Genomic DNA, 144,179 nt, shown 5'->3' with positions numbered 1-144,179 from the left:
TAATCCTGTAATGTTGTGAGAGTCTCGGCCATATCGAGGTCGTGAAGGATAGCCCTTCCAACAGCCTCTCCTGCTGGGGTGGCAGCTGGCACTCTCAGGAGTACTACTAGCCGAACAGGACCGACATCTGCATGAACACATGAGTTTTGATTAGCCTTGACAGGATAAAGCACAAGGGCATTATAAAAGAAAAACGATAGACAAGAATATGGTAAAATAATTTACCAATGGAACCCCTCTGTTCGCCAGCCGGTAGTACTAAACCTAGGTCACCTCGAAGCCCATACCAGAATATGGATACTCGGAATAAACCATCTCCTGACGATCAAACCACCCGAAGAAGGTATTAGAAAAGGAAATATGAGACTGACTAGCATGCCTAGACATATGGTCAACCCATCTCTGCATACGTGCTTCATTCGGTGAAGGTAAATCGAGTGAAATATACTGCGGCTGCATCATTGGTATCTTTTCGAAGGTGAAGGCGGTCAAGATAGAATCATATCCAAAGATCTTGCTGTCTTTACTCGGCTGAGATCCCTCTCTGCAATACCTGCGAACATAATCTCTCAAAGAGTCACCTCCTCGGGCCGAACCTGATAAATAGATGGGGGCACCCCGCCTCGATAAGCCGGTCAAAAAATAGATGTCCACTACAGTCAAGGGGATGGATTTGCCCCTATTCTGGAACACCTAGCTGGTAGGATCCCAAGCATCAACCAAATACTGCAACAAGTTGATTTTTTGTCTCATGATAGAAATGCGGAAAAACTTCAGAAAGCCACAGTTCTGCAGTGCGTTTACTGTAACCGAATCATGTAAAGCAAGCATGTCCTCTTCTTCATGCTCACGTTCTTGCCATGTAATAGTAATCTTGCTCCAAAAATCTCTGAAAACAAACAAGAGAAGAGTTAGATCCTGATTTGGTGAGAAATAGACAAAATTTCCATCAAAAACTGTGCATAAATTTCCTTCCTTGCGCTCATCGCACCTACAGTAGTGTTCTGAGTGTGTTGCATGTCAGTTGGCCAGTAGACAGGCTAACATCCAATGCACCTTTTGATACAAAAAGGGTGCGCTGGAGCCAGGGTGATTTTTCAAACCCCAGAGTCTCAGAAAAATCAGAAATCAAGCTCAGAATGCAAAATGGAAAGCATGAAATGAAAGAGCTCAGGTTTAGCTCCTACCTGGTCTAGACGGCACCGAGAATTGTCCACAGAATCTCCCGGAATCAGCTGATGAAAATCAAAGGGGAAAAGCACCTCCAAATCTCCAACAAGCCAAAGTTCAAATGAAATGGTAAAATGAGAGGTAAAAGAAATTTTAAATTACTTTTTACGTAATTCGAGTAAAATATTAGTGTTCTAACTCATTTTTCAAACATATATTTTTCATTTCTAACTAGTATGATGAAGCAATTGAAAATGCAGTACAATCTTTGAAAGAACAAAGCTATTTATGGTAAAGTCAAGAAATGACTGTTGTATTGAGCAGTTTTAATGCGGACTTCATGCTTGTTAAAAAATAAACATAAGCAATGAGCAAATGTTTCCCCCAGCGTTTAATCTCAATAAAAAATGAACCAATTCCCGGTAAATAATCATCGTGAATGTAGTACTTCAGCCTTTAAAGCCTTGGTCGTGTCCCCATCATCACCTCCACTCTGTATTGGCCAATCATTCGCCTCCATTTGATTGTTTACCTCTTTTGAGGAACAGCTGTGAAGAGTGATCCCACTAGCCATCCTTGTAACACTGCTGTGATTGGAAAATTCCAAACCTTACCTGGAATCAGCTGCTACCCAATTTTATCACTCGTTCCTCAAAGACGAGTCTCCTTTAAGCTCTTTTCAACTGACTCGTAAAATATGAAAAGATTTTCGAGAGTTTGGCCTCTCCAGCTCGGTAAAGGGACCGAAAGTGCTATCCCTCCTTTAGATTTTAATCTTTTTGGACCTGAGGGATTATTACACAAAAAGATCGAGCGCTTGTTTTGTTCGGCTCGTTAAAAGTATCGAAAATTCATCCCTTCTGTATTTTTTTATACTTTTTCGGACTTAAGGGATTAGATGACGAAAAAGGAATTTTTGAGTTTCCTTTACGTCCATTTTTAGACTATCTAAAATTGAAAAGGACCGAGTTATCTTTATCGTTAAACTCGTTAAAACCTAATAGCGACAAACTTGTCCATAGCAGACAAGAACGAGTTTCACTATCGCTAGGCTCGTTAAAACATAGCGATGGGTTTGCCCAAAGGGCAAATTATAGAACAAGCATATGTTATCCTCCTCAAGCTTGACAAAAATAAAGAGGTACTGGTCAGCAATGACTGGGGAAAATTTGGGAAGAAAACTTGAAGAAACTTCGTTGGTAGCAAGTCGCTCTTGAACATGACACTTTCACTCCGCATGCAAGTCGGGTTGGGTTGTTTCATTCACCGGTCACATCACCATGGTCCCATCACCCCATCCACATTTGGGGTTAATGCTACCAATCCATCACGTCAGTGTCGCCGATATGTTTAAGGGAAGTCACTCAAAGAATTCACTTGTGTCTCACCCGCTGCAATACATTTACGCTCCATTCTTTCATGACCGCCACCCTGAACCTTATATCACCAGATCGTTTTCACCTCCATTAAAATCATTTGCTCCATTCCGTGTCATTGATGTGGGATTCATTAAGGCCCTCTTATGACGAATCACTTCTTGTCGACATCAGCTCATTATCCAAGAAGTCGATCTAGGGACACCCATTTCAGTACTTTGAAGCTTGCATGCCTCAATGGCAAGTTTCTCACTTCTGGCGATAGGTTTACATCAATGGCCTTCGACCGAAAGATTTTGCATGGTGTTCGACGCCAAGTCCTTTATTCACACCACGTGAATTGTACTGCAGTACCTTGAGGGTCATTATCATTATTGGTGATTCCTCTCACGCCTGTTAACAACTTACATCATTGGCTGGTAATCAGGTGATGTCTTTCCATGTTCGACTACAGAACATCTCTCACATGGATCAAATTGTACTTCGAGTGAAGATCGAACGAGATTGAAGACCCCGGATCTAGTTTCATCCATCCGGGTTGCGATATATATTCAGGGAAATAAAAACATCAAATGTACATCGTTATTGCACAGATAATCATCCAATCAAAGGGATGATGGCTCTACCAGAATCATCAGTCTACACTCAAACGATTGTCTGTCCTATGTACATGAAAATGAATTTATAATGCTGAGCATGGGAATGCCCGCCTCAGCTAGACCATGAAAATATTATGAAGATAATCTATTGTATTGTATCTTATTACAGGTCTCCTCCCTGCTTGAAAGAACTTCGGATCCTCATGATAAAGAATTTCACCCGACATCAAAAAGATTAACGACCTCATGCTTTAGGGGGCAACTGTTATAGACATTTTTGGGCACTGTAACCCCAAGCATAAAATGTCCATAAACTAAGGGCTCATAAGTCCCTAAAAGTGTTGTTCCAACCCCTAAAGGAACAAGGTCAACTGATTACAACTTCTCCCAGAAGTTCTTCATGAAAAACCACTCAGAACTGGTCAAAACAGGATCATTTCACCTGCTCCATAGGCAAAGTGCGTTGCATCTCACCTAAGTACACTCTGTGGGTGTGTTGCATTTCAAAAAGCCCTTCTATGGGGTGTGATGGGCGAGAAGTGACAAATGGCAGTGTCAATCCGTGAGGTGGAGAGGCATGGAATCTTCCAGAAACTTCTCCTGTGACACTTGCCTCTCTGAATTCGACCAAGGATGAGTAAGAGATCATCAATCTCCAAGTGGAAGCAAGAACTATCAGAGGGAAGACACTAATCAAATCACAAGCTGACTCATCTCCCTTACAGATATCTATATATGGATCCCTCATCCCAGAGATCCAGAGGCTGGAATTTTGCATCTTGTAAGGAATTGTTGTTGGTTTCTTGAGGCAACATCATAGTGTTGGGTGATCTAAGCTTTGCATGAGGTGAAGAAGGGCTTACTTGCTGAGAGGATGATGCTAGGTTAGAACAACTGGTTGTAACTCTCTTGGCTCTTTCTTGATTATCAATAAAGCTATTCAAGTTTTCCTCCATACTCTTGTGTTGTTTATGTTTTATGCATTTGTATGGTCAATTTATATCTAATCCTAGATTGTTTATGATAATAGATCCATGTTCTTGTATAGTGTTATGCTACTTTGATTCTACAGGTACTCTGTGAAGCTGGGTGTACAAGGAAGCAAGTAGCAAAGGACTATCAAAAGAGAGAGGAATCGAACTAGGAGCCAAGCGCAAGACAAAGGTTGGTCTCCTTTATTCTTCTCTCATCTATATTTCATAAAGGAAAAACGAAATTAGCTTTACTTTGTTTGTTTCTAAGGTAGATGCCACACCTTAGTGGGATTAGCAGTTCTCCATAGACACTTTTCCCTGTAACAAAGAGGTAGCACAAGACTAAAAACAGTAGAACATGATAGGTTTTCAAGAGACAAAAAGGTCTCTGCAGAAGGAGTAACTCACGCAGAAATTGGAAATTTATTAGAAAATTTCAAACTGACATATTGGGGACTCTGACAACGCAACTTGATATTATTCAGGCCAAGCAGAAACAAGCAGAGGAAGAACAGAATCTGTCAATCTTTTGTCCTAGATGCAGAAAGAAACATAGCCACAAAGAGTGTCCATTAGATGTGGTTCAAGTTTGCGCCCTTTGTACAAAAGACCATTCTACAGAGAGCTGTCCCTCACTTCCTAGATTGAAAGTAGTATACAAGGAAGTGGAAGAAGAGCCAGAACAGGTGTACCTACTCAATCAGCACCATGAATGGCAGCCACGATACTCAAGTATGTTCCCTGATCCAGCTTCTTCTTTTCAGCCTCCACAATATTATGCTCAGCAATATAATACAATGTGGCAAAATCAACCTCCCTTCTCAAATTGGTCATAGCAACCATTTCCTTCATCATCACCATGGCCGAATCAAGCAAGTCAAACCAATTAGCCAAATTTTCCCTATACCCCACCATATTGGCATAACAATGTATATCCAACACAATGGTCCCTTCCTACTTCACAGAGCCAAGCCTGGCAAACAAATTGGCAAAGATCGATGAATTAGCCAGTAAGAACCATTCTGCTCCCTCAACCTACACTGCCAGCATTACAACAAAATCCCTAGCCTAATTTAAGACCGCAACTCCCAACCCAACCCAACCCTAATCCAAATAATAGACCGGTTCAATATATCCAAATAATTGAAACACCAGAACTAGAAACCGATCTAAAGGAGTGCAATGACCTTCAATTAAGATCTGGGCGCATTATAGAAACAGAGGGAGATAGAACCGCTCAAGTTGAAAATCAGTTACCTATAGAACAACCACCACAATAAGAGGATGTGATCAAACGACAAACTCATGATCAAGCAACCACATCTTCTCCCCAATTACCATAATGATTAATTATACCTCGACTTATACAACATCCTGATTTTGACATTCTGGGAGAACTTAAAAATCTATACATAAAAATCCCACTCCTCCAAGCCATCTAAGACATCCCAATATATGAAAATATCATCAAAGAGCTATGTATAAAAAAACCAAGGAGGAGAATAACAAATAATCCAACCTTCCAAGTAGTTAGCACCTTATCTGACCTATTATCAAGAAAAGAAACACCCGTTAAATATGAAGACCCAGGAAATCCAATAGTAAGAGTACAAATCAATGGAAAAACCTTTGCAAATACCTTAGTTGATTTAGGGGCTGCAATTAATATCCTAACAACCACCACTTGTCAAAAACTGGGCATTACATCAGTAGAACTGACTTCCACTTTATTAGAACTAGCTAACCGATCTGTGGTTAGGCCAAAAGGCACACTACATGATGTCATGGTATCCGTTGATTCCTAGGAGTATCCTGCTGACTTTCTGATAATAAACCCCAAAAACCGACTTGATGGACATCCATTGATTTTAGGCAGACCTTGGCTTACAACTGCTGACGCTTATATTGGCTGCTGATAAGGCAGTATGACCATAACTAGAGGGGATGATATCAAGAATCTAGCCTTATATCCTCCAGCCCAGCCAAGTATCACAATAATAAGAACTAACAAACATCTTGTATCATACCTCCTGAAAATATTAGATCCCCATTAACCATAGAAGACGCCCTCGATTTCAAAGATCAAATAGAGGATGATGTCATTAACAACTTTATTAGCCAAGCTGAATCTAGATCCCACATACATTGTCACATGATAAAAGCAACATTGGATAATGAACTAGAAGAAGATCCTCTCAAATACACTCATGAACAAACAATACCGACTACCTCTGTGTCAAATAGCAAAATAGTAGAAATTGAGCCAGGAAGAACTTTAAACATTAATGGCAACCTGACTCTCGAACAAGAAGAGAAGCTAATCCAACTACTGAGAAAATACAAAGAAGCATTTGCATGGGATTATCCTGACATGAAAGTAATCGATCCCTAGTTATGTACACACCACATTTACACAGAAAAGGATGCAAGACCTGTTCACCAACCACAAAGGAGACTTAACCCTCATTTAAAAGACATTGTAAAAGCTGAACTTCAAAAACTTTTAGATGTGAACTTCTTTTACCCTATCTCCGATAGCAAATGGGTTTCTCCACTGGTAGTGGTGCCAAAGAAGAATGGAAAGTGGAGGATTTGTGTAAATTACAGAGAGCTAAATAAAGCAACACAAAAAGACCACTTTCCCCTTCCGTTCATTGACCAGGTATTAGATACTTTAGCAGGAAAGAAATTCTTTTCTTTCTTGGATGGCTTTAGTGGATATAATCAAATTCAGATTGCCCCTGAAGACCAAGACAAAACTACTTTTACCTGTCCTTGGGGAACATTTTCCTGCAGAGTTTTATCCTTTGGCCTATGTAATGCCCCTGCCACATTTCAAAGGGCTATCCTCAACATCTTTTCAGATTTGATAAATGAAAGGCTCGAAGTATACGTGGATGATTTTACACCATACGGGGATGCTTCTGACCCATCATTAGACACACTGGAAAAAGTGTTGCAGTTATGCATTGCCACCAGGCTCTGTTTGAGCCATGAAAAATGCTATATGATGATGGTTGAAGGACTTATTCTAGGAAATTATATCTCAGCAGCTGGAATACAGGTAGATCTAGCCAAAATCCAAATAATTTTGTTAATACCTATCCCTACCACTCAGACAGAGGTACACAGTTTTCTTAGATTCTCTGGTTATTATAGAAGATTTATAGAACATTTTTCTCATATTGTTGCACCTTTATATGCACTAACAGGGAATGTTGACTTTGTTTGGACAAATAAATGTGACCTTGCTTTTGAGGATCTGAAAAAGCTTGTGTCAACAACCCCAGTACTCAGAGGTCCAAATTGGGACTTGCCATTTCAAATTTCATCATATACTTCAGACACAGCTATTGGAGCAGTCCTTGGGCAGGAAGAGGATAAAAAACCATATGCAATTTATTATATTAGCAAGAATTTATCTCCTACTGAATTGAACTATACTGTTACTGAAAAGGAATTTTTAGTTGTAATGCATGATGTCAATAAATTTAGGCATTATATCACTGGATATCCTGTTATCTTCTATACAAATCACTCTGCCATAAAATATTTAGCAAATAAACCAATCATAAATGGTAGAGTAACCAGATGGCTGATTTTATTGCAAGAATTTGATATCACAATAAAGGACTGACCTGGAAAAGAAAATCATGTAGCTGACTTTCTCTCACGGATGCCAAAACCACTGGACGCAGCGACAGTCAAAGATCAATTTCCAGATGAACATTTGTTCGCTGTCACTATTAAAACACCCTGGTATGCTGATGTTGTGAATTATTTAGTAGTAGGCAAATTACCAAAACTCTGACCCCCAATGAACGAAAATAGATTGTCCAACGTAGTACTCGATTTTCTTAGATTTGGGGCTACCTATTTCATACAGGGGCAGATATGCACATCAGGAGATGCATCTGTGAAGATGAATTTTTTGTCATTTTGAAAGCTTGTCACGATGGACCATGTGGCAGACATTTCACAGATCGGAGAACTGGTCACAAGGTGCTGCAAACAGGGTATTATTGGCCCATGATATTCAAAGATGCAAAGAAGGTCATTCAAGCTTGTGACAGTGGCCAAAGAGTAGGACGCCTTGGACAGTTCGATGAAATGCCCCTGAAACCACAACTAGTCATTGAACCATTCGAATGATGGGCCCTCGATTTTGTTGGTCCAATTTGTTAGAGTCGGTCTTGTCAGTCCTCCGTCGGAGATCAAAACTCTTTCTGCATTTCATTTTTAGGTGTCTCGCTCCATTCACTCAGCTGCATTCTGCTAGGGGCATGTCAAAATCTGACGGAAGGGTCTTGTCAGCCATTACCCCTCATGCTTTGTACCTGTTGGCTCAGCTCTGTTCATCAAAGTTCATTAAATGGCAGCCAATCTTTGGTCTTTCGATGAGGCAAAAAATCATGTCAATCATAGGTCTAGGGTTTCATAAGTCGTGTTTTCAAAATTTTCAATAATGCCAGTAGGCCAGAGGGAGGTTCAACAAGTTTCATCTCTAGATTTTCATCATCCATAATTCTCAAGGGTGATTCCTCTTCAAAACTCTATTTTGAAGAGGAAATCGTCAAATTAATGTTTATGATAAATAGGTAAAGTTCTCCAACATGAAGCACTTCAAAAGAAGATTCTGATCATCCTTTGCCAAATTCCATGTCAGCTACCCCTGCAAAAATTGCCAAAAATTTCATCATTTTAGTCAAAAATCCAAAAAGGGAATGTGAAATACAGAGTTGTATTAAGTTGTGGAAAAAGTGCCAAACTAAAACATTGCAAAAGTGGGTTTTGAAGAAACAAAAATCAAAACCGTGACTCCATGTCTTTATATAGATTTTCTCATAAGAATCAAAGTCATTTTAAATGCCAAGGTTGAAGAGAAAGCATTTCAAAGGAATTTGGCGAGCCAACGTGCATTTTGGGTGAGGTTGGAAGTGTCTTGACAGGCGCGGCGCATACAGTAGGTGGCGCGGCGCATTGGGTGTGATCCTCCAGTGCAATTTGGAACGGGCGCGGCGCATCTGTAGCGTGCGGCACATAGAAAGGGCGGCGTGGCGCATACAGTCTAACACACAAAAAACACCTGAAATTCCTCCAAATCACCATTGAATTGCTTGGACATGCCAGGTAGGGTCGACATCTCTGTCGTTCATACATTATGTGTGTTGTGTGATGGTGGTTTATGGTTCCAAATGTTTGAAACACAATTTCCAAACCCTACCTCTAAAAATCCTTATGTCAATTAAGGGTTGCAAATTCATCATTGTGTTACCAAGGTTCCACTTCCATCCCATCTGTCCCTTCTTCCCTTCATTCTTTTTTTTTCGCTTATACCATATCCCTTTAAATGTCATTGCCTCCTATCCCCTAAATTTACTAAACCCTTATCCCCAATTCCCTTTCACCCATTGCCTAATGTAAAACCCCAAACCCTACCCTATGTAAAGTTTCCAAACCCTCCTACATTGCCCTAAATAAAATCTATCCTAAGACTCCTAATCACTTCATATTTTCCATCCCTAACAGTCCCTTGTTACATTGCTCCCTTGGTGACAGATTTCAAACATATCACAATAGTAGTCCAACGCAGTCTTGCGACCAGCATTCATTTCTCCAAGCAGTTTTCATAGCATCAGTTATGTCATCTGATCATTCATCTGACTATGAGCTAGAAACTCATAGTGACTCACCCACAGAATAACGTGCACCCCGGAGGCCTCACAAAAGTGGCAGACATGTTAGAGAAGAACCGACTACCCTCACAGAATTGCAGGCCTGCCCTTTTTCCATCTCTTGTTTTCAGTTTCAGCCACGCTATGAGTTTTGTGAAAAGGTTGCAAATGTTCAATTCCACCATGATTTGGCTCGCCTATTTGTTCTACATTTGCATGGTGCTCAAGTTACCTTGGCCGGTGTTACTTTCACACTTACACCGGACTCTATTTCATTAGCTACTGGCATGCCTAATATTGGAGAGCCATCGAACAAGAGACAAAAAGTTGACCAACAACATTATGAGCCATATGTTAAACCTAGTTTCTTGAGGTAGCTTAAGAGGGTGTTTCCCTTCCGATATCTTAAAGATGAATATGCCCCTCTAATGAAGTTAATTATGAAGTATTTTAGTTGTGAAGGCCGTTTCTCCCGGTTATATTCTTATCACATTAGGTTGCTCATGCATTTCACCCGGGTGCGCATGATGAAAATCCCATATTTCATATGCCGAAACATAGAGAGGATGACCACCCTTGTGCAACACAAGACCCCTGAGCAACAGTTCAACAGCATTTTTCATTTTGCTCTCATCAAGATTTTGGTGGTGCATCAACTTGATTTACAGGGTATCACTTGGGATGATTTCATCTCTCATGACTTCTTCCGAGCTTCACAGGGACCTTCACTGACTAGATTTGAGACAAGGGGACCTTCTCATCAGTATGAGCACCATGAGACCGCTAGTGTGCTGGTATTCATCACATATCAGAGGGGCACTAGACATTTGTTTACATCAGCAAAGTGAGTGTTATCTCCACCCAGGGTGGAAGGGGCCTCGCTTCTGACATCAGCACTACAGGTACAGGACAGAGGTAAGGAGCCAATGCATGATGAGGGGCCATTAGGTGAACGAGAGACCGACTTCATTCTCCTTCATGATGACGATACAGATACGGATCTGCAAAGTGCACAACTTAAAGAGATCATACAGGAGTAGCAAATAGAGACCCTAGCCTTATCCCTTGACTTGGAGAGAGCCAAATGGAATATGAAATATCTAGAGCAGAGGAACAAACAACTCGAGGATCGGCAAGCTGAGATAGAGTTGCAACTGATCAAGGAAAACCGACAACACATCATGGCAGCACAAGGTAGACCTATGAAGCAAAGAGATGAGGACTGGGAGTATGTTTTAGAGAAAGTGAACGTTCACTTGGAGCATCTGTTGGAGAAGGCTAATAGGGAAAAAGCAATGCTCAGGCGCATGACTCACCATTACATGGCCCGAAACATGAGCTCCAAAGCAAGAATCAGGAGCCTAAAGGCAAAATTGAGGAAGGTGACAAAAAGACAAAAGAGGCAAAAAGAGAAAGATCGGCTCTGAATCTTGGCCAAGGCTTCTTTGGTCTAGCATGAAATGTGATAGAGAAGGTACAACCCAAATTTCAAGAAATTTGGAGCACATTTTTTCATTTTGAAATTTTTTGCACAAAAAACAGGTTTTTTTCTCCCTGTGCGTCGCGCCACCTAGCGCGCACTTTCGCTAGGGAGCTCCAAATGACAAAAAATTTATATTCTTGGATTTTCCATGGAAAATTATGAATTCTGGTGCATGGCCAAGAATTTTGGGCAAGTTTTGAGTCCTCAGGAGGTCAAAAACACCCAAAAATGACCTCTCTGCCCCTATTTTGACACACAGGAAGTAGTCTTCGGAGCTTGCAGTTTTGGAGGGGAAAATGACATCCAAATTGAACAATTTTACTTGGGTTGGAAAGTAGACAGGTAGGGCTTTCGAACAAGCACACTTGGGCTCAATTTAGACTTCAAGAAGTGCCTCAAAACCACCTCCAAAGTGGTGCAACACATACATCTTTTGGCACGGCGCACAGAGATCCAAAGGCCAAAATCACTTCTGCTCTGCAAGAATTCGATTTGTTCAGTGCGATTTGTTCCAAGTATGTTTTTCAAAGCCTGTTCAATGATTTTTGGCTATGGTACTGTGGTTCAAAAGCGAAGACAGTTGAAAGTGAATATTGGTGCGTGGGTGAGTTAAACGTAAATTGCAGGTGGGCCCGTTCAGTGACAATATATGTTTTCTATGCATTAGAAGCACATCTTATTTAGAATGCCATGTTATTAAACTGATAGTTGTGATTCAAACGGTCAAAAGGAAGGCAAACAATCGCCCCAGAAGATCTACGCTACATTTTGTTTTTTTATTGGTCATCAGAGAAATTAAATGTAACACTGCTCCCATTACTGATGGTTGGCTTTTCATTTCCGCTTGTAATGATTAAACAATCCCCCAACTTTGGATCGATCCACTTTCTCATGGAAAAGCTTATTTATTGTATTGAAAGTCATTTGTAAGTGGTTGGAATTTCTAGGAATAGCGTGGAGAAAAACTTAGCATTTTCATTGTACAGTTTTGGCTTGGAGATTAATAGAATGATGCAGCTCTGATTCATGAGATCCCTGTGGTGTGAGTTTAGCAATTTGTTTCTTCTCTGTTTCATATGTATCTTGTTATGTTTACAGTTCATTCATGATCATTTCCAGTTGAATGTTTTTAGTGAGAAAGGTAGAATTCATTTTATTGCTCTGCCTTGGAAAAGCGTTCATGTGCTGTGTATCTTCCTCTGTCTGAAAAGGATTCATCACATATGCCCTTTTCAGCTCCCTCAACAAACTTCCCACTCCATAATATTTAAATCTAATTGCTAAGCTTCCTGCCTATCTTGCCTCATGAACTATTCTGTGTCTTTGATTTAATTTCCCAGCTCATGCAGTCCTTTGGTCCCACGCAGCCCGGAAAATTCAGTCATTCAAAAATCACCTTTTTTCATATCTATTTACTAGCCTAAAATCAGTATCCATTTTAAGTCATTCTCAGACCCTATTTGTTTATTCTTCACTGAGCGTGACCCAGAGAGAGCCCTCTCCTGTTCTGGTAGGGTTAGTTACCAGACTGAGCGTGGTTTGTGGTTACCCTAAATTTTGCCTTCCTTTAGCCTAAGGCAGATTTAGGTGCTAACATAGTGGCGACTCCACTGGGGATGAAATTATTTGTTTGTTAGTCTTCTTCGTTGCGTAAACGGCATGCTTAAACTACAAACACCCCATACTTGTGATAATTCTAAACTTCCGGATGATAAGTTTAGGATTTGATAGGCTGAGTAAGTTGTTCACGTCCTTTTGATTTTTTTGAAAATAGCGTGTTGGCTTCAAGAAGATATACCAGAGATAATCCAGATCTAGATCCTCCTCATATCTACGAAAACCCCAATTTGATTCCAAGACTTCTTTGTCAAGAGAGCTCTATAACTCTCATGGTCAAATCCCTTTCATGTCCTGACATCTTTGAGTATCTTGAAGAGCTTGATTTTGATGAGTAGTTTGAAATATCATGTTTCGAGACCAAATCCGAAAGGGCTATTGACTCTACTGTCCCCAATCCACAATTTCTTATAGACCTAGAAACTAAAATGGCTAACCGGTCAATTGATAATTATATTGTGACATAGCTTCAAACTCCAATTGTTAATTCCCTATAAACTGCACACACTCCTCCAACACCTCCAAGACCAAACCCACAAAGAGTGATGGCTGCTCGTTTTGCAACCTCTTGTGCTGCCTCAAGTTTTAGATGATATGCCGGTAGATTATCAAAGAAAAATCCCTTTGTTTGATGGCTCTCCTAACAACGTTACCACTCAGTAACATGTGGATAGAATGGCAAATTTCTGTGACCTTCATGAGATCGATGTAGAGAATGTGACAATGAGATTCTTTGTATAGACATTTGCAGGTGAAGTCAGGAAATGGTTCAAAGGTTTTACGGATGCACGTATCGCTACCTTGGCTGACCTGCGAAGACAATTTTTAGACCGCCGGGAAGTGAAAAAGAATCCTCTTCAAATTCTGGCTGAATATGAACAAATTAAATGAAATGCTGGTGAGTCGGTCCAAGACTACTGCATTAGATTCAATTCTGTTTATAATGAAATTCCCGATCATCCAAGGCCACCTGTGGGACTAGCCATGATGAAGTTTCTGGATGGCTTTGATGGTGACATGGCTTATCAACTAAGAGAGGGAGAGCCGGCCACAATGGAAGACATGCAGGAAATCGCGGTCACCGTCGAAGAAAATCTGCTGACCAAGAGGGCTAGAGCAAAAGAAGAAAAGAAGGTCACAGTAAAGGAAGAGTCTTCCTCGATGGATCAATTACTCAGGAAGGTAGAGCAGATGATTGAAAGGGTGAAACATGACAAACCTGAGCCACAAGCTAGAAATCTTAACTTCTGTGGCCAGCAAAAGCCACAATATAGAATAAGGCAGAGAGATCAGCGAGCCCAAGATCAGACAGCACAACAGCCAGTACAACCACCTCTGCAGCAAAATTTTGTGCATGGACTAGAGTCTGATGAGGAAGGGAAGGTAATAGGGGAAGATAAAAACTTGTTTACTCCAGATGATTTACCTATTTACATTACTGAAGATGAGGAGCATGTAGAGGGTTCAGCTGCACACAAAGACGCAGATTTCATTCTAGCAAGTGACACAGTTTTGGAAGAAGAATCAGATGAGTATCAAAGAGGCTATATGAATTCTCTGTCCACTCAGCAGTGGCAATATTCACTTAGAAACGGAGGTGTGCCGGTTAACCCAATTCAGAAGAGGAAGGAAGTTTCAGCATCAAAGAATGATTCATCAGTTGCACAAAACAAAGGAAAAGAGGCACTTAATCCTGATAGCAGCAAATCACCATCAACAAAAAATCAAATCAGCAAATTGTATCGAGAAAAGGAAAAGAAAGAAGTCCTAGTCAAAGAGGTAGAAAAGACTTCCGCTTTTAGTCTAGAGAATGAAATTTCTAAATTGAAGGTATCCATTCCCTTGACTGAAATAATGAGGAACAACACTTATAGAGGGAAAATGTCTAAAATTTTGAATTTTAATCCAATGTCTAATATGGTGAATGTCAAAGATGATCAACCCGAAATGATTTTTGGGCCAGCATTGAATGGTGAGTCTCCAGATAGTGATGTGCCACATTTTTATATCAGTTTAAGATTGCATGAATTTGTGTTACATAATGCCATGTTCGATTCCGGAGCTTCTCACAATCTCATGCCCAAGGCTATCATGGATAAGCTGGGTTTGGACGTCACCCGAAAATACCATGATCTCTATTCGTTTGATTCCAGCAGAGTAAGATGTATCGGGATCATCAAGGACTTGGTTGTGAGTCTGGATCAAATCCCAATGAAGAATGTTTTGATGGATATTGTTGTAGTGGATATTCTTCCCAGGTTCAGCATGCTTCTTTCCAGGTCTTGGGCAACAAAATTGAAAGGGACACTACAACTAGATTTCTCTTATGCAACGATTCTTGTGTTTGGCCAAATGAGGAAACTGTATTGGGAACAAAAAGTGAAATACATGATTACAAGCAAGGAGAAACCAATTAATCATCCGATTAATTATGTACATACAGATCTAGAGTCTTTTATTTTGTATTCAGATAGTTTTAATGATATTGATAGTCAGTTAGTAGAAGCAGAAAGTATTCTAGAAATAGTAGAAAATTTCAGAGAAGTTTTGAAGAAAGAAGGACAAGAACAACATAATACTGTTGAGAAATCAGCTGAAGGTAATGGATAGCAAATAGGAAAAACAGAGCCAGCAGAATTTCAACACTTGGAAGAAGAGGAAGAAGGTTTGTGGACCATGGATTTCGACGGTGCAGTGGGAAATGATGGTGCTGGAATTGGTATTTGGGTACGTAGTCCTTTCTCCACCCCGAACAAAGTGCCTAGTAATGTGCGTGTCTGCTCTTACAAATTAGCTTTTGATTGTTCAAACAATGAGGTTGAGTATGAATCTCTGGTTGTTGGCCTAAAAATTCTAAGAAAGCTAAATGATTAAGAGGATTGCAGTATATGGCGACTCCGAATTGGTGATTAAACAGGTCAGAGGCGAATATCAAGCAAAGCATCCTCAGATGCGGGCTTACCAGAATGCAGTTCTAGACATCCTGAAATTATTTTCAGAATATACCTTGACATGTGTGCCTCGTGTTCAAATAACATTGCTGATGCTCTTGCTAAGGCAGCCAGTAGTTTGAAGATTCCAATGAACTCCAGTAATAAATTCAAAATCCATGTCAAACATCGTCTGACTGTCCCCAACAATCAGAGATATTGGCAAGTTTTCCAAGATGATGAGGAGATTGATGATTTTCTGCAAAGCAAAGGTAAGTTCAAAGAGACCTCAATTGATGTAGAAAATGATGATGGTAAAGATGAGGTGCAGATCAATCAAATGGACATGTTGCAACTAAAAGATAACATTATTCCTAAAGGCTTGATACCTTTAGAAGAACTCTTTGATCAAGATGACGTAGCCCGCAAACCAACATTGCAACCAACAGAGAAGGGTGTGGAAGAGGTCAATATCAGAACAACTGCTAATCCTAAAATGGTAAAACTGTCTAAAGCATTGCCACAGAAGATAAAAGCCAAATATATCAGTTTGTTATCTCCATTTTCTGATGTGTTTTCTTGGGACTATTATGACTTGAAGACATACGATACCAATATAATTCAGCACACTATACCCATTAAGCCTAATCAGAAACCTTTCGAACAGAAGTTGAGAAGGCTAAATCCAAAACTGCTGCCATCAATTAAAAAGGAGATAAACAGGTTGTACAAATCAAGAATCATTGTTCTGATCAAATTTTCGGACTGGATCTCTAATTTGGTGCCTGTACGGAAGAATACAGGTGAGATTCGCTTGTGCATTGATTCTAGGAATCTCAATAAAGTTTCATTGAAAGATAACTATCCATTGCCCAAAATGGATCATATACTTCAGAGAGTAGTTGGAGCATCTCGTATGTCACTACTCAATGGTTATTCTGGATATAACCAAATTTTTGTCCATGAAGATGACCGAGACAAGACAGCGTTCACCACTCCGTGGGGAACTTTTCATTACGCTAAAATGCCTTTTGGTTTGAAGAAAGCAGGTGCCACCTTTCAGCGGGCAATGGACTTGACTTTTGCAAATGAGAAGGATGTTTTTTTGGTTGTATACCTTGATGATCTGACGGTATTTTCCAAATCTAATGAAGAACACATGTATCATCTGAAAACTGTCTTTCAAAAGTGCAGAAAATATGGTCTATCGCTGAATCCAAAAAAGAGCTTGTTTTCCATGGAGGAGGGCAAACTACTTGGGCACATTATCTCAAAAGATGGAATTCGTATTGATCCAGCACGTGTACAAGCTATTCAGCAAATCGATCTGCCCCAAAATAAGAAGGAGATTCAATATTTCAATGGTAAAATGAATTTTTTATGCCGCTTTGTACCTAATCTTGCTGAACACCTAAGAGAGATTACAAACATGCTTAAGAAGGACAGCCAAGTGAAGTGGAGGGAAGAGGCTATAAAATTGTTCAATTTAGTCAAATTGGCTCTTTCTTCAGCTCCAGTTCTAATCAGCCCGGAATACACTCAGGATTTTATATTGTTTTCATTCGCTTCGAAGCATACTATGGCAGCCGTGTTGATGTAGAAAAGAGATGATCACGAGAGACCAATTGCTTTCTTCAGCCAAACTATAAGAGATGTAGCCTTAAAGTACAACATCATTGAGAAGCAAGCCCTCGCACTTGTGAAAGCATTGAAATATTTTCGGGTATACATTCTACATTCTCATATTTTGGCTTATGTTCCTAACGCTACTGTCAAAGATGTTTTAGTGCAGACAGATCCGGAAGGAAGATGAGGCAAGTGGATTGCAGCTTTGTTGGAGCATGATGTGGAAATAAAGCCCACAAAGCTTGTTAAAGGATAGGGACTGGCAAAGTTAATGGCCAAATCAAACCTGCATGCCTTAGACATAAATCTAATCGCTGCTATGTCCGATGAGAATGAGGAAGGTTTGTCAATTTAGGTATCTGAAATGTTTTCTCTTTCTCCGTGGTATTCAGATATCATATATGTGCTTCGAAATTTGTCACCACCAACCGGCATGACTAGAAACAAAGCTAGAACTCTCAAATTAAAGGCTGCCAAGTTTTTCATTCTAAATTTTTCACTTTATTGGAAAGATCCTGGTGGCATTCTGTTGAATTGTTTAGTGGAAGAAGAAGCAAAGCAGGCAATGGAGGATTTCCACGAAGGAAATTGTGGTGGTCACCTTTTTTGGAAAACAACAGCAAATAAAGTTCTGAGAGCAGGATACTATTGGCCGACATTGTTTGCTGATGTATATAAGGTTGTCAAGAGCTGTCATAAATGTCAGATTTTTGAAGGAAGGCAGAAGTTACAGCCTTTGCCGCTTAAGCCCATTGAGGTGAGTGCCCCTTTTCAGCAATGGGGGTTGGATTTCATTGGTGAAATTCATCCCGCTTCTTCTGGTCAGCATCGGTGGATTCTCACGGCAACGGATTACTTCACGAAATGGATCGAAGCAATTCCCACTAGACAAGCTACAAATGCGGTAATTATTTCATTCCTTGAAAATAACATCTTGTCTTGCTTTGGTTGCCCGAATAAGTTAATCACTGATATCACAGCAACTTTCAAATAAAAAAGGATGGTAGAGTTTTGTCATAAATATCACATCATTTTGGGTCACTCAACTGCCTATCATCCGCAAGGCAATGGATTGGCGGAGTCTTCTAACAAATCTTTAGTCAACATCATTAAGAAGCTGCTAGAAATCAACAAGAAGAGTTGGCATAAGAAGTTGGTCAATGCACTTTGGGCAGATCAGGTCAGTTAGAAGAAATCCATTGGTATGTCCCCCTCTGAGCTTGTGTATGGAGTTGATACATTGTTCCTACCTCTCTCGCAGCCCCGGTAGTCAAACTTCTTCAGGAAGCCGGTAGTGAAGATTGAATCAAATGATTCATTTGCAGTAGACCAGAGAAGAAGTTTTCCAAAACACATTCAAGTTGCAGGATAAGATTAAGAAAATTTATAACAGAAAAGAAAAGGTGGACAAATTTCAGTTAGATGATGTGGTGTTGAAGTGGGATGCAAGGAATGAGGAAAAGGGTAAGCACGGTAAATTCAAGAATCTCTGGAAAGGTCCCTTCAAGATTGCAGCATATCGGGGGCAGAATTCCTTTCTTCTGAAGGAAATGAAAGGGGAAGATTTCCCAGGAGGGCCGATCAATGGTCGGCTGCTCAAGCGGTGCCATTTATGAAAATTTTTATGTTGTTTCCATTGTCATTATAAATACCATTTTATTTATGTGTTAGTTTGAGTGCGTCAAGTCAGTCTTTGAGTCAATTTAAGTTCAAATTTTAGTCAGTTTGAGTCAAGTTTCATGTTAATAAATGAGTCGAGAGTTTCGTGTCGTTTGTCGAAATAATGACTCCATAGCCCAATGGACAAAGGCACTGTCTGCTCTCCCAAAGATTTGTTGTTCTTGGCACCCCTGAGGAGCTACCATCCCCCATTGGAGCCAATGTTAGAGTCGGTCTTGTCAGTCCTCCGTCGAAGATCAAAACTCTTTCTGCGTTTCATTTTTAGGTGTCTCGCTCCATTCACTCAGCTGCATTCCGCTAGGGGCATGTCAAAATATGACGGAAGGGTCTTGTCAGTCATTACCCCTCATGCTTTGTACCTGCTAGCTCAGCTATGTTCATCAAAGTTCATTAAATGGCAGTCAATATTTGTTCTTTTGATGAGGAAAAAAATCATGTCAGTCATAGGTCTAGGGTTTCATAAGTCGTGTTTTCAAAATTCTCAATAATACCAGTAGGCCAGAGGGAGGTTCAACAAGTTTCATCTCCAAATTTTCAGCATCCATAATGCTCAAGGGTGATTCCTCTTCAAAACTCTATTTTGAAGAGGAAATCATCAAATTAATGTTTATGATAAATATGTAAAGTTCTCCAACATGAAGCACTTCAAAAGTAGATTCTGATCATCCTTTTCCAAATGCCATGTCAACTACCCCTGCAAAAAGTGCCAAAAATTTCATCATTTTAGTCAAAAATCCAAAAAGGGAATGTGAAATACAGAGTTGTATTAAGTTGTGGAAAAAGTGCCAAAATAAAACATTGCAAAAGTGGGTTTTAAAGAAACAAAAATCAAAACCATGACTCCATGTCTTTATATAGATTTTCTCATAAGAATCAAAGTCATTTTACATGCCAACGTCGGAGAGAAAGCATTTCAAAGGAATTTAGTGAGCCAGCGCACGTTTTGGGTGAGGTCGGAAGTGTATTGATAGGCGCGGCGAATACAGTAGGTGGCGTGGTGCACCGGGCCAGCGCGGCGCATTGGGCATGATCCTCTAGTGCAATTTGGAATGGGCGCGACGCACTGGTAGCGGCGCGGCGCATACAATCTAACACACAAAAAATGCCCGAAATTCCTCCAAATCACCATTGAACTGCTTGGACATGCCAGGTAGGGTCGACATCTCTGTGGTTCATACATTTTGTGTGTTGTGTGATGGTGGTTTATGGTTCCAAATGTTTGAAACACAATTTCCAAACCCTAACTCTAAAAATCCTTATGTCAATTGCTGTTAAGGGTTGCAAATTCATCATTGTGTTACCAAGGTTCCCCTTCCATCCCATCTATCCTTTCTTCCCTTCATTCTTTTTTTTTTCCTTATACCATATCCCTTTAAATGTCATTGCCCCCTATCCCCTAAATTTACTAAACCCTTATCCCCAATTCCCTTTCACCCATTGCCCAATGTAAAACCCCAAACCCTACCCTATGCAAAGTTTCCAAACCCTCCTACATTGCCCTAAATAAAATCTATTCTAAGACTCCTAATCCCTTCATATTTTCCCTCCCTAACAGTCCCTTGTTACATTTCTCCCTTGGTGACAGATTTCGAACGTATCACAACAGCAGTTCAACACAGTCTTGCGACCAACATTCATTTCTCCAAGTAGTTTCATAGCATTAATTATGTCATCTGTGTTGGAAATAATACTGAGAGGGGGGGGTGAATCAGTATTATCACATTAATAAAACTTTTTCATTTCCATAATCAGATTCATATATGCTACTTTCACAACTTCTTATGATTATGTTAATTGATCTTCAATGAGTGCATTAGAACATTGTCAACCATATTATTAGTTAACAGATGCAGTAACATAGAATAGATCATCACACATAAGGCACACACATGAACACCATGATATAAGGTGGAAACCCAATGCGGGAGAAAACCACCTGCTGCAAGTCATCTCAATCTTCTTCTTAATAAGAAAATCCTTTTACAATATTTGTATTGGTGCAGTCTTATACCAGTACGGGAGCTACAACCCACTTTGCTCTTGTACTAGCTGATCCATTTACTAGTACGCAGGATGCTACCTGCTACAATGCTCCAAAGATTTCCCTTAGCTCTTATACTAGCTTAGATACTAGTACGTAGGTGCCGGCCTACAATCTTCTCTCCTCCAGGTACCACGTTTCATCAATTTTCATACTGGATACACTGAAGCACAACACATAATCTGAAAGGCCACATTTCGTCCAATTTTCATACTGGACCCAACAACAACATAAACAAGCTTTTGAATCACCCAAGCACTAGATCCATACATATACAAGTGAGTCATCAACCAGATCTAGTCCATCAGATCACATGAAGACAAGTCATTATGAACCCGATCCATTCATCTATCAAAACTGAAACATACTCTATCACTTCTCAGAATACTGTCATAATATCAGAAACCAGACATCACTTCAAAACCCAGAACACAGCAATGATAAACATGGACAACTAAATATATTTCAAGAGAAGTACGCAGCTTCACCCATGTAATGCCTGCATACAGTACACACTGTTCCCAACTGCGCACCTGCGTACCCATGCACTGTGCCTCCAAGACTTCCTGCGTACCTACGCTCTGTGTCCAATGAACTGCCTGCGCACCTCCGCAGCTGCAGCGCTTTTGGTCCTGCGTATCTGCGCACCTGCAACGCTTCTGTGCCTGCGTATCTCCGCACTTTTCTTTCACTGTACTTGCATACCTTCAGGTATAGATAATTTTAAGACTTCAAGAATAACCCAGACAGTCAGATCTACAGATCTGATCATGCACCGAAGAGATCTCAATCCATTAGTAGATTCGCCTTATTTAGATCTAGACATTACTCCCAAGAGATCATAATATTTCAGATCTAGCTCTCATAAGATGTTCAACCCAAAAGCATACTCAAGCCAAATGATCTCCTTTGCTTTATATAGGCAAGCTCTTCCTCAAATCATGGATCAATACCACGGGCCAAAACCATAATAACACAATACCGTCGGCTAAATACCAAGGGTTAAACATAAGAAACCCGACATGTGCTTTTCTCTGCCTTGAAGTGAGTGCACTGGGGGTACGCACCTCCTGAACGGGATAACTGCGGGTATGTACGCACTTTATGTAACACCGGCCTGCATGTACGCACCTTCTGTAAGGTGTACCTGCGTACCCCTTATATTCTTCAATATTTGATAGCTGATCATCAATCTCTGCTGCTGACTTGAGGTACTGTGATCTATCACCTGAATGGGTTGCCATCAAGGACAACACTTTAGCCATAATGCCAACAATCTCCCCCTTTGGACTTGATGGCAAAGCTTACTTGTGAACTGTCATTTGATCCCTTTATGCTGTCCGGTAACTCATGCACTCTTTCACATCTGATATTTCTTCTGTAGATTCATCTGAATGTATACAAGTGAGGTGATCTTCTATGAGAGGGTTGCCATCAAGTACAACACATGCATCATAATGCCAACAATCTCCCCCTTTGGACTTGATGGCAACAACACCAAATCACTCTCCCCCTTTGACATCAAGGGAAAAGGGTTATGCTCCCCCTAAGAACATGCTATCCTTGACTATAAACCAGATATGCTGAAGTCTCTGAATGAACTCCCCCTTTGTATATGCCATGGTGCTTCAATCTAATAATGCTCTTTCTAAGAACAAGCTGCGATGTCTGCTCTGCTATATAGTGTTGTTCATGCTCAAGCTCCCCCTGACTGCAAAAGGATGTTCTACAAGAAGAACATGACTCTATATATCATAAATGACCTTCCTATCACAAAAAGACTCAATACATACATTCATCACAATGGTGATACATCAAAAGTTTACATATGATAACATCATTCATCCCAGGCATAGTGGGGAAACATAGGCCGTTACATGACCTGAAGAGATAACTACAAAAGAGACACATTATTACATAAAGACCAATCACCTAAGATAAATATCAGCAACAACACTGTATGATCTGCTTCATAGTATCTGTCAACAGCAAGGTACGTCTGCATCAACTCATTCATAACCATCCAGATCTACATGAACCAAGAGTCATCAAATGGAAGCATCTGCATTAATCAACATATGTACGAAACAATGTATCATCATATAGGTAAGATCTCATCATCATCATGTCTCCAACAATGCGACTTTGAATAATCATCCATTTATCCAGCCAACAATCATCATCCATATATGTGCCAAGAACAATAAAGACTCCATGCAAGAACCATTAGAGAATCAACCACAAATCTGATCCAAGAACCATGTGAACAACTCATAACCATAGCAAGATGAATAATAAGCATTGTCACCAAGGACCATAATGCCAACAATTCATTAAGAACATATGCTCCCCCTAAACTGGTGCCATCTGTCAGATCTGCTCATGCATATCAATAAGAAGAGTCAGCCAATAAATGCCTTAAGACAGGTACGCAATTTTTCTTTATCTACCCTGCGTAGCCACGCACTTCACCTTCTGCTCCACTGCATATACCCGCAGAGAGCCTTCTGCTGCATCGCATACCCACGCACTGCTTCTTCAATTGCGTTGCATACTGTTACTATAGGTACGCACCCATAAACACTATCGCGCCGCGTACTGCTACTGTAGCCACGCACTCGAGATACTATCGCGTCGCGTACTTTTACTGTGCATACGCACCTGAAACTCTGTCACGTTGCGTACCCACGTAGTTCTCCTTCTTCTGATCTGCGTACACATGCAGTTCTCCTTCTTCTGCTCTGTGTACCCACGCAGTTTCACCGTTAATCACCTGCGTACCTCTGATTAGGGCCGAATTGGCAGTCCACCAGTGTGCCACAGATAGTCAGATGCCCAGATCTGATCTTGTGCTCGAGAGATCATTCTTCATAGATCAACTTTACTTTCCCTACTGCCTTTCTTCAAACAATCATATACGCGATTGTGCAGTATCCAACTCGCGTATATATGCGACTTCCCTTTATGGAGTTTGCATATGAGATTCAGGACACTGAAGTTTTGTACTTTCAGCTCCCTCTGATTCTGGTATGTCTGTACATTGTGTTGTGCCACCTTTTTCTGACTATACTTCCTTTTTCCTCCATATCTTCAAGCGTGATGATGACATTTTCTCCTTTTGATATGGTGCCCACACTTTGTTCCTGCATTCCTTAGCTATATGTCCAAGCTTGTTACATGCATAACATCTTACATGTTTCATATTCCTCATGTAACAATCAGCAGCTTTGTGGCCAAACATATTGCAAGCAAAGCAATATCCATAAAAGTACCTTGAATGAGATGACTTGTCTGCATAATGGTCTTGAACTCTTCTTCTTCTTCATCTAGCTGCAACATGTCCAAGATTATGACATACATAACATTCAACATTATTCATAGGAGGAGTAAAGGATTTTCTTTGAGAAATATCTTTCCTTGGTTCATGATGAGATTGATCTTTCATTTCTTCATTGATCACTTTAGACTTCTCTTTAGAATTCCTTGCCTCACCTTGTGAACTAGATTCACCTTCAACAGATTCATGGAAACCAAGACCAGTCTTTATAACAGGAGACCTTTGACTACTAAGAATATCATCCAAGACCTTTGACTACTAAGAAACCCCACGTGTGCTTTTCTCTGCCTTGAAGTGAGTGCATTGGGGGTACGCACCTCCTGAATGGGATAACTGCGGGTATGTACGCACTTTATGTAACACCGGCCTGCATGTACGCACCTTCTGTAAGGTGTACCTGCGTACCCCTTATATTCTTCAATATTTGATAGCTGATCATCAATCTCTGCTGCTGACTTGAAGTACTGTGATCTATCACCTGAATGGGTTGCCATCAAGGACAACACTTTAGCCATAATGCCAACAATCTCCCCCTTTGGACTTGATGGCAAAGCTTACTTGTGAACTGTCATCTGATCCCTTTGTGCTGTCCGGTAACCCATGCACTCTGTCACGTCTGATATTTCTTCTGTAGATTCATCTGAATGTATACAAGTGAGATGATCTTCTATGAGAGGGTTGCCATCAAGTACAACACATGCATCATAATGCCAAAAATCTGATCATTCATCCGACTATGAGCTGGAAACTCATAGTGACTCACCCACGGAAGAACGTGCACCTCGGAGGCCTCAAAAAAGTGGCAGACATGTTAGAGAAGAACTGACTACCCTCATAGAATTGCAGGCCTGCCCTTTTGCCATCTCTTGTTTTCATTTTTAGTCATGCTATGAGTTTTGTGAAAAGGTTGCAAATGTTCAATTCCACCATGAGTTGGCTCGCCTATTTGTTCTACATTTGCATGGTGCTCAAGTTACTTTGGCCAGTGTTACTTTCACACTTACACCAGACTCTATTTCATTAGCTACCAGCATGCCTAATATTGGAGAGCCATGGAACAAGAGACAAAAAGTTGACCGACAACATTATGAGCCATATGTTAAACCTAGTTTCTTGAGGCAGCTTAAGAGGGTGTTTCCCTTCCGATATCTTAAAGATGAATATGCCCCTCTAATGAAGTTAATTATGAAGTATTTCACTTGTGAGGGCTATTTCTCTATGTTATATGCTTATCACATCAGGTTGCTCATGCATTTCACCCGGGTACGCATGATGAACATCCCATATTTCATATGCCGAAACATAGAGATGATGACCGCCCTTGTGCAACACAAGACCCCTGAGTAGCAGTTCAACATCATTTGTCATTTTGCTCTCATCAAGATTTTGGTGGTGCATCAGCTTGATTTACAAGGTATCACTTGGGATGATTTCATCTCTTGTGACTTCTTCCGAGCTTCACAGGGACCTTTAGAGACTAGATTTGAGACAGGGGGACCTTCTCATCAGTATGAGAACCATGAGACCGCTAGTGTGTCGGTATTCATCACATATCAGATGGGCACTAGACATTTGTTTGCAGCAAAAAAGCGAAAGTTATCTCCACCAGGGGTGGAAGGGGCCTTGCTTCCGACATCAGCACTACAAGTACAAGACAGAGGTAAGGAGCCAATGCATGATGAGGGGCCATCAGGCGAACGAGAGATCACATTCGTTCTCCTTCATGATGACGATACAGATACGGATCTGCAAAGTGCACAGCTTAAAGAGATCATCCAGGAGCAGAAAACAGAGATCCAAGCCTTATCCCTTGACTTGGAGAGAGCCAAATGGAATATGAAATATATGGGGTAGAGGAAAAAACAACTTGAGGATCGGCAAGCTGAGATAGAGTTGCAACTGATCAAGGAAAACTGGCAATACATCATGGCAGCACAAGGTAGACCTATGGAGCAAAGAAATGAGGACCGGGAGTATGTTTGAGAGAAAGTGAACGTTCACTTGGAGCAGCTGTTGGAGAAGGCTAATAGGGAAAAATCAATGCTCAGGCGCATGACTCACCATCACATGGCCTGAAACATGAGCTCCAAAGCAAGAATCATGAGCCTAAAGGTGAAATTGAGGAAGGTAACAAAAAGACAAAAGAGGAAAAAAGAGAAAGATCGGCTCCGAATCTTGGTCAAGGCTTCTTTAGTCTAGCATGACATGTGATAGAGAAGGTACAACCCAAATTTCAAGAAATTTTTTGCACATTTTGAAATTTTGAAATTTTTTGCACAAAAAACAAGTTTTTTCTCCCTGTGCGTTGTGCCACCTGGCACGCGCTTTCGCTAGGGAGCTCCAAATGACAAAAGGTTTATATTTTTGGATTTTCCATGGAAAATTATGACTGCTAGTGCATGGCCAAGAATTTTGGGTAGGTTTTTAGTCCTCAGGAGGTCAAAAACACCCAACAAATGACCTCTCTGCCCCTATTTTGACACAGAGGAAGCAGTCTTGGAAGATTGCAGTTTTGGAGGGGAAAATGACGTCCAAATTGAAACGTTTCACTTGGGTTGGAAGGCAGACAGGTAGGTATTTCCAAAAATCACACTTGAGATCAATTTGGACTTCAGGAAGTGCCTCAAAACCACCTACAAAGTGGCGCGATGCATACATTTTTGGCGCGGCGCATAGAGATCCAAAGGCCAAAATCACTTCCGCTCTGCAAGAATTCGATTTGTTTCAGTGCAATTTGTTCCAAGTAAGTTTGTCAAAGCTTGTTCAATGATTTTTTGCTATGGTACTGTGGTTCAGAAGCGAAGACAGTTGAAAGTGAATATTGGCTCGTGGGAGAGTTAAACATAAATTGCAGGTGGGCCTGTTCAGTAACAATATATGTTTTCTCTGCATTAGAAGCGCATCTTACTTAAAATGCCATGTTATTAAACTGATAGTTGTGATTCAAACGGTCAAAAGGAAGGCAAACAGTTGCCCCAGAAGATCTATGCTACATTTTGTTTTTTTTATTGGTCATCAGAGAAATTAAATGTAATGCTACTCCCATTATTGATGGTTGGCTTTTCATTTTCGCTTGTAATGATTAAACAATCCCTCAACTTTGGATCGATCCACTTTCTCATGGCAAATATTATTTATTTTATTGAAAGTCATTTGTAAGGGGTTGGAATTTTTTGGAATAGCATGGAGAAAAACTTAGCATTTGCATTGTACAATTTTGGCTTGGAGATTAATAGAATGATGCAGCTCTGATTCACGAGATCCCTGTGGTGTGAGTTTAGCAATTTGTTTCTTCTCTGTTTCATATGTATCTTGTTATGTTTACAGTTCATTCATGATCATTTCAATTTGAATGTTTTTAGTAAGAAAGGTAGAATATATTTTATTGCTCTGCCTTGGAAAAGCGTTCATGTGTTGTGTATCTTCCTCTGTCTGAAAAGTATTCATCACATATGCCCTTTTCAGCTCCCTCAACAAACTTCCCACTCCATAATATTTAAATATGATTGCTAATCTTCCTACCTATCTTGCCTCACGAACTATTCTGTGTCTTCATTTTAATTTCCTAGCTCATGCGGTCCTTTGGTCCCACGCAGCCCGAAAAATTCAATCATTCAAAAATCACCTTTTTTCATATCTATTTACTAGCCTAAAATCAGTATCCATTTTAAGTCATTCTCAGACCCTATTTGTTTATTCTTCACTGAGCATGACCTGGAGAGAGCCCTCTCCTGTTCTGGTAGGGCTAGCTACCACACTGAGTGTGGTTTGTGGTTACCCTGAATTTTTCCTTCCTTCAGCCTAAGGTAGATTTAGGTGCTAACACAATTAACCCTTCATCGAACTAGAAAACATATATTTTGGTAGCAACAGAATATGTCACCAAATGGGTTGAAGTAGAGGCATTGTTGAGAGCTATAGAGGATTCTATCATACAGTTCCTATTCCACATATTTGTGCGATATGGCCTCCCAAGAGATATAATTACGGATGGAGGACCACAGTTTGCTGGTAATAAAATTGCCGCAATACTAAAAAAATATCATATTCAGCATAAAATACTACTCCATACCACTCACAGGCAAATGGTCAAGTAGAAAGCACAAATAAAATAATAGAAGCAATACTGACAAAAACCATTGCGTCACACAGATGTGATTGGGCTACAAGATTGCCGAAAACCTCGTGGGCATAAAAAACAACATGGAGAAGTACTACTGGTTATTCACCATATCAGCTAGTATTTGGAAAGGAACCCATCCTTCCAATAAAATTCGAAATATAGACACTGCGAACAGCACAAGAAGTCAGTCTAAATTTCAATGAGGCCCATATTAATAGATTACAGCAAATCAATGAGCTAGATGAAATCAGGGTCTCTGCCCTTCAACATATTGTGTTGATCCAGCAACAGCGAGCCAAATGGCGTGACGCCCTCATTAAAAAGAAAGTCTTCCGTGAAGGAGATTGGGCGCTCCTATACAATTCTAGGTTTCAGGATTTTTTGGAGAAACTTCAGACTTACTGGCTGGGACCATATGAAATCTAGAAGATACATGATAATGGCACCATTACTCTAACCACCATTGATGGATCTAGACATACCTTTAAGGAAAACGGCCACCGAGTCCGATTATACTGCAAACCACTTAGTCAAGAATCCTTCTACCAGCAACTTCGTGAAGACTCCGGCATGCAGATTCTGGTTGAGGAAGAGAAATCTTCCTCACCTTTGGTTCGTTAGGTGATTCGATTGCTCTTACATTTTGTACATAATTCCTTTGTTTTGTTAGTATAAATTTCTTTCTGTACATATTTTCTCATTTATGTAACGTTTGCACTTTGCTATTCCTTTTGGAAGGGAACAACATTTTCACCACCTTACTGTTCATTTTTGAGGAAATACCACTTTTGCACTTTGCTTTTCCTTTCAGAAGGAACAACATTTTCACCATTCTGTTGTTCCTTTTTCAAGGAACATCACCTCTGCATTTTGTTGTTCCTTTCTGAAGGAACAATAGTTCTACCATTTTGTTGTTCCTTTTTGAAGGAACAACACTTTTGCATTCTATTGTTCCTTTCATAAGGAACAACATTTTCGTCATTTTTCTGTTCCTTTTCTGAAGGAACAACACTTTTGTTTTTCTGCTGTTCCTTTTTCCGAAGGAACAACACTTTCATTTTTTCTGTTCCTTTTTCGAAGGAACGACACTTGCGTTTTCTTCTGTTCCTTTTTTCAAATGAACAACACCTTTGTTTTATGTTGTTCCTTTTTCCGAAGGAACAACACTTTCATTTTTTGTTGTTCCTTTTCCGAAGGAACGACACTTGTGTTTTCTATTGTTCCTTTTTTCGAAGGAACAACACCTTTGTTTTCTGTTGTTCCTTTTTTCAAAGGAACAACACCTTCGTTTTCTGTTGTTCATTTTTCTAAAGGAACATCACTTTCATTTTTTGTTTTTCCTTTTCCGAAGGAACAACACTAGCATTTTTTTTTTTGTTGTTCCTTTTTCTGAAGGAACACAACTTGCATTTTTTGTTGTTCCTTTTCCGAAGGAATAGCACTTGTGTTCTCTGCTATTCCTTTTAGAAGGAACAACACCTTCATTTTTCTATTGTTCCTTTTCGAAATGACAAAGTTTTCACATTTTTTTCTTGCGCTTGTTTTCTTTGCTATTCCAATTAAGGTACAACTATTGTTCCTCTCAATGCACAACAGTTTCGAGTATTTTTCTTCCTTTTGCTTGTGATTTTGTGCACAGTACCTATTTTATCTTTTTCTTCTTTGTGTGTTTTATCATTTAGACCATTTTTGAAGCACAACTATACACCTATGCAATGAATACAAAAACTAGAGGATACTGAAATCAACAAATTACATAAAATCGTTATCTTTACAAGAAATTGCTTTGAATTGATAAGAGAAAAGAGGAAAGGACACAACTATTGATCACCTTGCTGTCATTATTCTACTAATACTGATATGATTGGTTATCTTTATCATGATGGTTCTTTCTAAATTCCCATAATCCTCTTTGATCATTATTAAGGAATAAGAACAAAGGGTATATTTTTCTATTGAGATGTTAAGACTTCTTCCACCATCCCTACTCTTAAGGAGTGTTGAACCACCCTTTGTGTATAAATAGGAAAAGTACTTTATAAAAAGAAAAAAATAGAGAAAAATGTTTATATGATTTGCTAACATGGTTTGTCAGATGAAGGATAAGGGGTCTCATCAAGAGCCAGCCTACCATGATCATAGGGAAGAAAGTGAAGTGGCATTCCCACTATGGCCACCACACCAGGGATATGATCCAAGGGGCACATCAGAAAAAATAAAAGAGTCCTTGGAACAGGAGGTTTCATCACGAGCTGGCCTACCCACCTTTCACTCCTTTCTCGTGAATGGCATTATGATTTATCTGGTTACCAAGCCAGCATAATGGCCTCCATTTTGACATTGCACAACACTTTCCTAAGCTTACACAAAGGATCATGGTTCCATGGGTGAAATAAACAACTCTGTCAAGGTTATGGACACCTGTGGGAAACAGAGCTCTGTTGATGGTATTGAAGTCACATTTCTTATACACCAATAGCAATTATAAAACCCTTCTTCTTCTTATATCTTTGTAATCGGTCAAAATGATATTATGTACATAATTCCTCCGAACCTTTAATACATGAAAATCTATTACAATCAATTATGACAGAAAAAGTTGATAATGACCGCATTAGACCTTTTGTGAACGTCAGCTATCCTATCCTCCTTGTTAGAGTCGATCTGGTCAGCCCTCTATCAGAGATCAAAACACTTTGTGCATTTCAATTTTAGGTGTCCCGCTCCATTCACTCAGCTGCATTTCGCTAGGGACATGCCATGATCTGACGGAGAAAGTCATGCTACTCATTTTCCCTCATGTCTGGCCCCTCCTGGTTCAGGTCTTGGTCCATAATCACTGAAATTCATGATAGTCAAGGTCTGGTCATATTACAGGACAAAGTCAATTTTATTGTTGAGTCTAGGAAATCATCAATGTGGTCTTTGAAAAACATGTCCAGAACAAGCCATGCAGGCCATAGGGAGACCTTATACAGCTATGGTTCCAAAAGCTTCATCATCACCTGAAGAGACATTGACTCTTCTTCAAAACTTTGTTTTGAAGAAAAGTCAAGCAAGGTCAACTATGACAAAATTTTCCAAAAAATCTCCAGTTTATTTTTCACATGCAGTCATGGTTTTCATGGCCAAATGCCCAATCACACAGTGCCTGCAAAGAAATGCTGAAAATTTCATCATGAGAGCCAAAATTTCAAAGAAAAATGAAAATCAGGGGGTTTTAAAGTCAATGAAAAAAGTGCAAAACATAAACATTAGAAAGTGGGTTTTCAAAGAAGAAAAAATAAAACCCATCTCTCCCAATCCTATATATACATGTTGTGGCCCAAAGAAAAACCATTTGTGCTCTTGCAAGCTTGGAGAGAAATTCCAAAGGTGAGAGAGCGAAATAGTGAAGAGTTTGAGTGAGTGAGAGGTGGTGTTGGAAGGCGCGGCGCATACACCAGGGAGTGCAGCGCACACAGAGGGCACGACGCACACGCAACCTACCCGCTATTCAATTTTCTCAAGGGCGCGATGCACACCCAGCTCGCGGCGCACTGGGCTTGGCACGCGACGCACACAGCCAGGGGCCTAAAAAACAGTGCAAATCATTCCAAATCTCGGTGAAGGCTAGCAAATCAAGAGGTAGGCCCTGTTTACAACTCTCCTCTCTCGAATTTGTCAATGATTTGGTTTGCATAAGATGTTTAAACGTGCCCCAAAAGCACAAGGTCGACCACGAAAAATCATCAAGAAAAATGATAGATGGGGATGCAAAAATGTGATGAAGAGCACCAAGGTCTCACTCCCCTCCCCTTGTCCCCTCACTCCTCATCATTCCCACATCCATTCCATCATGTTTCCTAAGGAAACCACCCAAAACTGCCACTAAAACCCTCTCCCCTATTTTTCAAGCAAGCTGGGTGACTTTTATAGTGCGCGGCGCACACACAAGGTGGTGCGGCGCACTCAGGGCGTGCGACGCACTGGGAGCCCGACCATAGTGCAAATTCACCACTGGCGTGGTGCACTGGGCAGAGTGCGCGGTGCACAGACCTATAAGCCCAAAAATTTACCAAATTGCCAAAAATTTTGTGAATAACCCTCAAGATTGGAGAGGTAGCCCAACTACCTTCACCATTGACATTTAAACTTGAAGAGGAATGTGAGTATGATGACCATGAATCAAATGTAATTTTTTTTTTTTAAATTAAAACAAAGAGGACACAAAGAAGGTCAAGAAGCTAGGGTTTTGCTACAGTGACATTATTGCAAAAATATGCTCCTACCCTACCTCTATCAGCTAATTCCCCTGTAGCAGTTTCCCTCTAATAATCACCCTAGCTCCACTATAATCATATCCATTTGTTCCCTTTATTCCTATGGCTCAAATTATCCAAGCCCTACCCCATCAACACCATACCCAAAACACTCCCAAATCCCTGATATATTTCTCCTTTTAAACCCCTATTCCCTTTTTCATCATCCCCCTCCTAACACTCCCTGTTTTATTGTCCCCTTGGTGACAGATTTTCAGGGCATCTATCAGTTTCATTGGATTCAAAGGGTAGCATAAAACTTAGGGTACAAACAGCAATAATGGCATCAGAAATTTCATCAAAGTATGAGGAGGGGACCCACAACGATACATCTTCAGGAGAGAGGGCCCATAGGAGACATCACCGAAGCGGCAGACATCTTAGAGATGAGCCAAACACTCTCACTGAGCTGTAGGCATGCCCACTTGCTATGTCTTGTTTCTAGCACATGGCATGTTATAAATTTTGTCAAAGGGTGGTGAATGTCAAAGTCCATCATGAGTTGGCCCGCCTTTTTGCACTTCATCTACAGGGAGGTCAATCTGTCCTCGCTGGGGTCACTTTCACATTGACACCAGAAACCATATCAGTGGCAACAGGAATACCGAACATTGGGGAACATTGGCATAAGAAAAAAAAGGTGGAGAGGCATCACTATGAGCCCTACATCAAGAAAAGTTGTTTGAGCCAGCTCACCATAGTTTTTCCATTCAGGTTTTTGAGAGATGAGTATGCCCCACTCATGAGATTGATCATGAAGTCTTTCAGTTGCAAGGGGAGGTTTCCACGCCTTTATGCATATCACATCAGGTTGCTCATGCACTTCACCCAGGTGAGGATGATGAGCCTCCCATTTTTCATTTGCAACAACATCGAGAAGATGAAAAACTTCATGCAGCGCAAGACCCCTCGACAACAGCTAAACAGTGTCTATCATTTTGCTCTCATCCGGATTTTGGTGGACCATCAGTTGTGATTGCAGGGTATTCCTTGGGAGGACTTCATCTCCCATGATTTCTTCAATGCTCCACCAGTGATATCAGAGGTAGAACATGAGGTGGGGGGTCCTTCACATCAGTTTGAGCACCATGAGACTACAACCATGCCAGTATACATCACATACCAGAAGGGCAGTAGACCATTGTTCGCAGCAGCAAAGCGAAGGTTATCTCCACCCAGGGCAGAAGGGACCTCACTTCCATCATCAGTGCCATAGGAGCAGGGTAAGGGCAAGGAGCCAGTGTAGGAGGAAGGGCCATCAGGTGAGCAAGAGACTAAGTTTGTTCTCCTCCAAGATGATGAGACAGATGCAGAACCTACAAATGCTGAGCTGGGAGAGATCATTCAGGAGCACTAGTCAGTGATTGAGAACCTATCCCTGGACTTGGAAAGGGCCAAGTGGAACGTGTAGTATCTGGAGTAGAGGAACAAGCAACTTGAGGATCGACTAGCTGAGATAGAGTTACAAATGATCAAGGAAAACCGATGACACATCCTGGCAGCACAAGGCAGACCTATGGAGCAAAGAGACAAGGACCGAGAGTATGTGTTAGAAAAATTGAACGTTCACTTGGAGCAGCAGTTGGATAAAGCCAACAGGGTGAAAGACATGCTGAGGCACATGACTCATCACTACTAGGCCCGAAACATGAGCTCCAAAGCAAGAATCAGGAGCCTAAGGGCAAAATTGAGCAAAGAGACAAAAGAGGCAAAGGAAGCAAAGGAGGCAAAGGAGCAAGATCGGCTTTGAATCTTGGCTAAGGCTTCCTTGACACAACATAGCACTTCATAGGGAACCTCCAGCCCAAATTTCGAAAAATTTGGGCAAATTTTGGTCACAGGCAAATTTTCTGGACACAAAACAGGAAATTCCTCCCTGTGCACTGCGCCACTGGCGCGACGCTAAAAATCTAGGACTCTAATCGAGGAATGGCTTGCATATTTGGATTCAGCATCAAAAAATACTACTATTGGTGTCCGGGCAAGAAATGTTTGACAAGATATGGGTCTCCTAAAGGTCAAAAAACACCCAAAAATGGCCTCTTTGCCACTTTTTTGACACACAGAAAGCAGTCTTGGGAGAATAAAGATTTGGAGCAGCAAATGAGCACCAAATTGGAAAATTCTAGTGGGGTTAGAAAGTAGACAAGACATGCTTTCCAAAAAGCCCCCTTGGGCACATTTTGGACACCTGCAAGTGCCCAAAAATAGGCTCCAAAGTGGCGCGATGCATAGAGAATTTGGCGCGGCGCATAGAGGAAAAAACTGCCAATTTGCTCTCATTTCGCGAAATTTCGGGTGGTGACTTCTCCAAGTGGGCCCGGTCATCTACATTTCGGTTTTTTGGCAGCAAGGTGGCATTTAAAGAATTTTCTCTCTAGATGGGAATCTATCCAAGTGGCAAAAGAATGTAAAGGGTCACCCCAGCCAAATGTCATGCTTGAGAGCGATGCACCTGTAGCTGATGGTTGGCTCTCCATCTCCATTTCGAAATGATTTGAGTGACTTCCAAACCCCTGGGCGTTCCATCTCTTCTCCACACATTCTATATATTGTATGCAATTTATTTGCAAAGGGTTGGCTGGCTTGTAACTTCTGGGAGACTGTGGGAAAGAAACTCTATTTCTACACTGTGTATTTTTGACAAAGAATTAATGAAAGGTAGAGGATCTGTTTCATGAGATTCTTGTGGTTGTGAGTGTATAAAATGTGTTCTTATGTTCCATATGTATCTTGTTATGTTTCATAATTCATTTCATGTTTCATTTCAGTGAAATTTTCTAAGTGAGATTAGGTAGAATTCAATTTTTATTGCTCTGCCTGTGGGAAAATTTCATGTGTAGTGTTACTCTTCTGTTGAAAAGGATTCATGCGACCATGCCCTTTTCACTCTCTTGAGTAATCTTTCCATTCCGTGTCACCTTCAGCCGAAATTGCTATGCTTTCCGCCTACCTTGCCTCATAGAATAATCTGTGCCTTCATATTCGATTCTCTGTTCTTTGCTGAGCGCCAGTCCCATATACATCCTAGAAGCTCAGTCATTCATAAAATTGTTTTCAAAATCCCTTTTCACTTACTAGCCTAAGGTAAATATTGCATTGTAAGTCATCTAAGACCATTTTGCTTATCCATCCACTGAGCGTGACTCAGAGAGAGCCCTCTCTTGCTCTGGTAGGGATAGCTACCAGACTGAGCGTGGTTTGTGGTTGCACTAATTTTTGCCTTCCTTCAGCCTAAGGAAGATTTAGGTGCTAACACTCCCAATCTCGCATCATATCACGACATTCTCTTATTTATTAAGAGATTCTATTATACACCTCGATTTCGGTAATCTACTTATTCTTGTAAACATGGCATCTTGATATACGCTATTCCTTTATGACACTGTACCATGGCAGTTTAGCACGCCGCTCCCTCATTTGATGGCCGAGGATGGCCTATCATATTGCAGGGGGGGAGCAGGTGACCTCATAATTTGCTGGCATACATGTCAGACTATCATTCAGAGCATTCTCACTCGGGAATAGCAAGGCTTAACGGTATATTTTTTTCCAATTTGCATGGCTACTGTTCCAAAGCTATTTCCGTGTTATGCTCTGCAATAATTAGCAGTAATTCCAAATTTGAACAAGCTTGCTATTTCGTCATTTTCTCTGTGTTTCCTGACAGCTTGAACAACCTGCTGTTCCATTGCCATCTTTGCATTTTTTACAATTTGCTAAGCATGGGAGGAAGATCGATTCGTAGGAAACCACAAGTATTGACAGTCTCTGATGCTGCACGAGAAATCCTAACAAGGGCAGGATGGATAATTTATCTCAATCATCTACAGCAATCCAACGAGATCGTAGCAATTTAATTTTTGCAGAACATGCAAGAACATCACTCCACGGTAAGAGGGAGACAGATAGCGGTCACCGATGACATAATTGTAGAGGTGTCGAGACCACCAGCCACTAGACCTGTGTGGACTCTGAAGAAGGAGAGACTGCGAAACGCCATAAAAATATTCCAAGATAAAGGCTAGAACCTGACTATAAGAGGAAAGGGAGTTTTACCAGTAGCCTTGGGAGAACCGTGGGTAGAATTGGCAAGAATCATCCAGGGTTACGTCACCTGTGAAGGCAGGAAAGACGTGGTAAGACCAAACAACCTTAAACTCTTAGCCATGTTAAAACAAAAATGCACTGTGAATTTGCCTGTGTTTTTAAATTCTTTATTACATGATGTTTCCCGAAGCATGAAGAAATATCGCCACGTAGAATCAGTAGTAAGTCAACATGGGTTGATATGACTGATAGTGAGCTAGAGTCTTGCTCAACAACAGAGCAGTTAGGAAGAATTGATCTTCATAATAGACAGGGGACTGGCTTTGCCAGCCCCAAAATGAAAACATGTTGCCAGTACATTGAATAGACCACTGAAATGAAGGAAATCCGTTAGATTGGCATGGATCAGAGAGAGGCTGGAAAATTCCCAAGGGAACACTAATCAACCGGTGGAGATAGATGATTCAGGGGATGAGCAACCCCCACAATTGGAAGGAGAGGATAACAAAAAAGAATTGGAGGAAAACAATGAAGGAGAAACAGAGGAAGAGACTAAGCAATCTAGGAAGGCGAAAGAAGAAACAAAGCAACGTGAGGAAAGCCCATTGCAAAATCCGCTGCAAGAAGATGAATTGGTCTAGATTCTGGCCAATATGGGTGAATATGCTCAGCCTCTCAGCCCATTAAACCTCCACACCTAAGAAGAACCAAAGGAGCATTCTGCTCATGACAAAAATGCATCCAAGGAACTGTGCGATGAGGAAGAAGGACCACAGGAGCACTCTGTTCATGATAAGAGTGCATCTGAAGAATTGTGTGACAAGGAAGAAGAAGAAGAGAATCACTCCACCCATGATGAAAGTATATCCGGAGAGAAAAATGATAAAGATAAAGAAGAGGAACAATCTGTTCCTAGTCAGACTACACTGGAAGAATTTCATGAAGAAGAATGGGTAGAAAAAGAAGTTACCTAGGAGATAGTAGAACAAGCTAGGGTTTCTACCCCTGAACAACCTGATTAACAGAACAATGAGGAAGCACCCCAAGAACAAAATCACGAAATTGGTCAAGGCAAAAGTCCAGGCCTGAGTAAGCAAATAGCTATTCCTTCCAAGAAAACAGAAGAAATCAAAAGATTATGAAAAGAACAACAAAGACTACTTAACATGATAGCATGACTTCGACAACAAATTAGGGTTTTAAAAATGGGGAAGAAAGAAAAAAGGACCTCGGTGGTAAAGCATGCAACCACTCTGATGAAATTCCTTAAGAGAAAGATTAAGAGGACTCAAGTCTAGCATGCCATTCAAAATTGAAAGGAACAACATTCGGCTGTTGCCCATGTCGAAGCACAAATAGATAACATATTGCCCCGTGACAAAGAAGTTCAAATAGAGGCACAGTCCTCTGAGGAAATTTGAACCATAAATACTGGACGATGCAATAAGAAGATTCAAGTAAACCTCCTGCTTACAACTACTATGTGGGATAGTGACCCGAGGAAAGTAACTCTGTGAAAGGATTTGGTGCAAACCTAGCGAGCAATAGAAAAACTTACAAAACAGACTGTCTCTTGAGAAAAGTATGAGAAATTACAACAGCAGTTGAGGACATCAACTTATCTGAAAGCCAGGACTTTGAAGGATGGTGAAAGGAAGAAGAAAGAGTCAAAAAGGTAACTCATAGACTATATGTAGTCATCAAACAAATGGATACCTTATGCTCTTTGTATACTGACGTCCTAACGTGTAGAGCACCTGCTAGGAATTATGCTTTGTTTTTAATGGAAAGATATTTGCAATTGAAAATTAAAGCTGTCAAAGCAGGGGCCCCTATAGAAATAAACACTATTGATGACTTCATAAACTATTGTAAGCACTATGGGGTGAAGGTTCAGAGATTATTATGTGAATTCTATTTGCACAACCTTGTGTTAGATCAAGAAACAGAGCAGAATCCCAGCCCTTTCGTTGGGGATGTCCAACTGCAGGAATTCATTTCTTTTGGTGTTAATCAAATAAAATGGCTTAAAGCCTACAATGCCTTTCAAAGACAGGAAAATGGATTAGACATATGGGTGAGAGCTGAGCCTAGAGACCCATTGTAGTTATGGAATAAACATAGGTACCTAATGAGGACTCCAGTCGTGATTGAGCCATTAGGACCTATTCATACAGCAATCAATGGGAAAGGGATAGAATACTTCTTTACCATCAAGGACCTTGCCATTGCAGCTGCCAAATTCCGATATCAGACTTCTAATCCAAACATCCAACTCAGGTAACCATTTAACTATGAGAACTTTAAGCTAGCCGTTGATCGCTTAGGTCTCTATGGTGACCTTTTTTTGAGAGAAGGCCCATCTTGGCTAGGCTATAGGTTCTGAAGCCCGATCATTTGGCACCCTGCACAAGGATACCAAGCCTTATATGAAATGCCTGAGGGTCAAACAGGACATCTTTTTGAGCACCTAGCTAGGCATCATGGTTGTAGACCACCTCATGAGATCTCATCTCTAGCATGCTCCCTCACTGCCTTGCATGTCAACTATAATGTTTTCATGAGGGCATGAAAATGGGTGAGCAGGGGGGTCTGTTGAGCACTAGAGAAGGTATGTTATTATCATTTTTTTGTCATCTTTTCTTTAAAACTCATAACCTCTTTACATCATGAACTAGGTAGATGACAAGAAATTATGATAAAATCTAGAAGATTTGTATGCAATACGAAATAACGAATAATTACCCTTTTCTTATGTAGAAAAAGGAGAAAATGGAAGATTTCCATCCCAAAGGAAAAGAAAAGACAAAGTTAACTGCTGTCCCTTTGATAGGGAGCCGCATGCAAACAAGGCAATCCAAATTGGAGCGTATTAGCTAGGAAAAGGAAATGGAGATCCCAAATTGGTGCAAGAGAACAAGAGGATAACTGAAAATTAATAGTTTGGCGAATCCCTCAGGATCCTTTGATCCTGAGGGATTGCTACCTTAATGATTTTTTGTATCATTGATATCTCCACTTGGCTGTTATAAGAAGGGGAAGCACTGCTAGCCCAACAGACGAACTATTGTTGTTTTTATGAAATTCTCCTTTGTATTTGAAACTTTGATCATCGACTCTCTTTGAAGAGTGATTCACTGTAACTCTGTTTTGATGTTTTAATATATAAATTTGGTTGTCGTTCCATCTTTGATTCTGGAGTAATCTCAAGTAGTGTGTCCCTAGAGGCTAAGTTCCCGGCCCTGGTGGATCACTTGCGCCTGTACCATTGTTTACAATTCATGTGTGGTTTGATCTTTTCTATTCACTCTATTCAGTAATCTAACGTGCCTTGCTGTTTTACATATCAGTTCTATTATATTTCGTTTATACTTGACTAAGTAATGTTATTCTCTATAACAGGAATGCTATGCTATTCATTCTAACTTTGTATCGCATCGTTGTCCCTTTAACCATTGATATAACATTGTTGTTCCTTACAGATTGCCATTGTTGTTCGATTACAGAGTAACAGTGTTGTATATGCATAAATCAGTATTACTGTATTTATCTATGGTTTATGCTTAAACGTGATTGTTGTTCATTTGGGATTGTTGTTCCATCGTGATCACAATTGCTATTTCTTTATAACTGTGATTCATACTTGTTGTATCGAAGCTCAGATTACTGTTCCTTTCAATATTAAGCATTTCATCTATAATATTTGACTTGGTTTGCTATACATTTATATTTGATTCAAGTTGTTGTTCTATATTTCATTTCTGTTAGTTTTCCATTCTATTTCTGTTTGCTGTTCAATTCATCTTTAAAGTAAGGATTGTTACTTAATTCCTGTAGGATATAATTACTGTTGAATTCATTTCTGTAGGTTAAGGTTTTGTTGTTCAATCTTGTTAATAAGATTAGTTGTTGTTCCATTTCCTGTCATTTGAGTTATCATTGTTTTGGTATGCAGAATGATCTGATACTGTAGTGAACATTGACATATGTTGTCTAGTTCCCAGATTGATGATGTTTTCTTTTATTGCTTTTTAATTGCATCAGTTTACAGAGGGAATAGTTACCATTACTGTACCCTTGACTGATAAATTGTTGTAGCTTTCTAAATGCATGATTTGAGTTTTAAGTTTCTTTTTTTGTAAGTAGATTTTATTCCAAGCATCTGTTTACTCTTGTATTTAGAGCACTATACTACTAGCATTACTCTGACAAATGACCACCTCAAACTGAGTACACTCTTTGAGATAACAAATCATTCCTAGATTGACAATTAATGTAGGGTAAATAGAGGTGAAAAAGACCCTATTTATTGCTCGACACCTATGCAGAGGGGTGAAGCAAGAAACTCGCTTGGGGTATTGTCTAGGCTCGTTGACAGCGGAGCAATGTTTGTGTTCCTAAAGTGACTCCACTAGGGTATTGTCTAGGCTTTCTGGAAATGTAGCAACACCAGATGAAAACCAAGGCTCTGACAATTATTTTACTTATGTATCTATATACTCCTCATCCCCAATCGAAACAATTTAGTTTTACCTGGCTTGGTTAAGTGTGCCATCGATGAAGAGAATGGTACGGACTATATTTTTAATGCAAGGTAAGTGAAGAAGATAAAATGATAAATGAACTAAACAACTCTTCCTTAAGAGTTATACCTGATTTGTGTGAGATAAGACCCATACAAAGAGTTGGAGTTGTACTAGTGTGTCACCAAGTGTTGTAGCTGCTACAACCACCCTCCAAAATGTTTCCCATGCTTTTATTTTGGAGCCTTCCTTCTGTCAACAAGAGCTTATGTTTTACTGTCATCAAGTATTCATGGTATGTCAAAGACTCTTTGTCTGAACCTTGATATGAAATTTTGCAGCCACAAGCAACCTTCTGACTTGACCTTGCAACATTGTTGGGCTTGCCTCTAGAAGCTACACAATTTTGGAAGCCAAGTTAGCCTTCCCTCCAGAAACTATGCAATCCTTCTTCAGAGGCTAGCCTTTAGCTTGAGAACTACAAAATTTTGTATGACAGCCTAGCCTTGACGATGGAAACTATGCAAATCATCCATTGAGCTCAACAACTTCATAATGCATTGAGTCAAGAAGTTTCCTAGTCCTTGAGAATTGTGCAATCCTTCTTGGCAGTGTGCATGCAAAGTTTCCCAAAAGAGAAAAAAAGAAAAAATCATCCCTAGAAAAAATGGATTCACTAATTAGTTTCCCGAAGGTGGCACACTTACTATTTTAGAAGCTTTCCTCCAAGTGTCATTTTTTCCTTGATTTTAGGCATACACATCATAAGCCTCAATCACTCTAGATCTTTAATTGATGCCCCTAGAGCTCATTTTTACGTTCAATCTTGGAGCTCTATCATTCCCAAGTAGATCGAGGAGCCTTAAGTGGAGTTTGTGACGTGTTTCCAGGTGAGTTTTTCTTTTATAACCTTTTGTCACTTTTTCCGTCGCTTTTTGTCGATTGACTTCTGTGAGTGTTGTTTTTCTTATTTATTTTAATGGTTGATAGCATTTTAATTTATATTAGTTTTTTCAAGTGTTGTTTTAGTCCACCACTAGCCTTTCACAAGTGTCACATTAGTTTTCTTATTTTTTCCTGTCAGTGGTCGTTGTTGTGGCGACTCTTCTTGCATATTTGTTTTTCTTTTTGCATGTTGATCTTCCACACTTGTTTTGCATTAGTATATCTATCCTTAATTATATATTCACTTTAATATGCACCATCTCTCATATCTTCTTGTTTCCCACACTCTCACTAGGAAAATATGCTCATCCCTTGGTCAGTTTTCACCTTGTCTAGATGGGAATTGTGTAAGTCTAAGGCTCAATCTTCCAGCTTGGCCTCTAAGACTATGAAATTGACAATACAAGCTGACTGAGCCTCACATTGCGTAATTGTAGGGCTCAGAATTTCCTCCTTGGCCACTGAGATTGCGCAATGCACTGTCTCTCCCACAGTCTGCCCAAGATGGACAATGCATTGCACAATCTCTAGCCTCAAGCTGCACCACTGGTTGTTGAGACTGTACAATGCATAGCTCCCATAGCTAGTTTCCCTCCCTTCACTTTTAGAATTCCATAATTTTCTTCATCAGTTCATTGGTTGGTTTCTTGATTTTTCTTTGAAAGTTGATTTTCTAAAGTTAATCTATTGTCCGCCATGAGCGCTTTTCTTCCCATAGGTATTGTAGTTGTTGAGCACTTCTCTTCATCAATCACTTTTATCATGGCACCCAAGATAACTACTTCAAAGGATACCACAAAGAGCAGCACCAGGAAGGCAGCTGATAGTATGCCGGTTTACTTGCCAATATACTCAGACACTCAATTGTTTGTAGATAAGCAATCACATCTCACATGGTAGAAGGTGAAAGAAATTTTCTCAGCAAGGACCTTAAAAGCAGATCTAGAAGACTGACAAGTGTATATTAATATCCAAAAGTTGGGTTACACATGGTTTCATGCAAGGATAATTTTAGGGGCGAATGTTCGCCCTTTGGCGAAATTAAGGGGTTTTAAATTTTTAGTGGGCGAATATTTTGTATCATAGTACATTTTTACAAATCACCTCAAATAGCCCACCTTATTTTAAGGGAGAGGGTAAAAAAGGTAAATTTAGCCCTTGAAATTAGGACTTACAACCTTCCATTCGCCCATTTTCAAGAATAGGTTTTATTTAAGTGAATCCTATGGGCCAAATACCATATTTATAAAAGAGGTATGGTAAATTAATAAAAATATAAATAAATGAGAGGTATGGTAAATAAATAAAACATTTTTTATATTTACTCCATAAGTCACCTTATATACATGTAAGGGTGTAAACAAATAAAAATATAAGTAAAGTGGAGGTATGGTAAATAAATAAAATGTCTTTTTATAGTTACTCAAAAGGTATGGTAAATAAATAAAAATATAAATAAACTAGATGTATCGTAAATAAATAAAACCTCTTTTTATATTTAGTCCATAACCCTCGTTCTATTTATGAAGGCTCAAGAAAAAGGTTTTATTTAAGTGAATCCTATGAACCAAATACCATATTTGTAAAAGAGGTATGGTAAATTAATAAAAATATAAATAAATGAGAGGTATGGTAAACAAATAAAACATTTTTTTATATTTACTCCATAAGTCACCTTATATTTACCAACACTCAAAAAATGGGTTATATTTAGGTGAAACCTATGGCCAAAATACTATGGGAAAAATACCATGGACTAGATTGTTATTAATACCATGCAAAAAACCATTATTAACCCTAACATTAGAATTAATAAAAATAAAAATGGCACATGGTATTGACCCATGGTATTCACCAAAATGGCGCATGGTATTGACCCATGGTATTCACCTAGAATGTAGCCTATTTAAATGGGGGAATTAAACCAGCATGTACCCTATGCTAAGATTCACTAGGACTTTACAAAGTTTTATTATTTAGTGAAAGACTCGCCAAGATCTTACAAGATTTTATAATTTAGAAAATATTCGCCATGCCTGGTGAGAGATTCGCCAAAAAATTATATATACATATTATATTATTGATAAAATCACCTTTCATTTTTCCTATATACCATGGAGATTCGCCCATTTATTATATTTATAAATTTAGGGGGGGTTCTTAAAATTTTCCCTGGTTTCATGTAGGTACCCAACATTTCCATGTGAAAATGTTATCAGTTGGATACTGGCTCACACAGATCCAAAGACTATGACTCTTGGCAGGACCAGCGGATGAAGGCTTGCTTCTTTTCTGGTAGCAGAATATCATCTCATGTTCCTCTTACCTGAACTAAAATTTCTCATGGATTCATACTTCTATTCAAAGACCAACCACTTGAGCACTAAGTTTTGATAGACACCCGCCAACACATACAAGACCAAATATCTCAGAAGGGTCTATCAGTTGTTGATAATCATATGTTTCATAATCTATGGTTAGCAGAGCATTGAGACCATTCTTGAAGGGTGGGATGTCTTATTAAACCCGGTTGTGAATGAAGGTAAACCATTCAACTGTTCAAATTTGTTGGCTCAACAAATGCATATGCATGTGTGTAACACCCTTATTCCTCCAAAGGGTGATAAAGATAGATTTTATATGTCTGCATGTCTACTAGATGCAATATGTGCACACAATGCATTCCATGGCATGAATTAGACTTGGACACCATGGGAGCCTACCATGTATGTTTATTGCAAGTTTCTTTTAGAGTGCAGCCGCATAGGAGTAATGGAGAAGCTAACTAATCACTTCATTATTCCATTGTACAAGATGATCTTTGAGGAAGAGCTACCTTGCATGTCACATGGGGCAATGGAAGTAGTATCACAGATAGAATATTGGTTTTCCTCATTGAATGGAACTTTCCTCAGGGTATTTGGTGGACAGAAATCACCACATATTTTACCAAGGTATGCCATCAATAATTTTGTCATGAAAAAGGTTACATATCATCTCTCCATAAGGTTTTCAGTAGCATTGCACAAGAAGAAGAAAGCACCTTGGAAAACTCTTCCTATGCACATCAGATTATACGAGATTGATAACTTGAAATTTGGAGATACCGAAGGGAAAGGGATAGATAAATTTGTGTTCGATAGTCTAGACATCAATCCATATGATCTGAGGAGTATTTGCAAATACCATTGTGAGAGGATCCATTTTCAGTGGCTAATCGAGACTTTTCACTAGTCAGAGGAGGATGGATGGGGGAATTGTTACAATTCTTCCAAGCCCTGCGAACGGATCAGTTTAGTAGGAATGTCATAGCTTGCTTCACAATAGGTGGGCACTCTAGAGGTAGCACCAACAGAATTTTGCAACTTAGTACACAAGAAGGGAAAGAGGAAGGTTATGCACATTCGAAGGGGAGAACAAAGCCACAATATGAAATAAGAGTCATCCATTATGAAAGCGGATTTAGCAACCAAAAATTAGAGGAAATAGAGGGCGCAAGAAGAAAAGAGGAAGAAAAGGGAAGAAGAAACATAGAAGAGTAAAGAAGAAGAAGATAAGCATAAGTAAGAAGAAGGAGAAAGTTAATGAGCAGAGGAAATAGCAAAAGAAACAGTGTAGAGACAAGATAAAGAGCTAGAAAAGAACCGATAATCAGAGGAGGAGAAGAAACAAATGTAGGATAGGGAGCTCACTTAGGAGATAGAAGAGTTGATTGAAATTCAAGACATGGAGGAACTAGAGCTGCAGAATGAAGATGTTGACTTGATGCCAAATATATAGAAGGTCACCAATCTCCAAGCAAGGAAGAGGAAATTGTTCCTCTCGATGATGGTCGTCTTATGCATACGTACAATCTATTGTATGGTGAGATACATAAAAATAATGTGAAAGTTTGGAATAGAAATTTTCTAGATGACGTCGTATCTCCTATATTTATTAGAGAATGGATGATTATGGAGGACACTAGGAGGAATCCAAATGCCATTTCCGTAGCAATCTTGGCCTTCGCAAGTGTATCAAAGTCAAACATTGAGTATTTGATGGACGAGAAAAATAAATTGTCAAAGAACTTGCAAGCTATTAGGCAATAGGTTGAACAACTCTAAGTAGCAGCTCATAACACAACTTTCACACAGGTCCACTTGGAGGAACTGAAGGTATTGATACTTGGTGAAGTATTGATACTAGGAGAGACCATCGAGAATCTTTATGAGGAGCTTTTTACCATGCATAAGGTAGTTTTCCTCTTGCATGGCTTGCAGCAACATGTAAAGATTTTTCCAAATCTCTCAGGAATGTACAAGTGTCCATCACTCTCTTGCATGATTTGTAAATGTAATACAAAGGAGCACCACTTGAATTGGGAAAGAAGACAAAACAAGAGGTGGAGTTTGAGAAAGAAAAGGTTCATATGCTCATCTAGAATAACCATTGGAAAATACTGAGTTGGGGGGGTGAATCAGTATTTCTTAGCAATTAGCACTTTTAAATCTTTTTAGAGCATTAGTTAATCTACAATTATCATTAATGTTTATGCAGTAACAACAGTGAATAAAAGAACACATGTGGGACAAAAATTTTAGGTGGAAAACCCCCTCCGAGTCAAAAAACCACCAAACACTTTTTGAATTATTCTTCAACTCCAATTGAAAAGAAAGCTCCAACTTCCTAGAATCTAGAAAATCATTCTTCTCCGGCTCTCATTGGATGGATGCTCCAACGTCCGAGATTCTTCAGTAGTCAACTGAATGGATGCCCCAACACCCAATGAGCTACAACTCACCCTAGCACCACCCTGCCACCCTGAAGTTTTCAAAATATTGAACCTGTTGGTGACTTCATGCACCAGCCTAGCACTACCCTACCAACCTATAGAAGAATAAAAGAAGAATGGACTCCCATACCAAGGAAAATGGTCCACTTTACAATGATATAGAATGATGTAGAAGAAGAAGATAATGAAAACAACAAACTGGAATACAAAGAACCTAATGCAATTAAGAGACGAACATGCATATACAGAAGATACTTACTTGTATCTTACCTCTGCTGCATCATTTTGTTGCACCTTGCTCTTTGCTGGCCTAGAAAGTCTGGTCCTTTGCACCCTTGACAACACTTGATCTAGTTTTTCTTTCCTTCTAGGATCACAATATTTAATTTGATGTATCTTTGCGATTTCAGATCCCCAACATGTGATCTTTAGTACTGTAGAAGAAATCTGAGTCTTCTTTCTAATGCCATAGGTTTGACCTGATTTGGACTCTTCAAGGCAAAGTTATGCCCAATCTCTCACAATGGCCTAATTATGGACTAGTTCAATAGAGCGAACTTTTACAACATGCCATGTGTCATTGTTTCCTCCTTCGGCTCTGAAATTGATACACATAAAACTATAGTTCGTGCACTATCCTCCACATTTTACAGAATTCCAATCCTCTTCTCAGAGAGAGAGTTATGACGATTTTCCCAAGGTAACTTCTTTGAGATGAAATTCGGTAGCCTGTAAAAACCCTAACTTCCACAGATCATATCTCTGAAAATATAGTGAACCAATATTTGCAATTTGGTCACGACGTTCATCCAGATTGCAAATCAAATGGTTTTTAATTTCCAAATCTAAGACTTCAATACATGAAGTTATAGCGAAAATGCCACGATCACTACATTTGGAGGATATATGAGATTTCTTTTTATAGAGTTGAGAGGGCCTTTTTATAGATTTTCCTACTACCTTCTCTCCCCCTTTGAATTCAATGACAAAGGGTATCTCCCCCTGACCCACAATCATCCTGCGTACCTATACACACTTCCACTCCCCCTTTGTTTTCTGAATAAGGAAAATCTAATGAGAACTTGGGAGAATCCCAAGCTTATGGATAAGATATTCAAATGCTTCATGAGGTAAAGGTTTAGTGAAGATATCAGTGATCTGTTCTTTTGTACCAACATATTCAAGTTTGATATTCATTTCAAGGACTTGTTCTCTAACAAAATGATATTTTATCGGAATGTGTTTTGTTTTTGAATGAATGGTAGGATTCTTGGAGATTTTGATGGCACTCATGCTCTCACAAAAGATGGGAACAGGCTCACTGAATTGTACTTGAATATATTTCAAAGTTTGTTTCATCCAAAGGACTTGAGTACAACAAGTTGCTATTGCAATGTATTCTTCTTCCGCTGTAGATAACGAGATTGAGGTTTGTTTTTTGCTCAACCATGATATGAGACAACCACCTAGATAGAATGCTGCTCCACTAGTACTCTTACGATCATCAACGCTTCCTGCCCAATCTGCATCTGTGAAGGCTTGAATAATGAGATTATTGCCCTTGGGATGCCACAAGTCATATTCGGTTGTTCCCTTTAGATATCGAAGAATTCTTTTGACGGCAATAATATGCGATTCTTTTGGTGCTGCTTGGAATCTTGCTACTTGGCCAACCGCTTGCATAACATCTGGTCGAGAGGCTGTTACATATAGAAGACTACCAATCATATATATATACAACCTCTGATCCACATGTTATAGACATTTTTGTGCCCTACAACCCCAAGCATGAAATGTCCATAAACCAAGGGCTCCTAAGTCCCTAAAAGTGTTGTTCTAACCCCTAAAGGAACAAGGTCAATAGATTACAGCTTCTCCCAGAAGTTCTCCATGAGAAACTACTCAGAATCGGTCAAAACAGGATCATTGCAGCTGCTCCACTGGCTAAGTGCGTTGCATCTCACCTAAATACACTGTGAGGGTGCGTTTCATTTCAAAAGTCCCTTTTGTGGGGTGCGATGGGCGAGAAATGACAAATGGCAGTGTCATTTCGCGAGGTGGAGAGGCAATGGAAGCTTCCAGAATCTTCTCCTCTGACACTTGCCTCACTGAATTCGACCAAGGATGAGTAAGAGGCCCTAAGTCTCCAAGTGGAAGCAAGAACTGTCAGAGAGAAGACACTAATCAAATCACAAGTTGACTCATCCCCCTTACAGATATCTATATATGGATCCCTCATCCCAGAGATCCAGAGGCTGGAATTTTGCATATTGTAAGGAATTGTTGTTGGTTTCTAGAGACAAACATCAGATTTTTGGGTGATCTAAGCTTTGTTTGAGGTGAAGAGGGGCTTCTTTGCTGGGAGGTTGATGCTGGGTCGGAACAACTGGTTGTAACTCCTCCTGGACCTTTTCTTGTTTATCAATAAAAGCTATTTGAGTTTCCTCCATGCTTTTGTATCATTGATGCTTGTTACATTTGTATGGTCAATTTACATCTGATCCTATATTGTTTATGATTATAGATCCATGTCTTTGTATAGTGCTATGCTTCTATAATCTTACAGGTACTTTGTGAAGCTGGGCATGCAAGGGAGCAGGTAGCTGAGGACTATCAAAGAAGAGAGGGATCGAATCGAAGGATTAGCGCAAGACAAAGGTTGGTCTTTCTATTCCTCTCTATCTATAATTCATAAAGGAAAAACAAAAGTAGTTTTTCTCTGTTTGTTTCTAAGGCAGCTGTCACACCTTAGTGGGATAGAGAAGTTCTAAATAGACACTTTTCGTTGTAACAAAATGGCGACTCCGCTGGGGAGCTAATTAGTTTGTTTGTTTATCATTCTTTATTGTTTGTTTCATAAACTTACAAGTAGCATTCGAACTGCATTTGCCATAACAAATGCAAAGTAGATAACTGCTACTTCAATCCATCTACCGGATCTGTTTATGATTTAAACAATTGATTCACAAACTATCTGATTGCCCTTGTGATAGCTCTTAGATCCTCCTTAGATCTACCCCTGATTGTTGCATTACTGATTGCTTTTTACTCGGCCAAAACCCAAGAACTGAACTGCAAACTGTGACCCGGAACCCGAACAGAGTCTCGTTTCTGGCCCAGCACAGGTATTGTTCAGAGATTCTGAATTTCAGCGCACTTCCCGAGTGGACAATTTGCGCTGCATTTCAGATTCTTTGTGTTATAGGTGCGCTGATCAGACTAGCTCTGTGTAGCTGTTGCTTCTGTGATTCATTCTTTCCAGTTCTATTCCTGAATCTTGCTGCCTGTGATCAGTATATGTCTATTTGAAACCCCTTTTCCTTGTTGTTATTCTGCCTCCTTTGTACAAAAGAACTGTAGATGTTTTTGTGTGTTTGTTGAGTCATTTACAGTTCTCCTTTGCAAAAGTAGCATAGTCGTATTGTCGTCCTTTGATTTGAATCTGTCGCAAGTGTCGATTTAGATCATAGGAAAAAGTTTGATTGCTGTTGATGGTCGATTATCCTGTTACTATTTCTTTTGGTCTGAATTTGTAATTTTCTAGTGTCAAGAACAAGTATTCAGTTCAAAATCGTAAGGTGTTGTAATCGTCTCCATTTTTTGATTTCGAAAAGAAGCTTGTTGATATTTGTCGCTTGAAAAGAAATTTAGATTTGTGCATCAACTTTATTTTTAGCATCCATATACTAAGAAAGTCGAAAACAAATACATGCATGTGCATTTGCATATAGACAGTCTGATTGGCTTGATTTAGGAAAGTTCATTTAGAGTGTGCTCTTTGCTCTTTGTGAAAAGATTCTGTCTTTCTTTTCCCTAGTAGCTAGGATTTTCATTGCATAAAAGAGATAAAAAGTTTGTTTATCATCTTAGATTGCATTTTAGGAATTACATCTACATCTCGTGGTGAACCTGAAAGGCAAACTTCATAAACAAGATCAACTTAAAATAAATTCAATGAATCTAACAACGCTTTGGAACTTAACGCACAACATTTAGAAGTCTAGGCTAGAGACGTATTCCGGCGTCGTAAAGCCTGGTAACTGTTGTTCTCACTGATGGTTGGGTGATTCCTCCACTTTGAGACGATAAGTGCCAGTACGGACTTGTGCTTCCACGTACCGTCGAGTATATTTTGGGAGACCCCAATAGGCTTAATCCTTTATCCGTAGGAAGCCGTGTCGGCCGCCCTATCGATCACAATGCACTGAACACAACATTCGGGAAGATTGACTGCCGTACCGTAAAAATTATTCTGCAGTTTTGCGATTGGTTTGGTACTCCCTCTACCTAGACTTCTAGAGCAGTCCCTTTTGTTCCTTTTCAGACTCCTTAATGGAAAAGGTCCATCTGAGCACTTGTCACTTCAGGCTCATTAAAAATCGAAGGAGACTAGAGTCATCTTTTGTTTTTTCTCGACTCTTAAAAACTGAAAAAACAAGTTGTGTCAAAGCGTCTAAAATTTATTTTAAACGGAATATTCATTACCCTTTCCTACGTTGATCTTGGGTTGAGAAAATGGAATCCACCAACCAAGGGATTCCCCTTGGAGGAAATCCTAGTCCCTTCTCCTCTTGGGGAGATGTTGGTGCACCCCATATGGCCACATTGTCGCTTCCAGGACTGACAATTGGTTTACTTGTATGGCTCTTCTCAACCTCTGTCATTCAGAACACTGCAATTCCTGAACAATCAAATCAGCGATTAGATGAGTCCAGAGTTACCCACCAACCTTCTACTTCCTCTAATTCTTCCTCTCCTCCTTCCTCTTCGCTTGATGGGGCAAGTAAAGCCAAAAGTCAAGTACCTAAGGAGAAGAAGGAAAAGAAGAAGAAAGAGAAGAAGAAGAAGGAGCCAAAAGCGAATGGGGGCAAACGAGTGTTGTCTAGCGAAAATCCACACACTGCACCAACCAGGCCTAAATCGCCATGTGTCATTTGCAAAGGAGACCACTATCACAGAGATTGTCCTTGCATCCCTTGGATCTTAAGGGACTGGTCTCCTCGTTTGCACAACCCAGTGTCGTCAACCTCTGATGATCATGTTGAAAACACACCGTCAACTAGTGAAAGTGAAGCCCCAGGACAAAAAGGAAAATATAGATTTCCTTGTAAACTATGCGAAGGCGATCATGCCGTCCACCGTTGTCCCTTCTTAGACGAAGCTAAAAGAGTTTTGGACAATCGTCCGGTTTCGCCGTTACGACTTCCTCCTGGATATAAAAAACTCTTGCTGAGTCCGTCACTAGTTGAAAATCCGGCTGGCCCACTCAGGTGGTCGGCCGAAGCATCTATCATTGAAGATAAACCATCTGAACCCATACCAGACAAAAGTCAAAAGGTTGAGGGGGCAATTGACCCGGTCTTGCCTTCAGAGGTTCCATCTTCAGATGATACAGTCCCTGAAGAGAACAAGGATGACACCGTCCAAATTCTTTTCATAAGCATAGACTCCAATGAACATGGGGGCAATTTACCTGTTCCGTTACTGCAGGAAGGAAGTTTGTCAGAGTCGTACCCAGCCGTCTATTCGGTCCCACCTCCAAGCAACCTAGTTGTCTCCTTCGACTGGAATCAACTAGGTAGACCCCGTTTACCAGCTAGTGTACCATTCTGAATCATTGTTCAAATATATAGAATGGTTATGGTTGGTACCATCATATATGAGGGGGGTTCTGTGAGTATCCTTTCCTCAACTACTTGGAAAGCGCTTGGTTCGCCATCGCTTTTGCCTGAGATGAGAAATCTAACAGGCTTTGATAAAGGAACCAGTCAACCGTTAGGGATCCTTCCCGATGTGCCCATAACATTTAGAGGGAAAACCGTTCACATGAACGTAATGGTAGTTCAAGGACCCCTGGATTACAATCTACTCCTTGGACGAGACTATATTTATTGCATGGGAGCAATTGTCTCCTCACTCTTTAGAGTAATGTGTTTTCCACACGAAGGAAGAGTGGTCAAGCTCGTGGACCAGCTTTCATTTCCTGGATCATACAGAGCAAATAGTCATATACCATCCCTGAATGGTCTTTCCACGCAAGAAATGTATCAATCTCCAGTCCGTCCTCCCGATGAGCGTGAGTGATTCGGGGGGACATGACTGAAATCCAGGGGGCATGCACCCTGGTCTGCTTCGGGCAGGAAAACTTCGGGTATAGGGTAGGTTTCCGCGAGAGAATATGACCTCCGTACTCCCGTCCTTGATTGGAAGGGGGAGTTGGACTGGAACAAGATTCTCTTGTCAAAGTTATGTGAGTTGGCGGGCATCGCCGCTCACCTTTGTTTATCTCGGTAGACATCGCCGGAGAAGTGTTTTGTTTGCACTGTGAATAGAACAATCTTTGGTTAACCTGTAAGAGGTAGGCCTCTCTCAGTAAAATAAATGTTTTAACGGAATAAAGAAGGGGTAACCTTGAAACTCTGTTTTATACCTGGGGGCATGCAAACCTTTTGGAGTGCAAGCGAAGAGCGACTATTTATTTTTTAAACTTTTAGGACCACTAACCCTTTAAACTCGTAGGATTGGTCGTCTCCTAACTTGCATAAAGAAAAGATGTGGGGTAAAACTCTAAAAGTTGCCATTTCATATGAGACATTCTTATCACACGACTAGATTAATCGAGAAGTTTTAGCACATAGTTCAAGCTCGTTAAAAAATAAACATAAGACATGAGCAAATGTTTCCCCCCGCATTTAAGCTCGTTAAAAAATGAACTATTCCCCGGTAAATAACCATCGTGAATGTAGTACTTCAGCCATTAAAGCCTTGGTATTGTTTGCACCGTCACCTCCACTTTTTCATTGGCCGATCATTCACCTCCATTTGATTGTTTACCCATTTTGAGGAACAACTGCGAAGAGTGATTTCACTAGCCATCCTTGTGACACTGCCGTGATTGGAAAATTCCAAACTTTACCTGGAATCAGCTGCTACCCGTTTTATCACTCGTTCCTCAAAAGACGAGTCTCCTTTAAGCTCTTTTCAACTGACTCGTAAAATATGAAAAGATTGCCGAGCCATTGGCCTCTCCAGCTCGTTAAAGGGACAGGAAGTGCTATCCCTCCTCTAGATTTTAATCTTTTTGGACCTGAGGGATTATTACACAAAAAGATTGAGCGCTTGTTTTGTTTGGCTCGTTAAAAGTATCGAAAATTCATCCCTTTTGTATTGTTTTATATTTTTTCGGACTTAAGGGATTAGATGACGAAAAAGGAATTTTGGAGTTACCTTTATGTTCCTTTTCAGACTCTCTAAAATTGAAAAGGATTGAGTTATCTTTGTCGTTAACTCGTTAAAAAGATTAATAGCGACAAACTTGTCTATAGACGAGAACGATTTTCACTATCGCTAGGCTCGTTAAAACATAGCGATGGGTTTGCCCGAAGGGCAAATTATAGAACAAGCATATGTTATCCTCCTCAAGCTTGACAAAAATAAAGAGGTACTGGTCAGCAATGACTAGGGAAAAATTGGGAAGAAAACTCAAAGAAACTTTGTTGGTAGCAAGTCGCTCTTGAACATGACACTTCCACTCCGTGTCCAAGTCGGGTTGGGTTGTTTCATTCACCGGTCACATCACCATGGTCACACCATACCATCCACATTTGGGGTTAATGCTACCGATCCATCACATCAATGTTGCTGATATGTTCAAGAGAAGTGATTCAGAGAATTCACCTGTGTCTCACCCACTACCATACATTATTTCCATTCTTTCATGACCACCACCCTGAACCTTATATCACCAGATCATTTTCACCTCCATTAAAATCATTTGCTCTGTTCCATGTCATTGATGTCGGATTCATTAAGGCCCTCCTGTGACGGATCACTTCTTTTCGACATCAGCTCATTATCCGAGAAGTTGATCTAGGAACACCCCATTCAGTACTTTGAAGCTTGCATGCCTCAATGGCAAGTTTCTCACTTCCGGCGACAGGTTTACATCAATTGCCTTCGACCAAAAGATTTTGTGTGGTGCTCGACGCCAAGTCCTTTATTCACACCACGTGAATTGTACTGCAGTACCTTGAGGGTCATTATCATTATCGGTGATTCCTCTCGCGCTTGTTAATAGTTTACATCATTGACTGGTAATCAAGCGATGTCTTTCCATGTTCGACTTCAGAACATTTCTCACATGGATCGACTTGTACTTCGAGTGAAGATCGGACGAGATTGAAGACCCCGATCTAGTTTCATCCATCCGGGCTGCGATATATATTCAGGGAAATAAAGACATTAAATTTACATCATTACCGCACAGATAATCGTCCACTCAAAAGGATGATAGCTCTATCAGAATCATCAGTCTACACTCAGACGATTGTCTGTCCTATGTACATGAAAATGAATTTATAAAGCTGAGCATGGGAATGCCCGCCTCAGCTACATCATGAAAATAGTATGAAGATAATGTATTGTATTGTATCTTATTACAGGTCTCCTCCCAGCATTGAAAGAACTTCGGATCCTCATAATAAAGCATTTCACCCGACACCAAAAGGTTAACGGCCTCATACTTTAGGGGGCAACTGTTATAGACATTTTTGTGCCCTACAACCCCAAGCATGAAATGTCCATAAACCAAGGGCTCCTAAGTCCCTAAATGTGTTGTTCTAACCCCTAAAGGAACAAGGTCAACAGATTACAGCTTCTCCCAGAAGTTCTCCATGAGAAACTACTCAGAATTGGTCAAAACAGGATCATTGCAGCTGCTCCACTGGCTAAGTGCATTGCATCTCACCTAAATACACTGTGAGGGTGAATTTCATTTCAAAAGTCCCTTCTGTGGGGTGAGATGGGCGAGAAATGACAAATGGCAGTGTCATTCCGCGAGGTGGAGAGGCAATGGAAGCTTCCAGAATCTTCTCCTGTGACACTTGCCTCACTGAATTCGACCAAGGATGAGTAAGAGGCCCTCAGTCTCCAAGTGGAAGCAAGAACTTTCAGAGAGAAGACACTAATCAAATCACAAGCTGACTCATCCCCCTTACAGATATCTATATATGGATCCCTCATCCCAGAGATCCAGAGGCTGGAATTTTGCATATTGTAAGGAATTGTTGTTGGTTTCTAGAGACAAACATCAGATTTTTGGGTAATCTAAGCTTTGTTTGAGGTGAAGAGGGGCTTCTTTTCTGGGAGGTTGATGCTGGGTCGGAACAACTGGTTGTAACTCCTCCTGGATCTTTTCTTGTTTATCAATAAAAGCTATTTGAGTTTTCCTCCATGCTTTTGTATCATTGATGCTTGTTACATTTGTATGGTCAATTTACATCTGATCCTAGATTTTTTATGATTATAGATCCATGTCTTTGTATAGTGTTATGCTTCTGTGATCTTACAGGTACTTTGTGAAGCTGGGCGTGCAAGGGAGCAGGTAGCTGAGGACTATCAAAGAAGAGAGGGATCGAATCGAAGGATTAGCGCAAGACAGAGGTTGGTCTTTCTGTTCCTCTCTATCTATAATTCATAAAGGAAAAACAAAAGTAGTTTTTCTCTGTTTGTTTCTAAGTATGCTGTCACACCTTAGTGGGATAGAGCAGTTCTAAATACACACTTTTCCCTGTAACACCACGTCCTTAGATGAGTCGTCTATGGTCAATTTTCAACCTGTTACCATTAGAGTAAGGATGGGTTTGCAATCTTCCATTTTGAATTTATTCAGCATTTCCTTGATGTACTTGGCTTGACATATAAATATTCCTTTCTCTTGCTGAGATATTTGAAGCCCTAAGAAGTATGTCAACTCACCAAGTAAAGACATCTCGAACTCACTTTGCATCTTTATAGCAAAGTTCTTACTTAGTCGATCATCATTGCTAGCAAAGATTATATCATCCACATATGCCTCAACGATTGTTAAATTATCCTTATCTATTTGTACGTAAATATTTCTATCAGTAGTACCTTTCTTGAACCCTTGTTGACCTAGATATCCATCAAGATGAGCATACCATGCTCTGGGAGCCTACTTCAGACCATACAGAGCCTTCTTTAACCTGCAAACATAGTCTTCTTCTTTTGATAGTAGAAAACCTTCAGGTTGTTCGAAGTAAACTTCTTCTTCTAATTCTCCATTCAAAAATGTTAACTTAACATCCATTTGGTAAACTTTTATCTTCTTTGAGAATGCATAGGTGAGAAACATTCAGATGGCTTCCATTCTGGCAACTAGTGCAAATGTTTTGTCGAAATCAATTCCTTCCACTTGTGCATAGCCTTTGCAAAACAATCTTTCTTTGTTTCTGGTAACCTGTCCATATTCATTCAATTTGTTCCTGAAAACCCATTTAGTCCCAATGACATTTTGATCTTTTGGTCATGAAACTAATTCCCAGGTGTTACTCTTCTCGATTTGATCCAATTCTTCATTCATAGCTGCTACCCAATGTTCATTCTGGATGGCTTCCTCAAAACTACTAGACTCAAAGGTTGTTAGAAAAGCAATGTGAGCTTGTTGTTATGAACGAAACTGTTGACCTTTTCTTGTTCCAATTCCTTCATTTATGTCACCAATGATTTGATTTGATGGATTATTATTTTGAATCCATTCTTTTGTTCTCTTTGGAGGAGCTTCTTATTATTTTTCCTTTATATCTTGTTGATCATTATTTACTATTTCCTGGTTGAGAGTTGCTTCTTGTTCTAGAATTTTCTCTGTACCTTTTTCAGCCTCTGTCTCAAGCTTCAAAGATTCTAGATCCTCTTCCTTATTTTTTAGAACTCTATCTTCGTCAAATGTAACATTTATGCTCTCCACTATCTGTTTTCATCTTAGATTATATCATTTATAGGCCTTTCTTTTGCATGAGTAACCAACAAAGGTACCTTCATCAACACACAATTCAAAATTACCCAACTTTTGATCTTCTCTTTTGATATAACATTTGCTTCCAAAGATTCTGAAATATTTTATATTAGCCGGTTTTCCTTTACATAATTCATATGGGGTCTTATTGCAATTATTTCTAAGAAGACTTATGTTCATAATGAAGATTATTGTATCAATTTCTTAAACCCGGAATTTTTCATCCAATTTTGAGTCCTTCAACATTGTTCTACCCATTTCTTGTACGGTTCTATTCCTTCTTTCAACAACTCCATTTTGCTGAGGTGTTCGTGCTGTTGAAAATTTTCTTTTTATTCCATTTTCGTCACAGTATTAATGAAATAACTTGGAAGTGAATTCTCCGCCATTATCTGATCTTAGACACTTTCTTTTTAAATCAGTTTCATTTTCGACCAACTCCTTGTAGATCTTAAAGCACTCAAATGCTTCATATTTTTTCTTTAGGAAACTAATGGTTGTCATCCTAGTATAGTCATCTACCATTAACATGAAATATAATTCTCCATCTAAGCCTTTTGTTCCCATAGTCCAATGGATGTGATGCAAAGTGTTATTTGGTTTTAAATCCGCATTTTTTCTGCTTGCCGTGCTGACAGGCCTCACATAGTGTGTTGGAAGGTTTTGAGATTTCTGGAATTTCTCGTACGATTTCCTTTTTGCTTATCCTGACAATATTTTCAAAGTTTATGTGACCCATTCGTTTGTGCCATAACTAGCTTTCATATTCTTTAGCTAGTAGACATGCTTTAGTTGCTTCATCCAGAACATATATGTCGTTTGGAGCTCGACTTGCTATAGCCACAATTTTACCATACCTGCCTTTCCTAATTTCACATTTTGTGGATTTGAATAGCATTGTGTGTCCTTGATCACACATTTGTCTAACACTGAGAAGATTGTGATTCATGTTTTCAATCAATAGAACATTCTTGGCTAGAGCATATTTGCTTCAAAGATTGATGGTACCTGATCCTATAATATTTGATGATCCATCATTTCCAAAGGACACAATTCCATCCTTCTTCTCATTCAAAGATACAAATTTCCTTTTGTCTCCAGTCATATGCGTTGAGAAACTGCTATCAACATACCACATATCTTTTTTGTTTTGAGCCTTGAGAGCTAGAGCACAATTATCATTGTTCTTCTTCTTCCATGTTCATTCATTCTGTGGCTTTGAAGATTCTTCTGGAGAATTTTCAAGTATGCAATCTCTGGCTATGTGTCCAAAGTTTCGACATTTGTAACATTCAATATTACTTATTAAATGTTCAAATCTATTGATGTTTTGTTGAGGCCTAGGAGGTTCATATTTGACAGATCTCCTGGAATTGTATTGGCTCCTAGGGTACATGCAACATTCTACAGCTTTATGACAGAATTTTCCACATGAATAACAATAGCCATGAAAAATATGTTGGTACCTAGATGGAAATCTTCATTCGGGAATTGTCTTCCTAGGCTGTTCTTATGAATCTTTTCCAATGAAATCTACATGTTTGTCAAATCTCATAGGTTCATTGTATTTTGTTGTAGAAGGTCCTACCTCTTCTTCTTTGTAACTGAGGCGAGTTTTTTTGTTGCAAGATCGTTGATTGTTGATGAGTTCTTCCAATACCCTTGAGTTTTTTGCATAGTTTTGGACAATTTTCCCTTCTTCACTTCCTTACACAGTGAGACTAATTCAACTTCTAATGCTTCCCTTTCTCAGTTTCTTTCTTCCAACTTCTTTTCAAGTGACTCTTCAATACGTTTGTGTTCTACAACTTCAATTTTGAGACCTTGAACTTGTTCTTGAGGAGTGATTGAATGGATATTCTCAGCCTTGAGCTCTTTTATAAGCGTGATTGCCTCCTTATAAAATTATTCTATGGTCAACCCTTCTTCTTCATTGTTTGATACCTCTTGTTTATTGTGCTTGGCCATAAACAATACTCGCTCATTAGCTTCTTCTGCACTGTCACTATCTTCATCAGATGATGAGCTATCTTCTTTAGAGAGAAAGTTCTTTTTGAATAATTCTTGCCTTTCTTGTTGAATTTCTTAAAGCCTTTCCTTCCTTTTGAGTTTCCATCACTTATGTTCAGACATTTCGCTGCGAAATGCCCAACCTCACCACAACTGAAACATATCAATGGAAGTTTACCTTTTTCCCTTACCAATTTTTAGTTTTCTTGTAAAGTAAGCATATTCTCCATCTGAAAAACATTCTTCATCATCTTCCTTTTCTTCACACTTGCAGGTGCAGGTGCAGATCTTTTCCTTTGAAGGTTATTTATCCTTATTGGTTTTCTTAGATGCAGCAAACGCAGTTTCTAGATGCGAATTACCCTCTTCATCATCAAGTATCATTTCATATGTTATGAGAACTCCATGTAATTCCTCTTTGCTAAGTTTTTCCAGATTTTCACTGTATTCTAAAACCGATACCTTTGGTATGAATCTTCTTGGTAACGTTCTAAGAATATTTCGTATAATAGTCTTCTCATCAACAAGCTCTCCCAATCCTTCCAGGGTATTGGTTATTTCATCAAAGTTTTAGAAGTATGCAGCAATGTTGTCATCTTCTTTCATTCCGAGTTGCTCAAATTTTGCTCTGTAGATTTGAAGCTTTGCTTCTTTGACATTTGAGTCACCTGCATATATATTATTAAGCTTGTCCCATACATTTTTGGTGGTTTTACAACCCAACACCTTATGATAAGTAGATTCAATAAGTCCACTGATAATAATATTCTATCTTTTGCATCATTTACCAAATTATTCATACCTTGTTCATCCACGGTTGGTGTAAATCCATTTTGAACAATGTCCCATACTTTGTAACGTTGCGCCAAGAGATAGACCTCAATTCTTTCCTTCCATAATGCATAATTATTTTCATTGAATAGAGGTACACCATTCTTGGTATGCTCCATGATCTCCTTCTAGTTGTTAAATTGCTATTGAAGGAACCAAGCTCCGATACCAATTGTTGGAAAATATTGAGGGGGGGGGGGGGCGAATCAGTATTTCTTAGCAATTAGCACTTTTAAATCTTTTTAGAGAATTAGTTAATATTAAATTATCATTAATGTTTATGCAGTAACAATAGTGAATAAAAGAACAGAGGAGGAACAAAAGCTTTAGGTGAAAAACCTCCTCTAGGTCAAAAAACAGCAAACTCTTTTCTAAGAATTCTTTAATATTAAATTCTAATTGAAAAGAAAGCTCCAACTTCTTAAAATATAGAAAGCATTCTTCTCCATATCCCATTGGATGGATGCTCCAATGCTCGAGATTCTCTAGTAGTCAACTAAACGGATGCCCCAACACCCAATGAGCTAAAAATCACCCTAGCACCACCCTACCACCATGAAGTTTTCACAGGCTTGAACCTGTTGGTGAAATCATGCACCACCCTAGCACCACCCTAGCACCCTATAGAATAATAAAAGAAGAATGGATTCCCATACCAAGGAAAATGGTCCACTTTACAATGATATAGAATGATGTAGAAGAAAAGACACACTAGACCATAACCCCAAATATGAAACAACCACCTAATGATGATCCTAAAACTCCAGACACTACCTCTTCAACTCTTGGTAGATAGAAACTTGTACAAATTTTACAAAGATTATTTTACAATGATTCTGTACAATGATACTTTTATAATGTATGTATGCAGTGTTGCCCACTTGAAGATTTCATGTGGTGAACTTCTTGCTGTTATTTTTCACTTTGATTTCTGCTCTTGTCATGCTACCCTTTCTCATTCTTAAGAACATTATATTATGCATTGAGTCTTCTCTTGATGAATAGATAATACCTGAAAAATTCTTCAAGGAAATACCCATGACATGATAATAGCAAAACTTATCTCATCTTGCAGAGCATATGTCAGTGCTAAACAGAAACAGCAAATTAGAATAAAAAGAACCTAATGCAATTAAGAGATGGACATGCATATACAAAAGATACTTACATGTACCTTACCTTTGCTACATCATTTTGCTGCACCTTGCTTTTTGCTACCCTAGAAAGTCTAGTCCTTTGCACCCCTTAACAACACTTGATCTAGTTTTTCTTGCATTCTAAGAGCATGATATTTAATTTGATGTATCTCTGTGATTTCAGATAACCAACATGTGATCTTCGGTACTATATAAGACCACAGAGTCTTCTTTGCAATGCCATGGGTCTGACCTGATTTGGACTCTTCAAGGCAAAGTTATGCCCAATATCTCACAATGACCTAATTATGGACTAGTTCAGTAGAGCGAAATTGTACAACACGCCACGTGTCATTGTTTCCTCATTTAGCTCTGAAATTGACACATATAAAACTACTGTCCGTGCACTATCTACCACTTTTTACAAAATTCGAATCCTCTTCTCATAGAGAGAGTAATGATGATTTTCCCAAGGTCACTTCTTTGAGATGAAATTTGGCAACCTGCAAAATCCCTAACTTCCACAGATCATATCTCCGAAAGTATAGTGAACCAAGATCTGAAATTTGGTCATGAAATTCATTAGGATTATGAATCAAATGGGTTTTAATTTCAGAACCTAAGACATTTCAGAAATGAAGTTATAGCGAAAATTCCACGATCACTACATTTGGAGGATATATGAGATTTCTTGTTATAGAGTTGAGAGCGGCTTCTATAGAGAATGTTGTAAGGATTTTAGGAGCTTAAAAAATTATTAATTAATGACTATTCAATGACAAAAACCATGTATGAGTGCCATGCCACAACCCCATAGGGTTTTAGCCCACTAACTCAGGTTACTAACTTCAAACATGAATATCTCTCAAACCATGAAGAATTACTTAGCGTGCCATATATCAATGGAAACATCTCGATGAGTAGAATCTATCTAGAAGATACTTGACTCAAAATAGAGTAATTTTTCAAGTCAAAATTCCTTGCAAGATAAGGTTAGCCCCTGGTGCTACTTGGGTTAACATCAATGACAACCTCAGATCATCTTTAGATCAATAATCTCCAAACAAATCGCCTCATTCATTGGTAACATTCATACCTCATATGCATGGTTATACAACAGGCTAGACTCCCTGGAGAAGTACCATAGGATCCCTTTAGTTGGTTCACTCACAAAGATCAAGCACAAGAATCGGGTCAGGCAGGAGATAGGCGAATACTTGGAACAGTTGATATAGGTAACCATCAAGAAAATATTGAAGTAAATAGATAGAATATGCACAATTACATTGGTGACCCTGTCCAAATCAACACAATGTTTCTCCTACTCAAGAAGGAAATTGAATTGGTTCCAATTCAGTGTACCTAGATGCCATGGAGGCTAGAGTCCCCTTCCAACCTAACACTGTCGCATAGTTTGGGGATATTATCTGGTTGAGAAACATCAAATGGAAGTTGTTGATCTAGATTATCCCAAAACTCAAGCATGATATGTTTTGTCTTATTAGGTTATCTAGTTGGCTCTACCCAATTTTGTCTTATGTGGGTACGAGTGTAAATTGTAATATTAATTAGTAATTTGTAAGTGGAATTCCAAGTGTCAATATTAGAATGTGAAGAGTTGTGGTGGAATGTAATGAATCATTTTGTAAAGAAGTTGAAGAGCCATGAGGGAAGTCCAAAAGTCACAAAGGGGAGTTGAAGAGTCACCCCTTCTTGTTATAAATACATCCTCAGAACTCATGTAAAAGGCTTTTGGGAGCCAAGATTTTGGCTAGGCTTAGGCTTAGAATCAAGAGCTTGGGAGTTTGTAAGGGCCTTGTCTTCTCCATAGTGTAGAGGGGCATCTTTCTTTGGAGGAGTAGGTGACGTTGACTTCGCTTTCCACTATTGGGGATAGTGGTCCATTAATGGTATATGTATGATTGGAACTTTCACTTAATAAAATGTCAGAGTTGTCATATTTTCATGCATATGTTATTTAACTTACGCTTATTCTTATGAACTATTTCATTTGCATTGGTACAAATCTTGTTGAATGCATGTTGTTGTTTGATTTCATCATTATTAACATGTGAACTATTTCACGTATTAGATTTTGATGTCATTTATGCTCGTGTGTTCCTTTGAAGCTGCGTTCTATTAAAAGCTCCTATGAGGCTCACTCATTTTCCCTTTCGTGTGTTGTAACCTGTTGTAGCATTTTTTGGTTCTGATTAAATAGAATATTTGAAATGTTTCTATGCTCATAAGGCAATTATACAAGGAAAATGAAGGTCTACAGATCAATTAATTAACTTCCCATTCATCTCCATTTATTCATATATTTACTAATTTCCCCTTCATATATCCATATTCATTCATTTTCCATAAAAATCCCTTTTCCTATGGTAAAAACCCTTTTTACCTAGGAAAAGTAAAAATACCATGAAAATTCCCTTTTTACATAAAAACATATTTTCCCTAAGTATTGACGAATATATGTCAAAAGCAAATAATTCCATTATGTTTAGCCCATTCTTCCTTTCCATTCATATTTTTCATATTAAACATTAACATATAGTATTAAATCCATAATATTTCCTTTTTCCCATATTATATAGTTCCTTTATTAAAATAGCCCGAAACCCTTAAGTTTCATTAGAAACTATGTATTTCATAATAATATCGCATTGCATATCGGCGGACCGCAGGCCTTTTAAACAATGCATATACAATAGTTTTATTAATAAAACTATGTAATAAACAAATATCACATCGCATAATGTTGCATCGTAAGTCTTTCATATGAATGCACCCCCCGCATTGTGATTGTGATGGGCCCAGACCCGATCACATATATATCATAATACATTACCCATATCACATCCATCGCAAAGTCCCCATACATACATTACTCCCCGCATTGCAAACCCCGATTGCGATATGCGATGGGAAGCATGAACCCGATGCTGCATATATTTCAGTTTATTCCCATATCGCATCCACCTCCATCGCACTGTCCCTGCCGAAGCACTAACCCTTTGCACATTCCGATCCCCAACTGTGATATCAAAGCTAGACCTGACATAGTTATATGTCATATATTATTTCATGTCACGTCCACCCATTGTAATATGTATTTTCGATGGGACTAACCCCCACCCACTCCGATAGTGATATGTGATTAACACTCAGACCCTATGTCATTATCTGCTAGTGTTAATATAATTTCAAATCCACCATATATGATTTTCCGATGATTTGCTGTGTAAAATTGATTTTTCGATTTAAACGCAGGAATGACCCGAAAGCATCATTTTTACTGCTAATCACGGTTTTAAGCTACAATTAAACCATTCCCGCCATAAATTAATCATCTCCGCACTGCTCTTTCACTCCACCATTGTTCACCTTCGCCCGATAACTCAAAAAGCAAGACTGTCTTTCCTCTGTTACGCCTGTTTTACACAACGCAGCCCAATAAGCCTCTGTGGCCATTGTAGCCATCATTTAGCCTCCGATATGCCCCAGACTCCTCCGATAGTCTTTCAAGCTTGGCAGAGCCATTAAAGACCCTCAGCCACCATGTTTTTCTTAATAAGTTCTGTGTTTTTCAGGTAAGAAGACTGCTATTTCAGGCTTGTAAACAAAAAGGCCTGTGTAACATTTGAAAATAAATATGAAGATTTACTATTAAAAATAACAGTTAAAACTGGAATGCGCAGTCATAATCACTCAGCCAGGTTAAAGCATATTTTACAGAGTTTAAAGAGTATCATATGAAACAATATCAGTAAAAGGACTTAACTGAATGAATCAGCCAGTGTGAAGGATACCAACAACAAATTAGCGAAAGGGGCAAAATATCAGACAATAAAAGCTAACACAACGTGAATAAAGGGGAAAACAAGAAGCAATTCAATAGCTGCCCCTATCTTCTTGCCATGAAGATCTTCTCCATTCCTAGAATAAATCTTAAACAGTTTTAGGATATTTGTAATTTTATTATTGTATAAATAACTCTCTTCTTGAGATGTTATGGGTTCGGAGTTGAAGATTCATAGAGCATTGCTTGTAAAGTTGTGACTATTTATACTACTTTGAACTTGGAAGTCACCTTTGAAGGAAGCTTTTGTAGACACTTGATGTACTCAGTCTTTCTGGGGCCTTAATACAAAACAGAGGATTCTGAATCTGGTTTTACACAGTTTTGTGTTATCCTGTAAGTTTTTCCAGTTATCAATCATTGTGTTATTTCTTCATATGCTTATGACTTGCAGAGATATCTAGGTAGGAACAATTAGAGTATCAATTGATTCCTATAAGCTCCTGAAGTGATCATCTATTAAGAGATTGGATTAATGCAACTGTCTGTGTAGCTAATCCCCTCTAATCATAAATCCTCAGCATCTTGTGTAAGCTTAAGTATACTGCCTTGAATCTTTTGAACGTAGTTCAAAAGGTTTTCCTACTTATGATTGTTCTGTTTTACAGTATGGAAACTGTGATAATCATATTTTTTGTTGTCTTCTACTCACCACTATTTTGACCTATATCACTATGTAAAGTCTTATAGCAGCCCTCTGCTGAGATATTAATATATCCCAAAGGATTAATTACATTAATTCTACATCTGTCTTCTTTCATTGGTCTTCCAAAATTAAAACCAAAAACCCCCAAAACAATTATTTTAGATGCTCTGGCATTGGTAGCCTAACCAACTACTATCTCAGAGGTACAACATAACCTTCATTCATAGCACTTGACTTTTCGTAGGGTCACACACTTGTTCCTAGCAAAGTCAGTATACATTAATCTATGCGTTACTTCAGCCAAGGAACATCACTAAAACCAACTGCATTGGAAACCGGGCCATATTATGGATGGGACTCCTACATCAAATGGTTTGAGGTCTAATTGGGAATTCATATCGGGGAGATCCCCTGAATGTTGGCGGGTCCAACAATGTCAAAACTCTTCCTCTCATCTAGGGAGGATACACCCATTCCAATGAAGGAATGCACCCATTCTTATAAAATGAATGTACCCAAGATCCCTCTTAAGTAGGGACTTCAAAAGCCTCTCCTTAACTAGGGACTTACTTCCAAGAACTTTCTAGGTGGAGATCATGGGACAACCAGCTGCTTGTAGGAATCCCTCTTTCGATGTCATGAATTTCTTCTTTGTTATGGAGCCTATATATTTTGGGAATTCTTCATAGGGCATTAGCCATCCATCACTTTCATTCATGAATCATGTTAGTCATTTCATCCTTTCTTTCATTGGAAAGTGATTCACTAATCGATATATGACTTTCCTTCATATAACTACCTTCTCCACATCATCTTTTCTTCAGGACCTTATCATCCCATGACATGAGTATCAGTTGTAGATGACATATACAATTATTCCTTTGGTAGCCTTGCATTAGCCCATCCAGATATTATTCAAAAATAAAAAATGAACATCAAATTAAATTTGTAATGGTCTTACATCATGACATCTACTTGTTGTATCAACATCATGCATTTATATTGACACATCTCCAAAAAGATATTAAATGTCAAGGGTCATTTCCCTTTCCAGACTTCTTCGGAGTCTTCATACCATTTCCATGGAGATGTCATGGTCAATTCTTTTAGTTATCAGATGTTGACTTCCTTTTCTATGTGATAGTAGTTGCATATTTTATGATCTCTCCTTACTTTCCTCACATGTTTATTTTCAAGAACTTCCATTTATAGTTCCTTCATTTTTATCAACCACCTCAAATTCCATGTGAGGACTTATTATGTTGATTTCATCTAGTCAATATGTGAACCATGCCTTTATGCATCCTTCCAAAGGAGGATATCTCTTTCTCTTGATCATGCTCATGAGGTGGAGAATTTATCCATGCTATCTGCAACTATATGACATGACTCGATTTTATCAAATACAATCATACATACATCAACTCTTTCTTTTGGTCATATAGACTTCCTTCAAAAACTTCCTTGATTTAAATAACTTTAATCACCTTCACCTGATTCACTTCTTTTGAAATCATACCATCATTCCACGAATCCCATACAACGTGGAGTTCTCGACAAGACACTTGCTCCTTCTAGTAGGTGAACCTTTCGATGACTATTCCAACAGAGGATCTTGATCATCCTCATCCTATAAATGCTCCATTTTGATTTAAGTATGATGAGATTGTTGGAAAGTTAGCATTGCCTTGATGGTGAGTAGTTGTAACTGTGTTGCCATTGATGTCAACAATCATGCTAGGGATATGTGTAGGGAAGTTGGTATTGTGTGACAGTTGGAATTAATGTCAACTAGACTAGTATGATAGTTTGTGGTAGTAGATGTTGGCTTTGATGACCCCTAGCCCAACTAAGGTGGTAATTGGGCTAGCATTGATGTGCTTGTGCTTGATGTGTCAAGCTCAAGGGGATTCCTATGGTGTTTTAGGCTATGGTAGAGAATCAACATAGTAGTAGGCTTACTGGAGAAGCCATAAAAGTAAGACTATGGTGGTTTGGAGTCCTAGACTTTGGAGGATATTTTTATCAAAGATATCAGCTCAGACACTCTTGGAATCAAGATAGTTGGTTAGTGCTATGAAAGAGCATTTCAATGGTATGTGGAAGTCCAGAAATGGCCTCCTAGATCAGAAGTTATAGAATTCCAAAGTTAGTGTCTTAAAGTTCAAGGTAGGTTGAACTTGGACCCTAGAGATTTTAGAATATGAAATATCGGAGCAAGTCAGAAATTCATGGATCGGAAGGTGAAAAATTAGAGATTAGAAAATTGGAACCTTAGAGTTTTAGAACCACAGGACCACTGAACATCAAGAGTCAAATTTTGGAAAGCCCGATATCGGAAGGACTGAGCAGGTCATATCAGAGGTCAAAGCGTTCGGCCCTTGGAAGGTTAGAACATCGAGACCTCAATGGTTTACTTAAAAGGGACCCGAGATAACATGGAACCAGGACAACAGGTGAAATTGTGGAAGGCTGAAATATCAAAGGTTCGAATATTGGGGAGGGTATATCAGAATAACGGAAGGTCGAGGCCATAAGAACCTCATAACTTCTTAAAAATTGAATTTTGAGAATGTTAGATACATGGAGTTGTAGATATTATTGAAAACATTTTTAAAAATGCTGAGGGATGTAGAACAGGATCAACAAAGGTTTTCGTTGCAAAACTAAGGGTTTGAGGGACCATTTATATCTCCTCAAGACTAGACACATGGAAGCACTTGATTGGTCCTCAGAAGATTATGAAGAAGATGATGTCAACATGACATGACTATATGGTGCACACATGGAAACTTGACTCGGTATTTTTGGTGGCCTTATGGAAAAATTCTGGTGACATGTGTCACCATTAAGGAGATGCCATCTTAGGTCCCTATACTACTAGTGTAACCCCTTATTGTTATTAGTACAGTCTCGTTGTTATATTATTGTTCCCATTTAGTCCCCATATTGTTATTATTGTGCCCCATAGAAGCCCACTATTGTTATTATTGTGCCCTTACATTATTATTGTTATGTCGGCTCTGATTATATTATGACCCCTTAGACTCCTATATAAAGAAAGGAGGTCTTGTCATTTGTATCACTAAGAATTGTTCATTTGTGTAATTTAAAGGAGTTTTCCCCCTCAAAGAGGCTTATTTCTAAGGTCTTGATCTATGTTTTCTATCTTTTTGTGAGCTGGTTTCATAATATTTGGTATCAGAGATTTGGATTCTAGGGTTTCACTGCTCCAAATAGGTCATCATGGCATTTTCACTATAACATTTTTTCTGCGATGTTTCAGAAGCTACAAAACAAACCCATTTGATCCAAAATCGTTTTGAACATTGGGTCCAAATTTCAGAGCTTTTCTCTCTATATTTGCGGAGATATGATCTTAGGAATGTAGGTATTTTGCAGACTCCTGAATTACATTCCAAATAGGTGACCTGGGGAAAATCACCATAACTTTTGTTTTGAGCATCAGATGGAAATTTTGTAAGAAATTTTAGAAAGAGGGCATCTCGTAGTTTTCTGTATATTAGTTTCAGGTACTAAGGTCAAAATTGTGACACGTGGAACTTCATACAAGTTTTCTCTTATAAAAAGGTATATAATTGGGTCATCTTAGGAGATTGTGCATAACTCTTTCTTGGAGAATCCAATTTTGATCAAACTGGTGGCATTGGAAAGAGGACACAGAGGGCTACTATAGATTGTGATTTTTGAACTTAAAGATCTGAAAGTACAATGTTACAGTCGTTTCAAGATTGAGCTCCTAAAATCAAGAAAAAGCGAGATGAGGAAGTTTGATGGCAAGGATCCGGTAAATTGGATACTATAAATGGAGAAATATTTTGATCTACATGGTGTACCACTGTTACAAAAGGTATGTATTTCATCTTCATATTTAGAACTGGATAAATTTTTATGGTATAAAGGGCTTTGTTCTCATAAACCACTTGTTATGTGGTCAATTTTCATAGAGGAAATGATAGCACATTATGAGGACATAGAGAGAAAAACCTTCTTTAGCCAATCGATTAAAGTCAAACAAAAGGGTTCAATGGTAGAGCACATTGAGGACTGTCAAAAATTGAATATAAGGGTAAATGATATTCTAGAGAAGCAAAATATAAATAGTTTTATCTATGCCATGAAAGCTGATATCGATGGTATGAAAGCATATTGGAGGAAAGGCATGGAAAATTTGAAGAAAGACATGGAAGGTTTGAAGGAAGGTGGGCCAAAGATGCTACAAGAAAGGCCTCCTAATGATGAAAAGGACCAAAAAATGTTTAAAGAAGAGGATATACATCGAGAACCAACCCTAGAGAAAGAACAAATGAATCCGACCATATCTTGTACTGCAATGGCAGGAATTACCACTCCTCAAACTCTCAAGATAGAAGGACATATGAGGAGGAAAAAGGTTCAGGAAGTGAAATATCACATCAAGAAAGAAGAGATGAATCCGACTATATCTTGTAATTCATTGGCCAGAATTACCCCTCCTTAAACTATTAGGATAGAAGGAAATATAAAGAAGAAAAATGTTCAAGGAGTGAAAGATTACATCGAGCATCAAGAAATGAATCCGACCATATCTTGTAACGCATTGGAGAAAATTACCACTCCTGAAACTCTCAATATAGAAGGACATATCAAGAAGAAAAATATTCAAGCAGTGAAATATCACATCGAGCATCGAGAACAAGTTCTCCAATGTTTAAAGGATAACCCCACTTTGGTGCAAAATTGAATGAAACAACAGGCAGATCAACATCACAGTGAAAGAAGTTTTGATATAGGTGATTGTGTATTTTTATGGCTACATCTCAAGCAACCTATTTATGAGAAGGAAATGTATGAAATACTACATGCACTTAAGAAATGCCGACCTTAACTAATGGGAAGACACTTCAAGGTAAAAATGGATCATGATAGTCTTAAATACTTTTTAGAACAAAGATTATCTTTAGAAGAACAGAAAAAATGGGTCACAAATATGTTGGTTTATGACCTTGAAATCATCTACAAAAAATGGAAGAAAAATGTTGTTGCAGATGCACTCTTAAGAAAGGATGAGGATGTGGAAGCATTGTTTTGTGCTATTTATATTATCCAACCAGATTGGATAAACGAAGGAAGGGATGAATGGAAGAAGGACGAAGAAGTGTGGCCACTCATTCAAAAGTTGTAGAAGATCCCATTTCAAACAATATTGTTAGAACTTGACGAGGAAGGAAAAATAAGACTGGAACTTGGAGTAGTCCCAGAAACAAGAACCCGACAGCTACGAAATCAATCAATTCAGAGTATCTCATCAAGTGGAAGAACTTACCCGCTAAAGATTCCACATCGGAGGACAAGAATTTTGTATAGGAGCATCAAGAACTACTCAAGTGTTGAGGACAACACTTTTTTAAGGGGAGGGGCATGTTAGGTCCCGATACTACTAGTGTAACCCCTTATTGTTATTAGTACAATCCCCTTGTTATATTGTTGTGCCCATTTAGTCCCCATATTGTTATTATTGTGCCCCACAGAAGCCCACTATTGTTATTATTGTGCCCTTACATTATTATTGTTATGTCGGCTCTGATTATATTATGACCCGTTAGAGTCTTATATATAGAAAGGAGGTCTTTTCATTTGTATCATCTAAGAATTTTTCATTTGTGTAATGTAAAGGAGGTTGCCCCCTCGAAGAGGCTTATTTCTAAGGTGTTGATCTATGTTTTCTATCCTTTTGTGAGTTGGTTTCATAACATGCCACATGGAGATGATGACTTCAGCATGACATTATGTCGGAAGTTGGAACATCGGAGGTTATAATTTCATAACCTCTTATTGAATCCTTTTGAAAAAGTTCCAATCTAATGAAAGGGGCTTCGATGTGACTGGAACATGGCCATGGGAGACCTAAATGACCAAGGGTGCAGTGCGGGGTTACAACCTAAAGTGTTGTGAATATGCTGCGTGGGGTAGGTTTCATGGGCAATAGATTTCAGAACTTCTCCATAATTGAATTAAGAGAAAGTCATGATACATGGAGCTCCAATTTATTGCTGTTTGGTAGAGGAGACTAAAGAAACCAAGAGCGAAGAGCTGTCAACAAAGGAAGATAGGCCCCCAAAAAGATCTAAAGGCCTTAGAGCCTAAGTGCTAAGCAGATGGTCGCAACTCTCGGTTCCATGGTGAGAAACAAGAAGGAGCTGAGAAAGGAGCTAAAGGGAAATTGAGATTTTGTGATTTTGTAATATCTTTTTAATAAGAAGTTACAAAATGAAAAAGCTTTGATATTTCTAAACAAAGGTATCTGAAGTGATCGGTCACAATACATTTCCCTATGGTGTGTAAAGAAAAAAGGGGCTAAACAAGGAGTTGAAGGAATCAAAATAGTGTGATTTCATAACATCAAAATGATAAGAGTTATGAAATGTTTCTACTCCGAAATTGCACTGTGGAGTAAAAAAATTGAAATGGAAGCATAGAGGTGTATGGTAGATGGATGAGTTGGCATCAAGGACCATGAGAACTTAGGAGATTTGGTCACAGGAGTAATATTGGCTGTCAATGAATGTTGGGTCAAGCCAGCGAGGACCATGATTCATAGGGAAGAGCATTAGGACTGCCTTGAGTTGAAAGAAATCCATCTTCGATCTTCCCATGCATGCCTTAGTAAATTAAATGAAGTGAAAACAAGCCATCTTGAAGTACATTCCATATCTCTGAACCATGAACAAGAATGGAGAGCCTCTTTAGAGTGTGAAGTTGGACTGGGGATTTAATTCTTAGTATCAAGATCACTCAGGAGCCCATTCCTCATGTTTAATGTTGTGGTAGAGGACAAGTTAGATGAAACAATAGAATGGAGATACATGCAGGTGTACACTCTGGCAGAGTGAATTGTAGAATGATGGAGGATGATAGAGGAAGCATCAACTAGTGTGCAACAGAGGAAAAAAATAGAGGAGCACAGTTGAGCAAGGTGGGGGGAAGCAGTATTGTAGTGTGTGAGTTGTGAGGAGATCTCTCTATGTGGGTTTGCTACGTGTGAGGCCAAGTGAGCATGTTCTGCAAAAAAGGGCTAGTGCCTTTACAAAGAAAAGACCCCGAGAGAGGAAGTGATGCTGTGAGAAAGGTCAATGGTGTTTGTGCTATGTGAAGAAGGCTGAAAGATCCTGTGTTGTGGTGTAAGAGATAAAGAGAGCCTATGGAATAGAAGGCCAAGAGTTGAAGGGCATGTTGTTGAAGAGAAAAGGATAGAGTGCTACGATAGGTTGTGATGAGTGACTACTGTTGAGAAGATCATAGAGTTGTTGCAGAGTGAGTTGAGTGAGTAGAGAACAAAGTTGATATCAGGCAGAGTGGCTAGAAAATACATAGAACATTGAGTTCCTTATTGAGTGTGGGATGGAGCCTATATACAGGAAGTTGGTGCTTCCATCTTTAGTGGGTGTTTAAGAAGGCTTGGGGGTTGGTACCTCCTGCAAGTTGGTGCTTGCATAAATCCAAGGATAAATGATTTGGTTCTTGCAATAAATCCATGAAGTTGGTGCTTCACATGGTGCTTTTGGTAAGCTGAATAGATGTCTACAAATAGAGGGAGTTGGTGCTTCGTACTAGTGGGTGCTACAAAACAAACAAAGGGAGTTGGTGCTTCCTATGAGTGGTGGCTCACAAAACAGATTGTTGTAATATTGTAGGTCCTCCTATTTTACATCAATAGAAACAACAAGCTTTGGTGCTTTTTTCCCGAATGGGTTTCCACGTAAAATCTTGTGTCTCATGTGTATAATTCTCATGGTGTGTGCTTATATGTTGATTTCATATTGCTGCCACATGATATGGTCTTGTGGGTTATATTGGTGGTTTCCAAGTTTAAATAAGAAAAGAAAATTTGCATAAAAAACTAAAACATTAGCCTTAATATTGATTCACCCCCCTCTTAGTATTAACTTTGTTTCCAAAAATTGGTATTAGAGTTAGGTTCCTTTAGGAATAACTTAATCTCTAGAAGGTAGCTCAACAGGAAATAATGGCTTATCGAGTTTAGCTAAAAACAAAAGGAGTTCCATTTTTAAATGGATAAGACTATGAGCTCTAGAAGATCAGAATGGAAGCCTACTTGATGATAGTTAATGATGACATTTGGTTGTTGGGTATATATGGAGAGAGGAATGGGTTCAATACAGAAGCCAAGGAAATCATCATGAAAGTGATTTCTAAGCCATATTCTGATAATGTGAGGCATTGTGAGTCGGAAAAGGAAATGTTTGACAAATTGCAATGTCTAAATCGAGGAGAAAGGTAGACATCTCAAGAGGAGGTCGAAGAACCTTGTTGATCAAGTAGTGAACCTAAATTTTTGAAGGCTGCTGATAATGAGAATAAGAGAAGGGGGAAGAAGAAAAATGAATCTCAAATGAAAGATTCTCAAAATATTAAAGGTCCTTCTTCCAGTAAGGAATTTGTTACTAATCATTCTCAAGAGGATGATCAAGACTCTAAAGAGAGACTATGCTACTCTAAGGGTAAGCTATCGCTCTATAATAATTGTAAAGAGAAAAGTCACTTAGACATTAGATGTACATATTCCTTTTCTAAAGATAAATATTTTCATACATCTATTTTTTGTGAAGAAAGACCTACATTTGTAGAAGTATATAATGAGGGTACCTTAGCGATAGAAGAGAGATCCCAGGTTTGATCATCCATCAAAGAAAATGAGAGTACCCTAGGTAGTGATGAAGAAAGGATAAGCCTTAGACCTGTGGAAGACTCCATGGATAGGGAGATGGATTTAGATATCTATGGTCACTCTCCTAGCGCTTCTGATAGCGAAGAAAAGGATCTATATGAAAGGATCCATTTGAGAAAGAATTTGATCTCCACTCTAAAATAGATCAAGGAGCTATCAGAAGAAAATCTCAAGAAAAAGGATAAGTTGCATGAGTATGAGATTGAGAATGAGAATTTGAGAAAAACAGTGGTTGATCTAAATTCTCAATATGAAGTGGCTGGCAGATTGAATGAAAGGCTAACCATTAAACTAGATGAAATAGAAGTTCACTGTGAGAGACTATAGACTAAAGTAGTCTCATTGAGACATGGCTTTAAAAAGTCCAATAAAAATTTGTCTCAATATCAGAAGCTTGAGGGGAGCACAAAGGCCTTGGATGAGATGCTTGTTAAGCATAGATGCCCACTCATCAATATTGGTTTGGGTTTCAAAGAGGAAACTAGCTACAATAAGGCAAATGCTGAAGGGTCAATTTCCTAGGTAAAGGGAGTTCGCGATTCCAACAACAACAAAGGAAAAGAGGTTTTTTGGAAGTAGCTGCAACAAAAGAAGAAAATGAAACACCAGAAAGATAATAAGTAACTACAAGTAAAGAAGAAAAAGAGAGATAGGTAGATGAAAGAAAGAGTGCAAGGTAGTAATGAAAACTATCATGGAAGCCACATGAAGAACCAGTTGAGGTCATTTACTCCTCAATAAAAAAGCATTCAAATAAAAGGTAACCTATGTCATCTTGGGTAGAAACAACCCAAGGATACATAAAGAGGCTAGGAGAAGGCATGTTGGATGTGATAGGAGTTTTGACAAAAGGATCGTCAAGAAGGGTAACTCCTCTACCCCATTCTTACGCTAAACAAAATGTTACAATTGTCAAAAATTTGGGCACAAAGAAGGAGGTTACAGGAATTGGAAGTCAATGCATACATTCTGATGAGCATTGGTATTGCAAAAACAATGTTACAACTCTTGGGGCTACCAACATTACTTTATCAACCTAAGATTCATACAAACTTGAAGGTGATAGTGTTGTAGACATGAGTAAAAGTGATGGTTCTACCATTTGTCACTATTGAACTGGCAAGAGACCACTAGGGTTTTTCAATCCAGACTTCTATGAGTTTAGAAGAAGCTTGATTAATGATGAGGGAAAGAGAATTCTATTCTAAGAGAAAACTTGTCTACTGGAGTAAGGAAAAGGACTGAAATCCAATGCTAACACACACCATTTCCTACCTAATTGCTAATAGACTATGTTTCAGAAATAATTCTAGATTAACATGTATGAAATTAAACTATCTTAAGCATATATATTCAAAGAATCTGTTGTCTCAATTTTGATGGATGGTCCAACAGCCTAATCTGGATCATGCCATGTTTCAATTTTTGTTGTAGAATAGAGAAAGAAGTCTCTCTAAACTGTTTAATCTTGGCAGACCAGTAGCTAGGTAGAGAAGTAAGGTTCCCAACTGCTTAATCTGGGACTTTGGAAGCAATAAGGGTAGCCTTAGATAGAAAGTCAAAAGAAAAGGCCAAAAGAAAAGAAAAGGCACATAAGGGTCTGCAAGTCTAAGTGCACCCTCCATGAAGAAACAAAAAATGCTAGACAAGTAGATGGGTAGGTAGATGGGGTTGCAGAAATGTCATTCATTTCAACTGAATTCTGCTGGTCTAGCATAAAGGAACAACAGTGCATAGAGAAGCTCCTCTTCTCCATCATGTTGCAGCAAAGCAAAGGAGCATGACTAACTCCCTTTCTCCCATTTCACATTCATTACTAACATCCCTTCATCAGTTGTGTTCATGAAAGAATTTAAGGTTTTATGTTGGTTCTTATTCCTTTAAAAGCCACATTTCTTGTCTAAAATCCTTTCATTTTGATCTACTCCCTAAGCTAAGTTGTTTTCACATAAACTTAGTGATATCACCCCTCATTCACTTCTCCCATTCATATTAACCTCTAACTTCTTATTATCTAAATCCCCTATGTTACCCTTTCCCTATTATTATAAACACTATGGTGTATAAACCCCAAGCATTCTATAAATATCCCTTCCCCTTGGCATTATAGCCATATGTTCACTGTCAGGGATTAAATTGACATCCGGTCAGTTGAAGAACCCAAACCCAACCCCTCTTTCCCCTTCAGAAGTTATCTAAACCATTAACCCCTTCATTTCCAAAAGAACATTGTAAAAAAATCCCATTTTCACCCCTAATCCGCTTTATTTGCAAACACACATGAAAACCCACTTTTTCATTTTACCCAAAGTTTGGGCGCTATGCGCGTTTTTATAAAAATACATTGGAAACCATATAAATTTGCCAAACTCCAAAGGTTCCCGCCGGGCACATCTTCCAAAAAATATATTATTTTAAACCCCGCCCACATCCGTATTGACCTGGCACATTAACGATCCGTCGACCGTCGGATCTGGCCCTTTTCATCCGACGGCTCTCATGCATTTCGGACCGGGCCCGACGTCCGAAAGTTACCTTCCGAAATCTGTCAGAGGGTGACGTCAGGCCTCTGCCATGCGTCACCCCTAAATCGTATCGGAGCGCCCTCTGACAATTCCACTTCCGTATAGAGAGCGGTGGGATATTATACCGCTTACCGTTTCCGGTTTCTGTGAACCCGCCTTGCCAACGTCACTGCTACCTCACCGCCGCGTCAGCGCCCCCGTCCGCCACTGCTCTGACCTGCCTGCCACCTCATCATCCCCGTGGACCACTCTCAAGCCACCACGTCCGTTGATGACGTCATGCTGACGTCATCCGACCTTGACCCCACCTGATGACGTCATGCTGACGTCATCCAAAAAAGGCGCCAAATAACCCAAAAGTCTATATTTTGGCCAAAATTCATGTTTTTCGTTACTTTTGCAAAAAAGACTGTTACTCCCCCTGCATGCATTTTACATCCAATTCCATCGCCGACCAATTGAAATCAACCTGGAGACCGTCGGCGCTTCCATCCCACCTGCATTTACAAACTTTTCCAAGCAATTCACCAGGTATTTATCAATTTTACCTCCCCTGCGCTCGGTTGTGTCCATAATTGTCGGAAACAAAGTTAAAAGAGTGGGCAAGCTTATAATTTACCAGCAAATCCCCTGTGGCTAGCCTCCATTTTCAATTATAAAATCAAAATTCCCCAGGCAGAGCCTTGTTTACCCAAGTTTTCACAAATCATACCGTTGGTTCATGCATTTGTGAACTAAGAACCCAAGCTGCACCAATTCACCCTGAAGAGAGTTTTTCAAAGGCCAAGCATTTTCTCTAGTAGTCCTCGGTGCAGTATTTCAATTGCTGCTATTACAATTTACCCTCTCTTCCTTGCAATTCACATCTATATTGCAAAAATACTCCTCTGTGTTGCTCTGTTCATTAACACCAGTTCACATACAAACAGAGCTCTAAAGTAACCATGGATGCACCAGTAGCTCCTGTAGCCTTGAATATTGCTCCATTAAATGCCCCTCAGAGAGAATTGGAATGGAAACCATTAGCAGACCTGGATTATCAAATATCAGAAGAAATGCTAATGCACAGCAAGTACCACATCCACTTGTTAAACGAATTGAAGATTAAACGCGAGACTGGAACAGATGTGTTGGGAATTTGGGATTCTTTCCTCCCTCTCTTCAAGCTCCCTCAGGTCAACCAGTTTCCTGACCTGATCCACCTATGTGCTGGATTCTACGATGCCACTCAGAGGGCTGTGATTGACCCTTCAGGCTCAGTTGTTTTCTATGTCACCCCTGAAGCCATCAGAGAGATGCTGCACTTCAAAACTGAGAAGAAATTAGTCCCTTTATCACTGGCTGATCTGATAAAGCAAGGAGCTAAATTGACAGATGCTCAGGTCACCAAACTAAATCAATTATACATTGAATCTGACACTGTAAAGTACCCTCCCATTTCTCATGTTTACCTCAACCAATTGGGCAGGGACCTTGTAGACATGATCAGTCCCATTCTGGGCTATAATTCAATTGAATTTGTTGATGAAACTGTGCTAGTGATTATGCTCATGTTTTCCCCTGGCAAGTCTCCAATCTGCTATGACTATGCCACCTACATATCTGAAAAAATACATGAGCAATTAATGAACTTGGCAAGAGAAAGGGTGTTCAGATACACCTCTTACATCTACCACTTAATTTTGTATTATCAACATGAGAAATTTCACTTTGCTATGAAGAGAGTGGATGCACAAGGCAATCCAAGGTCAGTAGTCTATTGGTCCTCTGCTATCCATTGCGGATCTTGTTCTCCATATACTTATTGTGAGTTTATAGACCTCTTCATCCACCCAGCCATGTCTCTGCTTATGAGCTCACCTCCTCCTAGACTAACTGATGAGATGCAGAGGATTCTTCAGCTGTCCAAGGTATACAACATTGGGGATTGGTACTATTACCAACACCACACAGTCATCAGAATATATGGGTGTGAATTGCCCCCATACAAATTTCCCAAATATGTGCCCATGAGATTGTTTGCCCTTGAATACTTCAGGCAGTTTGGGAATGCTGATGTGATACATTTTTCAGGCAAAGGCAAGAAAGCACAGCTCAAAGTAAGAAACCAATTAGGCCACTTCATTTACAACAAAAGGGAGGAAGATTGGCAAGAAGCAGACAGAATGCTAGAATCCCTTGGCCTGCAGACCAGTTTCCTTTGGAAACCTTATGACCCCAATCACTTCATAACTTTAAGAAGGGTCAAGTATAGGCTGGCCATTTATGACCACGTGAGGTTGCCTCACATAGAAAAATATGCAAATCAAATAAAGTGGAGGAGAGGCACCTTAGAGGAAGTTGTCACACAAGAAGAATTAAATCAAAGAGCAGTTAAAAATCTCCAAAAGATGGCTGACTTAGAGCTTTGTGCACAGGTATTTGCTCTTCCAGGCACTCAAGTGGGAGCAACTGCCTCATCCTCCACAGCACATCAGCAAGCAACCAAAGCTACTGATCAAACCTCTAGCAAAGGCAAAGAGAAAGAGATGGAGCCAGAGCAGCCACCTCATGAACAGGTACAGCAGCAGGAAGTGCAGCAACAGCAACAGGTACAACAGCAACAAGGAGGGCAGCAAGAAAAAGAACAACCAGTGCAACAAGAGCAAACATCACAGGCCCCAAAATCCACCGGGCAGCAAGCTCAGGACACTCTGCCTCCTAGGCAGGAGACAACAGTGGAGGCCTCAGTCCTCCAAACCCCACAAAAAGAAGACATAAGTAGAAAGAGGGATAGAGAGACTCCCCTCACAACATCAACAACTCATGGGGAGAAAAGACACAGAATGATCCCCTTTCTGAGGAAGAAATGCCAATAGGGCAATCTTTGGGCATGGGCCCACCTAGCATGGAGGCATCTGCAAGTTCCTTCCAGCAGGAACAAGAGAGGACAGTGGGAGGAGAAGTCAGCTCCTCAAGCTAGCAAAGAGGAGCTGAGGTGGGCATCAAGTAGCAGTTCATTGATATAAAGAAGAGGAATGAACCCATAAGAGTACAGCTATATAATCATTTGTTGAAAATGGCTCCCACCAACCAGCAAAGACTAATGTCTACATATGATGTCCAGGAGGGCAAGATGATCATGAGGCACTTTATGCCAGCTGTGTTGCAGCCGCAGTCAGCTACAGATTACATAAGGACCAACCTTGAGGTCCTTGCCAAGGACATCCACCCAATGGATAAAATTGAATTACATAAGCAAACAGGTGAGATGGTGTATGCCTCCTTGGTAGATAAGACACTGGAGAACTACAGGCTAGAAAATAGCCTAAATAATACAACTGCCCTACTGGAGTTGGAGAGAGCATCCTCTCAAGCAAAGGACAACAGAATCAAAGCCTTAGAGGAGATAATCATAGAACTTTGGCATGATCCCAAGGACATCAAGGCTGTACAAGCATTATTGAAGTTGAGAGATGCAGATATGGCAGCGCTAAGGAAAATGGTAAAAGTCCCAGCAACCATTCACCCACAAACTGGAGAAGTTGCCCAGCTCAGACATGACCAAGATGCAGCAGCTATGCTGGTATCATTATACAAGCAGCTGATCCAGACACAGGAGAAATTGGGAGAATCAGAGGCTGCACAAGCTACACTGCAGGCAACATTACAACAAAAAGAAGGAGGAAAAACATCTCAGTCTCCTCCAGAGATAATCAACCTTGAGGAACCTCCTCAGACTACGGCTCCTCCTACTGAACAGAGAGCACCATCTACATCAGCAACTGCACCAACAACAGAGCAGGCTCCAAGCCTGGATATGCAGAAGCTCAAGAATGAAATCCAAGCCCTGGAAGCCCAAATGGCAGAGCTAAATGAGGCCAGGGAGAGTCTAGCCAAGCTCAATGAAAGATATGATAAATCCAAACAGACTGTAGCAGAAAAAGGAAGGGAAATAAAGGCCCTTAAGGATAAGATAAAGGAGCTGGAGAAGGAGCTCACACTTGATAAAGTGGTGGCTGAACTCGGGATAGTTTTATGGGCCAACATTGGCCAATCAATCACTGATCAATGGCAATACATTGAGACCATTCATGAGCAAATAGAGCTCATAGGAAAAGCACACAGAGAAATCCAGAGATCAAGGGCATCTCTAGGCAATATGCCTGAGGTTTCCAACAGAATGATTAATGTGCTTAATAATAGAACAAGTGCTCAGCTGGCAGCAATGGGAATCTCCAGTAGAACTGAAACCATCCAGCTGATAAAGAGGGTCCTCACACTAAGAAACCTGGTACAAACACTGGAAAGAAGAAGCCAGGATATGCAGATAGAGGTTAATAAGTTCACGGACAAATTTGTGGCATTGCAAAACAGAGGTCTTCCTAGCTTACTGAACAGTGCAGGAAGGCTACTTTCACATGAAAATTATGCCAAAAGGGTCAACACATTTGCTACAAATCAGATTACAGAAAGACCCAGCACTTCAGAAGAATCAGGGCCAACATCAGGGAAGAGTCTCTACAACAGGGTTGAGAACCTATTTTTCATCATGAATGAGATCCAACATTTGTTTGAAGTGCCTCCAAATTTCTACAAATACACAGAGGCAGATGAGACTCTAGAGGCAATCCTGAGACATCAATTGCCCACACAGGAATTCTGGACCAAAATGATACAGATAATACTGTAAACCAGTGCCTGTATTCAAGTTTTTTCATTTTAATATATGAGTTATCATGCACAGGAAAATTTTGATAAAATCAGCATGTATGGAGAAGAATGGGCTGAGCCAACTCAGCAAAACTATTCGGCCACTAAAGCAGCACCGAAAGTCACAGGTGACAGGGCCGAAAAGCTACAGGATGACAGAGCTACAAAAACACGTCATTCATCATTTATAACAGAACATTCAACCTACTCAGTGGCCTCCAAAGGTCAAAAAGTCTTCTGACAGAATTGAAGAGCATTTATGTTGTATTCAAAGCTGTAATAACTTCTTATCTGCTTTTTTGTACAAGTTGGTGGACGTTTTTATTTCTCAGATGACTCAACGCTTCAGATATTTTGTATCACCATTTGTATATATTCCCCCCGCGCATAAGTTTGCGGGGGTTGTTGTTGATTTCTCTTCCAGAGTTCTTATGCTGTAAATTTTCAGAGTATTAATACAAAAGCTGATGGAATTTCCAAATCTCTGTGTTATCTGAGGCATTGTGGTGTTTTGCTGAATGTTACAGGATTCCTGCGTACTTCATGGCACAATAAGTTTTCCTTAAAAACTCTTCGTTATGTGTTTTGTTTGTTATCCTTTCATAGCTCATTCATGTTTCTGTGTTTCATAGTTAATGGCAGAGAAAAAGAATAGTTCCAGGATTTATTCACAGAGTACCCTGAACTCAATCTATGCTGTTATAAATGTCTTTCTTCAGTTATAGTCATAAGGTGTAATTCTTAACTGCTGCACCTCCAAACTATATCTTTCACAGTGATTGTTGTTTCATGAATTCAAGTTTGCTCCTGTGCAATATATCTCTTTCTTACACCCCAGCTTAGTGGAGAATTCTTAATTGCTTTTCACTGGTTAAACACACCTCATAATTACAATTTCAATTTTGTTTCATGATGTATTTGAATGGCCCTACAGTTTCAGCACCTCAACTAAATATCTCAGACAACCTGTAGCCACAGACTCCATTGCCCAATGGACTAGAACTATCTGAAGATTTCCACCTTAGCTACAGAAGACATCCTTCAACCAAAACCTAAAAACAAACCCTGAACTCATAACTAGCCTAAAATCTTCACAAAACAGAGACAAACCTTAAAGAGAGAGCCCTCTCTGATTACAGTTTGGCTAGAAGCTGTAATCCAAAGATTGGTTAGTGGTTACCCCGGCCGTATTCCCTTGGGAGTCAAATGGAACAACCTGGGTGTTAACATAATTGGCGACTCCACAGGGGAATTCCTCAGGATTTTCTAATTTCTGTATATTTATCTAAGCTGCTTCAAGTCAATTTTCATGCTAGCTTTAAGATATACACAGTCACTCCAAAATCTTGTCTGGCCCTTGTAGACACAAAATTATTCCAAAAAACATACTCAAAAACAAGTTCAGAAGCTGGCTCCCAAGAAGAATCTGCGATATACAAGGTCAAATCCTGACCCCAATCCACCAACTGTTTTTGAAAATCCTAATACAATCCCCAAAATCATTAGGAAGTAGCAAGGACAGGAAACTCTTGCTGATTTAAGTCCTGAGACAGCTTATCCAAACCCTGTTCCAACTCCAATCAAGGTTCTATTTCGATCTACCCTTGATTCCCCCAGTTCACCATCCACATCTCAAAGCCCTCTTTTCACACCTCCATCCACTGCACATATTCCCTTGACCAACACTCTAGTTTCTACCATCCCCACTACCCCTGTTGTACCAGTCGTTCATGTTATCCCAGTTATCCCTGTCAACCCTATAAATCCTGCAAATATGGCTAATAGATATGCACCCCTGCAGTTGCCCGCTAATGCTGCAGCTCTACCTCAGGACTACCAATCCAAGATCTCATATTTTGACTCCACTGGCCCTTTCACAGCAATTCAGCATGCCAGAAGGATGCAAGACCATTTTGAGAACTATGAAATAGATGATGATAGTGTGAGAATGAGAATCTTTGTTCAGAGCCTGACAGGGGATGTAAGAACTTGGTTTAGATCACTAGCTGTAAATACCATCACAACTCCTGATGAGCTTTATCAAGCCTTTACTAACAGATGGGAGAAAAAGAAAGATCCCCTGCACATACTTGGTGAATATGATACAATCAAATGAGGTCCTCAAGAGACCGTTTTGGAATATTGTGCAAGATTCAATAATGTATATAACGCAATACCACAGAATTTAAGACCTCCTCCTGATTTAGCCTTGTACAAATTTCCTGATGGTTTTGACCCTGATATGGCATATCAGTTGAAGGAAAGAGCCCCTGAAACCCTTGAAGATGCCCAAAAGGTTGCTGTCACAGTAGAGGCCAACCTGATTGCCAAAAGAAACAGGGCAAGATTGGAAAAGAGAACCATCTTCAAAGAAGAACCCTCAGCCTTTGATCAAAAACTGGATGCAATACTCACTGGTATGAAGAGATTGGGGGATAGAGAAGAATCAGTTGAGAGAAAGTCATCATGGGAAGCACCACAAAATAACCCTATCAGGAATCCAAATTTTAGGAGAAATCAAAACCCAAACGCTGGCAAGGCCAGTTCTGATCCAGACATAAGACCTCCTTTCTAGGAAAACTATACTGAGGCATCCACTCCGAATGAGCAAACAGATGACACCCACATCAACCTGATGGGCCTGAATGATGAGCAGCAAGTCTTTCTGAGTCAAGAGGATCATAAGGATGATGACATTCAGAAATTCCAAACCAGGTCAGGTGAGTCATTTGACTTTAAACAAGGATATGACACAGTTGTTTATGAAGTTCATAAGCAATACAAGCTAAGAAGCAGAACTATAAACGTAACACATCCTGAAAAAACAAAGGATAGCCAGCAGCCCAAGAGAGCCATAGTCACAGAGCCAAATGATACAACTGATTCAGTTACAAATGAAATAACCGTTCAAGAAGTCACTGAACCATTGCCTCCAAAACAACAGCCTATGGCTACATCACCCTTGCACCCTAATCCAAGTAATACTCCTCAACAGATGAGTAAGAAGGACAAGCCTCAAGATCAAGAAAAGAATCAAGAAGAAGACTTAGTGAACAAGGAAAAGGCTGTCACCCGCAACACCAAGATCCCATCTGAAAGACCCTTTGACTTAGAAGCTGAAATTGGAAAATTAAAGGTAGCTATTCCTCTTTCAGAACTAGCCAAGCATGACATTTATAGACAACAAATCAAGAAGTCCCTTCAAATTACTCGTAATAAAGATAATGTCAATGTGTTGGATGACACCCCAGAATTGCTTTTCGGTCCAGAGGTTGATGGAAAGATAGCAGTTACAGGGATCTTACCTTTCTATGTCAGCCTGCATGTTCATGATAAGATACTACACAATGCAATGTTTGACTCAGGTGCCTCTCACAACTTGATGCCTAAATCAGTCATGAAAAGATTGAATCTAGATATTACAAGACCATATAAGGACCTATTCTCATTTGACTCCAACCAAGTTAAGTGTTTAGGCTTAATAAAAGACTTATGTGTGTCCCTAGTTCAGTACCCAAATAAAACAATTCTAATGGATGTTGTAGTTGCTGATATCCCACCCAAATATGGGATGCTGCTATCAAGATCATGGGGGGCTAAACTCCAAGGTTCCCTACAATTAGACATGTTGTATGCAACCATCTCAGTCTTTGGTCAACCCAAGAGGTTATATAGAGAGTCACTTATGAAATACATGGTCAGCAGTGAAGAAAAACCTCAAAACTTTCCCATATATGCTGTCCATTCTGATATAGATTCATATATTCTCTTCAATGATAATTCAGGTCTTACAAATGATGATGAAACCAAGACACTCAAACAAGATCAGAACATTAATGAACAAGCTGTTGCTCTAGAAATAAAGCTGATCCAATCAAGTGGTGAAGTTGTCCTAAAAGACCAACTAAATGAAGAACCAGAACTTCAACTCACAATCCCAGATCACAGAGAAGTTATTAAGTCTCCCCTAGAACAATAGATCCTATGGTTCCTTGAATTTGATGGGTCAGTCAACAAATTAGGGGCAGGAGCTGGAGTTTGGATACATAACAAGTAGAACAATCATGCAGAAGGTCGAGCCTATAGGCTAAATTTCAGATGCACTAATAACATGGCAGAATATGAAGCTCTTTTACTAGGCCTCAAACTAGTAAAATTCTTACAAGCCACAAAGGTTTCAATACTAGGAGATTCAGACCTAGTTGTCCAACAAGTAAAGGGTAATTTTGTCACCAATGACAAAAGACTGAGATCTTATAGATCTGCTGCTGTTGAACTACTAAAGTCCTTCACTGAATTTCAAATTACCAAAATTCCTAGAACCCATAACCTGCATGCCCATAGTTTGGCCACATTTGCAAGCACCTGTAAACTACCCTTTGAACCTAGCCATTGCTTTACAACTGAGGTAAAATACAGACCTTCTGTCCCAAACAATGTTAAAGATTGGCAAGTGTTTGAAGATGATACACAAATAAATAATTTCTTGACCTTGCAACAAGAATTTTCAGGATTAAACATTGACACTGAGGGAGCAAGTCAATCACAAATACAGAGTGAACAGAATAACAAGCCAATATCACCCAAGACAGCTCACCAAATCTTACATCCAACAATTTTTAACAAAAACAACATACAAGAAATTCAACAAACCAGTTATGAAGAAATAGCTGCTACAGAGGCTGAGATCATAGAGCTGAAAGACAATTTTCTTCCAATAGGCCTAACTCCATTGGAGGACATTTTTGACTCAAATGATATCCCTAGAAAACCAAAAAAACAGCCCCTTAATGCTGCCATTGAGGAATGCAACATTGGAAATATTGAGAAGCCCAAAATAATAAAATTGTCTGCATCCTTACCTCCTGATCAAAAACCTAAATACATAGACCTCTTCAAAGAGTTTCAAGATGTCTTTGCATGGGGTTATGAGGATTTAAAATCCTATGACACCTCGGTTATCCAGCATACTATCCCTCTCAAGCCTAATCAGAAGCCATTTAAGCAGAAATTGAGAAGGATCAATCCCATGCTTCTCCCTTCAATCGAAAAAGAACTGCAAAAAATGTTTAAAGCCGACATCATAGCACCCATCAGGTTTTCTGATTGGATTTCCAATTTGGTACCTACAAGAAAGAAAACTGGTGAGATAAGACTTTGTGTTGATCTTAGAAATCTAAACCAAGTGTCCCTCAAAGACAACTATCCCTTACCTAAGATGGATCACATTCTCCAAAGAGTGGTAGGAGCCTCAAGGATCTCATTACTTGATGGATTCTCAGGCTTTAATCAAATCCTAGTGCACCCTGATGATCAAGACAAAACTGCATTCACAACCCCATGGGGAACTTTCAAGTATGTAAAAATGCCTTTTGGATTAAAAAATGCAGGAGCAACATTTCAAAGAGCAATGGATATTGTTTTTTCCAAAGAGATTCATGACTTTCTTGTCATTTATTTGGATGACCTCACACCTTTCTCAAAATCTGACCAAGAACACTTGAAGCATTTAAGGCAGATCTTCTTAACATGTAGGAAATATGGAATTTCCTTGAATCCCAAGAAGTCTCTATTTGGTTTGGAAGAAGGTAAGCTGTTAGGGCATATCATTTCAAAGGATGGCATAAGAATTGACCCAGACAGGATACAAGCTATCTTACAAATGCCCCACCCAAGAAACATCAAAGAATTGCAAGCTTTCTTAGGGAAGATCAATTTCTTAAGAAGGTTTATCCCAAACTTAGCAGAACTGATCAGATTATTGAACAACATGTTGAAGAAGGATTCAAAAGTGAAATGGACAGTAGAAGCAAATCAAGCCTTTGAAGGTATAAAATTGGCCCTTACCTAAACCCCAGTCTTAACAAATCCCCAATTTGATAGAGAATTTATCATTTTTTCTTTTTCCTCCCAGCATACCATTGTTGCTGTTCTATTACAGAAAGATGACCAAGGAAATGAGAAACCCATTGCTTTCTTTACTAGAGCTCTTAGAGATGCACCTCTGAAATATCAGATCATGGAAAAACAATCTTATGCTTTGGTCAAGGCCATTAAAGACTTCAGGATTTACATCCTTTATTCCCATGTTATAGCTTATGTGCCAAGTCCCATTGTGAAAGACATACTCACTCAAGAAAACTTAGAGGGCAGAAGAGGAAAATGGATTGCCAACATTTTGGAATTTGATATTGAAATAAAACCTACAAAACTGATAAAAGGGCAAGGTTTAGCCAAACTAATGACAGAAGCAAACTTCCAAGCCTTAGACATAAACCAGCTGGACAATGAACCGGAGCTGGCGACTCCAAAGATCAATGTAGCCTTTGAACAATCCCCTTGGTACTCTGACATCTGTTATGTGTTACAAAACCTGTGTGCTCCCCCAGGATTGTCCAGAACTAAATGTAGGTTCCTAAAAATGAAAGCTTCAAGATTTTGTGTTATGGATGGCAATTTGCTTTGGAAAAACCATGAGGGTATATTGTTAAACTGCCTGATTGAGAATGAGACTAACAATGTCACCAACGAATTTCATGCAGGTGACTGTGGTGGACACTTGTATTGGAAGTCCACTGTGGATAAGATACTGAGGGTTGGTTACTATTGGCCCACTGTTTTCTCTGATGTCAAGAAATTCACCACCTCATGTCATAAATTTCAAGTGTTTGAGGGAAAGAGAAAGTTACTGCCACTTCCTTTGAGGCCTATTGCAACAGAGAGACCTTTTCAACAATGGGGCTTGGATTTCATTGGGGAAATTCACCCCTCATCTTCAGGCCAACATAGATGGATTCTAACAGCTACAGACTACTTTATTAAATGGATTGAAGTTGTTCCATGCAGACAAGCAAATGATTCCACTATCATTCAGTTCCTTGAGACCAATATTCTTTCTAGATTTGGTTGTCCTGATAAGATAATAACAGACAATGCTGCTGCCTTCAGATCTAAGAAGATGGTGAATTTCTGCCACAAATTTCACATTACCTTGGGCCATTCTACTGCATACTATCCCCAAGAAAATGGCCTTGCTGAATTATCAAATAAAAGCCTTGTGAACATCATAAAGAAAGTGTTGGAAGAAAATAAGAAGAATTGGCATAAGAAGCTTGTCAATGCCCTATGGGCAGATAGACTAACAACCAAGAGATCAATTGGGATCAGCCCATATGAGTTAGTTTATGGATTAGAAGCCAAATTTCCTTCATCACTAGGGGTTCCTGTCATGAAACTTCTTCAAGAAAGCCAGGCTGAACCAAATGATGTGCAAAGAAGGGTAAATCAAATTATATGTTTGCAGCAAACTAGAGATCAAGTTTATAGCAGAGTTCAAGTCTTACAAGAAAAATTAAAGAAAGCTTTTGATAGAAGGACTAAGGCAGAAGATTTCAACATAGGTGATAAAGTCCTCAAGTGGGATTCAAGAAGGGAAGACAAAGGAAAACATGGAAAATTTGATTCCCATTGGAGAGGACCATTTGTTGTTCAAGCAGTGCAAGGAAATAATACCTATTTCCTTAAAAGTCTTGATGAAGCTGATTTGGATGAAGGTCCTGTAAATGGCAGGATGTTGAAGCACTATTTTGACTACTATTCATAACTACAGCCTAAGTTCACTTGTACATATTCAGGTGTATATATTACTTCCTGTTAACATGTAAAAATGCAGTTTCTCAAGTTTTATTAGTTATCAGCAAAAGGCAAATAAGTTCAGAGATTTACCAAGATGGGAAGAGCACAATTTTGGGATTTCAAAGAGGAATACTCCAAGTTTTGATACAAGAAGTCAAGGGCCAAGGCATTCTGACCTGCTGTTCTTGGTCTTTCAAAAGGAAAGACCATCCCCATGTGGAGCCACTGTTAGCTACCTATACCAATAGGTTTCATATTTCATGATTGGCAAAGAAAGTTCCAAATATGCTCTGCTTTGGTGATGCAAAGATCCCATATTTTCAAGGAAAGGCAACAGAATCAACATTCTATGACTGTGCATGTAAATGGATACAACAAATCTGTTTTTTTTCTTTTTGACTCTTTCCATTTTTATGGAGAAGTGCGAAAGCTAATCTCTTTTGGTGATGTGGTAGGTGGCTTAGGTATACTGGTGGATGGCTAGAATGTTTGGAAGACCCTTAGGTGAGCTTGTGTGGATTTCTAGAGGTTTTCCCTCAATTCGGCCTCAAAACAGACCACTACAGGAAAACCTACAGGATGTCCTAAAAACCTACAGGATTCCTTGTATTTCTACAGGATACAACCGAGATAAAAATGATGGGTGCCGAAGGTGATGGAAGGCTTAGGGAAGGTGTTTAGTGGATGGAATGAAGTGAGAAAATTCCTAGGATCACTCAGAACTCAAAACCAAGGTTGGGAGATGGTTGGATTTGTTGAACTTGCTTGGAGGAGTTTCCTTGAAAAATGATGCAATTGGTGAGGGTCTTAATGAAATCAAGGAATGGTCATGGATGGATGAATTTGGGAGGAAGTTGCTAAATATGAGATCCATCCTTGCTTCTGAAACACCTGCACTGCATCAAACAATGATATTTGCTAAAAAATCATGTAAACAACAAGAATTTCAATAAGCTAGAAAAATAGAGTTTAATGAGCTAGTTGTATACTTCATGCATGAGGAAAAATTGTAGAATAATATGAAATCATTGATGAGATCTACTATAAGACTGAAGACGGAAGAAATGATAGCTAAATCCTAAACTTGAAAACTAATCAAATGCTTGCTTAAGCATAGTAAACTCTAAATTCTATGAGAAAGCAGAATTCTCTATTTTTGGGGCTGAATGGGGCTCCTTTCCTCAAATGATGATCCTTGAAGGGAGAAGTGAGGCCAAAACACCTATTGATAGCTTTTTGATGTTTCTTTTATCCCTTGTAACTACTGCTGAAGTAAAGCACAAATGAAAGCAAACTAATAAACAAACTAATCAAATCTATAATACTTGCAATGAAATACTTCTAAGGACAATTTAACCATGAATATATGAAATTAATCTAAGTATATAGATACAAGTAGAGGAGCCTTTTCTGCTAGGGTTGGTCCCTAACCGAAGAGCTTCAGCCCTTTGAGTTAACTTAGTGCTAGTTCATGAAAAATCTCATTCTCATTATCAAAACATAAAATTACATAGCAATATCTTCCAGAAGTTAGGAGCTAAAAAATAACTAGTGTTTTTACAACAAAAATTTGAATGCTAATGAGGCTCTAGGCCTCTTTATTTATACAACTTATGTCTCCAATTACTTCCTTAAATCTAGGGAGGCTCGAATCCCAAACTCGAGATGAACTAACTCTTTGACTATCACTTTCTCGGCTGCCTTTTGATCTTCATGACTTGGATTCTTGTACTCTGAGCTAGTGTGATTGATGGAGGAATATTTGAATAAGGGAGGAGTAAATGGGGAGGATTTACCTACTACAATCTCTCTTCCTTGTCCCATTCGAGTTTCATCCTTTAAGCTTGCGAGAATTTATTGATTTCCTCTCACAAAACTGCATTCAATGCGCATTAGTTCACTGGGCATAATATGTCACTTTGACACATCTCATTATCACCCCCCTACTGAAAGTGTTACTCATCCTCTGATCAACTCAATCAATATCCATATCTTTCATGGCCCTGGTGGCCTCCCTGACATCTCATGCTTTTGTTGTGGTTTCCTCTTTTTATGCATAGAATCATGCCTTCCTTTCTATCTCCTCCCATTGCTTTCTTTCTTTCTTCCTCTTCCTTCCTTCCTTCTAACATCCCGAAGAGCAGTGGTGGATTGAGTCTCAAGAAAATCCAATTGAATTCAAGCCTTTCGATGGTTTTCTTGTACATGGGTGTCCTGTTCTTCTCTCATTCTTTGAGGAGAATGGTACTCTGTCATTTTCAAACTATATGGCCAAGTATTCCATCTCCTTTGGCAATCTTGCATGCTTTCATCCCCTAACAGCCTGAACATATCCTCAAAATGTGTAATTGCTTGCTCTTGGGCAGCAAGATACATGGGTGCAAGTTGAGGATCATTTGCAATTAAATTATGTGTGTTGATGATAGCCATTGGATTTGACTGCTTATCTCTTATCATGAGATGCTTTGTTTGTTCCCTTGCCAACGTCTTCTTCATTTATGCAACCCTTGCTTCCTCATGGTTCATCCATGATGCCAAGGCCATTAAATGTAAATCCCGTAGTTTTGTATTAGGGTCCCATACATGCATATCTGTCAAGGCCATGTTATGTAAGTAGAACTTAGACATCTTAGCCCTATCCTCCAATTTTCTTTGATCAAAAAGATCAATGAGTTGTCTATAATCCTAGAATGGCATAATGCCTCTCTATGCTAGGGTCTTGATTTGGAACTACAATCACTCTTCCCCTAAGGTATAATGTATAGGACTTAGCTGGCATCCTGCACTAGATTTCCTCTAAAGATAGACTGGCCATGGTTGTGAATTAATTCTCTTTTCCTTGCAGTTGTCCTTTCATCCATGCATTTTCTGCCTCCAATTGAGTTTTAATTATGGCCTCTCTATCCCTTAGGCTCCTTAGTTCTCTGCCCATCTCTTTGAGCTTTTCCTCCATGTGACTTATGTCCTCTACTCCCTTGGACTTGGCAGTTTTCATCCATGTATGTGCTTTGGCTCTTTCTTTCTCAAGCCTAAAGAATAATGGGATGGACAATTTTTGTGGAATGACCCTGCCCCCTTCAATAAATTTGCAGTAGGAGTCAAGGTTAGGTTGAGGACTAGGTTCCCTTAGCTCTAGGTCCTCCTTCTTTGGTTCTTGTTGCATACTCCCTTCCTTATCCAATTTTTGAGTTTCCTGTAGGTTTAGCAGAGTTTCCTGTAGGATTTACTTTTCTTCCTCTAGGTCCTACTATGTACCCTGTAGGATGTCTTTTCCCTTGGATGAGGCAGATCTAGTCACAGGCCTTCTCTTATAACTGATAAGAGACTTAGCGGTGGTTTGTGCTGAGGATCCTTCTCCCTGAGTTTTAATAAGGGGAGCCATCTTTCCCTATTGTTTAGGTGAGTCTTCAATAACAATGGGAACCTTGGTGGGAGTTTGAGGTTTTCCCTGCCTTATCCTTGTACTCTTCCTTGTTCTAAAGTATAATGGGGTTTGTCTCTATCTTTTTCCTTTTTGTTTGATAGGGTTGCTAAGGGAAGTGAGGGAAGCTGCTGCCTCTCTCTCAGTGGGTTTTGGAGACACCCTAGGTGACTCCTCCTTGTCTTCTGCCTCCTCTTTTCCATTCCCCTTTTCATCTTTGTCTTTCTCCTCTTCTTCACCTTGTTCATCAGTTTCCTCCTTGGAATCTTCCTCTGTTTCTTCACCACTTTCCTTCTCTTTCTCTTCCTCTTCTTCCTCATCTATTTCCTCTTCATCCCTCTCTAGATCCTCATCTGTTTCAGTTTCCTCTTCATCCCTTTTGACTGGCAGTAGGGCTTTTGTCATATGTGAGGTCTTTTATATCATCCTCTATCTGCATGTCTCTGAAAGTTACCCATGTGATAGGAATTCTAAGGTTTTGGAGGGCATCTTCTATGATGAGTCTAATTAACCCATGATGGGACTACTGTTGGTAGTTTCCTTCCTTCACTTTTATGCTCATATCTATTAGGGATTGAAGAAGGAAGTAGGGTATGCTAAGTCTGTGGTGAGGAGGTGTATCTGCTCCAAATCTCAATTTTTCAATAATCCTAAAGTGGTATCCATATATCACATTATTCCTACCTTCACATGATATGTATTTTCTAAGGTGGTAGCTTATTTCATTCCAAGGGCATGTTAGGCTTGCTCTTCTCACTCCATTCTTGTCTTCCATGGCCTCATCTCCCTCTGGAAAGAATTTCTTCTTTGTAGTTTGGCTATTTCCCTTGTCTTCCTTTCTCCAAGGCACTCCTAAGGGAAGTATGGTAATTTTTCTTATGAGTTCAGGGGTGAGATCGATGGAGAGGCCTCTCACCATAATAGTGGCATGGGTCCTGGTCAGTGGAATGAGGGAGAGATCAAAATCTCTGTCTACTTCATCATCATACCACCTCAATTTCTCAAAGTACCCCATCCAATTATGCCTTATGAATCCTCATAGTGTTGATGTGCTCCCTTCTATTAAATCCCCCTGTCACTGTGTCTGGTGAATGGTGGAGAAAATATGTATCATACAAAATTTTAATGGAGGAAATGGGACTGAAATTTATATGGATACAATTCCCTTACACAACTATCAATTTCAATCAAAGTAGAATATTTGTCTGTTCCTTTCACTTGGAAAATGGGAGGAAATGTAGAGCCTACCTCCTTACAGTGCTTGATGTAGCCAACCCATATGTTTCCTCCTCTAAAATTGCTCACTGCCAATCTTGTAGACTACCTGACTGTATCTTGTAAGATTCCTGTGGGATCCTATAGGATCTTGTAGGAGGTCCTGTGCAAGAAAAAAATTAAGTTTCCCTCTCCTGTAGGTTGCTTTAGGGCCGACAGCGACTTTGCTAGAGTGAGCCTCGAGAAGATGAATGCATGTATGCATGGGGATCTTTTATTTCCTCTTATGGTCGAGTTGAGTGAGGTGGTGTGCTGGTAGACGAGGTACGAATTCCTATTTTTGGACCATTGGTCCCCAATACCACATCATCATTCCCCTCACCTTGTAATAGACTCCCACTTCGGGCATCCGTAGTCTTAACTTCTTTCAACCTCATCCTCGTTTTCTTTGACTTTACTACTACCACATGTGCGAGGACTAATTTTTCTATCCTCGTTGACTGAAAGAAGGTGGCCAAGTTAACTGGCCACCTTTCTCTTATAAGCAAACTCATTCACAATCTTTACATCTTCTAATTACGTTATGAAAATGAGAGCATGAAGCGAGATACTTACCTATGGGAACAATACCTTGCTGCAGTTTGTTGAAGAAATGCGGTGTTTGTTGTATGTTGGGTTCATGTGATTTCTCCCTCTTTTTTTTATATATTGTCCTTTGATGATTTTCTTGATGTGCAGGTACCTAGTGTTGAGGGTGATGATGTTGTTGTTTCTCTGGAGGAGCTTCTTCTGCCCTTGGATCTCCAATGCTTGAGACTTGCTGTAACCTGTGATTTTTGTTTGGTGGGATAGGCTACTACAGGATTTCCTACAAGATGTCCTGTAGCTGCTTCTCCCTCAAAATGTTTAATCATATTCTACTGTTGGGACCTAAGGATGATGAACATCGATAGAGAGGAGGTCTAGGGGTGTGTGAATAATGAAAAATAACCTTCAGGTGTTGTTCCCCTTGTTATCTATCTCATCTTTTTTTCTCTGTGTTTTTTTCTTGAAAATTGTTAAAAAAATGAAAACTGATTTTTTTTTTAATGATGAATGTAGGGGTGATCAAGGTGGAGAGAGGTATGGTAATGAGATAGTGATGTGGGAATTTATTTTTCTTGACATGGACAAGTGATTTCCTTTCCCTAGGGTTACCTCCTTTAGGATTCCCAAGCCATTGTAATTCCTACAAGATCATCCTGTAGGTTTTCAGGGGATCCTGTAGGTTTACAAGGAATCCTATAGAAAACACAGAACCCTTGCAAACTGAGTCAAATGAGTGGAAAAATTAAGAGAATGGTGGAAAGGTGAAGGATAATGAATGAAGAAACAAAAATATGAGCTTAATAGGTCCCTTTTGATTCTCCATTGTTGCTCTGATCATCCGCCTGCTGACTTGCAAACAACATTTTCATATTTTTCTTTTCTCTCTCTCTCTTTTTTTTTGAAAACAACTATTCTACCTCAAAGAGGTTTTCATCCTATCTGCTTGCCCTGGGCACCTCAAGAGAGGTTTTCACCCATATATATTTTTATTTCTATCTCTTTTTTTTTTTACACCATTGGGCTGCCTCAAGAGGTTTTCAACCCAATAGTGGTACTTAGGTGCCTCATGGAGGTTTTCTCCTAAGTCTCCTTATTTTCTTTTTTCTTTTCTTAGTGACATGATGAGGCAGGAGCTGAGACTTGCTCCACCACCATCATTGTTTTGTTGATACCATCTACGAACTCTTTCTTTGACAATGGCCTTTTGTAAACTTTCAATCTGTGCCCATTAACAAGTAAAGGAATGGATTCCGCATCTATGGTTCTGATATACACTGAATCATTATCATGACATCTCTCTATAACATAAGACCCTAACCATCTAGTCCTTAACTTGCCCTTAGAGTCTTTCTATCTGGAATCATATAACAAAGCGCAATCACCTTCTTGAAATTTCTTATCCCTGATGTTCTTATCATGCTAGATCTTCCTCTGAATTTGAGTTACCTCTGTGTGTAGGAGGGCCTGCATTCTAAACTCATCTAAAGCATTCAACTGAAGAAATCTCTCTTTTTGTGCACTATTGAGATCTAGATCTAGTTGGGTTGCCATCCTCAATGTATTATATTCAAATTCAATGGACAACACAAACTTCTTCCCATAGACCAGCTCATAGGGTGTGAATCTAATGGTGGTCTTCCAGGTGGTATTATAGGCCTAGGTGGCCTCAACTAGTCTATCTACCCAATATTTGCTGTTGTTGCTAACTACTTTAGTTAGAATACCCTCTAGCACTCTGTTGGTCACCTCCACTTGCCGATTAGCTTGTGGGTGATAGGGAGTGAAGGTTCTATGCTTAATCTTGTGCTGGCTTAACAAGTCTTCAATCATGTTGGAGGTAACCTGGTTACCTTGATCAGTGACCAGTTCTCTAGGGTACCCAAACTTGTAGAATACATTCTCCCTTAAGAACTCAACCACCTTCTCCTCTGTTTCTGCATTGATTTCCTTTGTTTCAACCCACTTAGTCAGATAGTCACTGCACACAATGATAACTGCTTTTTCTTAGAAGGATGGTCAATAGGCCCAATGAAATCCATACCCCAATTGTCAAATGGCTTGAAGGTCACTTGAGGTTGTAGCAGCATTCCATCCTTTGGATTAGGCTTTCCCATCCTTTGGCACTGATCACACTAACTAGTATATCTTTTCAGATCCTGATGAAGAATTGGCTAATAATAACCAACTTGTAGCACCTTGAATGTTGTCCTCTTTGCTACAAAGTGACCTCCATAAGGCCCATCATGACAGGTCAGAAGGATGTCAAAGACTTCCTTCTCCCTGACACATCTTCTCAGAATTTGATCCAGGCATAGTTTGAAGAGGTTGCCCCCACTCCAAGTGAATGGGGTGCTCTTCCTCATAATCTTGCTTTTCTCTTTGGAGGACAAATTCGGTGGGAACTGTGCAGATAACAAATAGTTTGCTATGTCAACAAACAATGGAGAGAGAACTGAAATGGTGAATAAGTGTTCATCTGGTAAGTGGTCATCAACCATTCCTTCCTCACCAACAGGAAAAGTTAATCTAGACAAAAATAATTTGCAACAACATTTTCCTTGCCTGGCTTATCAACATTAGTTAGATCAAACTGTTGTAATAAAAGTAACCATCTAATAATCTGGGCATTCACATCAGGTTTATTCATTAAATATTTGATTGCAGCATGGTCAATATGTACAAATGTTTTATAACTTGTCACTATGTAGTTCAGTTCAGCCTTTGATAGATTCTTACTGATAAAGTAAATAGCATAAGGCAAATTTTCATCTATCTAGCCTAGAGCTACTCCTATGGCTTTGTGTGAGGCATCGACATGTATATGAAATAGAAGGGCCAAATTTGGGCCTCAGAGAATTGGTGCAGTGGTGAATTTTTCCTTCAGGGTGTCTAGGGCCTCTTGACAACTTTTTGACCATACAAACTCAGAGTCTTTGGCCAACAACCCAAATAAAGGAGAAGCTAACTTGCTAAAGTCTTTTATAAACTTTTGATAGTATCCAGCTAACCCTAGGAAAATTCTCACATCTCTCTCCTTTTGCAAAGGTGGGACCCTTTGGAAGATAGCTATTTTGTTTGGGTCCATCTATAGTCCTTGCTAGGATATTTAATGATCTATCACAATCCCCGCAGTCATCAAGAATTCACATTTCTTGGGACTAAGGGACAGGTTCATTTCAATGCATTTGTTCAGCACCTTACCTAAGTTGGACAAAGCCTCCTGGAAATCACATCCATAAGGTGTAAAATCATCCATATAAATCTCTACTGCATCATTGACTAACTCAGAAAAAATACTCAAGACTACTCTCTGGAAAGTGGCAGGAGCATTGCATAGGCCAAAAGGAAGGACCCTATAGGAGAAAGTACCCCAGGAACAAGTGAAAGTGGTTTTATCCTGGTCTTCTGGGCTGATCTGGATTTGATTTTACCCACTGAATCCATCTAGGAAAGAGAAAAAAAAATTCCCTGCTAGGCCATCTAGCACTTGGTTGATGAATCGTAGAGGGAAATGGTCCTTCGTTGTGGCTTTGTATAACTCTCTATAATTGACACAAATCCTCAACTTACCATTTTTATTTTGGACCAACACCAAAGGAGAGACCCACTCCCTAGGTAAATGAATCCTACATCTAGCAGCTTTTGTAGTTCTTCTTTGACTATATCCTTGAGAGCTGGATTCATCCTCCTTTTGGGTTGCCAGACTAGTTTGCAACCTTCTTTGATATAAATGTGGTGAGTACACACCAAGGGGTGCACTCCCTTCATTTCTTTGTAACTCCAAGCAAAGGCATCCAGGTGTTCCTTTAGCATGTTGCATAACTTTTCTTCTTGGTGAACAGAAAGAGATGGGTTGATTTTCAAAGTTCTCTCAGGGCTGAATTCTATGGTTTTGAAATGGATATGGGTGGAATCGACTAAGCATAGATCAATCTGATGTTTGTTCTGGGTTTCCTTTACTACTTCTTCTAAGGAAAATGTACTGGGAGTTGGACTTTGGAGTATGTGTTCAATCAAATCATCTCATCCGGTTGTCCCCCTCCCATGGTTATTTCTGAGGTATAGGTTGGGCAGAATAAACTTCATCTTCTTCTTCCTCCTCTTCCAGCCATAAAGGTAAGTCATGTTCTAGAGATGTTTAGGACTAACTGCTTGAACATATGCCCATTTTTTATAGTCATATTCCTAGCCCCGCAGCTAATGTAGGCATCGACAGTGGCTAGCCAGGGTCTCCCAAGGATGAGAGGATAACCAGTAAGCTTGGCCTTAGGCTAGAGAACTAGGAAATCTGTATGGTATTCCTAAGATTCAATGGAGACCATCACATCCTCCACAATCCTCTCAGGGGTCATTGTAGAGTGGTCTGCAAGTTGCAGGACCATTGTGGTCTTTCTCAATGAACCCTGGAGGTTGAGCTTGAGCATGGTGTCCTTGTTCATCACATTAATTGCAGCCCCAAGATCAATCTAAGTGTGTGGGACAATGGTGTCATTGATGTGAAAATACACTACAGGGCTTCTAGGGTCCAAATACTTTGGACATATTACCTACCCCAACATTAAGTTAGAAAGCTTTCCAATGACATTAATGGTAGGGACATCTCTTCTTTGCCTCCCTGGATGCTTGAAGAACTTCTCCTTGATCAACTTGTTGTAAATAGGCACATCTTTTATAGCTTAGAGAAGTGGAATTTTGACACATAGATTTTTCAATTCTCCCAGAAGTTCAGTCTCTTCTGGGGTAGGTTGGAGTGGTTGGGTTAATCTCTCAGGAAAGGGTGGTGGATTTACTTTAGGCATGCTTTCCTCTCTTTATTCCTCAACCTCCCTAGGTGGAGTTAGAGGTTGGTTGTCTGAGAGTACCATCGAAGATCTCAGGTTGATTTCCTGAATCTCCACAACATAAGAAGGATAGGATGTCTCTCCACTGTATAATTGTTGTGCATGTCTGTTGTTCGGGTTTGGATTTGGTTGGGAAAACATCTGGGGTTGTTTAGGTGGAGTAGGGTGTAAAATTTTTGGTTGAGTAGGTGGTGATGGCAATAATGATGGAGAATTGTTGTATGGGGTCCTCCATCCCTGGGGCAGTGCATTCCACTGAGGTTGTGGTGGAGCATATGGTTGAAATGACTAGCGGGTTGGCTAGGAATGATACTAAGGTGTAAAGGACCAAGGAGGAGGTGTAGACCAGGAAGGATGAGCAAGGGGCCCCCAAGAAGGTATGGATGTGGTCTAGTTGGGGTTGTAATATGCATGGGATGACCCTTGCATGCCCTGTTGGCATGGCATAGGCCCATGAGGTCTCCTTTGGTTTATGTAGTAGAGCTATTCAGTTACCTCTTCAGCTCCTTGATACATAGCTTTTAGTCCAGGGAGAAAAGGTAACTTGTTTGTGGAGTGGTTTTCTTCATAGACTGAGTAGATTTCAATAGAATTCAATGGACATTCATTCATAGGGTGCCTTCTGGTGCATCTAGGGCAGGAAATGGCTAAGGTTATCTCTACATCCTCTTGTTTTCTCTTAATGTGTATAGTGTCCATATGTAGGGCAAGGGTTTTCTGCATCTCATTCTTGGAATCCTCCAACATGTTTCCAATTTCACCCTTGATGGATGTATTGAAAGAGGATGGACTGACCATAGGCCCCTACCCTTTTTCCTAGCTGCCATAGAATGATTTCTAAAGAAAGTCTTGATATCCTCATAGGGTAACTGGTAAATGTCCCCTCCTGCTAACAAGTTTAGGGTATCCAGAAGATATTTCTTTACTCCTCTAAGCAGGACTAGCTTTAGTGACTCAAGGTCAAGTGTGCACCTAGCCCTTTTGTAGCTAAGCTAGAATATTTCTTCATAATCCTCTAGGGATTCATCATGCCCTAAGGTCATCCTAAAAATTTCCTCTTTAGTGTATTTAGACCTACAGTAGTCTCAATACTTGTTGTTGAAGGATTGCTGCATCTGAGCCCAAGTTGTGATGCTATGCCCAGGTAAACCCATTAACCAGCGAAAAGCTGCATCCTTGAGAGTGGATGGAAATAGTTTCAACTTCTACTAATCATTGGTGTAGTCATAGGTTTGACATATGACAGAAAATTCCAATAAGGAAGTGTCTTGATCTTCTGAGGTTAGGCCATGGAAATGACGAAGGTCAGAGGGGCTTATATTCTTCATCTTAGTATCCCCATTTGTTTCACTGATGGGGAAGGCACTCTCAACTCTTTCTCTATTCCCTCTATCATTTCTATTTTTAGCAATTGGATCAGTAGGAATGGGTTCTTCTTCTTCTTCTTCCCCTGTAGGTTCTTCAAATATTTCAGGTTGCTCACCTAAGGGTTCCTCCAATTGATAGCCACTAAAGAAGAGGGAAGGTTGGTTGTTTGAAGCAGTGAGGGTATTTCACAAAAATTTCCGTAAGTTATCCCTATTCCTACGGGGCATGAAAAAATGTTTTTGTTTGGCTTTGAGTTTTTTTTCAAACCTTGAAAGTGATTGCAGAATTGAAATTATAGATGGAATGAAAATTAGCTGACTGAATGAAAACTAACTAATTGAATGAAATCTTACTTGCAGAATGGAAAATAAAGCAACTAAATTACTCTTGCAAAAATGAAAGTACTAGCATAATATCATAAACAAGAAATAGAAGAAAGAAAGCAGTGATCACATATTACTTAGACACCTCCCTGGAAACGATGCCAAAAAGTGATGAGAACTAGTACTGCAACAAGAATTCTACAACTCCTAGGGCTACCAACTCTACTTTATCAACCCGAGGTTCGTACAAACTTGGAGGTGCAAGTGTTGTATACACAAGTAAAAGCGATGCTTATGTCTTTTGTCACTGTTCAGCTGGCGAGAGACCACTAGGTTTTTTCAAGCCATACTTCTATGAGTTCAGAAGAAGCTTGATTACCGATGAAGGAAAGAGAAATGTACTATAAGAGAAAGCTTGTCTACTGCAGTAAGGAAAAAGATTGAAATATAATGCTAAAACACACAATTTCCTACCTAATTGCTAAGAGACTATGTTTAAAAAAAAAATCTAGATTAACATGTATGAAATTCAGCTATCTTAAGTGTGTAGATTCAAAGCATCAACATTCTACTACTGTGCATGTAAATGGCTACAAAAATTCTGTTTTTTTCTTTTTTTGTCTCTTTCCCTTTTTATGGAGAAGTGTGAAATCTAAACTCTTTTGGTGATGTGGTAGGTGGCTTAGGGATGCTGGTGGATGGCTGGAAGGTTTGGGAGACCCTTAGGTGAACTTGTATGTATTTTTAGAGGTTTTCCCTCAATTCAACCTCAAAACAGGCCACTATAAGAAAACCTACAGGATGTCCTAAAAGCCTACAAGATTCCTTGTATTTCTATAGGATACATCCGAGAGAAAAATGATGGGTGTTGAAGGTGATGGAAGGCTTAGGGAAGGTGTTTGGTTTGTTCGGCACGGGATCCCTGAAGGGTAGTTTTGGGGCTAAAAGCCCATATTTTGGTCAAATTTTGTAATCCAAGTGTAAAGACTCTGCATTTTGTGGTCGCAGACTGTGTAGGTGTTAAAGAGTCATAGGGTTGTCTATCCTTATTTTGGAAATGTAATGTCGGCTATAAAATATCTATCCATGGTCCACGGACCATGGGATTGTATAAACAGAGCTAAGCTCTAAGTAGTTTGAGAGGAATAATAGAAGATAGACACATGAAGATATAATGTAGGAGAGATAGCTCTGAGGTAGAAGTCTAAGTTTGGGTTGTAGCGTAGGTAGGGACTCTGCAGCTGAGTGCACAGAGGCCTAGGGTAGAAGTCCGCAGTTGAGTGCGCGGAACCCTGCAGCTGAGTGCGGAGGGCGGGTCGATTCTGTAATCATATGGAATTATCAATAAAGAGAAGCATTCTACAATTTCTACATCTTTCTTTCCTGTTTATGCATCTTGTTATGTTGGGTATGAATTTCACTTATAATGCTTATATGATGCGTGGATGTATGTAAATGTGTTGGTTAAGTAAATGCAAGTAAGAACATCTGTTTACACGTAGCTGAATAAGATCAGTTAATAAGATAAGTAAGACACTTAGCCTAGTTTGGGAGATATCACAGTTCGCTGCCCTAGCAGTGCGAAAGATTTTGAGGCGTAGGTTAGGTATGCACAAAAGCCAATTGTACAATTTCACGAAGGTACTGAAGAAAGGAACAGAGGGCTAAGAAACCTGTGTGAAGGTAGGTATAGCTAGAATAAACCACATCACAACCATCTCTGGGTGCGGAGACTTGGTTCCAGCATCCCCCCATACTACTTCGGGTGAGACTTCAGTCCACGCTCCATAGGCTGATATCAAAAGGGCTAGTAGTGTAGGGATTTGTTTGGCTAACTAATGCTAAACCTGGGTCAGGCCCCTTCAAGCCAAAAAATGGTTCCATTGTCGTGACTAGAATCTGCATAAGTGATGTGTAATGTCGTATCACTGGAATCCAACTAAGAAGGAGATTGGAGACAGGTTGGATAGAAAAATCCATGAATTCGCGGCACAAGAGAACAAATACCCGCAACTGAAAAAGGAACAGTGGTTGGACTAGTACCTATATACAGAGATCCATGAGATATTTTTCTACTCTTTCCCTATTGAGCTATACAAGTAGATCATAAAGCTAGAAGATAGCCAAGGAAGGTGGAAACCTGATGGTCCTATTGTGTGGACCCCAAAGCTAGTGAAAAGGTAGGAAGAATCAAAGGATAAGATTGTCTGTGCTATTGATCATTGGCTTGATTGCGTCATAGGAGGATTTTTATTGAATTCGTAGTCGACACCTCAGTCAGCTATAGTGAGGCCAAGTGACACTTTTTCAAAGGACAGCGAGGTAAGTATGTAAAATTTTTGAGTACTTGGATTAAAATGTTGTTGTGCGAAAAATGGGTTATGCAACTACCTTGATGTTCAGGACTACGTGAAGTGGAAAAATTTACAAAAACAAAGAAAATGAGGGTCCATAGTATAGCCCCTTGATTTCACCTCCACAAAGGTACGAAGAAGCCATAACAAAGGTTTCTCTGTGAAGCACTATTTAGTTAATAGGACAAGGATTCCTGAAAATACCACCTTTGCCCACACCACCTCTGACTTCACCGTCATCGCCTCAAACTTCATCTGTACCACCTCCATCTCCACCGCGGTTCAGTATGGCAAATACAGTGAAGTTGCCTTCGTTCAAAGGCTTGGGAAATGAGGACCCAGAATAATTCTAGTTCGTTATTAGGGCTGTATGGGAATCGCAAGGTGTTACAGATGATCACATAAATAAGGTGACATAGATTAGTGCTCTGCAAGATCGTATGGTAACCTGGTATATTAAGTACTCTAACGATAACCCGAAATCTGGAGTAGTAGACATCCAGGCAACATTAAATAGGAAACTTAGCGGGCCTAAATATGAGGCGCAGTCGGTTGTGGGATTCAAAGAGATCATGATGCGACCATATGAGATGCCTTGGTATATATCAGAGTTGAAATGTACAATCCGTGAAGCCATCATGAATTTTACAGATGGATATCATCGCGAGTGGTTTGTGGCTTTGCTACCACCACACTTAAGGAGTGCGCTGTCGTAGCAGAAGATAACAACTTAGGCATAGGCCTTGGAGATTTCCTTGAGACTACATGAGACTTCGATGCAAGATCCTAATCTAGGATTTCAGCAGATCCATGCACAGTTGAAGAATCTATGCCTTGAGATGCAAGGTCTGAAGCAGGACATGACGGTTTGACCAAAGGTACATGAGGAAGTATGGTGCTTGAAATGCAAGAGTCAGGGTCATGACAAAGACCATTGCCCGGTCTTTGCGAATTAACTTGCATGAGGAGGAATGATGCCTTTAAGACCGAAAGATCAAGCAAGATTTAGTCCGGGGCCTGCTTTATGGTGCACTATCTGTAAGGTATCTAGAAAGCATGCCACGGAAAACTGTCAGTTGCTACAGAAGCATGTACAAGCACCGCAACAACTTTTCTGCAACTTTTGTAGGTAGGTAAGACATGATGAGTCTACTTGCAGGAGCTATGAATTAATGATGGATAAAACTCCCACCTACAGGGTTTAGGCCGAAACGCATCCCCTTGACCAGAATGCAAGAATGGCGTGGACATATTTCAGGGGCACGAATGAGGTCGAGGTGGAGGGGGACTTGGTAGAGGTCGTGGACAACTGATTTGCTACAATTACGGAGGACCAGGACACTATGCCCATGATTGTACTAATCCAACGCGTCTGTCATGCACGTATTGCATGCCATTTGATAATGAAACAGAAGACTATCCTATGCTGATAGCTAGGATATGAGACAAAGGAGCACTACCACCTCCACTGAGTTAGAACCTGTAGATGATGAGGTCTGAGCTATGCAAGGGGGATCCAAACGTAAATATAGTGCTTAGTAGTTGGATCGCGATAGGGGATGAAAAGGGTAAAAAACTAGAAGACAATACATGGGTTTGCCAAGCCCCAACAAAAGAGGCTAAATTTGATTGGAGTGCGCTCATGAAGCCCTCATGGAAGCTAAGAAGAGCTTCGCTGAGGCCTACACCTCAGGATGCAAGGATAAGCCTAAGCTGGAGATGGAACCTTCTATGCTCACAACTTTCCTGTAAACCTATATGAAGTTACTACATGGCAGTAAGGCTATGAAAGGGTTACACGAACTCATCAATAGATGTGTTGGGATTGCGCTAAGTGAGTTGTGCATAGTACAAAAAATTGGCAAGCATAAAACGAGGATGAGATGGGAGATGAGACTAATTGCACAAATAGGAGAATATGAAATGTATCACATCATTTTGGACCTGGGGTCAGATGCGAATGTCCTACCAAAGCAGACTTGGGAGCAAATGGGAAGACCTGCGCTACAATGTTCTCCGCTTCAACTAAGGATGGTGAATCAATAGAAAATCATCCCCATGGGGCAGCCACAGGGGGTGACCATGGACATTGAGGGAGTGAGCGTGGTGCCAATTAAGCAGAGGCCTTACCGCCTCAATTCGAAATACAAGGAGAAGATCTGCTCACAGCTAGACAAGAGGCTAGCAACAACAAGGATCATTGAGCTTGTGGAAGACTTTGATTGGGTAAACCCTATGGTGGTGCAAGAGAAAAAGAAGAAGGATGAGATAAGGATATGCGTGGATCTCAGAAAACTGAATGACGCTTGTGTGCATGATCCTTTCCCGACTCCATTCATGGATGAAGTGTTGGACAATGTAGGTGGCCAGGAAGAATGTTCCTCCACTGATGGGTTCTCTGGGTACCACCAAATGAAAATCACGTCAGAGGATAGGAGCAAGACAACCTTCGCGAGTGAGTGGGGTTGTTTTCAATACACTGTGATGTCGTTTGGATTGAACAATGCACTTCCAATCTTTTTGCGCGTGGTTGTTGCAAAATTCAAGGAATTTATTCATAAGTTCTTGGAGGTATACTTTGATGACTGGACTGTATTTGGGCTAGTTAAGTGCCACGTAGCAAGCTTGCGCTTGATGCTGGATACCTATTGAAGATACTAGATCACGCTCAATCTCAAGAAGTGTCTATTTTGCATTCCTTTTGGGAACCTATTGGGGCATGTGGTTTGTAGACAAGGATTGATGGTAGACCTCGCAAAGATCACAGTGATACTGAACTTGGAAGCGCCAAGGAGTGTGAAATAGTTGCGCGCTACTCTGGGACACATGGGATATTACAGAAAGTTTATCAAAGGCTATGCCCAGATCACCGTGCCGATGGAAAAATTGTTGAAGAAGGATGCCACGTTCTGATGGAACAACAACTATGAGAAAAGCTTGGATATATTGAAAGAAAATATGGTTACTGCACTAATTCTAATCTTCCCAGACTAGAAGAAAGAGTTTCATGTACATGTTGATGCATCATGTATAGCGCTCAGGGTAGTACTAACATAGGATGGAGGCGAAGGCTTGGACCATCCTATCACATTCGCAAGCCACATATTATCCAAAGAAGAGAAGAACCATTCTACCACTGAATGCGAGGGGCTAGCTATGGTGTATGCGCTCCATAATTATTGACACTACCTGCTAGGAGGCCATTTTAAAAGGTATACGGATCACTCTACGCTAAAGTACCTTGTTAGGCCCCTATACCACTAGTGTAACCACTTATTGTTAATAGTACAACCCACTTATTACATTGATGTACCCATGTAGTGCCCATATTGTTACTATTGTGCCCCATAGAAGCCCATTATTGTTATTATTGTGCCCTTACATTATTATTGTTATGTCGACTTTGATTATGTTATGACCCCTTAGACTCCTATATATAGAAAGGAGGTCTTTTCATTTGTAGCTGATCCAGGTGGATATTGGTGGCCACCTGCCAAGTCCACCTGGACCCCCACCATTGTCTTTCTCAGCATTTTCAGTTTCCTTAATTGTAGCACAATTTACTATTTTTAGCAGTTTTTCGGGTCCTGAACTTCCGGAGCCGTTTTGAGGCCCTAAACGACGTTTTTTGGGGAATCTGAGGGCAACATGGGTCCATGGAATGGACCGATGTTGCCCGTTCCAACAATGGTAGTACTCGGATAGATCTCTCTAACGAGCTATTGTATGCGTCAAACGGAGATCATATGCCAAAGTTACGACCCCGGGAAGTTGATGTACCAATTTACCCCAAACGGCGCCCACAGTTTGGCGTTTCATCTCCTAGGGTTAGGTTTTGGAATGTTAAGGGTTTTCCATTGTTTCTCAACAATAAATAGACCTTCGAGCCTCATTGTAACACATTTCAGAGGCATGTAGCCATCACATCTCTTCTCAGAGATAAGCTACCATCGCCCTAGCTGGTTGATTTCCATTTCTGGTTGTAAGCATATTTCAGTATTTTCCATTAATGAAATGAAGTATTATTTCCGCTGCATCTTTGTGTATATGGTTATCTCTGTAATTTTTTGCGTTCTTGTTTAAATCTGGATCAGTGGTATCAGAGCAGTCTGCTTTTTCTCTGTTTTTCTTTGCATGTCCCCAACAAGGTCAGGATATAAGGAGTTAGGGCTTGAACTGGTTGAACCTTTGCAAGACCAGCCTCGCAAATCCTGACGGCCTCCCATGGCGGACGAGAAGAAAGACGAGGGGGCAGGAGATCCCATCAAAATCTTGCTCGAAGAAGCCCTCGAGCGACAACGGAACGCGATGATGGACAACTTTGCCCATATCCTTCAGCGGCTACCCAGAAGCGACGCATCGGCTTCCAGCAGCTACTCTGGAAATGCCACACCCTTTAAGGTACAAGTTAATTTTGAAATCCCCATATTCGAGGGTTAGATCGACGCAGATGCCGTAGATAAATGGTTAAATCTGTTAGAGGGTTATTTTTCTGTTCATGAATTTTTGAGTCGGGAAAAGATTGTTTTTGCTCTTCTCAAAGCAGCCCCCGACGTCAAGGACTGGTGGGAAACCTACTGCGAGCAGAAGGATGAAAGTACTGGCTCACTATTTTCAGCCGCACCCACCTGGGATTCGTTCCGGGATGCCATCAAGGAGCAGTATTACCCTATTGGAAGCTATGAGGATGAATACATAAAGTGGACCACGCTGCGGCAGGGAAGGGACCAAGACGTGCCGAAGTTCACCAATATTTTCCATACCCTTCGTACAAAGTTGGGTATCAAGGATTCGGAGCAACATTTGATACTCAAATACCGTGGCTGCCTGCACAAGTACATCCAAGAAGAAATACAATTCCTAAACATCCCCTCGCTCGGCGCAGCATACCGATATGCCGTCAAGGTCGAGCAGAAGTTTAAACAAAAGAAGCGAGACTTTGGATCTGCAAATCCAAAGCAGGGGAAAGGTGCCCCTAAACCACAGAACAAAGGACAAAGCCAAGGCGGGACAGCCCAAGACAACCAGCCGAAGCTGCAAGCAAAGAACAGCGCCGCGAAGCCGAGAAAGGACACTGGAAAATGGTGCGAGTTCCATAAAAGCTCCACTCACAACACAAGTGAGTGTCGGGCCAAGAAGTACTGGTGGCTGAGCTAAAGGTTTCAGAATCAGATGCATGTTCCGACTCTGAGTCAGAACCCAATAAGGGGTATGAAAAAGGGAAGCAGATCATTGATGCGGATCCCAGCGCCACTGTTGCTACCGCAAAGATCCAGAAAAATGAACCCGAAGATCCAGAGGAGGAGGAGCGTCTCTTCCACTCCCAGATGTTGGTAAAGGGCTCCCCGATACAGTTCATTGTTGATAGCGGGAGTCAAAAGAACCTCATTTCGGCAGAGGTCGTGAAGCAGTTGGGCTTACCGACCACAGCACATCCACAACCATACACCATTGGGTGGCTTCACCAAGGATGAGATCTTTGCGTGAGCCAGCAGTGTCGCCTTCCATACAACATCAAGCCCTTCACGGATGAGGTATTGTGTGACATTGCTCCCCTTGAAGTTTGTGATGTATTACTAGGACAACCATACTTGTGGAAGCGACATGCTGTGTATGAATCAAGGCCCCGTGTTGTTATTATTACATTGGGAAATAAGTTGTTCAGGATACCAGAGGTACCACCACCTACCGCCATCTCTTTGATTACTGCAAAACAATGCAGTAAGATCATTTCCAAAACCAGGAAATTTGTTTTCCTGATGATACGCCCTCAAGGAAAGAAGAAGACAGTGGCTGCGGCCTCCAGACGGGGTCCCTCTGCACGACAACTACAGATGGACAAGATTGTGGAGGAGTACGAGGACATCTTCACCTCCCCGGCAGGGGATCCTCTACACTGTCAAGTCAAGCACTCCATCGATCTAACCCCAGGTGCGCCGCTACCCAATGGACCAATTTATCGGCGCTCCGTTCTGGAGAACGATGAAATCAAGAGGCAGATTTAGGAGCTCCTGCAGAAAGGTCACATCCGTCCGAGTTCATCGCCCTGTGGGAGCCCGATCGTGTTGGTACAGAAGAAGGATGGGACGTGGAGACTCTGTATTGACTATCGAGCGCTGAACAAGATCACTGTCCGTAATAGGTACTCGATCCCGCGGATTGATGACCTCCTAGACCAACTAAAGGGGGCGAAATATTTCAGCAAGATCGATCTGAAGTCAGGATATCACCAGGTACCAATCGAACCCTCTGATGTGTGGAAGACTGCCTTCAAATCCAAGGAGGGCCTCTTCGAATGGTTGGTCATGCCTTTTGGATTGACGAATGCTCCTGCAACCTTTATGAGGCTAATGGATGACATCTTGTGGCCATTCACCAACTCCTTTGTAGTAGTGTACTTGGATGACATTCTGATCTTCAGCCAGAGTTGGGAAGAGCACCTCCACCACATCCGACAGGTTCTCCAAACACTGCGGCAACACAAGCTATGTGCCAATTTGGAGAAATGCACTTTTGGCATGACCCAGGTTCAGTATCTGGGATACACCATTGATGAACAGGGGGTGCATGTCGATCCATCCAAGATCCAAGTCATTCGGGATTGGCCCTCTCCAACCACTCTAACAGAGCTCCGCAGCTTTCTAGGTCTTGCCAACTTCTACCGCAGGTTTGTGTTGGGGTTTTCTCATATTTCTTGGCCCTTGAGTCAAGTCACCAAGGGAGGGGTGAAAGTAAAATTTTTTTGGTCTGAATCTCAACAGAAGGCATTCAGGGAGTTGAAGGATCGCCTCTGCACGGCACCAGTGCTCGCGTTACCAGATCTACAACAACCATTTGAGGTCGAGACAGATGCCTCTGACTATGCTATTGGGGCAGTCCTTACTCAACATGGACATCCAGTGGCATATCACAGTGAAACACTTTCAGACACACTCTGGAAGTACCCCACTTATGATAAAGAGATGTATTCCATTGTACAGGCCTGCCGACAATGGAAGCATTACATTTTGGGGAAGGAAACGGTCATCCACACAGACCACCAACCCCTGCAGTTCATACAGACCCAAGGGAAATTTCAGAATGATCGCCATCAGAAGTGGTCTACATACCTGCAACAGTTCCACTTGAATATCAAGTATAAGAAGGGCAGCACCAATAATGTTGCAGATTGCCTCAGTCGACCACCGATCATGGCGTTAACCACCGTGCTCAACTCTTGTGGGCACGAGACTTCTGATTGGCCACTTCTCTACAAAAGCGACCCAGAATTCGGCCACACATACCAGACACTCTTGGAGGGTCGGCATGTTGCAGATTTTCACCTCCAGGATGCCCTATTATGCCACCTCGGTCACCTTTGTGTTCCTTCAAGCGAGCGTGCCAAGATGATTTGGGAAGCACACTACAGTCGGGCTGCTGGGCATTTCGGGGTCGAGAAAACAGTGGCAGTACTACAAAATTATTTCTATTGGCCGAATCTTCGACAGGATGTTGGGAAGTACATCAAATCTTGTACTGCCTGTGCCATTGCCAAACCGACCATTAAGAAGCACGGCCTCTATACCCTGTTGCCTACCCCTAGTCGACCTTGGGAATCCATCTCCATGGATTACATGTCAGGCCTTCCTTCCACTAAGCATGGAAATGACTGTGTTTTTGTGGTCGTCGACAGGTTCTCGAAGATGGCCATTATGGTGGCCTGCAAGAAGAATATCACAGCAGAAGCCACTGCTAAACTCTTCTTTGAACGAGTGTGGGTGCACTTTGGGATCCCACAGTCTATCATCTCAGATAGGGACAGTCGGTTTCTCAGCACATTTTGGTCCAGTCTCTGGTCAATGCTGGACACCAAACTCACGAAGTCCACAACCTTCCATCATCAAACTGATGGCCAGACAGAGGTTGTCAATAGGATGATTGTGCACATTCTGCGCATGTATAACTCAAAGCATCCACGCACATGGGACGAGAGCCTCCCCTATGTTCAGCACAACTACAACCGCGCTCTTCACAGCTCCACTGGCCATAGCCCTTTTCAGGTGGGTTTGGGATTCCAGCCATTATGCCCCATTGATGTGGCCATGCCACTTGCAGCTACTCACATGAATTCATCTCATGTCCAGTCCGAAACAAATAAGGCCACCAGCTTCATTGAGCGCATCCAACATATTCGCCAGCAGGTCCATGACATTCTTGAGAAATCAAATGCCAAGTACAAGCAGCGACATGATCAACATCGGGTGCCACACAAGTTTCAGGTGGGCGACAAAGTCTGGTTGCATTTGCAAAAGGAACGCCTTACTGGAGCCTATCGGAAATTGAGACCACTCCGATACGGTCCTTACACCATTACTAAGGCTATGGGAGACAATGCATTTGAGCTCAGCATTCCCCCATTCCTTGGCCTGCACCCAGTGTTCAATGTGGACCACCTTCGGCCATACTTTCCACCATTACTAGACACATCCGACATTGCAGAACAGCTCAAACCCACAGAATTAAATCCAGATTGCATGGAACAAGCTGCAACTGATCGGATCATGGACACACAGATCAAGAACACCCACCAACAGAATATCCAACTATATCAAGTTGTCAAAGCAGGCCAACTCCTTCAGCAGGGCAAGTGGCTCACCAGGGAACAAGTTCAGCAAAAGTTTCCTCATCTCATGGAGGAGCTCAACGCAATGGGGACTATTGCTTCCTAAGGGGGGAGGAATGATCCAGGTGGATATTGGTGGCCACCTACCAAGTCCACCTGGACCCCCACCATTGTCTTTCTCAGCATTTTCAGTTTCCTTAATTGTAGCACAACTTACTATTTTTAGCAGTTTTTCGGGTCCTGAACTTCCGGAGCCGTTTTGAGGCCCTAAACGACGTTTTTTGGGGAATCCAGGGGCAACATCGGTCCATGGAATGGATCGATGTTGCCCGTTCCAACAATGGTAGTACTCGGATAGATCTTTCTAACGAGCTATTGTATGCGTCAAACGGAGATCATATGCCAAAGTTACGACCCCCGGAAGTTGATGTACCAATTTACCCCAAACGGGGCCCACAGTTTGGCGTTTCATCTCCTAGGGTTAGGTTTTGGAATGTTAAGGGTTTTCCATTGTTTCTCAACAATAAATAGGCCTTCGAGCCTCATTGTAACACAGTTCAGAAGCATGTATCCATCACATCTCTTCTCAGAGATAAGCTACCATCACCCTAGCTGGTTGATTTCCATTTCTGGTTGTAAGCATATTTCAGTATTTTCCATTAATGAAATGAAGTATTATTTCCGCTGCATCTTTGTGTATATGGTTATCTCTGTAATTTGTTGCGTTCCTGTTTAAATCTGGATCAGTAGCATCCAAGAATTTTTCATTTATGTAATTTAAAGTAGGTTTCCCCCTCGAAGAGGCTAAATTATAAGGCGTTGATCTATCTTTTCTATCTTTTCTTGAGCTAGTTTCATAACATTTGGTATCAGAGCTTTGGATTCTAGGGTTTCGCTGCTCCAAATAGGTCATCGTGGCATTTTCGCTATAACATTTTTTGTGCGACGTGTCAGAATTTTCAAAAAAAACCCATTTGACGAAAAATCACGCTGAACCTTAGGTCCAAATTTCAGAGCTTTTTGCACTATATTTGCAGAGATATGATCTAAGGAATTTGGTCTTTCTGCAGACTCCTGAATTACATTCCAAATAGGTGACCAGGGGAAAATCGTAATAACTTTCTCGCTGAGCATCGGATTGAAATTTTGTAAGAAGGTACAGAAAGAGGATAGACTTTAGTTGCTTGTATATATTTTTTATAGCCAAAGGTCGAAACAGTGACACGTGGTGCTTCATACAAGTTCGCTCTTCTGGAAAGGTCTATAATCAGGTCATCTTGGGAGATTGTACATAACTCTTTCTTGGAGAATCCAATTTGGATCAAACTAGTGGCATTGGAAAGAGGACACAGAGGGCTACTACAGATCATAATTGCAGAACTTAAAGATTTGAAAGTATAGAGTTACAGTCATTTCAAGATCGAGCTCCTAAAATCAAGAAAAAAACAAGATGAGGAAGTTTGATGGCAAGGATCTGGTAAATTGGATACCTCAGATGGAGAAATATTTTGATCTACATGGTGTACCACTGTTACAAAAGGTATGTATTGCATCTTCATATTTAGAAACATATCAATTTTTATGGTATGAAGGGCTTCGTTCTTGTAAACAACTTGTTAAGTGGTCAATTTTCATGGAGGAAATGATAGCACATTATGAGGATACAAAGAGCAACACCACAACAATTGGAAAGAGTAAAAGGATTTTGTGACATAATGGAAAGAAAAATTAAGGAAACTAGGAAGCATACCCCTCACAACTGTAAGGATGGAAGTGTTGTTTCTCCTAGCCTTCCACAACCTACAAGGGTTACACCACAACAATTGGAAGAAAAAAGAGAAAAAGGGCTTTGTTACAATTGTGATAGCAAATGCACTGAAGGTCATAAGTGTGCCGAGAAGAAATTATTTTACATAGAATATGAAGAGGAGGAAGAAAAGGATCAAGAAACATCAAAAGAAGAAGATATAAGCCAGAACCTGACCCCAGAGAAAGAAGAAATGAATCAGACGATATCTTGTAAAGCATTGGCAAGAATTACCACTCCTCAAACTCTCAATATAGAAGGACATATCAAGAAGAAAAAGGTGCAAGAAATGAAATATCACATCGAGAAAAAAGAAATGAATCCAACCATATCTTGTAATTCATTGGTTGAAATTACCACTCCTCAAACTATCAAGATAGAAGGACATATGAAGAAGAAAAATGTTCAAGAAGTGAAAGATCACATAGAGCATCAAGAAATGAATTTGACCATATCTTGTAAAGGATTGGAAGAAATTACCACTCCTCAAACTCTAGAGATAGAAGGACATATCAAGAAGAAAAAGGTTCAAGCAATGAAAGATCACATCGAGCATCAACAACAAGTTCTCCAACTTTTAAAGGATAACACCACTTCGGTGCAAAATCAAACGAAACAATAGGTAGATCAACATTGTAGTGAAAAAAATTTTGATGTAGGTGATTGGGTATTTTTACTGCTACATCTCAAGCAAGCTATTTATGAGAAGGAAATGTTGGCAATATTACATGCACTTAAAAAATGGTGACCTTACCGAATGGGAAGACTCTTCAAGGATGAGGATGTGGAAGCATCGTTTTGTGCTATTTCTATTACCCAACCAGATTGGATAAACGAAGCAAGGGATGAATGGAAGAAGGACGAAGAAGTATGGCCACTTATTCAAAAGTTGCAAAAGATCCCAATTCAGACAATATTGCTAGAAAATTGAAGAGGAAGGAAAAATCATATTGGAACCTTGAGCAGTCACAGAAACAAGAACCCAACAGGTACGAAATTGATCAATTTCAGAGTATCTCATCAACTGGAAGAACTTAATCACTAAAGATTCCACATGGGAGGACAAGAATTTTATACAGAAGCATCGAGAACTACTCAAGCATTGAGGAAAATGCTTTTTGAAGGAGAGGGGCATGTTAGGCCCCTATACTACTAGTGTAACCTCTTATTGTTATTAGTACAACCCACTTATTATATTGATGTATCCATGTAGTGCCCATATTGTTACTATTGTGCCCCATAGAAGCCCACTATTATTATTATTGTGCCCTTACATTATTATTGTTATGTCGGCTCTGATTATGTTATGACCCCTTAGACTCCTATATATAGAAATGAGGTCTTCTCATTTGTATCATCGAAGAATTATTCATTTATGTAATGTAAAGGAGGTTGCCCCCTCGAAGAGGCTGAATTCTAAGGCGTTGATCTATCTTTTCTATCTTTTCTTGAGCTGGTTTCATAACATACCTGGTCAATAAGCCTGTGTTGGGGGGCTGAATCTATAGATGGCTCTTATTGTTCCAAGAGTACAATTTTGAAGTTGTTGTGAAGCCTTGACGATTGAACGCGAGACCAAATCATTTGTCGCGCATCGAAACAGGGGAGGAACCTACTAACTTGGAAGAAGGATTGCCTGACACGCAGCTATTTGTAGCACATGTAATGGATTGTCATTTTGAGGATATAATACACTTCCTAACTACAGGAATGGCATCGGAAGGATACTCTATCCAGCAAAAGAGGGAATTAGTGGTGCGCGTAGAAGATTTCTCTATCATTGCTAGGCATCTATAAAAGATGGGGACTGATGACATATTGCGACGGTATGTACATGAGTTCGAATGAAACAACATCCTCGCAGACACTCATGGAGGTGCCACAGAAGGACATTATGAAGGGAGAGAAACCACACAGAAGATTCTATGCGTAGGGTTGTGGTGGCCAACTGTTCACCAGGATTCAAAAGCATATGGTAAGGTGTGTGATGTATGTCAAAGAATAGGCAGGCCATAATGTAGGGATGAAATTACTTTGAATCCACAAATGACATTGCAACCTTTCAAGAAGTGGGTAACATATTTTTTAGGACCCATTCGGCCGCAAGGAAAGACACGGGCGTGGTGCATTATCATTCTAATGGAGTATTTGACTTGTTGGGCAGAAGTGAAGCTAGTGAAGGATTGCACGAGCGCGATGACCGTGAAGTTCCTATTTAAGCATGTATTCACACGATTTGGATGTCCAAGGATCTTGATGAGTGATCGTGGTACGCACTTCGTGAATGAGACGATCAATGCACTAACAAAGGAATTTTAGGTATATCACCAGAATAGCACACCTTATCACCCACAGGCTAATGGGACAGTGGAGGCATTCAACAAAGTGCTTGAAAATGTGCCGACGAAGGTTTTCAATTCTCAACGAAGTGATTGGGACCTACACATACTTGCAGTATTGTGGGCTTATCGAACAACATGCAAAAAGCTGACGGGACAAACCCCTTTTAGGCTTGTTTATGGTGTGGAAGCTGTAATGCCTAGGGAATACATTGTGCCTAGTCTACGCATAGTAGTGCTCATAGGTATGACGGGTCGCGAAGCCCTAGAAGATAGGCTTGCGTAGCTGGATGAGCTCGAAGAAGAAACATTTTTGGCTGGGTTTCACCAACAGGTCCAAAAGCAGTGTGAAAAGGCATGGCATGATCGACACATCAAGCTATGCACATTTAAGGTAAATGATATGGTTTTGTTGTATGATAGTAAGTTTGATAAATTCCCTAGAAAATTTAGGATTCGCTGGTTAGGGCCTTTTGTTATGAAGAGGATTACGGATGGAGGGGTGGTACAACTGGTCAAGTTAAATGGAGAACCCTTCCTAGGAAAGGTGAATGGTAGTCACTTGAAGCCACACACTGGTGGTCCGGCCATGTGACTAAATGAAAGTAGCATAGTCTTAGTGCTCCAAGCAACTGGAAGGAGGCACGGGACTATAAACTACACTGATCGGGTTGGGGAGCTGTGCGATTTCAGGGTTGCGCGAAGTAGGGAAGTGTCACAGGGTCCGCGACAGTGCGAAGGTAGTTGCGGTACTCATGGAAATAACATGCAGGTCCACTAGAAAGTGACCATTAAAGTCACTGTTCACGATTTGATGGTCAGATTGTGGCAAAATGGAGTGGGCAGTAGGCACTTAAGGGGAAATTTATGGATTAGATTCTTGGAAATTTGCTACCAATCTAGCATTAATGGGCTGAATGTGGGGGCAATGTTCGGATTTGAATTCAAAAGGCCCTATAAATTACAAGTGGTTATCCAGAGAAAAACACTTGGCATTTTAAAAATTCAGTTGTCGTGCTATCATGTGTGTATGGATTGTGCAAATTTTGAGACTTTGAGAGCAAGTTCAACGTTTGAGAGACTGCTAAAGGAGAAGCAGGACCTCCTGAATAGAATGATTTCGACACCTGCGGAAGCCATGGACACATAAGTGGTGACAGCCAAGGAAGACACGTAGGAAAGTGAGGTAGTAGAAGCTTCCCCAGAGAGTGCCAAAGTGGTAGTCGAAGTCCCTAAATCAGCAAGGACACCAAGACCAAATAAGGATAAGCAGACTATGCTACTGGTGTACATCTCACCAAGAAATCCACATAGGACCAAGCTCACTTTGTAGGAAAAGGGGAAGACCATTAATCTGGAGGCAGATGAGGATGAATCTAAAGAAATCATGGTGGATGATGAGGATTTGGAAATGGAAGTTGAAACCTAGGGTGCAGACCCTATTACCATGTTACCAGAATATGTTCCTCCATGCAAGGGCAAAGGTAAGGTACCAAATGACATACACGAGAGCAAGAGCTCCTTGCAAACTCCGTTGCTCCTGGATGACTTTGTTTTTGAGGGGCCGCACTTAGGGAAGGTTCTTGTACTAAAGTTCAAAGATTGGGACCTCGGAGATGATGAGAAATTCACGCATTTAGTGACTGAGCAGCTAATGCACCAACTGATTAACATGAATACTGGAATGATCGAATTAGAGTTGCGGACATGGCTCAAGGGTGTAGAGAAAGCTAGGCTGCTCAACCTGCTCTAGGTATTGCATTACCACCGTGCCCCAGTGATTGTCTTCATCATCAGGCAGCTACTTTACTTGGTGCATGATCGGTGTTTGTGGCTATAAGATCCCATTCCCATCACAGACCACTTGATCCATCGGATCACGTGGCTGCCTTACTAGATGGAGGATCCAACCAATATATCAGAAGGAAAAGGTGGTGAGTTGGCCCTTGTGGAAACTATGAAGAAGAAACTCAAGTTGGAGAAGAAGAAGAGGGTATATGCCATCTCCAACATTAACAACCTTGTAGTCAAGGTAGCAACACAAATATTAGCAGGGAAGGTGATGCGGAAGTGTCGCGTGGATGAGGTGCCCGTGCTTGTGATTGCATTAGCAGCCCAATGCACTGAAGGAGTCCAGTTCAACTAGGAAAATTATTAGGTGTCGACATCATTCTATTCAGGAGGTCCTACGTCTCCTTCGACAATTTCTCAAATGATGAACTTACTCTCAAAGCCTTAAAATTTGCATGGTCCATACACACCTGATAGCATGACAACTGAATTTTCAAAATGCCAAGTGTTTTTTGCTGGACAGCCACTTGTAATTTATAGTGCCTTTTGAATTCAAATTCAACTAGTCCCCCACATTTGGCCCATTAATGCTAGATCGATGGCAGATTTTTAAGAATCTAATCAATAAATTTCACTTTAAGTGCCTGCCGCCCGCTCCATTTGGCCACAGTCTGACCATCAAATTGTGAAAAATGACTTTAACGGTCACTTTCCGGTGGACCTCCGCACTATTTCCATGAGTAGCGTAGCTACCTTCGTGTTGTTTCAGACCATGTGACACTTCCCTACTTTGCACAGTCCTAAAATTGCGCAACTCCCCAACCCGAGCAGTGTAGTTTATAGTCCTGCGCCTCCTTTCAGCTGCCTGGAGTGCTAAGACTATGATATTTTCATTTAGACATATGGACGAACCACCAGGGTATGGGTTCAAGCAGCTTCCATTCACCTTTCCTGGGAAGGGTTCTTCATTTAACTTGACCAACTGTACTGCTCCTCCATTGGTAATCTTCTTATTATCAAAGGCCCTAACCAGTGCATCCTGAATTTTCCAGGGAATTTATCAAACTTACTATCATACAACAAACCTAGATCGTTTACCTTAAATGTGCACAGCTTGATGTGTCGATCATTCCATGCATTTTCACACGCTTTTGGACCTATTGGTGAAACCCAACTGTCGGCCGGATAAATTGTTCTTGCGGACAAGACCGATCTCCCTAGTATCAACTGATATCTAGTGACAAGAAGAACAAGAAAATCTAACTTTCTCTAAATATTGCGATTTATAAATAAAATCCAAAAGGTGTTCTTAGACCCTACCTTAAGTCCAACGCTAGTTTGTGGCAGCCATGCTTTGACCATCCGAATGAACTTCCTTTTAAAGAACCTGCACACACAAACAAGCACACATCAAATAGCACCTGCATAGCCAATATAATAAATCATATTCATCATGGTGATCAAAGAATCCACAAAATAAACTATAGAAGACAGCTTATTGAGAAAAATAAACTTGATTGTATTAACTTTAAACAAAGAAGAACTTTACAACCTTCGTGCCTTGATGTTGTACAAGCTCCTCCCACGGTCCAAGCAAGAATCTCCCCTACTTTGACAAGCTTCACACTCTTCCCAATGAGGTCAAAAGGTATGTAATCTCTCCTCTCAAGCTCAATTAAATTCCAACAACATTTACCCTCAAAAATATTCAGCTTTCAACCTCCTTAGTAACCATCCCAATGCCTCATTTTATAGTGCAATGGAAGGAAGTTACCAGGTCCACCTATCAAGGGATAGAGTCCTCCTTCAAAGGGATAATCTCCTCACATCAAGGGGTTAGCTCCTTTAGTTATGGGATGCATGAACCACCAAGGAGCGAACTTGCCACCTCAAGATTCCCTTTAGAAGCTTCCAGAAATAACCCAAAGTGAGTTTTTAAGAATGTACTTGTGCCTTTTTTACTTTTACAGGGTTCCACACCCATTACACAGAAACAAAGCGGGCAGGTCCACAGGCAACATGACCAGGGGGTGCTGGACCGTAGATAATGCTAAGAGAAAGTGCGGAACCAAAGTTTTAGAGATTTTCAAGGACTTTCTCTCATTTTTCAAGGCTTGACATGAAGAGCTGAGGTTTAAGACTTGCATAGGAGGAAAGTATGAGTCGTGATAGAGTCATACTGACTGCAAAATGTTATGGTGACAATATTTTGTGCAACAGATTGCCCCCTAAAGTGCGAAGTCTATAATAGATGAGGATTTCATTTGTCATCTACGAAGAGTAAAGTACTTTATCATTTCGAGGATCATCCTGTGGAGAGCCTGGTTGGAACCTGTAAAAACATTCAATACAAAATACATATATATGTGATCATATCATCGTTGAGGTAGGCATTCGCATACTCAGATCAAAACTGACTAGAAAACTAACTAAACTACTCTGATATAGGAATGATCTTGTAATACATCACAAGTATGGACATATGTAGACACAGTATGGGCGCAGCCATCTGTTTATGAATAGTCCACTGTATAATGAATAACAAAATTCCTTGCAGCCTGGATGGTGGAAACTAGATCTAGGGTCTTGATTTCTACTTCCCAAAATAGTATGATTCTTTCCATGTGAATGAATGTGTCGAAGTCGAACATGGAAGAAACCACTTGATTACCAGTCAATGATGTAAACTGTTAACAAGTGTGAGAGAAACCACCAGTAATGTCAATGGCTCTCAAAGTACTCAGTATAATCCATGAAATGTGAATAGATGAGTTAATGTCGAACATGTCACAGAATCGTTTGATCGAAGGTCAATGATGCAACCTGTCGTCGAAGGCGAGAAACCTGCCATTAAGGCATGCAGATTCCAAGGTACTGATGATTTCTAGATCATCTTTCTAGATAATGAGCTGATGTTGATAGAAAGCGATCCGTCGTAGGGAAGCCCACAACATGAAATCATAGATCAAGTTTGAACAAATATGTTTGCAAGGAATTACTCAGGGATGGTCAAGATGGATGACAGATATTTTGCAGATGGATGGTTTATTTGCACTGACCTCTTGAACACATAACGACACTGCAGATGGTTTGGTGACAATTGACCCAAAGCTAATACCCAGAAACCGGCTGAAGGCTTTCAATATGGTTTCATTAACTGTTAGGCAAAGGATTTCCCAACCCAGGTGAATAAAAAGTGTCCTGTTCAAGAGTGGTTAAATGCTTTTATAAGACACAAAGTATAACAAACAGGTTCATTTTTCTCTCTTTTCCCCCACCATTTCTGGCAAGTACCTCTTTATTTTTGACAAGCTTGAGGTGGATAACATTTTCTTGGTTATAAGCTCATCCTTCGAATGAGTCCAACTTAGCTTAAAATTCAAACCAGGATTGGTCCATTCCTGTTTGTAATTGAACAGGTCCTTTAATGTTAAATTTTAATGAGTCCAGTATAGGAGAAACTCGGTGTTTTTCAATTTTAGGGAGTCAGAAGAAAAACTTAAGAAAACTCCATGGTTGTCCTTTTTCGTAAATTTGTGTCTCCCAAGCCCGAAAAAGTATAAAATAATACTTGATAGAACCGCTTGACCATTACGATCAAGGAGTACTTTTCATAATTAGTGTCTCTGATCTGAAAAAGTAAAAAAGCGATCAATGACACGTCATTTTATAACCAATATCGAATTTGAAATGACAAAAATTCGACAATATTTTCATGTTTATACGGTCGTTGTAAGTGGGCTGTCCTTTTAATTCCGTTTTAACGAGCTTAAAAAGAAAAACTCGGTAGTCTTTTCATATTTTAGGAGTCAGAAAAGAGATTAAAGATGACTCTAATGTTTTTTGCTGAAAATGATCAATTTTGCCTAAAAAATCTGATATTCTGCACAAAAACTCAAACATTACACATACCTGTTTAAAAATAAATAAAAATTCATCAAAAAGTTACCTCTTTAAAGTGAAAAATAAACAAACTAAAAATTCATTTATTCAGAAAAGCTTATAAAAAGGGCTTTTGTAAATTCATTTTTACCGTTTGACTTCAGAGTGAGAAAAGAGAGCTTTTGGGTAAGAAACTTCCTGTGAAGATTGTGGAAAATCCGTCCGTTGGAATCAAAAACTGTCACCTCCAGGTAATCCACATCACTTTAATCTTGTATTTTGACCATTTGAATTTTGTTTTTGGGTTTCTATTTTGATTTTTATGAAAAATTTGGTTTTAAAAACCGCTCGCGGGGGTCCGCAGGCACAACATGCGAAACCAGCGGACCTCGACTTTTTCTTGCAAAGGAAAGAGCCAGGGGCCCGCACCTGTTGTTTGGGCAGAGTGCAGACCTACACACTGTCCCTAACTGGAGAGTGCGGACCCCACGACATAGGTTTTATAACTTCAATTTTTCAATTTCCACCCAAAAACTTTGAATTAAAATGTTCTAATCCACCTTTTCTTTCAATGTAGGATATATACAATGCTCAGTTGGTGGGAACGGGAGCACGAAGATGTGGACCTTGCCGCAATTAATCATCAACCTTCAATAGATGCATTGAAGGCATGCGGGTTATTTAAATTCTGGGCCATACCTGGCATGAGGGCCCAAGTGGACTTTTTGCAGTGGTGGTGAACAGATGGAATATACAGGACCAGTGTTTCATTATTGGTGGCCACCAGCTCGAAATGGAGCCAAAGGATATTTACTTCTTGACTGGTTTGCCCAAGAGAGGTGAACATTTGACTCTATTCAGGACTAGACCAGGTGGCCAGTCTATTGATAGTCTCTGGCTAGAGTTTTGTAATGACCAAACCAAGGACAAAGGGATTGATATCAAAACCATCTCCCGTCCTAAACTTAAAGTGATTGCATTTACTGTCACCAGACTCTACGGAAGCACGACACTGCATGTAGCCACTCAATCCCAGATGCGAATGGAAATAGATTGCTATCGAGGCACCATCTTTAACTGGTGCAAAGCTGTGTTGGCTAATGTAAAAGGCCAATTGACTAGAGCAAAGAACAGACAACTAAAAAAATTTGGATATGGTTTCTTAGTTGTGAGCTTTAGTCTAGAGAGGGTCCCGATGTTGGTCCCACAACATCTTTCCGTTGGAGGTGGACTTCCCCGAGAGCCCAAACTGATGCGTTGGATTGCAGTTATGGCCCGTCATCCTGAGGAGGGTTCAGGGGTTGTTCGATTTCCTCCTCAGTATTTTCATTGGTTGGAGAACCAAGTTTTCGTGATTTAGGATTTTCCTTATGCTGGGATGGGTGACCCAGACATTGCTCTTCCACCAGGAGAGCAGTGTGATGACTCGGGTAAAATCATTCTCAACATTTTCTAAGTTTTAATTTTTTTGTTTTTAAATCGTCCCAAAACTGATAGTAAAAAGTTTTAAATGCAGATGTGGGTCCACGGTGACCAGCCACTCTCCAGCAATATGAGAGGAAACATCCAGCTGTAGCAGTACCAGCCCCACGGGATGAATCTACAAAGACCCTGGCCGAATTAGAAAACCATCTAGAGTGCTTGACAGAAGATATTCTAGAGACTAGCATAGATGACATTCCTCTTACGTTATAGTGCTATGTGATTGGGGTCCCAGGACCTTTCAGGAGGTTCCTTTGTAGGGTGGCCCGAGCAGTGGTTCATTATCATGATCATCACCAGTGATAGGATGATCGCCTTTTGTAGACTCATATGACATTTTTGCTTTTTGTACTATCATTTTTGCCGATCATAAGGTGTTTTTCAACCTATGATCGAAGACGATGTATATTTGACACACTTCTATGCTATGCTATATCACTATTACTGGCTATCTTGTAAAACATGTCATGGAATGTTTTTAAATTTACTGTTTGATTATTGCAAATGTCTACTTAACATTCGAGAAGCGATTGCATCTGCTAATGTATTTAAATATCTTTGAATATGCTGATATTCAATATAATCAAATTCACGTTCCAAGAGATGAACTCTCAAAAATAATCTCAATAACACTGGATTTCTAATGGCATAAACTCTATTAAGCTGCAATACAACGAGTTGAGAATCTAACCTCACAATCAAACTCTGAATCCCAAATGAGATGGATTTAGATAATAACTCAATCGCTGCACTATACTCTGCAATGTTGTTCGTTGTTTGACCGAGGCTTACCCCATGCATAGATAGCAACTCATCAGAGGGTGAATAGATAACCCAAGCTGCGGAAGAAATGTTCTGTGTATTACGAAAAGCACCAGTAGCGAAACCAATGTATGTTTGAAGAGACGTAAACATCTGCAATATCAAGAGTAAAATCAGGATAAGCAAGAATAATGACAAAAACACTCTCTAAACTAAGCACACTTTTCTAATCTAAAACACACCAGCTAGAAAGAAAACTAATCTAACTAAAATCTCCACACCCAGATTTAAGCATAATATCTCTTCAGATAAAGACCATTTCTGGGCTTACCTAAAGAGACACCGTAAAAATCTACCAATTCATAGGCCCGTTTTGCCAACTTTCGCTTAACAACATAAGGACCATGCAACATAGGTACGAATTTTCCAGCGCCTAGCTTATCATTTTCTTGATCGTATAGTAAGACTAGGTCTCCTTCTGAAAATTACGAGGCATAACATTTCGATCGTACTGAGCTTTAATACGTTTGGCATGAGTTTCGGTTGCTAGTGCATCATCACGTCGATTCTCATCTAGCTGAGCCAAGTAAAACAAACGTTTCTCCTCTTTGGAAGTGCCTGGGAGTAACTCTATGACTATTTGCAATGACAAGATTTCGCATTCAATGGGTAACACAGCTTCCAAACCGTAAACTAGTTGGAAAGGAGTGAAACGAGTTGATGTTTTTACCGAGGTTCGATACGCCCAAAGCGCTGAAAATAGCATGTTATGCGATTTCGACCTATGAATCCCAATGATTCGTCGGATCATAATGAATAGAACTTTGTTGATGGCTTCAACCAGACCATTAGCCTGTGGGTAATATGGAGTAGAAATATCGTGACGCAGGCCAAGTTGATATGTTGGTTCAGTCATCATGATGTTTCGAAAATGACGCCCATGATCAGTGATAATCGCTTTTGGAACACCGAATCTAGTAATTATATGATTGAAAATGAAAATCGTAGCAGTTTTTCCATCTGCCGAAAATGTAGGCATCGCCTCAGCCCACTTGGTAAAGTAATCTACTACAAGGATGATATACGCATGCCCCCGCCCCGAGTGAGGGTTACATGTAATAAAGTCGATACCCCATTTTGCAAAAGGACCGATGGCAATTATAGGGTGGAGAGGAGTAGGTGAAGCACGCATCTTTCGATCAAAAATTTGACAATTGTGGCATTTTCGGACCGCGTAAATACAATATTTAAATAAAGACGGCCAGAAATAGCTAGCGCGCAATATCTTTTGGGCTGTGGCATACCCCGACATATGACCGCCCCATGCTCCATAGTGATAGCCATTTAAAACCTTTTCAACTTCCTCATGAGTTAAACAATGTCGGAAAACAGAGTCCGCCCCACGACGATAGAGTGCATCTCCAATAATCTTGTATTGTTGGGATTGGAAACGTATTTTCCTTCGCTGAGATCATGAAATTTCAGTCTGAAAAGACTGGGTTTGGAGATAAACAATGATATCTTCATACCACGGATCAAGAGTGCTGATAAGAAACAAGGATTTGTCCGTAATGGGCTCTTCCACCACAGTTTCAGTATCAGCATGCGGGAAGTCACACATCAACTCTGCAAAAACTAAAGATTTCTTTGACTTAGATTTTTCAAATTCTAAGTCAAATTCCTGCAGGATAACAATCCATTTGGAATACTTGCCCCCTAGCAATTGTTTTTTCAAAATATAAATCATAGGGTTACAGTCAGAAATTATAGTAGTTTTGCGCAGTAAGATGTAATGACGAAATCTTTGGACAGCTTGAACAGCGGCCAAGGCCAATCTCTCCACATGTGAGTATTTTAACTCAGTCAGGTTCAAAGCTCGACTAAGGTAGTAAATCACATGTTCACTACCAAATTCATCTTCCTGAACTAACACCATTCTGATGGTGGAATGAGAGGCGACGAGATACAAGAAGTAATCCTGGTTGTAGTTGGGAGGATGCAATAACGGTGCATGGGTCAACCCGCGTTTAAGTGCATCAAAAGATTTGTCAGCTATCTCATCCCAAAAGAACGGAGTATTCTGTTTCAACAACTTGGTAAAACCCTTTTTTATCTCGGCGTAGTTAGGAATGAATTGACGTAAAAGGTTTTCTTTCCCTTGCAAACTTTGGAGTTGGCGAAGAGTCGAAGGAGGAGGCAATTTGACAATAGCTTCAACCTTCGAGGGACCAACACGAATGCTGGCTTTCCAAACAACAAATCCAAGTAAACGACCCATTTCTATACAGAAAACACATTTGTGTGGATTCAACCTAATTTAATAATGCCTACATCTCATAAATATTGCTCGTAAATGAGTGAGATGATCAGCTCTGTGTAATGAATGAGTAGGTAAATCATCGAGATAAGGTTGCACAATGTGCTTGATGTCATGAAATGCGTAAGACAGAGCTCTTTGAAAAGTTGCTCCAACGTTCTTTAGTCCAAAAGGTAATTTTCAATAAGAAAATGTCCCCCATGGACAAATGAAAGCTAGTTTTGGTTGATCGACAGGTGGAATGTTAATTTGATTGTAACTGGAAAAACCATCTGTTACACAAAAATATCGTCACCATGATTATTTGCAGTCAGTATGGGTCTATCATCACTTGTACTGTCCTCCTAAGCAAGTCTCAGACCTCATCTCTTCAAGTCAAGCTTTGAAAATGGGAGAAAGACATTGAAAATCAATGAAACTCTGGTTCTGCACTTTCTCTTACTATCACCTGTAGTCCCGCACCTTCTGTTTACAAAAACTGTGGACCTGCCCGCTCTGTCCCTAAAGGTGTGGGTGTGGACCCTTGTGAAAGTCAAAAGGCGCAAGTTTTATCTTAAAAAACTCACTTTGGGTTAATTCTAGAGGATTCTAGAAGGAATTTTGACGTGGATTGTTCACTCTGAGATGGTTCATGCATCCCAAAAGAGAAGGAGCTAATCCCTTGATGAGAGGAGCTATCCCTTTGAAGGAGGGCTTTATCCCTTTGAAGGAGGACCTAGTAACCTCCCTCTATTGCACTATAAACTCAGGCATTGGGCTGGTTGTTGGAGAGGTTAGAACCTGAACATTTTTTAGGGTAAAGGCTGGTGAAATCAAGACTTCCTAGTTGAGCTTAAGAGGAGAGATCACATACCTTTTTGCCTTCATTGAGGAGTGAGTGAAACTTGTCAAAGTAGAGGAGACTTCTTGCTGTACCCTGGGAGGAGCTTGTACAGCGTCAAGGCACAGGTTGTAAAGTTCTTCTTATTTTGAATTAATACGATCAAACTCATTTTTCTCAACAAGTATCTTATGTTATTTGTTTCATGGACTCCTTGAATTTCATGTTAAATATGTTTTATGATAGTGGATTTTCAAGTGCTATCTAATTTGTTTGCCTTGTTTGTGTTTGCAGATTTGCGACAAAGGAGCTCATTTGGATCGAAGGAGCGAGGGCATCCACAAACTTGCGTTGGACCTAAGGTAGGCCCTAAAAACACTTGTTTTCCATTGTTTATAAAAGCATATTTAGAGAAAGATAGTGTCTGGTTGGCTTGCTTGTCATTAGGTCTTCTTTAGATTCTAGGAAGGTCTATCTTGTCCGCAAGATCGACTTATTCCGTATGACAAAATGGCGACCATACTGGGGACTTGATTGTTTTCCTTGTTTTTACTTTGACCTGAGAAATTATGTTTTTGTTTCTGTTTTTGGCTTGTTGTGTGTAAAATTGGGTAGAGTTTGTAGATCCAGGGTTATTTTTTGTTTTTCATAGCTTTGGGAGAGGACCACACCCTAGCCTTTTGACACAGTGCGTACCTATCCGCACCTTTGCTTTTAGCACAGAGCGGGACCGCACCTGTGTTAACTGTGGGCCTGCGAACCCTGTCAAAATTTTGAAAAACCTAAGATTTCCTCTGTTAGTCAGCTTAGTTTTTGTTTAGAAATCGTTATCCACTGCCCAGACCTGCATATAACTTGTCAAAAGCTTTCCTTAGGTTGATTTCATTAGTGTTAGGGTTTTAGGTGAAATTCCTAGGAGTTTTGCTTGTTGGGCTTGTTTTTCATTTTGGTTGTGTAGTGGCTCTGAGCTTAGAAGCTGTAGGGACTTCAAATCACCTTGGTGTCTACCAGTCTTCTTATGAGTCTGACCATTTATGAAATATCCGCTTGTTGAGGAATCCGCTTTGAGTTTTCTCTTTACAAAACTTCAAAAAGCTTGTGTTTAAAAGTTTGGATTTTCATTTTCAAAAAGAAAACAAAATTGGTTGTTTTTGACTGATTTGTGATTCTGCATAAATTGGTCCTTAGCTTACATCTAGCTAAGTAAAACATCCTTAAAAAAGACATCTAGTAGGCTTTAACTTCAAATAGGTTTTTATAATTTATAGATCTCAAAGTTATTAATTTCCATAGTTTTGAGTGTTTTATAAAAAAAAAAAAAAATCTCTTTTGGAAAAAAGTTTGTTTTTTGTAGTGGTTGAGCGCTTTGAAATGAAAAAGGGAAATTTTTGTGAAATAACTAGTTGTCTCGTTTTGAGTGCATTGGAAAAGGCAAAAAGCTCTTCTTTTAATTTGTTTGATTAAGAAAGATTTGTGTTTACAAAAGTATTTGCATTCTCAAAATATTTCTTAGTTTAGAAGTTCATCGAAGAGAAAAAGATTGTTTAAATCATCTTAGGTGCATTTTTAGTGATTTTGAGTCGAGTCTTCATACCACGAGTTTCATCTCCGCACCTTTTGACTTAAACAAAAACCAATAAAAATAACGCTTAAAGTAAAATTCATCTAGTAACATTTTTATTTCTAGGGCTCTGATACACCAACTTAGCTTAGGCTAGTGTCTTGGAGTAGGAGAGTAATTAACTCTCCAAGACAGTAAAAACAAACAAGTAGTTGTATCTTGTGGTAGGGAAGAAATCCAATTGTTTCATTTATTCTGTGGGAAAGCTCCTCTTAAAGGAGAAGCAAGAGATCGTGTCCGAACCAGTGTGGGAATCAATCCTTCCTCATTGGGAACGATGCCAGATATTCACGTATTAAAAATGGTAAACCTCAGATTAACCATTGTCGAGGAGCCTGGGGTCACTTGTTGGTAAACCTTGGATTATGTCAAGGAGCCTTCAAGGGGATTGAGCTTGCTACTCTGCCCTTGCGTGCGTATCAGATCATAGACTGTTCCCCCAGGTATATTTGTTTCAGTTGGTAACCTTAGTGGCCATATTATTTAGGATTCTTCCTAAGGTGGCAGTGGTGGGAAGATCCCACTGTACCTAGAGCAGACGCCGGCTATACTCACTTGGATTTTCTGGGGGGTTCTCTTCACTCAAGACGGTTAAGTGGAGGAACTTGTGCCAGTCTATTCATTAAGCAGGTTGCCAGGGTAACTGTTCCAACCGCCATTTCTGTATTGAACTCTGCGACGTTGGATTTCATCACCAACTAGTGTTTTCAGTAAGAAAAGTTACTGTTTGTGTGTGCTTGATCTCATAGATTCTTTAAGCGTGTGATTCAAATTTGTTTGGTTCTTTAGAGACTTTAGGTGGTTTTCATTGAGATTTTACTTTGTTTGCGTGTGAAGTACTTAAAAGTTTTTAACTGTGGTTGAATTACCAAGGCAGTCTCGTAGAATTCGGGGCCAACCTCCTGAGTTTTTAAACGTGGCTGAATTAATGAGGAAGTCTCGTAGACTTTGGGGCCAACCTCCTGAGGAAGTCCCGAGCCAGCTTGAAGGCTTGAAAGTCCTCGTAACTCCTAGAGACAGTAGAGTTGGGTCACCTGAAGAAGGAGAATCTTCTTTGATAGTACATCCTGATTTTCAAACGTTAGTGGCAGATTTTAATCCACAGTCAGTGTCTGTTTCCGAAGTGACTGGTAGCTTTTCATCTACTAGTGATATAGGTGAGGAACCTGAAATATCCCAGCCTGAAAGTAAATTTGCTGCTACTCTGACATCGGGGTTTGTTTCTCCAGCTTCTAGTGGTCCTGGTTCACCTAAGGTAGAAAGAGTAATCACCCAAGATCTTCTTTCTGGACTTATTGCTATTGAAGAACTTGCTACTCCGGAAGAAGAAGTAGGCATCCCTATCCCTGAAAATTAACCTGTTATTGAGCTAAGGGAGCGTGAATCAATTTTTTACAGTCCACCTAGGAGCAATACTTGGTATCTTTCTTTGACTAATTTCTTAGAAAACCCAGGGTTAGGTTTTTCACCACCTCACGCTCCTTATCACCCAACACCTAGAGGTTATTATCCTCCATTAAATATGTCAAGGTAGTCGTCCATGTTTACTCAATCGCCTGAATCTTTTTTGTACGGCGGTCCTTCTGTTCCCTCTGGGTATCAGTCACTTTCTGGTACTTTTTCGGGAGCATCTCCTCAACCCATTGAGCAAGGGTTATTAACTGGAAGCAATGGTACTAAGCCATTGAGTGTAGAGGACATTCTCATGATGTCAGGCTCTATTCCCAATCCTCAACCTCAAGGTGGCCAGTTACCGCCTGGGGGGTAGCCTCAATTATCGCCTGGGGAGCAACCTCAAGATACACAATTTGCATCTGGGGGGCAACCTCAAGGACAGTACATACCTACAAGACAGTACATTCCTCAAGGTTAACCCCAGACTCAATATGTATCCCAAGGTCAACCCCAGTATCAATTTATACCTCAAGGTCAACCCCAGTATCAGTACGTGCCTCAAGGGTATCAACCCCAAGGTCAGTACTCAAACCAAGGTTTCCAACCACCCTCTGGTCAAACATATGTTCAAGGAACGGGAAATGTACCTTTAAATTATCAATCCTACCCTCAACCCGGTTATGGTCCTCAATATTCTCAACCTGTTATGGGTCAGTACCCCGGAATGAATATAGTGTGGGATCCATCGTAAACTCAACAGGTGTTGCAGCCAAATGTACAGTTGTCATCTCAAACTGGACAATCCTTAGTTTCTGGTACACCCCAGCAACCAGTCCAGTCCAACATTCAAACTTCTGTACCTTCGGTAGTTTCTCAGCCTGGGCCTAGTACGCCTTGTACTCCCCCTCAAACGACTGCTACAACTGCCGCAACATCTGTTCAATCTACCCCACCTACTTCTGGAGTATCAACAACTCCAGTTTCTACTGTTCTGTATCTACTCCTCAGACACATTTACCACCGTCCGGATATACGATTCAAACTTCGATTCAGATGCCTGTAGGACAACCTGGTTCAAGTACGGTTGTCACAAGTCAACCACAATTTACTTATCAACCATACCAGGGACAGTACCAATTCAGTCCTGTTGTGCAGCAGCCAGTCTATCAGTATCAACCGTACCCTGGGTACACTTATCAACAACCTCAACAACCCCAGTACGGTCCGGTTAATCTTGGTTTTCCAGGAGGATACAATATCCCAAATGCAATTCCTATTCCTAGTTATCCTGGATATCCTCCTCCTGGGGCTAGTCTCATGACCCAGAGTTTTAGGGACCCTAATCATCAATTACCGTTTATCGCAACTTTGGACTTACCTGACTTGTCGTGCCTAACTAACGATCCCATTAATTATCTTTCGTTTTGGCCGCCAATGCCGAATAAGTTGCCCAATGACATTCCTAAGTTCGAAGGTAAATCAGGAGAGGAACCGTCGAACCATGTGATGACTTACCACCTTTGGTGTGCGTCTAACTCCATTTCAGATGATTTAATCCGTCTTAGACTTTTCCAGCGCACTCTAATTGGTCTCGTGGCCAAGTGGTACATTGAGTTACCGCGAGGCACTTTTTATAATTTTAGTCAATTAGCTACCTCGTTTTTAACTCATTTTCAGTTACCAGTCCAATATGACAATGGCACGGAATTGTTAACTTCGTTAAAACAATTGACATCCACTTACAATTCAGATCATATTCATGAGTGGAGATGTCGACGACGTTTAGTGAAGGTTTTTATTCCGGATCAGATCTTGGCCGAGTGGTTTGTAAAATCTTTGTTGCCAAAGATCACTGCAGATGTAGCTAAAGCCAGAGTTGTTATTGAGGAGCAAGTAATTGCTCAAGCACAGTACCTTGACTTGGTCTATACTCAGTCAGGTACGTTACATGAGAAAATCCCCGATCTTCCCAAGAAAAATCAAATCGCTGTAGCTCCTTCGAGATCTCATGCTGCCGATGGTATGATTGGTATGGTTAACACTAAAAGTAAGAAGAAATCTTCCAATAATTCTTCTCCTATCATAACCTTGCCTGATTCCCCAACAGGAGATTCTTCTGCAGAGATTTCCGCTGATATTCACGTTGTAGAGTCATCTACAGCCAAATCAAAATCCGGTGGGAAGAAGAAAGGAAAGAAGAAGAATAAAACAGACAAAAATTAAAAGGAGAAACCTGAAAAATCGGAATCCAATGATGAAAAGCGCAAACCTCGTTATCCTTGTCTCATTTGTGACGATGAACATTTTATAAGAGACTGCCCTCATCGTGCAGAGGTTGCGAAGATTGTCAAGGGTTCCCAAACTCCTGCTGTTTTGAAGGATCCTTTTCCAGCTCAAGACAGTAAGATGATAGGTTCGTCCTTGAGTGCTAATGAAGAACCCATACTGATGATGTCCCATGTTAGGATTGCGACTCGATCACAAGATTATGGTAGTAAAAGTCCTGTTGATGGTAAAGAAGCAGAATCTTCTCATTCTAATCCATCAACCTCAGCTCCCGGTTCCGATCCACTATAGATCGAGAAACCTAATCCAGACTTGGTAATCAAACCACCCGCCAAGGGTATACTTCGAAAGTCAGCTTTCAATCCACATGCAAGAGCGGCTCAGAATTATAACATTGTTGAGGATTTAGTTGTTTCACCCTCAGCAATGTCCGCTTTGGAAGTGTTGCAATCATGTCCAGCACAACGTAAATTACTTTTGTTGGCTATAGGATCTGTTGACGTTCAGGACTCGAACCTAATAATTTTCAATCTAGAAAATAGTACACCGTGTTTGCCTCATCAAATGGCTTTCCAGATTCCAGTGATAGTCAAAAACAGGCTTATTCATCAGACTATAATTGATGAGGGAGCCTCAACGTGTATTATGTCGATAAAGTGTTGGAGATCGCTTGGTTCTCCTTCGCTAAACCAATCCCTGATGATTCTAAAGGCCTTTGATGGCCGTGGGTTTCATCCTTTTGGAATTCTACAGGACTTGCCTATAGGGATTGAAGGAAAAACCGTTAGTCTAGATGTGGAGGTGGTTGATGCCCCTCTAGATTACAACCTTCTCTTAGGTCGAAGTTGATCTTACGCTATGACAGCGGTCGTTTCATCGGTCTTTCGAGTAATAAAGTTTCCTCATAATGGAAAGATCGTAACAATAGACCAGCTGGCTTACTTTTCACCCGACCCAGCCTCTTCGGAAAGTATTCAGCATGTCGGTAAAAAGACTATCCCATATAAGGATGTTGGAGTAGGACTAGTTAAAGATGCCGGTTTACTGGGAACTTTTCCTTTTCCTCCGATCAACGCATCGTCTTCATTTGCAACCATTCATATGATCACATCAGACACCATTATTTATGATGATCCTTGGATCATTCCTTCTGAATCTGAGATAGACTCATTTGGTGATGTCATGCCTTTGAGTCCATATGAAATTGCGTATGAGGCCGTGCAATCGTTTACCGACCCATCTTCAACCGAAATTGACTTCATGAATGTGGTCCATGAGGAATCACTTTTCACATCAACCTCGGATTTAATCACATTTTCTGAACTTGTTCACTCTGACGAGCAAATTCGTGAAATCCTATGTGTAGATGATTTACCATGGGAAGATCTCCATCACAGATCTTCGTTTTTACCCGAGAATGATCGTTTTGAAAATGATTTCTCATCAATTTTTACAACTGAATATGTCAAGGAACCTCGGAATCCCATGAAACATCCTGATTCAGAGTTAAATTTAGGAAACATCTCTCGAACTATTCCTATTGACATTTCGGTTAAGCCCGGAATTGTTGAGAACATTCATATAGGTGCCTCATGTACAGATGGTGAAATTCAAATATATAAGGCCCTATTTCAAGAATTCTGCGACGTGTTTGCCTGGTCCTATGAGGAAATGCCAGGAATTGATCCTACGATTGTTGTTCATGAGATCAAGACTTACCCGGACGCTAAACCCGTCCGGCAACGTTTGCGTCAGATTCACCCAAGAAAAGCTACTGCAATTAAAGCAGAAGTTGAAAAATTACTCAAAGCAGGTTTCATTTATCCGATCCCGTTAACGGATTGGGTATCAAATATTGTTCTGGTTAACAAAAAGCAGGGAACAATAAGAATATGTATCGATTATAAGGACATTAATCGAGCTTGTCCAAAGGACAATTACCCAACTCCCTATATCGATCAAATTATTGATGATTGTGCCGGCAGCGAAATATTCTCCTTCTTGGATGGTTTTTCCGGATACAATCAAATCAATATTCTACCTGCCGATCAACCAAAAACGGCTTTCATTTGTCCATGGGGGACATTCACTTATTGCAAGTTACCTTTTGGGCTCAAGAATGCCAGAGAAACTTTTCAAAGGGCCATGTCTTATGTGTTCCATGACATCAAGCACATTGTGCAACCGTATCTCGATGACTTGCCTGCTCATTCATTACATCGAGCTGATCACCTCATCCATTTACAAGCAATCTTTATGAGGTGTAGGCATTATCGGATTCGGTTGAACCCACACAAATGTGTCTTCTGTATAGAAACGGGTCGATTGTTGGGATTTGTAGTTTCGAAAGCCGGCATTCGCGTTGATCCCTCGAAGGTCGAAGCTATCGTCAAATTGCCTCCTCCTTCGAGTCTTCGCCAACTCCAAAGTTTGCAAGGGAAAGCAAATTTTTTACGACGATTCATTCCTAACTACGCCGAGTTTACAAAGGGTTTTACCCAGTTGTTGAAATAGAATACTCCATTCTATTGGGATGAGATAGCTCAGAAATATTTTGATGCACTTAAACACGCGTTGACCCATGCACCGTTATTGCACCCTCCCAACTACAACCAGGATTACTTCTTGTATCTCGTCTCCTCTCATTCCACCATTGGAGTGGTCTTAGTTCAGGAAGATGAATTCGGAACTGAACATGTGATATATTACCTTAGTCGAACTTTAAATCCAACTGAGCTAAAATACTCACCTATGGAGAAATTGGCATTGGCAGCTGTCCAACGTTTTCGTCACTACATTTTACTACGTAAAACTACAGTAATTTCGGATTGCAACCCTACGATTTACATTTTGACCAAGCAAGTGCTAGGGGGCAAGTACTCTAAATGGATTGTTATCCTGCAGGAGTTCAACTTGGAATTTGAGAAATCCAAGTCTAAGAAATCTTTAGTTTTTGCGGAGTTAATGTGTGACTTCCCACGTGCTGACACAGAAACTGTGGCAGAGGAGCCCATTGCGGACGAATCCTTGTTTCTAATCAGCACTTTAGATCCGTGGTATGGGGATATCATCATTTATCTCCAGACCCAATCCTTTTGGCCAGAAATTTCAAGGTCAGAACGTCGAAAAATTTGATTCTAGTCCCAACAATTCAGGATTATTGGAGATACTCTTTATCGCCGTGGGGCGGATTCTGTTTTTTGACGTTGTTTAACTCATGAGGAAGCTAAAAGGGTTCTAAATGACTGTCACTCTGGAGCGTGTGGCGGTCATATGTCTGGGTATGTCACAACCCAAAAGATATTGCGCACTGGCTACTTCTGGTCGTCTTTATTTAAAGATTGTATTACGGCGGTCCGAAAATGCCACAACTGCCAAATTTTTGATCGAAAGATGCGCTCTCCACCTGCTCCTCTCCACCCTATAATTGCCGTTGGTCCTTTTTCCAAATGGGGTATCGATTTTATTACATGTAACCCTCACTCGGTCGGGGGGCATGCATATATCATCCTTGTGGTAGATTATTTTACCAAGTGGGCCGAGGCGATGGCTACATTTGAGGCAGATGGCAAGACAGTTGCAATTTTCATGTTCAATCATATAATTTCTAGGTTTGGTGTCCCGCAAGCGATAATCACTGATCATGGGCGTAATTTTCGAGACGTTATGATGACCGAACTTACAGGCCAGCTTGGTTTACGTCACAATAGTTCAACCCCTTATTATCCACAAGCTAATGGTCTGGTTGAATCCATCAACAAATTTTTAGTTATCATGATCTGACGAATCATTGGGATTCATCGGTCGAATTGGAATAACATGCTATTTTCAGTGCTTTGGGCGTACCGAACTTCTGTAAAAACATCAACAGGGTTCACTCCTTTCCAACTAGTCTATGGTTTGGAAGCTGTGTTACCCATTGAATGCGAAATCCCATCACTGCAAATGGCCATCGAGTTACTTCCAGCCACTTCCGAAGAGGCAAAGCGTTTGTTATACTTGGCTCAATTAGATGAAAATCGACATGATGTTGCATTGGCGATCGAGACTCACGCAAAACGCATGAAAGCTCAGTATGATCGAAATGTGACCCCTCGAAATTTTTCGGAAGGAGATCTAGTCTTAGTTTACGATCAAGCTAATGATAAATTAGGTGCTGGAAAACACGTTCCTATGTGGCATGGTCCCTATGTTGTCAAGCGAAAGCTAGCAAAAGGGGCCTATGAATTGGTAGACTTTGACGGGGACTCTTTGGGTAAACCCAGAAATGGTCTTTACTTAAAGAGGTATTATGCTTAAAGAATGGGTATGGAGATTTTTAGTTAGGATAGTTTTTCTTTCTAGCTGGTGTGTTTTAGTTTAAACAGTGTGCTTAGCTTAGAGAGTGTTTTTTTCATCAATATTCCTGCTTATCTTGGTTTTACTCTTGATATTGCAGATGTCGATGCCTCTCCAAACATACATTGGTTTCGCTGATGGTTCTTGTCGTAATACACGGAACATTTCTTCCGCAACTTGGGTTATCTATTCGCCCTCTGAGGAGTTAGTATCTATGCATGGGGTAAGCCTCGGTCAAACAATGAACAACATTGCCGAGTATAGTGCAGTGATTGAGTTATTATCTGAATCTATTTCATTTGGGATTCGGAGTTTGATACTGAGGTTAGATTCTGAACTCGTTGTATTACAGCTTAATAAAGTGTATGCCATTAGAAATCCAGTGTTATTAAGATTATTTTTGAAAGTGCGTCTCTTGGAACGTGAATTTGATTATATTGAATATCAGCATATTCCAAGATCTTTAAATACATTAGCAGATGCAATTGCTTCTCGAATGTTAAGTAGACATTTGCGATAATCATACATGTAAATTTAAAACCATTCCATAACATGATTTAAAAGATAAGCCGGTAATAGTGATATATATAGGAGTGTGTCGAAAAATACATCGTCCTCGATCATAGGTTGAAAAACACCTTATGATCGACAAAAATGATAAGTACAAAAAACAAAAATGTCATATGTGCCCACAATAGGCGATCATCCTATCACTGGTGATGATCTCGATAAGAAACCACTGCACGGGCCACCTTGCAAAGGAACATCCTAAAAGGTCCCAGGACCCCAATCACATAGCGCTGAAGTCGATGAGGAATGTCATCTACAGTGGTCTCCGGAATATCTCCTTTCAAGTGCTCAAGATGACCCTCCAACTCGGCCAGAACCTCTGCTGATTCGTCCTGTGGGCCTGGCATGGCTGCAATTGGTTGTTTCCTCTCGTAAGGCCGGAGAGCGGCTGGTCGCTGTGGACCCACATCTACATTTCAAACTTTTGTTATCAGTTTTGAGACGATGGAAAAATAATAAAAAAATTAAAATAGGAAAAATGTTGAAAATGATTTTACCTGAGTCATCCCACTGCTCTCCTGGTGGAAGAGCCATGTCTGGGTCACCACAAAAATCTACCCCAGCGTAAGGGAAGTCCTAAATAGAAAAGACCTAGTTTTCTAGCCATTGGAAATACTCAGGTTTGAATCGAGCAACCTCTGTCCTCTCGTCCGGGTAACGGGCCATAATTGCGACCCATCGCATCAATTTGGGCTCTCGAGGAAGCCCAACTCCAATAGTAAGGTGCTGCAGGATCAACATGGGAACCCTCTCCAGGCCAAAACTCACAACCAAAGTCCCATAACCAAAGGTCTTTAGTTGTTCGTTCTTGGCCCTAGTCAGTTGGCCTTTCAGATTGGCCAACATAGCATCACACCAGTTGAAGATGGTGCCTCGAAAGCAATCAACTACCATACACATCTAGGATCCGGTGGCAATATATAATGCGGCAGCCCCGCAAAGTTTGGTGACAGTAAACGCAATCACCATGAGTTCAGGATGAGATATGGTCTTTATGTCTATCCCTTTGTCTCTAGCCTAGCTGTTGCAGTACTCTAGCCGGAGGCTATCGACAGATTGGCCACCTGGCCTAGCCCCAAACAGAGTCAAGTCTTCGTCTCTCTTAGGCAAACCAGTCAAGAAATATATGTCCGCTGGCTCGATTTCGAGCTGGTGGCCACCAATGAAGAAGCACTAGTCTTGTATGCTCCATCTGTCAACCAGCCACTGTAAGAAATCCACTTGAGCCCTCATGCCAAGAATGGATCAGAATTTGTACAAGCCGTACGCCCTCAAAGCATCAAGTGAAGGCTGATGATTCCATGCAGCAGCATCCACGTCCTCATGCTCTCGTTCACGCCAATCTAGCATGATGTACTCTCTGCATCAAGTATAAAGATAAATTAAAATGCTAGAAATTATTTTGTTTGGTCCAATTTTGAGAATTTTTGGGTTAAAAACCCTTGCGATGGGGACCGCACCCTCTGGGTCAGACACAGTGCATGGGACCACACCTTGTCTACATGGAAGGTGTGGACCCCTGGCTTTTTCCCAATGGAGAAAAAGTCGGGGTCCGCAGGCCAGCAGTGGTAAACTTGTGGGCCCCTGCGCGCGGGTTTTAAGCCTAAAAACCCTCCCAAAAAATGAAATGAATGACTAAAACAAAAATTGAAACAGTCAAAAATGAAGAGTAGGATGATGTGGATTACCTGGAGAAGACGACGTTCGATTCCAACGGTTGGATTTTCCGCAATCTTCACGGTAAGTTTTCTGAACAAAAGCACTATTTTCTCACCCAAAACTCAAATGGTAAAAATGAATTGACGAAGGCCCTTTTTATAAGTTTTTTGAGTAAATAAATTGCAAATTTGTTTATGTTTCACATTGGAAAGGTATTTTTGCGACATTTTTATCCATTTCAAACAGGTATGAGTAATGTTTGCATTTTTGTGCAGGATAACAGATTATTCAGGAAAAATCTATCATTTTCGACGAAAAAGCATTTAGAGTCACCTTTAAGCTCTTTTCTGACTCCTGAAACATGAAATGATTGCCGAGTTTTTCTTTTAAACTCGTTAAAACGGAATTAAAAGACGGTCCACTTACAACTCTTTTCCGATCGTAAAAACATGAAAAGATTGCCGGATTTTTGTCGTTTCAAATTTGATATTGGTTATAAAATGACGTGTCGTTGATCACTTTTTTACTTTTTCGGATCAAGGGCACTAATGATGAAAAGTACTCCTTGGTCGTAAAGATCAAGCAGTTCTCTCAAGTATTATTTTATACTTTTTCGGGCTTGGGAGACACAAATTTACGAAAAAGGTCAACCCTGGAGTCTTCTTAAGTTTTTTCAGACTCTCTAAAATTGAAAAACGCCGAGTTTCTCCTATACTGGACTCATTAAAATTTCACAGTAAAGGACCTGTTCAATTACAAACGGGAACGAACCACTCCTTCTTAGGGTTCGAATTTAAACTAAGTTGGACTCATCCGAAGGATGAGCTTATAATCAAGAAAATGTTATCCTTCTCAAGCTTGTTAAAAATAAAGAGGTATTTTCCATAAATGGTGGGGGAAAAGAGAGAAAAATGAGCCTGTTTGTCATACTTTATAACCGCTCTTGAACACGACACTTTTATTCACTTGGGTTGGGAAATCCTTTGCCTAACAGTTGATCAAACCACATTGAGAGTCTTCAGCCAGTTTCTGGGTATTAACTTTGGGTCAATTGTCACCAAACCATCTATCGTGTCGTTATGTGTTCAAGAGGTCACTGCCAATAAGCCATTCATCTGTAAAATATCTGTCATCCATCTTGACCATCCCTGAGTCAGTCCTTGCAACTAAATTTCTTCAACTTGATCTATGATTTCGTGTTGTGGGCTTGCCTACGACGGATAACTTTCTATCGACTTCAGCTCATCATCTAGAAAGATGATCTAGAAATCGTCAGTACCTTGAAATCTGCATGCCTCAATGGCAATTTTCTCACCGTTGACGACAGGTTGCATCATTGACCTTCGATCAAAGGATTCCGTGACATGTTCGACATCAAAACATTTATTCGCATCTCATGGATTATACTGGGTACTTTGAGAGCCATTGACACCACTGGTGGTTTCTCTCACACTTATTAACAGTTTACATCATTGACTAGTAATCAAGTGGTTTCTACCATGTTCGACATCAACACATTCATTCGCATGGATAGAATCGTACTGTTTTGGGAAGTGGAAATGAAGACCCTGGATCTAGTTTCCACAATCAAGGCTGCGAGGAATTTTGTATTCATTATATAATGGACTATTCATAAACAGATGGCTACGTCCATACTGTGTCCACGTGAGTCTATACTTGTGATGTTTTACAAGATTATTCCTGTATCAAAGCAGTAGTTAGTTTTCTAGTCAGTTTTGATCTGAATATGGGAATGCCTACCTCAGCGATGATATGATATCATATATATATCTTGCATTGAATGTTTTTACAGGTTCCAACTAGGCCCTCCACAAGATGATCCTCGAAATGATAAAGTACTTCACTCTTCCTAAATGATAAATGAAATCCTCCTCTACTACAAACTTCGCACTTTAGGGGGCAATCTGTTACACAAAAATATCGTCACCATGATTATTTGCAGTCAGTATGGGTCTATCATCACTTGTACTGTCCTCCTAAGCAAGTCTCAGACCTCATCTCTTCAAGTCAAGCTTTGAAAATGGGAGAAAGACATTGAAAATCAATGAAACTCTGGTTCTGCACTTTCTCTCACTGTCACCTGTGTCCCGCACCTTCTGTTTACAAAAACTGCGGACCTGCCCGCTCTGTCCCTAAAGGTGTGGGTGCGGACCCCTGTGAAAGTCAAAAGGCGCAAGTTTTATCTTAAAAAACTCACTTTGGGTTAATTCTAGAGGATTCTAGAAGGAATTTTGACGTGGATTGTTCGCTCTGAGGTGTTTCATGCATCCCAAAAGAGAAGGAGCTAATCCCTTGATGAGAGGAGCTATCCCTTTGAAGGAGGGCTTTATCCCTTTGAAGGAGGACCTAGTAACCTCCCTCTATTGCACTATAAATTCAGGCATTGGGCTGATTGTTGGAGAGGTTAGAACCTGAACATTTTTGGGGGTAAATGCTGGTGAAATCAAGACTTCCTAGTTGAGCTTAAGAGGAGAGATCACATACCTTTTTGGCTTCATTGGGGAGTGAGTGAAACTTGTCAAAGTAGAGGAGACTTCTTGCTGGACCCTGGGAGGAGCTTGTACAGCGTCAAGGCACAGGTTGTAAAGTTCTTCTTATTTTGAATTAATACAATCAAACTCATTTTTCTCAACAAGTATCTTATGTTATTTGTTTCATGGACTCCTTGACTTTCATGTTAAATATGTTTTATGATAGTGGCTTTTCAAGTGCTATTTAATTTGTTTGCCTTGTTTGTGTTTGCAGATTTGCGACAAAGGAGCTCATTTGGATCGAAGGAGCGAGGGCATCCACAAACTTGCGTTGGACCTAAGGTAGGCCCTTAAAACACTTGTTTGCCATTGTTTATGAAAGCATATTTAGAGAAAGATAGTGTCTGGTTGGTTTGCTTGTCATTAGGTCTTCTTTAGATTCTAGGAAGGTTTATCTTGTTCGCAAGATCGACTTATTCCATGTGACACCATCCATAAAGGAGAAAATTTCACTGCCAGCACAATCATCAATGATTTGATCGATATAAGGAGTTGGGTAATTGTCTTTGGGACAAGCTCGATTAATATCCCTATAATCGATACATATTCTTATTGTTCCTTGCTTTTTGTTTACAGGAACAATATTCGATACCCAATCCATTAAGGGAATTGGATAAATGAAACCCGCTTTAAGTAATTTCTCACTTTCTACTTTAATAGCAGCAGCTTTTCGCGGGTGGATCTGACGCAAACGTTGCCGGACGGGTTTAGTATCTGGGTAAGTTTTGATTTCATGAACAACGATTGCTGGATCAATTCCTGACATTTCTTCATATGACCAGGCAAACATGTCGCGGGATTCTTGAAATAGGGCCTTATATGTTTGAAGTTCATTTCCCATACAAGAGGCACCTATATGAATGTTTTCAACAATTCCAGGTTTAACTGAAATGTCAATAGGAACCATTCGAGAAATATTTCCCAAATTTAACTCAGAATCAGGATTTTGCAATGGATTCTGTGGTTCTTTGACATAATCAGTAGTAAAAATAGATGAAAAATCATTTTCAAAATGATCAATCTTAGGTAAGAACGAAGATCTATGATGAAGATCTTCCCATGGTAAGTCATCAACAGACAAAATTTCACAAATTTGCTCATCAGTATGAACAAGTTCGGAAAAAGTTGTTGAATCTGAGTTTGATGTTGAAAGTGATTCTCCATGGACCACATTCATTAGATCAATTTCGGTTGAATAAGAGTTGGAAAATGACTGTACAGCCTGATACGCAATTTCATAGGGACTCAAAGGCATAGTATCACCAAATGAATCCATCTCAGATTCAGAAGGTACGATCCAAGGATCATCATAAACAATAGTGTCTGATGAAATCATATGAATGGTTGCAGTAGAAGGCAATATGTTAGGAGGAGGAAAGGAAAAAGTTCCTAGTAAACCAAAATCTTTAACTAATCCTACTCCAACATCCTTGTAAGGGATAGTTGTTTTGCCGACATGCTGGATACTTTCAGAAGAGGCTGGGTCGGATGAAAAGTAAGTTAGCTGGTCTATAGTTATGATCTTTCCATTGTGAGGAAACTTTATAAGCCGAAAGACTGATGAAACAATAGCCGTCATAGCGTAAGACCAACTATGACCCAAGAGAAGGTTGTAATCTAGAGGGGCATCAACCACTTCCAAAACAAATTCTTTTCAAAAGAGATTTTAAAATTTCTAGAAAACACTCAAAACTATGAAAAATCTAATCTTGAGATCTAC

Source organism: Pinus tabuliformis, chromosome 6, assembly GCF_031772625.1.
Source record: "Pinus tabuliformis cultivar Carrire ecotype Pingquan chromosome 6, CPIR1, whole genome shotgun sequence".
NCBI lineage: Eukaryota > Viridiplantae > Streptophyta > Pinopsida > Pinales > Pinaceae > Pinus > Pinus tabuliformis.
This window is presented reverse-complemented; position numbering follows the sequence as displayed.